The 125,421-nt window shown below is 36.5% G+C and overlaps 4 protein-coding genes across 7 annotated transcripts; 2 read left to right on the top strand and 2 right to left on the bottom strand.

The window, feature by feature from the left end:
• Positions 1-19,553: 19,553 nt before the first annotated feature.
• On the bottom strand, positions 19,554-24,533 carry tmem167a (transmembrane protein 167A). Its single transcript, XM_026274436.1, has 4 exons — positions 24,449-24,533; positions 22,743-22,852; positions 20,169-20,203; positions 19,554-20,058 (listed from the first exon to the last, which is right to left on the bottom strand). Exons 1-4 carry the CDS (start codon positions 24,449-24,451, stop codon positions 19,988-19,990), a joined length of 219 nt encoding a protein of 72 aa, XP_026130221.1. The 5' UTR covers positions 24,452-24,533; the 3' UTR covers positions 19,554-19,987.
• On the top strand, positions 24,516-58,232 carry xrcc4 (X-ray repair complementing defective repair in Chinese hamster cells 4). Its single transcript, XM_026274407.1, has 8 exons — positions 24,516-24,636; positions 30,381-30,523; positions 30,609-30,802; positions 44,012-44,178; positions 45,784-45,933; positions 47,007-47,149; positions 49,910-50,051; positions 57,869-58,232. Exons 1-8 carry the CDS (start codon positions 24,632-24,634, stop codon positions 57,981-57,983), a joined length of 1,059 nt encoding a protein of 352 aa, XP_026130192.1. The 5' UTR covers positions 24,516-24,631; the 3' UTR covers positions 57,984-58,232.
• A 617-nt stretch (positions 58,233-58,849) lies between these two features.
• LOC113110272 (versican core protein-like) lies at positions 58,850-86,419 on the top strand. Of its 3 annotated transcripts, none has more exons than XM_026274363.1 (16): positions 58,850-59,809; positions 60,677-60,747; positions 61,852-62,253; positions 64,693-64,867; positions 64,965-65,092; positions 66,079-66,372; positions 70,049-71,002; positions 72,323-73,879; positions 74,270-75,193; positions 75,376-75,489; positions 75,583-75,696; positions 81,676-81,834; positions 83,267-83,349; positions 84,157-84,301; positions 84,388-84,570; positions 85,387-86,419. In XM_026274363.1, exons 2-16 carry the CDS (start codon positions 60,684-60,686, stop codon positions 85,518-85,520), a joined length of 5,430 nt encoding a protein of 1,809 aa, XP_026130148.1. In that variant the 5' UTR covers positions 58,850-59,809; positions 60,677-60,683; the 3' UTR covers positions 85,521-86,419. The 3 variants fall into 3 exon arrangements, with proteins under 3 accessions (XP_026130148.1, XP_026130147.1, XP_026130146.1); XM_026274362.1 differs by having other exon boundaries at positions 59,507-59,809; positions 72,323-74,056; positions 74,291-75,193; XM_026274361.1 differs by having other exon boundaries at positions 59,509-59,809; positions 72,323-75,193.
• Positions 86,420-87,289: 870 nt separating this feature from the next.
• LOC113110298 (hyaluronan and proteoglycan link protein 1-like) lies at positions 87,290-100,111 on the bottom strand. Of its 2 annotated transcripts, none has more exons than XM_026274406.1 (5): positions 99,978-100,111; positions 92,581-92,724; positions 90,540-90,902; positions 89,501-89,803; positions 87,290-89,293 (listed from the first exon to the last, which is right to left on the bottom strand). In XM_026274406.1, the coding sequence occupies exons 2-5, from the start codon at positions 92,684-92,686 to the stop codon at positions 89,004-89,006; spliced, it is 1,062 nt and encodes a 353-aa protein (XP_026130191.1). In that variant the 5' UTR covers positions 92,687-92,724; positions 99,978-100,111; the 3' UTR covers positions 87,290-89,003. The 2 variants fall into 2 exon arrangements, with proteins under 2 accessions (XP_026130191.1, XP_026130190.1); XM_026274405.1 differs by lacking the exon at positions 99,978-100,111 and adding an exon at positions 93,252-93,581.
• Positions 100,112-125,421: the final 25,310 nt, after the last annotated feature.

Here is a 125,421-nt window from a genome sequence, read left to right on the forward strand (position 1 = left end):
TGGAATCGTCTAGTCGCTGTGGTGGATTTGTTGAGAAAAGGGCCTTTTGTTTCCTTCGGTTTGAGGCTTTAATCACATTCTGGCTCTGTCTCATATACCGCCTGAAGAGTTTTGGACAGTGTCATTGTTGCCAAGTTAAACACTGTGTTTTCTGGGAAAGAACCAAAGATCTGTGCGCTCCAGGACCAGTAGATGGCCTCACGTCCTGTGGCATTAGCAAACTTTGAGCACTTAGGTCCATTCTCGTATGTAATATAATTAGCAGTGCTTGAACATTTGAACAGAATATTAAACCTAAGTTTTAAACTTTGAGTTAAATTTGTCCTGCACCACTTTTGCAATGATATCTCAGAATGTGTGGCCTTTTGATGATAGCTGTGCTATTACTTATTATTTTATTTATGCATGTTATTTTCAGACATGTGGTTTTCACCTGGCAGACTAAAATCTCCCAGAGATTAAGACTGACGTAGGGGCCCGAAACATGACTGGAGCCCAGAATTTCATAATCCAGACTTGGAGGTGAGCTCCTTTAACTTGTGCCTGTAAGTAACCACCTAGCAACCACAATTGCAATACATTAGCCAGTTGTGAAACATTTGATAAACACTGGAACATGCTAGCAATAGCTTACTAAGCCAAAACCATTCAGAACCACTCAGTTGTAGTTGCTAGGGTCTTATAAGTGATTTTTTGAACAACATGCTAAAACCAATCAGAACTTCATAATAGCAGCAAGCTAAAACCATTCAAAAAACTAAAGTTATACCGCATAACAGTATAAAACCACTCCAAACACCCCAACAACTGCATTGCAACAAGTTAAACCCATTCAGAAAACATTAGTTATGCTCAAACTACTAGCAACCACATGACAACAGGTTAAAACCACTCAGAACATCCTAGCAAACACATAGCAACTATATACACACTCAAAACACTCTAGCAAGTTTTTTTTTTTTAATGTTTTCTGAGGTCCACTTATAATGTTATCAAGATTTTTACATCAAAAAATAAAATAAAATGCAATGCGCTAAATGGTTAAATGTGTTTTCTTTATAATGAATTTCTATGGTGGGGAAATTATGAAACTTTACATATTGCATTTATATTCAGGGTTCACCTGCCTGCCTGTACAACGTATGCATCGTTAAAGGGACACTCCACTCCAAAACGAAATTTTGACATTAATCACTTTACCCCCATGTTGTTCCAAACCCTTAAAAGCTTTGTTCGTCTTTGGAACACAATTTAAGATATTTTGAATGAAAACCGAGAGGCTTGTTTGTTTCTGCCCCATAGACTGGAAAATAAGTTCCACTGTCAAGCTCCAGAAAAGTATGAAAGACATCGTCAGAATAGTCCATCTGCCATCAGTGGTTAAACCTTAATGTTATGAAGCAACGAGAATACTTTTTCTAAGCGAAGAAAACAAAAATAACGACTTTATACAACAATTGCTTTGTCAACAGTCTCTTCTGAGTCTCTCCATATCACTGTATGCTGCGTATGCTCTTTTGTATTAGCCGCGTCACCAAGGATGCGCTGTTTCTACATGTATTTAGCTTTGATTTGAAAGAAAACCGCAAATCTTTGTGACGTGGCTGATACAGAAGAGCATACGTTGATGTGTTCCGAAAATGAACAAAGCTTTTACGGGTTTGGAATGACATGGGGTAAGTGATTAATGGCAACGTTTTCATTTTGGATGTGCTGGTGTATATTGAATTTGGCCTTTTATTATCAGAGTCTTACTATATTGCTACTTAGTAGAAAAATAACTGGCTAAACACTGGCTAAACAGACAGTGATGTAGAAGGCGTTGATCCTCTTCTCTGGAGGAGGTGTTTATCCACATTATTACAGCATAGAGTAGCACATTCCACAAACTGTCGTTCTGGCAGATTGGCTTCACTACAAGCTGTTTTTAGACTAACAAGGACGTTCTGAGATCTGAAACTTACAGGATGTCTTTATAGTACAATGACCTCTTAAATGTAGAAAGATTAAGGAATTTTGGTTTCCATGTTCATGATCCCTTTAAAATGTTCAAACGTAAATGTAACAGAATTTATGTTCTAATGTTGTCACATTCATCTCTTTCCTCAGAGGGACGTCACATTTCAAAGTTTGTGTTTGGTACCTCATTAAGACACGCTAACCCATTGACAACTGTGAAAAGTCATCATAATTCGCACTGAAACTGCAGTTTTCTGACAGTCCCACAGGAGGATTAGAAAAGAGTTTAACGTCACAGAACTTTTTATGCCAGGGTTGCTTTGTGTTTCCCAGGCTCCTCTGGTCCTAATCTCTCTTTTCGTTCCATACATGTGTCTCACATTAGCGTCCGGACCCTCAGAGTGCAGCTTAGGGTTTTTAATATACCTGCTGAAAGATTTTACATCCAGAGGAGAAACCTGAGAGAGAGAATAATGTTGTAAGAGGTCTTTAATACCTGGAGAAAGCTAACTGTTAGCATTGCTATTCCTCAGCGAGCACATGTAGCCCTGATAGTATGTCAGATATACAAGACTTAAGTCTATTCAGCCCTCAAAAAAGTTCAGGCTAACGACACAGAACTATTTAGACATTTGACAATAATGGATTGGTTTTTAAATGTAAAGTGAAGGTTTACGCTAATGGCTTACGCCTTCTTCATTCTAGTTCCCTCAACTCTGCGTCCCACATTGCATGCTGGTTCTGTTAAAACATTCTATTTAAATCATACTGAAATTTCTGATTCTTAATTCTGATTGGATGAAGCTGTTGTAACGGCACTTTCTGTTGGTGCGTTCGAATCCTCCTGGAGATTTCGAATTTGAGAATTTGGAAGTCGTTATTACAAAATTTGGTGCATTCCAATCACTTTGTTTGGACAATGCACCTTTTCTACAAAAAACACATACGCCTAAAATATTTGTTTAATTGTTTATTTAAAAAAAATTGACTAAAGAGTTCTAGGTAGATTAAAAATGTGTTGTTTGTTGCTGATTCCAATTTAAAATGGTAGTCAGTGAGGAGTCCATTAAATTACACATTTTAGGTCATGTATCACAGTAACCTTACACATTTATCACATTTATTTAAATAAAATAATCTTGCACCATTTGAAACTACAAAGAAAAATATCATATATTCCATTTGTTGTTATTAACAACATGAAGTGCATTAAATATTACATTACATCAAGGTTTCCCAAACTGGGGATCATGAAGCAACTGCAAGGCAAAAATATTTTAATAAATTGAAAGAAATCATTAAATTTTTTTACTTTTTTTGCTAGTGAATAATATGTAATCAATAAACTGTAGTCTGATTACTGTTTAGTAGTATTTTAAAATGTAATATAATCATACATGTACATTATTTTTGGAATCAAATTCAGAATTTTTTTTCATCATTTACCACCCAGCACTGGCTGTTTATGCTAATAACGTTTTTATTCAATACTATTTTTTATTAAGTGCTAAATGGAATCTTTATATATTGTATTGTACACTACTAATTGTATTGTATATTTTGTACATGCTTCTTTACTTGTAAATAAAATAATAATAATTTCAACAAATTTATAAATTTACAATTTTTTCACACTGACGTAAAAGTGAGTGCATAAATGGTTTATTTGTTATTATTTTTTTATTATATTGTATCTTCTATTTATGGTTGATCTGCTAAAAATGACACATTTAATTCATTGCAGGATTAAGCCTGTGTGGCTCTGTAGTTTGGTTTTCATTTGTGTGAAGTCTCTGTAATGACTCTCACGTTCAGCTGCTTCCCATTGGGAGGCTGGATATTGCGCTTGTTTCCTTGAAACGTAAGATGCCAGTAGTTAAAGTTTACAGGCAGTTTCAAAGAGCCCCTGCTCACCAAAACCCCTGATGCTCAAGAGATGAATCAGTTAAAAACAAGCATGTGCGTATGGTCATGTGTGCGTCACGCAACACATAGCATGTAACTTAGTAAGCTTTGTGACGACTTTCCTGTATAAAACTGTTGCTGTCTTTACCGATGCATACTTGAGTAGTTGGCAGCCTTAAACTGGTCTACGAAGTCTTGATTTGGTTTTTGTGGTGTACTACAATAGATTTTCATGCTGGATTGTTTCAAAAACACATACGTTTTTCACATCTTTTATATTTATACTTATATTTATATAAGTCCTTTTTAAATGCTGTTTAGTTCCTGTTCCAGTGAAGCCCCTCCTTTCAAAATACAAAATGTGCTCTAACTGGTTAGCTGACCCAGTGTGTTTTGTTATCGAAAATAAAAGTTTGAAATAACAGTAAAATAAAAAAAAAAAAAAAAAAAAAGTCGGGTAAATTTTGCCACAGGCTCATATTTTTTTACATGTATATGAACTTGTAGAATATTGTCTGTTGCACATTTATTATATATTTTAACCACATGTTGGTCACAAAGAAATGGTGGTGAGCCAGTAACCAATATCCTAGTAAATGCCCAGAATTCCCGCAACATATTGGCAACCACTTACAAAGTTCAACGCACACAAGCAAACGCAAACAACATGTACTTAGCTTGTAATTTCCTCAACGAAATATTACCAAAATGCAAAGTAAATGAAATGTTACTACAGAGATCCTACTGAAATTTATGTTTTTTTCCTCTGTTACAGTTACACCACAGGGAGAAAGAAAATGTCCCCTCTGACGCTCTGCCACAGCTGTTGCCTTTTAAAACACTCATTGTGTAAGAGGATATACAACAACTGAAACACATCCAATGATAAGATGCTGGAAAAGTAGTTTCATGCTGTGGGCACATCCACTGTCAGAGGCAGATTTATCTGAAGGCCAATGCCAGTGTTGCATTAAGCAATGCCCCGTTTAACTGTTAATAAAGATATACTGTCTGTCATTATTAGGCAACACAGAAACAACTGTGTGATTGTGTGACATCGCTGGCAGTTCTTATAGAGAAAGTTGGTGCAATACTCTCTAGTGACTCAAATCTGTGGCACAACACCACTGCTGATAAACTAGGCTTAGACATTCTCTGAAGATTTAAATGGCAAAACCATGCAAGAGTGTTCTGGGTGGTTGCCAAAGTGTTTTCTAAGGTGTTTTTTTTCATGGTTTTCTACTTTATGTGATTACCATGTGTTGCTAAGGTGTTCTTTCTGATTGTAATCATTCTTTAAGTATGTGTTTGCTAGGCAGGGGCGGACTGGCCACCGCTGTGCAGTCGATCAAGTTGATGTACAATACGCTGTTATGCAACTGCAAATTAATTTACGGTTTTATGAATCTACGAATCAGGCGTGAGTGAAAATGACACTAGCACATGACCAAACATCAGCGAAGCACTGCCTAATTGGCTATATCCAGAGGCAGAATTTATCTTAGAAAATCGTTATTTGCCGTAAATGCAAAGAAGGAGCAGAGAGGGAACGAATAAAAAGGAGAAAAACCCTGGCCACAGACGCAGCAAATTGCTGCAAAATCCCAGCCATGTTCGCCAGTAAGCGAGCAGGTCGGTCAGAATTACATTTATATTCACTAGGGATGGGACGGTTCACTGAAAAATCCGAACAGCTCGGTTCACCACACTCTTGGCAAAAAGGGTTCATCTGGGTTCTATATAGGACCATAGGGTTCTTTACTCAACTCCAAAAAAACCTTTTATGCTAAAAAGGTTCTATAATGACAAAAAAGAACCCTTTTGGCACAAAGGTTCTTTAGGCTATTATTCATTCATATATTACATTATTCTGCAACATTTTGTATTTGTAATTAAATTATTGTAGTAACTTAAACTTTAATCATGCTTATTTTTGGAGAAAACTGAGATGGCACTCTTCGTGTGATATTGATTAACTACATAAAATATATAAATATATACATTTTCTAACCCCCATATCTTGAATTTTGTGATCATTCACATGCATTCATAAATGTATTCGCGATCTCGCTCCGAACTCCCGAACTGATTCAAATGTTTGCGATCCCCAAACTGACTCAAATGACTCGTGTACCCGCTACGAACTCCCGAACTGATTCAAATGATTTGCGATCCCCAAACTGACTCAAATGATTCGTGACCCGCTTTGAACTCCCGAATTGAAATGATTCGCGAAACCGCTACGAACTCCCGAACTGACTAAATGATTCGCGATTCCGCTCCGAACTCCCGAACTGATTCAAATGATTTGCGATCCCCAAACTGACTCAAATGATTCGCGATCCCGCTCCGAACTCCCGAACTGATTCAAATGGTTTGCGATCCCCAAACTGACTCAAATGATTCGCGATCCCGCTCCGAACTCCCGAACTGATTCAAATGATTTGCGGTCCCCAAGCTGACTCAAATGATTCGCGATCCCGCTCCGAACTCCCGAACTGATTCAAATGTTTGCGATCCCCAAACTGACTCAAATGATTCGCGAACCCGCTACGAACTCCCGAACTGATTCAAATCATTTGCGATCCCCAAACTGACTCAAATGATTCGCGATCCCGCTACGAACTCCGAAAAGACTCAAATGATTCGCGATCCCGCTCCGAACTCCCGAACTGATTCAAATGATTTGCGATTCCCAAACTGACTCAAATGATTCGCGATCCCTCTCCGAACTCCCGAACTGACTCAAATGATTTGCAAAACCGCTTTGAACTCCCAAACTGACTCAATTGAATCACGCTCTGAACTCCCGAACTGACTCAAATGATTCACAATCTGAAGTTCCCATCCAAATCAAATGACACCGCCAGCGCTACTATTGGCTTAGTTCTCTAATTTCATAACATTTACTGATTTTAAGGTACGGAAAGTATGTTATAAAATATCAATATTTCCATTCCGAACTGCTTTCCATGTCGAAACATCCACGAACAAAACCAGGTGAGCAGATCACTCTCTTACTATTCTCTTACTTACTGATCACATCAGATTGTGGTTAATCTTGCAGATCATGACTTATATCTACTCTTCCTCTCCCTGCTTGGTAATATAAAAATTCCTCCTTTGAACTCCCACCTCTTCTGTGGGTTTTATTGTTCTGGGTCTGAATTTGGGTTACTGGGGTCTCAAAAAAGAAACATTTTCAATTACAATGGTGAACGTTATGACAACACACTCTTAGCAAAAAGGTTTCATTGAGGTTCTGTATAGGACCATAGGGTTCTTTACTCAACTCCAAAGAACCTTTTATGCTAAAAAGGTTCTATAATGACAAAAAAGAACCCTTTTGGCACAAAGGTTCTTTAGGCTATTATTAATTCATATATTACATTATTCTGCACATTTTGTATTTGTAATTAAATTATTGTTTGTAGTAACTTAAACTTTAATCATGCTGATTGAAATGGCACTCTTCGTGTGCTATTGATTAACTACATAAAATGATATAAATAGGCTATATACCTTTTCTAACCCCCATATCTTGAATTTTGTGATCATTTGAATACACCGAATAATGCCGTGAAAGAATGCACTTAAAATGAACACGCGCACTAGTATGACTTCATCATGTAACTTTACATTAGCCTAGATGCGTGCACTTTATAGGCACGATTTGTTTAGTTTTGAAAATACTTGATGATGTTAAAAGGCACATCATTAAAACAAAAAATATGAGTTCACATATCGCACCTAAACACGCGTGGAAAACGTAATTAGAACTAGCTACTAAATTAGTTAAAAATGCCTATCCATATACAGCTATGATCAGCTGTTCCTTCATATTGGCTGAGCTTTCAACTTGTCACGGGAAAGGATGAAGCTGATTCCTCGAGTGGTTGGTTCTTGCACAAGTTGCCTTACATCTGTAAGTTTTGTTGTGCTTGTTGCAAACTGTTAAATTTTGTGTTTTCTGATCCTAAGCTTAGTTTTTTAACTGCAGATAGTGTTCTAAGCTAGTTTTTGACCACACACTCAAATGGTAATGAAGAACAGCCCTACAATCTGCAGTATGAGACATACGGCCAAATCAAGTTTTTTATTATTCTTGACATCTATGAATAAAAGTCATGTAGGTTTGGATCAACAAAGGCAAACAAGTAAATGGTGACAGAATTATAATTTCTTTTTTCTGGTAGCTGCTGCATGAAGTGAGGATGCGTTTGGGAAGGACCTTCAAGTTCTGAACAGTTTACTTCAGCAAATTGACACAAACACAAGAAGTATGTTCTTTTTTTCCTTAACACTACCATTAGTTGTTTGGTTTGTTGAACGGTTACTGTAATAAATCTATTTATACCATGGTTTTTCTGAATATCTGATTCTGATCTGCTAAAAGGTGTGCATTAAAATAGTTTGATTCACAGGTAGTTTAAGTCAGTTTAATTACAATTAAAGTTTAATGTGCTGCTGCAATGACATACATGCAAAAAAGAAAACACTTGCACACAGAGATCGGAGATTAAAGTAATGTGAACTGAGACATTTTTCATATAATTTATAGTCCAAAATGCAATGCTTTTCTACATTTGATTACTTTATTTAAATTCTGTACTTAAAATCTAATGCAATACCTACCTAAAAATAACCTCAGTGGTTTTTATCATGTTGCAATGTGGTTGCTAGGGTGTTTTAGGTAGTTGCCCAGGGGTTGCTATTTCTGAAGTGCTCCAAGTGTTTTTCAACATGTTCTGCAGTTGCTAGGCTATTTTGAGTGATTGTCAGGGCATTTATAAGTTTCTAGTTTTCTGAATGTTTTTAGCATGTTGCCAGGGTGTTGTTAAGGTTTTAGTGTGTTGCTACTGTATGTGAGCTACTGAGGGCAGTCCTTTGCAGTTGCTAGGGCATTGAAGGTAGTGAGCAGGGTGTTGATATTTCTAAAATGTTCTGAATGTTTTTTTTAATTGTGTTGCTGTGCAGTTGTTAGAATATCTTGGGTGATTATCAGGGCGTTTCAAAGGTGATGCCCTAAAATCACACTCTTATCTGTGTCTTATATCTACATGATTATTTATCCATTTCCTGCCAATCTTAAAAATAAATGGGTTTTACAGCCTGATAACAAACTGCTGAAGTTTCACAGTTCGACAAAAAGCCATCTGTAAACCCAGAAGGATATTTTGAACACATACACTGTGCTAAAGAAAATATAATGTCACATAAAACACTTCATTCATCTCCAAAGAATCATATCCTTATAGTCTTTATTGGCAGCACATGGTAATTTACTCTGGGTTCACAGTGGCTTAATGTTTGCATATGCTCTATGCAGTCTACTGTACAAAATAAGAACATCTTGTTCTTTTTTTCTTAGTAATTGACATAAAGATCCAGAAATGTTTTGCCCTAAAAGTCCATATGAAGAGAAGAAAGGAGGGTTGATTGGGCTCTCTGTAAGTGGGGGGGCCAAGGGTCACGTACAGCAGCTTGAAATTGTTTTCCAGTATCACTTATCATGCACCCCACAATGGTTAGCCCACTGATGGGCCAAATGCACCGCTCCCCAAAGGTGTGCCTGCGGGCACCATGGGGCACTGTACTGATGATGATGCGTGCCCAGCGCGGCTTCTCAAGGAGATGGTGAATGAGGCCCCAGAGGCCCAGCTGACGCTTCCAGCACAGATCTGCTCATGTGTTGTGTATTATTCAATTATAACTGTTTCATCTGTAGGGGGTTGAGTTATATAACAATACACAGAGAATCTATTCATGGGAACTCACTCTGTAAAAGCTCCTGTTTCCAATTTAACACAACAAGGGGGTTAACAACCCTCTCGGACTGGTCTAAACGTATTGTTTCTTATTTCTGAGGTTTCTCGCAGTGCTTTAAGAATGGTTTAGTATGTATCCATATTAAAAAACAAGGGACCCAATGTGGCAAAACTAGTGTACACTTGCAGTGTAAGCAGCTACACTTTAAAAAATAAAGGTTCTCGATTGGCATCTACTGTATGGTTCCATGAAGAACCGTCAACATTCATAGAACCGAAATGTTCGAATAATAATTTCGATTACTAAAATGTTTTTTACACTAAGAATAAATGTTCTTTTAAGAACCTTTCACTGAAAGTTGTTTTTGGTTGGGGAACCCAAAATGATTCTTCTACAGCATTACTACAAGTTTCAATCCCTTTCGTGTGATCGTTTATGAAACACGTCTCCAATCATTCGGTCGTGGTCCAGAAAACAAATACGATCTGAATTAGTCAAGCAATATTTAACGAGAACACACAAATGTGATGTGTTGTGGCAGTTGATCTTGAGACAAATCATTTGGCCTCTTCCATCGCTCTTTATGGGGATATTGGGTTTCATCCTGTTTTCAGTCAAAATTCTCTCCAATGGATGGCAGGAACAATGAACACAGTCACTCTGCTTCATCTGATCCCAGCCCATGATCACTGTAGGTAAGTCTGGGGGGCCTCAGCAGAGTCCAGGTGGTAATATAAGAAAGCCCTGAGTATAATCTAATCATTTGTCATAAAGGTCTTTCAATAAACTTTAAATGTACAAACTCTACTAGTTAAGTTATGCTCTAATTCGAATGATTGTAACTGAGAACGATAGATAGAACAATGGATGGATAGAATGCTGGATAGACAGATTTGTCAACATGCCTGCAACACTGAATCAGTCTCTATTAGTTTCTAGGATTTTCTCGTATCAAGCTTTTGAAGAGGAGCTGCTACAGTTAAAGATCTGAAACACTTCCCTGCTGCTTTAACAAGCTCCAGCGTTCGCTTTTAACATCGACTGACGTCTATTGTACATATAAGTGGCTTTAGAAGAAAGCCACCTGTAGCTCTAAAGTCTGCTTTAAAGAGGAGCGCAGAGTTAAAGTCTCTTCCCCGCTGGTGCGCGCTGCCTCTGAACCCCGTCGAGAGGGGCTTCTGCACTGACGCATGCTGCAGGAATATGGGCTGAGCTCCGCAGGGCAGGTCCTTGAAGTCATTTGACTGGATGCATAAATGTTTAGTGCTTGTTAAGAGCAGATAAAACTCTTTCCTGCTCGGTGTGAGGAGGATACCAAAGGTCGAAGTTTCAAGATATGAGTCAGAGACATGACTTGTAACAGATGGAGCTGATAGTGTCGACATGGTGTTGTGAGGGAATCCTAAACTTTATTGGCACTGGTGGTTCCATGAAGAACCTTTAACATTCATGGAAACTTTCCACACTCTTTAAAAATAAAGGTTCTTTATTGGTTTTTATCGGTTCCATTAAGAACCTTTAACATCCATGGAAACTTTCTATTCCACAAAAGGTTCTTTATAATGGAAAACGATTTGGAGTGGAGGGGATGATTCTTTTAAGAGCTGTTCACTGAAAGCTTCTCAGAGGAACCAAAAATAGAAAAAATTCAACAAAATAAAATCTTGGAACTTTTATTATTTAGAGTGCAGATGAGCTCTTCGAGGAATCTTATTATTGAAGGTGTTTGTTCTTCTGGCAAGGATGAGTTTTACCAGGTCTAACAATCTCAATATCGAAAATAGAAAATAGAAAAACGCTTTGTCCGATACTACCTCAACAGTTTTGCTTGCAAAATTTTCCCCATACTAAGATCCAAAGACATCAGAGGAGCTAGAAAGATCTTGAGGGTGCTGGAGAACCTCAGGTCACAAAATGCCTTTTTTTTGTGGTCTGTCTTGAAGTAAAAGTTTTTTCAGTGGCTAATAGATAAAATCCGAACACTTTTAGGAGTGATTTACTTTTGCTCCCATTGATAGCTCTTTGCTGTCATGCACGGTTGAGGTTTTACAGATTTATGGTCTCAAATGCTTCCATAGAAAACAATCATCCCAATAACATCTTCACAACCTCCTGTGTGAACTGACAGATTTGTGAACACATGCAAATGACCCACTAAAAAGTCATACCGCGTTAATATCCGCTCACTTTTTTTAAGGTCTTGACATTGTAACGTTTTATGAGCAAATGCACCATTTGCTGGCTGGGATAACACTAAATGTAATTATCTATGAAGATTCGGGAGGAGCGCGTCAGATACTTAGCCTAATCATCACAGGTGGACCACAATCAAGTAATCAATCCCACAGTATAAATATCGCTGACTTACCTCTATCCATTGACGGTTTATCAGCATGCTGGTTCGCCTCGTCAGTCACCTTATCACAGACCCAATTTTCGTACCAACGAAGAGTGCTACACAGGGGATTTATAAGACCTGCTGCTTTTGCCGGACCCGAGATCATTTCTACCCAGCCAAACACGGCCGTTGAGCAGCATTAAGCGTCATCGCGACAGCTGCTATCCTCGCCAAGCCACACATCGTGGCCAATAGACCGTGCAACTCCGAGCTTGCCTGCTCGATACACGATCGCGCCGCCCGAGACCGAGCTCTCGTCGAGCGCTGGATTGCAGCAGAAAGAATCCAACCACGGTTCAGCCTTTCACCACGGCGTTCCGGCCGAGTGGCAGTGTGAGGCCGCTTCCTCTAGCGGCGCGCAGACTAATACATTTCCAGGCGAAGACGCAAAAAAAAAAAAAAAAAAAAAAAAAACAGGTTCTTCTTTTTCTTCATTGGATTTTTACGGCAGTTTGCATTCAAAGTGTTGCATCTAAAAGCAGTTTTGCGGCTAAAGTTTTGTTCCGTCTTCTTCTAGTAGTGTTTTACGGAGGTTTTGGCAAACCAACGTAAAGGTGCATTACCGCCACCCGCTGATCCGGGGTGTGGATTCCGCATAGATTTGGACTACAGATACACCGTTCCGTCGGATGATGATGCCACTTTTTAACCACGAAGCCAAAGGCATTAGGTTAGATTATTGTAATGCCTCGTTCTCAGGCCTTCCAGCTAAATCGTCGAGCAAGCTTCAGTATACAAATTCTGCCGCACGCTTGTACTTCTCCTCGCGAACACATTACACCGGTTCTTTCACAATCACACGGGCTTCCCGTAAACATGAGAATTGATTTTTAAAATTCTTATCTTAACATACTAGGCACTTCATGGGACTGCACCTGAGTATTTTTGTGAACTCATCAGTCCTGATATTCAATCACGCTCCCTTCGCTCTACTAACTCTTCACTTCACCAGCCATAATGTGAGCTAAAGACCATGGGGGAAAGAGCCTTTTCATATAAAGCCCCTACGCTATGGTACGTACTTCTTCTGCATGCACCTATGTTGGGCGATTTTTGTTGATTAAGTCACATTTATTCAAGACCGTCTGTCTTTAATGAATTATTGTATTGCTTTTGGCGTTTGTTCCTACAAATAAAATGCATTATTATTATTATTGTTACATTCGCCTTACCGCGCACGTTTAAACCTCGCCGAAATGATACAGACATAAGTTTAAAAAAAAAAAAAAAAAAAAAAAAAAAAAAAAAAGTCTCTGGATAAAAGCGCCTGCTAAATGCTTAATTTAATTTAAAAATTTTCATTTGCATGCAAGTCTTCTGGTAGGACCAAATCATTTAGGGACCTATTTTACCATTCACTGGCGTGATCACTCAAAATTAATCTAAAACGCATCTGCCCTCGTGTTTTGATGCAGGATAGCAAGCATGAGTAAAATTACCATCGCCTTTTAAGGACCGTAATACGGAAAACCGGAAAGTAAGTCTCTTTAGAAACCACTTGGAAGCAAATAGCACATAACTGCCGTAAACCCATTTGCTGCAAGCATCGCCAACGGCCCCAGTCTATGTTTCGTTTTCACAGCACGTTAAACATCACTCTCTTACTTGATCTGGATAAGCCGCGCATCAATTGAAGTCCAAAGACTTTGGCTTTTATATCTGACCAATATTTCGATAAAACATAATTCCAGTGATTAATTTTCCATCATGTCAGGAAAACTATTCCTATTCCTGAACGGTAAACGTCAAAGTGTTAGCTCGTGGACAAATGTTGATCATGGATCTAGTCAGAAAGAATCATGAACAGAAACATCTTTATTTTGGGTATATAATTTCTGCCTCCATGCCAAAAATGGGGGGTATCTTGTAAGGGGTTAACGTTACTGCTATAATCATGTCTTTCGGTACAACGCCTTACAAGACTAAACATGCTCAATCGTTTCCAAAAGCCTCTGTTTCCACAGTCCATAATACAACGTGAAAACAGCGTTCCAAACGTATCCACTCGGGAGTCCGTCTAAAGAGCCCGGAGGCCAAATGAGAGGAAAGATGCTTTTCCAACAGGAACATAATAAGGTGGACAAGGCCTGAGGAATCGTCAAATCAGGCAACAAATTGCTAAGCTGGTAACACAGTAGGCTACCCATCCATTTTTAGCTTGCCCCATCAAATATTACTAACACTTTTTACTCTTCCCACAGCCAACATCTACAGCAGCCGAAGCAAGTAGCCTTTCATGTACCTCCTCACTGCCGCAGCAGTGTCTGCTCCCGCAGGGGCCTTTCCTGTACCTCCCCACCGCCGCTGCAGTGTCTGCTCCTGCAGGAGCCTTTCTTGTACCTCCCCACCGCCGCTGGAGTATCTGCTCCCGCAGGAGCCTTTCCTGTATCTCCCCACCGCCGCTGCAGTGCCTGCTCCCGTAGGAGCCTTTCCCGTATCTCCCCACTGCCGCTGCAGTGTCTGCTCCCGCAGGAGCCTTTTCCGTATCTCCCCACTGCCGCAGCAGTGTCTGCTCCCGCAGGAGCCTTTCCCGTATCTCCCCACTGCCGCAGCAGTGTCTGCTCCCGCAGGAGCCTTTCCCGTTCTCCCCACTGCCGCAGCAGTGTCTGCTCCCGCAGGAGCCCTTCCTATACCTCCTTGTCTGCTCCCGCAGGAGCCTTCCTACACCTTCTCCCTGCTGTGCAGCGTCTGCTCCCGCAGGAGCCTTCCTACACCTCCTCACTGCCGCGCAGTGTCTGCTCCCGCAGGAGCCTTTCCTGTACCTCCACACTGCCGTAGCAGTGTCTGCTCCCGCAGGAGCCTTTCCCGTTCTCCCCACTGCTGTTGCAGCGTCTGCTCCCGCAGGAGCCTTTCCTACACTTAAATATATATAAAAAAAAAAAAAAAAAAAAAAAAAAAAAAAAATTATAAAAAAAAAAAAAAATAAAATACCACACATCACCTCCGCCTAAAGGCATGCCACGCATCTGAGGTTGCGGTGATAGCATCATGTATCGACAATAGCCAAGACGATATTAGGCCCATTCTCCAACCAACGTTTTTTATAATAATCATTAGGCGGCCTACCTTAATTCGGCCTACCTTAATTAATCAAACCGCTCTGTTATCCCATCTCAGCACTGCATTTCCCGCTCGCCCGTGCCCTCAAAGGACGATGTGAGCCCGTAGGTAAAAAAAAAAAAAAAAAAAAAATCATTGGACAAGCGAGATGATCGTAGTGCCGACTACATGAACCAGCAGTATTTAAATATAGTATTTATACTTAATACCAGTGTATCAGTACTTCCGAAAGTATATATATATTTTTTTTTTTTTTTGATTATGGGCGATTCCATAGGCTCTTTTCGTGCACCTGCATGGTCAAAATGGTAAATAGTAAGCTCAGACAGTATAAAGAATCTTTCTCTTACTCCACCCATGCACGATTACATCGTCGATATGTACCATCGATCTCACGTGCTGACAATGACCACATCGCCGATACATGGCACCCATTTGGGGTACACTGGCACAGGAAATCCTAATTTATTTTTGCACGCTTAATTTCGGATACTATGACTGCACCAAGATTTTTTCGGACTCATTATCGGAAGCAGCTCATTGGATGTGCTAAACAATTATCCAAGTAAGCCTCACAGCGTCTACCCTCGTAGACAAATAAATCATCCTTAGTATCGAACTCCCTGCCAGGCGCTGCAAGAGGGCTCCCGGTTGAACCAACCTTTGCCTTCTCCATTCAACTATTATAAATCATCCTTAGTATCAAACTCCCTGCCAGGCGCTGCAAGAGGGCTCCCGGTTGAACCAACCTTTGCCTTCTCCATTCAACTATCAGCAAAGCTTACTCGTTTGACAACGCAAATATTCAAATCCTGCCAGATGCTTTCCCACTTAATCAATCTTGGACTTTCCATCCAACCACCAGCGAAGCTTACCCGATTAAAAAAGCAAAAAAAAAAAAAAAAAAAAAAGCGACATTTACCTATCGAACACCAATGAGTACATTGCAGCCCAAATAAATTTTCCCTTCGATGGCAAGATGTACCCATTCAATACCGCAAGTTACGCTTTCGCCGAACACTAACGGGCTCTTCGCAGATAAAACAATCTCAATTTTCCCTCCGATGGCTGGAGAGACTACCCATCTGGTGTCGCAAATTTTAATAAATATAATAAATGAAAATACAAATAAATATAGAAAATAAATAAATAAATAAATAATAAATAAAAAGACACCGGATGCTGGCCATAGCCTCCCGACCAGATAACCTTACCTTTTTTCAATCCTATGGCCGGCAAGGCTTCTCTCTTCGATGCCAAGAGCTTGAGCTCCCATCGGATGCTGACGAGAGCCTCCCGGCCAGACAACCTCACCTTTTCCATTCTGCGGCCAACAAGGCTTACCCGTTCGTTGCCTGAAGCTCACACTCCCTTCGGACGTAGGTGAAAGCCCCCGGCTACCTGCTTTTCCATTTCTGTCTTTCGTACGGAGAAGTTTACCCGCCCAACGCATGGAGTTAAGGCTCCCATCTAACGTAGGCGAGAGCTTCCCGGCTAGACAACCTTACCTTTTCCGTCCTTTGGCCAGCGAGGCTTAACCGTTCTATCCGGGAGCTAAGCTCCTGTCGGACGAAGGTAAGAGCCTCCCGGCCGGACAACCTTTTCCGTCCTTCAGCCAGAGAGGTTTACCCGTTCGATTCCTGGAGCTAAGCTCCTATCGGACGTCGGTCCGAGCCTCCTGGCTAGACAACCTGACCTTTTCCACCCTTGGCCAGCGAGGCTTACCCGTCCGATGTGAGTGCTCCCATCGGACGCCGGCGACAGCCTCCTGGCCAGCCAACCACGACCCTACTGTGTGTTTCAGGTTACTAACCTACAAGCAAGCTGCTTAAATGCTGCAAGTACCTAACACACAATAAACTCTCCTTCCTTCCTATGGTCACCAAGGCTAAACCGTCTCTTGCCAGGAGTAGCAAACTCCCTTAAACGCCGACGACAGCCTAACGACCACGCAAACTTACCTTTTCCAACCTACGGCCTGCGAGGCTCACCCAGTTTGTCCCCGCCGGACGCTGGCAAGAGCCCCCTGGCCACCTATCGTTACCTTTTCTGTCCGCCATCCGGAGAGGCTTACCCGTTCGATGCGCGTGCTCCCTTCGGACGCCGGCGAGAGCCTCCCGGTTAGACAACCTTACCTTTTCCTTTTCTATGGTCAGCGAGGCTTACCCGTTCGATGTGTGTGCTCCCTTCGGACGCTGGCGAGAGCCTCCTGGTCAGACTTGCTTTACGTTTCCACCCTACGGTCGGCGAGGCTTACCCGTTCGATGTGTGTGCTCCCTTCGAACGTCGGCAACAGTCTCTCGGCCACACAACTTACCTTTCCATTTTGACGGTAGGCGAGGCTTAACCGTCCGACGCCACGAGTCTCGTCCTCCCGCCAAATCCTGCAAAAAAAAAAAAAAAAAAACAAAACAAAAAAAAAAAAAAAAAAAAAAAAAAAAAAAAAAAAGCTACCCTCAGCTACTCTCACATCTTTTAACCCCGTCTGGCGAGGCTTACCCGTTCGATGTTCTGAGTTTGAGGCCCCATCGGATGCTGCGAGAGTCCTCCCAGTCGGGTTTTCCTTTCCAACCCTCCCCGTCCGCCGAGGCTTACCCGTCTGTCGCGTGCGCTCCCTTCAGACGTCTGGCGAGAGTCTCCCGGACGGGCCTATGCTTGCCAGCCGCAAGTGAATCTCATCCAGCCGATGCCGTGAGTCGGGATCTCCCTTCGGATGTTGCCAGAGTCCTCCTTGTCGGCTGGCCCAAAAGCTTTTTATCTGCCTAACCGAGAGGACCCAGACGTCCGTCATCCTGAGTCTCAATCTCCTGTCGGAGGCTTCATGGGCCCTCTCGGTCAGCGTTAGGCCCTTCACCCACTGAATAGCAGGGGCTATCAGCCAGTAGGGCCCGTACGCCGACACCGTGACCTATTCCGGTCGAGGCAACTCGGGTCCTCCCGGTCGGGCACCACAACCACGCCGCTCCTCCTCATCGGCCGGCAGGGCTCACCGATCCAACGCCAAAAAACTCCAGTTGAGCATCGGCCCGAGCCCTACCGACCGGGCGCCAACAACCACGTAGTTCACTAGCTGCAGCTGGTAGGGCCTACTCTCCCAACGCCCAAGTCGCTCCCTCCGGAGTACGTAGGCCCTTCCAGCCTGCCAACGAGATAACTTCTCAGAAACCAAATCAGCCCCCGCCAGTACTCTGCTTTTTGGGGGGCATTCTTTAAACTGGCGGCTGTCCTCCTGTACATTTTGCCTTTTTGGGGGGTACTCTAGCTTCGGGCAATTCCCGAGCTCGGAGCCCTTCCCCGGACAGCACGCCAAATACGCATACCATACCTCAGCTAATTATATGTAAGCGTGAACTAGTGAAATGTAATTATCTATGAAGATTCGGGAGGAGCGCGTCAGATACTTAGCCTAATCATCACAGGTGGACCACAATCAAGTAATCAATCCCACAGTATAAATATCGCTGACTTACCTCTATCCATTGACGGTTTATCAGCATCCCTCCTCCACCCCATCTCCTCACTTCAAGTTCACTTTACAATATACGGGGAAGGGGGGGTACTCTAGCTTCGGGCAATTCCCGAGCTCGGAGCCCTTCCCCGGACAGCACGCCAAATACGCATACCATACCTCAGCTAATTATATGTAAGCGTGAACTAGTGAAACTTGCCAGTTTATATAATGGAGCCTGAAGGGATCATACTTTTGGCATTTAGCACAGTGGACTACTTTTGCACATATTGATTTTTCTCTTTTTGTGGGTTTCTTGGATTACTAAATGAAAGATGGATGGATGCAGTTTAGTTTTGATAGTGTGTTTTCAAATGAGCAAAATGATAACTATTTTGACAAATTTAATTTACAAAATATGCATTTTTTATTCATTATATTTTATATTTTCATAATAAACCACCATATTCATATAATAATTATAATATTCAAAAAACTTGAATATAGGGATGCACAATATACAGAAATTTTTTTGCCACTGCGAATATTTTTTAATTACCTGTATATTTGAAAAACAATATATATATAATAACATTATTATTATTCTAATATTTAAAAACAGGATTAATATTATTTACAAATGCACAATATTCAGATTCTTTTTTGACACTGTTGTTTAGATTACCTATATATCTGCAAATAAATATATAAATAAAAATAACTACATTATTACCATTACACTGAATATTATTATTTAGGGATGCACAATATGCTAATTTAAACTAATATTCATATTTATCCAATTATTATTGATTCGATTTTTCTTATATTGGAAGCAGATATCAAGCATATTTTTTGCCTACTCTTTCAACATTTTCTTTTTAACTCAAACATTCATTATAAAGTTATATGATTATATATATTTTCTGCACAATCATTTTGATGCCTGATTTTACTTAAAATATTATTAACTACTATACATACATGTCACAAAAACAAACTTTTAATGGAAGATTTCTGTAATAAATTCACCTTTTAATGCAAACTTGTGCATGTAAAGTCAACAGATCCAATTGAACAATTTAACAAGCATGATATCAAGCACATCCACGCGCATCAAATTTATTTATATGTCCCACATTAAAACTGTCATGGACAAGCATTTTGGCTTTGACAACAAACACATTACATCTGCACGAGTCAATGACAACTGGGGCATCACCATGGAGACCAACAATCATTTGTATTTACAAAAAAAAAAAGGTCCGGGAGGCTGAGAAACGCTCAAGCTGTTTTTGGAGAGCACTCCACATGCATTACCAGAAGCCAGTTCTGCCCGAGAGAGTCTGAATGTCGCCCAATTACACATCTTGTTCCCTGCTGTAGAACCTTGTAGCTGTTCTTGGAAATCCTCTCTGCCTGCTCCAAATCCTCACATGCTTCCGCTGCTACTCCGAAAATAAAATGGTGAAGGCCATGATGATACAGCAAAACGCCACGTAAGGGCTTTTGCGCTCCCCTAAAAGGTAACGTGAAAGATGATTACCAAAAGAATAGCAAAAGAATAAACCATATATTAAAAAAAAAAAGAAAAAACAATGACATGGTAGCTTTTATGGCATTACTTGCCTATTCTTGCACATTTCCAGAATATTCCAAGAAACCTGAAGACAAAAGGAAAGGGGTTACAGTTAATGCTTGAGCAGATATCATTTGAACAATTATAACTGTGACCTGAAATCATCAGAAATAGAGCTCTGGAAACCACAAATGAATTAGCTTTAATCATTTAGATAAAATAAAAAAATACAAATATTACCAATAATATTAGTACATATGCAACATTTACATAGTATATCAAAAGATAACAGTGAAAAAAACAGACTTTCACTGTCTTAGGTTTACATTTCATTTGAATTCTGTTTTAATGTGATGAACTGACAGACACTTTTGGAGAAAGGTTTTATATTTTAAATTATTACGACAACTGCCCCCCCCCCATATTCCCTAAAGTAACCATAATTCACAACATTCATAGTTACTGTAGTTAGTGTCACAACTGTAAAACAAGAAAGAAAGAAAGAAAGAAAGACAGAGAGAAAGGTTCAGGATATGTAAGATGCCATGATGTCAGGATGTCTGCTCACCAATGCTGAATTTATTTGATCAAAAACACAATAAAAACAATAATATTGTGAAATATGGTTACAATTCAAATTAACTTGTTTTCTATTTAAACATATTTCGCAACATAATTCATTCCTGTGAGGCAAAGCTGAATTTCCAACATCATTACCCCAGTCTTAAGTCACATGATCCTTCAGAAATCACTCTAATATGATGATTTGAGCTGATTTCTAATTATCAACAATACTGAACAGTTGTGCTGCTTAATCTTTTTGTGATACATTTTTCCCATTGTATTTACTCTAGAAACCTTTTTTGACATTACAAATGTCTCTACTTACACTTCTGACCAATTTAATGAGGCCTTGCTGAATAAAAATATACACTTCTTTACTTTTTAACGGTAGTGTACATATATTTGTTTTCCTGGAAGAGAAAGGCTGTAATTGTGTATATCCTTTAAATGCTGATGTTGCAGTACTACAATTGGGCTTAAAATAAGACTGCACGAGTAAAACACAAAGCAGCGTGTCTGCCGACTGCTTGTCTAGGAAGCGTGAAGCATAAGATTACAGAGGGCAGAACTACAGATGACTGACGAGCTTCACAGGGCCTGAAATGTCACAACAGACGCCTGACAGAGCGGAGATCTACGAGCAGACGGGCATCTGGCCTGAACAGAAACAACAAACAGGTCAGCGAGAACATGCACTGGCAACAGCCTGCGCAGACCCCGGGAACAAACCCGAGCCTCTGTTTCCCCACGGCAAACAAAGCTTCAACACATCTCCCCAGTAAACGCTCTTTAGGTTTCGCAACCGTGGCATTTGGAACAATCCACAACTTAATATTTGATGTCTTTCAGACGATCGTTTACTTTGTGAGACACAGGCAAAGCTGCAAGTTTCTGCCCATCTACATTAAAGTAATTCACTGTAAACGCCAAAATGGACATCTTGGAAGTACGTCACAGTTTCTGGTAGCAAACAAGGCTCGGTTGTACTCGGTTTGAGGGGGTGCGAAAACCATTACTTTAATACGTAGCAACTCTGGCTAATTTGTCTTGGCTAATGCATGAGTTTGTTGAGATCAGATCGCTGGATGTGAATTATCTCCTTCATTTCCTGCTCCTGTCATGTGAAGTCCAGACATGTGGCGAACATCTTGATGCTCGAGTTCAATGTTAGACGGTCACTATTTCACAGACGTATCCCCAAAACAAACGGTGTCCAATGACACTCAACTTAGATCAAATGAACAAAGATTGTAAATAAAGACTTTGGATTATTAACAGAAAAAGGGAGTTTATTTTTTTGTTAACAATTTGGCCGTGAGAAAGATATCTTGGCAACATTTTTCTGATTGTTTCTGGGAATTAACGGAAGATGTTTCTATTAAAGTGTTTGTATGAAACCATAAAACAGATCCAGGCCTGTTTGGAAAACATCTCGGACCTTTAAACCACAAGTCTTTTGGTGGCTTCAAGGAAAAGTTCAGCCAGAAATGAAAATTGGCTGAAAATGTACTCCAAGATGTAGATGAGTTTGTGTCTTTATCAGATTTGGAGAAATGCATTAAATCAATTGTTTACCATTGGATCCCCTATAGTGAATGGGTGCCGTCAGAATGAGAGTCCTAACAGCTGATAAAAACATCACGGTAAACAAGTTAACCAGTGGAAAAGCCAATCCTATTTTTACTCTCACATACAAATTCACTGACATATGTCAAATATTATTTTTTTGCTTGTAAACAGTGCTTAATCTGTGCATATTTCTCTCCTGATTCAACGAGGTGACATTTTCACTGGAGAAACATGCAGATTTTTGCTTCACAAGATGTTAACTGATGGACTGGAGTGGTGTGGATTATTGTGATGTTTTTATCTGTTGTTTGGACTCTCATTCTGACGGCACCCATTCACTACAGGTGATCCGCAGGTGAGCAAGTGATGTAATGCTGAATTTCTCCAAATCTGATGAAGAAACAAAACTCATCTCTACCTTGGATGGCCTGTGGCTGAGTAATGTTCAACAAAATTTCATTTTTGAATGATCAGAATGTCTGTAAACATACCCTGTTTTGTTCTTATCCAGCAGGCTGGGAGCGAGAGCTCGTATATACGCGCAGGTGCAGATGAGCAGCAAGATGACTGTCAACAGACTCTGGAAATTAAATATGGCAGACTGCAAGAGACAGAAAGAGAAAATAAATTATTACTCACTTATTAATATAAAACTAAATTTCTAAAACACTGTGACCCAAAAAAGTTAAATAATGAATGCACATTTAAAAAGTTTAAATTTGTTTAGATATAGTTTAGTTTATACTTTGATAAAAAACTGACTTTAGAAAAAATTATATGTTTGGGCAAAACCTTGACATTAGTTTTGGCATAACAACTGAGTATGTATTCATATTAAGCTTAGTGTTGTTAAGTACTTGGTAATTTAAAGTATTTTTTTTTTTAAATGAATGTAAAAATCCACTGTGATCTAGTGATATGTATAGTATTACACAGAAAAAAATTAATTTACATGTTTTCTATCAGAGTGATTTCTATGTCTATGCTATGATATCCCTAACCATAACAACTTCGTCTGTGTTTTAAGATGTTTTGATTTTATAAGTAACAACCATAACTGTCCAAACTGATCAAACATTTTAACTGATTTTACTCCGACATATGACATTAGAGTCTATAAAGCTTTAAATATTACAAAAATGAATAAATAAATAAAATACTGTTATCAATAAAAGTCCACATGTGACATTTTTTTTTTTTTTTGGCAGATTCTATTTTTGTTATTATTTTTATTTTATTTTAAGGGACTGGATTAAAAGTATCTCAACAAACTGCCAGAAATTTTTTTTTTTTTTTGTGCATTTTATGAAAAAAGTTAAAAGCTCCCTGGGGCAGAATTAATTTGTTACCGACTTATTTGATTACAAATTCAGATTACTACAATTTAAAATTTAATTTAAATCAGTTTTCTGTTCTGATGCATTTTAAAACCGAATTTATTCACGTGATGGCAAAACATGTATTCTTTAGAATTTTCATATTTTCATTTTAACATTGTACCTATAACTTTGATCTTAACTGTACATTTTTGCATAAATAATATTTAATTGCCAGAATTTTTTTTTTTTTTTTTGCATTTGATAAAAAGGTAAATACTTCCCAAGGCAGCATTTGTTAGTTATCTGATCAAAAATACGTAATAAAAATAAAAATTGCATTATTATAAATTGTTATTGCGATTTGAAATAACTGTTTGTTTGATAATATTTGAATATATTTTAAAATGTTATTTATTCCATTACTCTGTGTTTTTAACTTTTTCACAATAACTTTTAGAACTGAATTATGTGGTTGCATAAATAATAATCGCCATAAAAGACGTGTTATGTTGCAGTCTGAGGAGTTCAAGGGCCTGTTCTCTCTGCCAACTCACACTCGTAGCAGTAACGTTACAGAACTCTGTCAAGTATTATATTCAACAGAAGTCATGAATGACAGCCCAGCATTGTGCAGAACAGACCGGTGTTGGCACACATGAGCACAGACTCATACATTGATCAACACGACCAGCTGCTTTCTGTTGTCTCCTGCAGAATTTCTCCTCACATCGCTTTTATTTTCACTGCAGCGTGGACGGATATATCGCTAACGTTACATCTGACAGAACGCGACGACATTCAGGCGAATTCAATCAAGCTGACTGCTCGTTTCTACTTCACTTGTACAAACTTTTCCAGAATAACAGCTTTATACTTACCATCTTGGTATCACCGGCCAGCCAACTCACACTTCCGGTGTAGGGTGGAAATGACGTCACCGGTACGGCAGCCTGGAAGCGCGAAGTGTCGAAAAGCCGGATGTGAAAGGAAAACGAAATCTGCAGAATTGTTTTAGTTTGACTTACAATTCATTTAACTCCCAGCATCCATTTTCTTTCGGGATGAGGTGAGATTTTGCACGTGTATACTCACTGAGATCGTGATATGAGGGAAACGCACTTGTTTATGATATGATGTTGTTTGTATTCTCTGTTGAAATGTTTCCTGTCATAAACAAAACACATTCTAATATTCTTTGCTATTTATAAAACAACACACCTACAATATATAAACAATCCAGAAATAAGGAAACAGGAGAGTTCATATTTCATATTTCATGTTTGTCATATTTAGCAGAAATATAGGGGCAGCGTTGAAGAGGGTTTTGTTGTCAACGTGTTAGGGAACTTGAAATCTTGTAACGTAACGTTATTTGTTTTGAGTCTACACAGAAAAGCACCATGGTAACCATAGTCAGTATAGTTTTAACAAGAAAACTATAATATTAATAATAAATAATTCAACAAATAACAATATTATATGTTATATTTATATTTTATGTATTGCTGATATAATAGTCTTCAGTGCAAAACATAAGACAAGTGACCACATCAAATTAAAATGATAAAATATACATAGAATGCATATTAAATGCAGGTAAAGTGCCTACATTAATGTTTCATATAACTTGTCTAGATAAAATGTCAGAATTTGATTGAAATAATGTTCAAACCTCAATCAGTTTAACAAATACGTATATGTAAAAAATTATTTGACAAAATTCTGTATTTATTGCGATCTATAAACGAATAAGTGATCATGCTAATTTTTATTATATTTTAAATGATTAAAAATGTCTTGCTGACAAATGGCTAAAACCAGTAATTAATTGGAATTAATCATTCAAAATGACAATTAATTCATATTTTGGGGCTGCACTATGATCCAAATAGAGTTTGGATTGTCATCTAATGATTTGGGTTGTAACTATGCCAGGCAATATTTTATGATTTAGAATCTATTGTTACATTGTTAAACTAATTTTTTTCAGTAATCCTTGTTCAAACTATATGATATACATAATTTGTAGCTCAGAAAAAAAAAAGTAGACAATTTAAATGTATGAAAAAAATTAAAGCTGTAATAAACTTATATTATTTTATATATAGAAACATACTATCTCATCTAAACTGGCATAGAGCAAGACTGTCAGTTCCTTTTTTCTACACAAATATGTCATTATACTGATCAGACTGAGGCTTTAGTTGCAGTGCTGTCTACTTCCTAGCCAGTGATGCTCTTTAATGATTCTGTCGCTCTAAAATTTTGTGTATGGATGTACAAAACACAAGCCATTTGTTTCAGCAATCTCTTTTCATTGAGGATTAGCATTTTTTCCCCTCTAAAAACTAGACTAGACTACACTAGAAATTATGGTTCTTTTCCCTTAAAAATAGACTTGGAGAATTAATTCATTGTGTTTTGCTTCCAACCGCTGATGACTTTGGGGAATAGGAGATGGTGCTCTAATCAGCAAGCCAGAAATAAATCTTTAGCTTTTGATGGATTATGAATATCTCTATTCATGGTTGATATATGGAGAGAATGTTGCTCAGATAATTTACTGGGAATCTGTTTAATTATATTGGTAATATTCTATAATAATGTAATGGGGCGAAATAAAATGTCCAGATATGTCTTTCATCACTGAAGAACCTATTTGTTTGCACCACTATGCAAGAGAGAACTGACTGTAAAACGGGTGTTTTTTTTAGGGTCACTTGTGCATATTTCATAAACTTCCTGAAAGAGATTGTCAGTTGTGTAGAATGTCAGTCTTGTTTAGACAAGAGGGTTTTGTTGAGATGGTCGAGAGACCATCTGTGGACCATCGATGGAGTGCTTTAGAGTGGAATGTGTCTTAATTACACCTCAGTCAGTGTCGTAACTTCAGAAGCTCTCCAATATATTATTAAGCAACCAATAATCTCTTATGACTGGTAGTGTTTGTATGACCCACGCCTTCGTGATTATAAATCCATTTTGTCAGGTTTTGGACCATTTAAAATAGCACAGGCTTACAGGTATTTGACACTGAAGACTGGAGTAATGATGCTGGAGACTAAGCTTTGTATCACGGGAATATGTTACATTTTAACATATATTCAAAGAGAAAACAGTGACATTTTTAAAACAGAAAACAAATAAATGGTAAATATTAAATATAATATTCAATATTTTTACTAGCAGGTGAATATCGCAGACTTAAAAGATCAAGAGAAGCAAAAATTCTTCATTCAGCAACCCAAGCAGTTTTGTTTTGTGTTTTCTTTTCTTCTCGTGTTATCACTATTCCCCCATCCTGAATTCCTTATCTTCTCTCATTCCCTGATCCCTTTTATGGAAAGTGACCTGGGACCCCCTTTCTATACTTCACCACCTTTTTAGAAGAACAGCTTTCTCTCATCCGCTGTTACCCAGGCCAGCCAGATACTGCTGGAAAGAGAGCAGCCGTGTCACACAGCCACGTTCTAGATGAGACTGTGGCACTTAAATCTTGTTTAGTTTGGCCGGTCTAAAACAGCCTGAGGCTGTGGATGAATATCTGGGTAGCTACTGTATATTGAACATCTTGAGGAGTGTGCTGCATCCAAACTTTCCACGCTGACCCCTTCTTGGCTTCTCGGCCACATCTTAAGAGAATTCTTTGTCTTATTTGTCAAAGCTCCTTCTCATATTCCTATTGGCTTTGCAGCATCTGTCATTACCGAGGGCGAAGAATCACCTCTGTGCAGATGTTACTGTAGCTAATGAATGGCCGTCCTGTTCCCTCAGAGTGTGTACTGTGTCAGTCTTTGGATAATGCGACCCCGCTGTATGTTTATGCCACGGTTTACATAAAAGTCATGTCAAGAATAGCAACAATTGGTTATGATGCACGACGGGAAGGAAACAGATGTAGACTGTTCGCTGAGGGTTTTGGACATGTTGATTATCAGTTTGACAAGCGAGTTAAAATCAGTCGATGTATGCTGTCCCTCACCTTTCCCCTCGCCGCTGCACATCGTCAGCGCTGACCTGAGAGGTCGGCCGTTTCTCACACATCACTCGCTGGATTTTCTGACTACTGTGAGGTCTGATCCATCCGTTAGTAGCCTGCTGTGGAGTTTGTAGAAACTTCCACAAACTTCTACATGTTCACTGACCTTTGCTTGATAATTTAAAATCTATCAGGAGTATAGTAATCTCCACTCATTGTATATAGTTTTTAATAATATAATTGATTTATTCACATAGTAAATACATGTGAATACAATTATTGAATAATTCATGCATATAATTTTTTTATGTAATATATGATTATATATTTTTTATTATGAAATAATTATATTAATGCAATTTTATTAAATTAAAATATATAATACATATTAGTTTAAATTTATGTATATCTAATATATATATATATATATATATATATATATATATATATATATATATATATATATATATATATATATATATATATATATATATATATATATATATATATATATATATTAGGGGTGTAACGATACGCGTATTCGTATTGAACCGTTCGGTACGAGGCTTTCGGTTCGGTACGCGGTACGCATTATGTACCGAACGGTTCGTTGGACTAATTAATTAAATTTGGAAAATAAAAAAGGTGTGTGAAATATAATGTTATGCGTTCAACAAGGTAGCCCAATAACCCAAACGACGTAACAGGCAATGCCCCTGACACCCCCGAAGAAAAAAAAACACCAACTTATATGTTTATGTTAGGCTACTCAGTCAGGCGCTCGCTCACTCAGTACGCGCTGAAGGCTCGGTACGGAGCCCCGCACGTCACCTGTAGGAGAGAAAAAAAATCAATCCGTGGCGACGGTTTTGCAATCCGTCCCCTCAGTTTATAAACCGTGCTCATGAATTAATAAACTGTTCACTCGGTTTAACAAATCGTACCCAGGATTAACAAACCGTGCCCACGAATTCCCAGTCCGTGCGTTTAGATTGTGTAAACCGTGCCCTCGGTTTTTGAATCCGTACCCACGAATTCATAATCCGTGCGCACGCTTTCGCAATCCGTTCCCTCGGATTTGAAAACTGACACGCATTTTACACTTAACAGTGAAACATGCATCTAACTCCGGCAGGTGGGGTGAGGTGGGTGGAGCTTAGTATAATAAAATCACAAAAATCTTCATGTTAAGAAAGAATTGTACACAAGCATTTCCAAAACTGTCCAAAGGTTATTTAAAAATAAAGCAATTCACAAATTATTTTATGACAAATATTTTTACTGTCTTGTACTCATTTATTTAGCCTACAAATTAAAATTATAAAAAATAACTTTATTTTTATTTGTATCATTATTATATATTATTAAACAGGTTATGCATAAGAATCTTTTATCCAAAATAACTTACAAAAGAGGAAAAAATTACTCCAGAGTCAGTCACAATGCCAGGTTTATTGCACAATAATAATCAAGTGCTATTATAGATTATCAGCAATTGAACAAGATTTTAATGCGCATCTTTCTTATTAAATCTTTGTATTCCACCTCGTACTACACTTGATAGAGAATCACTTAAGACACTTTGCTGTAAACCTATTCCACATAATAATATTCAATAAAACTGTATGTTAACACGTAGGAGTTTGCTGCATGAATCCGTGAGTACGGTTTACAAATCCGAGGGAACGGATTGCGAAAGCGTGCGCACGGATTATGAATTCGTGGGTACGGATTCAAAAACCGAGGGTACGGTTTACAAAATCTAAGTGCACGGATTGGAAATTCGTGGGCACGGTTTGTTAATCCGTGGGCACGATTTGTTAAATCGAGTGAACAGTTTATGAATTCGTGAGTACGGTTTATAAACTGAGGGGACGGATTGCAAAACCGTCGCCACGGATTGCTTTTTTTTCTCCTACAGGTGACGTCCCGGGCTCCGTATACGGACATCACCGCAGCGAATGGTGCATTTACGTTATAGCCGCGGATATGAGACCTTACTCTGTAGTGGAAAACGCAGGTTTTAAGAACATGCTTAATGTAATTGAGCCCCATTACAATATTCCTTCACGAGCCCATTTCAGACAGACCGTAATTCCTGCTTTGTTCCAAAAAACATAAGCCCAAATAGAGAACCAATTGAGTAAAAACACACTAAATATAAAGAGTTATAGAGTTCCATATAAAAAGAGTTACATCTTTGTATTTGTTCATAACCACTACAACAATATTACATTTAATTTTTAAAAAAAAATTTATAAGGAGCTATTTTTGTTTTATACAGTATGCTGCTAAGAAAACACCATAGAAGATGGGTAAAGAATAGCTCCATCATTGTTCAATGTAAAAAAAACACATACTTTGTTAGTTTTAATAAATAAAACATTTTTTAAAAAATCAAGGAAATTTATCTGCCAATTTTTTCTTTTTGCTGTATCTAAAACGTACCGAACCGTACCGAACCGAACCGTGACATCAGTGTATTGAACCGAACCGAACCGTGAATTTTGTGAACCGTTACACCCCTAATATATATATATATATATATATATATATATCAAAAATAAAATTAGGCATATCTTTTTTAATATCTAATTAAAATAGTATATATTCTAGTTATTTTCATTCTATTATTTTTTTAGTATTTTAATGACCAAATTAACCATCTGTTTTTCACAATGTATATTTATAAATATTAGTGCAGATACTATTGAAGTTGTTGAATTATGTTTGTTCATTCTTACAGATTTAATAGAATGCAGCATGTATTGTGGTCATTTTCTTTGTTTTTGAGCTGTGTGTGATGTTATTATGATCACTTTTTTCTGCAGGTGTTGCAGCACTAGCGTGCGTCAGATCTCCATTGCCTCTCAGCCTCATCGCACATTTTTTCTTAAGCTAGAGTGGGCTAAGGATCTTGGATCTGGCTTTGTTATACTTCTGTCTGATGGCTTGTCTGCGTGGAGTGGTGAAGGTACTAGGACATCAAATGATTCCATTTAAATGACATGAAGCGCCTTCAGAACTGCCACGTTTCAAACCACAGTTTCGTTTGTTAGTTTCAGAAGAGGATGTGTCCCGTGAAGCCCAGGAGATCGAGATGGATCTGGAGAGGTATGTTGGTGACCTGCACCTGGCTCTGACCGGAGAGGGACCAGCAGCAGAGGGGGAATACAGCTTCCACCTGACACCTGAGAGACCCGGCCGCCCCATGCTGCAGCTGTCTTATGAGAAGGTGCAGAACGACATCTCGGTGAGTGGCACGCCTGAGACCGCTACACAGCACTGCGTGATGTAATAGTCTCGCTGATTGACACACGCTCTCACATAGTATGCAGTTAGGGTACAAAATGAACACACATCAGGTGCCAGATGTTAAAGTTAAAATGGAGTTTTCAGAAACTGCAGCGTTACGTCAGCGTAAGTCAAATTGTAAGAATTATTATATGGCCGTGATGATGGAAGTGACTTGACTGAACAACTATGTTTAAAGTTGAAAGTTGACATCAAAATATATCCTGGATTCTTTTTCTCTGATATGATGGATGGATGGATGGATGGATAGATAGATAGAACTTTGTAACGTATTTGATTTATGGTTTTACAGCCTTTTTTTCCTAGTTATCACTGAACAAATATGCAGTGTTTAACTAAAATATTATTATTATTTTATGATTATAACATTTAGCCTATTTAAACATCTTCTAACAGTCCATGCCGATTTCATTGTATAGGCAGTGCTTCGAGATGTAGTGCGGTTGTGCTTCGAGCAACGTGAGTTCGAGTCCCAGCTTGGGGACCTTTCGTGATCCAATAAATAGATATTTAAGTATCTAAATTAAAACAGTAAGGGTTCCTACGCAATTTAGAAATATGGAAATTTATTTAAGTAATTTCCAGGAAATGCATGAAAAAAGGTTCATGCACTAAAACTATTTTATTTGTGCTTACTTCATTCATAATCTCATTTAGCTACTTTGCACACTTGTTACTGCGTTGTAATTTTAGAGGATTATGTAAAACAACATGAATTCCTTTGGCTCACCGGATCCTGCAGAGTTAAAAAAATATTTCACTTAAGTAATTTGCAGGTCTGGAAAACTATTTTGACTATTTGCCCTGTTCAGTGTTCTATAATATAAAATTAATAATTTCTAAAAAATAAATTTATCATACAAGGAGCAAGATTTCATGACAAACATTTAGTGAATGAATTAATTCAAGACTAACATTTCATTATGCAGAACTATTTAAACGAGTCGTTTTTGAACGTCACTAAACAAAAGTTCATATGCCATGCAAACTAGCAAAAGTTAAGGAAGCAAACATGTAGGCGTAGTCTCGCTGTGCTTACTCATTCGTGTATCATACCGTAGCCTATAAGGTTTAAATAGTAGAACAAATAGTAGAACGTGTATAATGTAATATTTTAGGTAATATCAGCCCTACTCTTGCCAAGCTCTGATTTCTGAGAGATGTACGGCGTGGCAACAACAATGCTGTGTTTTTTTTTTTTTGTTTTTTTGCTGATCTGCGCTATTTCCATTCATAAAGTTTACGTCCATTCACTTCGCACACTCATTGAGTGAATTCAGAGGTTTGTGTAAAATATTGCGCTGATCCCCTGGCTCACCTGTGAATCTAGTAAACACCAGACTGTGCTGCAGCATCAGCAGAATATTCAGGCAGAATTATTCGTTTTATCTGTTATTCATTTTTGATGCCATTATTCGCAACGTATACATAATAAGGTATTCGGCCTCGGGCACACCCCTAATAGATAGATACACTTTAGATGCTGACTGGGTGGATAGAATGATGAATAGAAAGATGGATAGAATGATAGAATGATAGATAGATAGATAGATAGATAGATAGATAGATAGATAGATAGATAGATAGATAGATAGATAGATAGATAGATAGATAGATAGATAGATAGATAGATGGATAGATAGATAGATTTTTTTTTTAATTCGTTCATTCTTTGTGTTCTTGTTGGTTCGCACCGTTCATTCCCATGTCCCTCTCCTGCACTGGTTCCTCTATGAGAACACATCTGTTTCATGGATGAGAGAAAGAGTGTGCGATCTCTGCTTGCTTGAGGCTCTAGTGAACGCGTGATTGGCCAAAATCGCTCTCAACACTTAACCATTCCCAGAGAACTACCGCTCTTTATGTCGAGCTTTAAAGGAGGTTCCCCTCGTTTGATCTCCTGCCAAGCTCAAGGGTGCCGAGGAACTCCAGTGTCTGGGAAGTCTTCGGTAAACTCTAACGTCAAGACCAGGTCACGTAGTATGTTTCTTACTGTACTGGATTTGTTGATGTTAAATTCATCCATCGTTTCCATCTGTGTGGTGCAATGTCTGTTTGTAGTGAAATAGTGTGGCATAATTACTGAAGCCTAGAGAAGATGAAGCTGACATAAGGTTTGCTTTGTCTAAAACGGGTCTCAAGAGAGGATACCTTCCCTCTGAACGTCTCATCTCCATTTCAGACCTGTCTTAAATTGAAGCCAATTTTAAACGCTCATTTTTATGGGATTAAGTGAGGCCTTTTTGACATGTAGTGCCGGAGATGTAAAGATGTGCTATTACTGTACTGTAAACCTGCACCACATACTCCCCTGAGGATGCCTTCCATATGTACAGATCTATGCTCACCAAGTCTGCATTTATTTGATAAAAGAAAAAAGTAAAAACTGTAATAATGTGAATTGTTATTACAAATAAAAATAAAAATGTTCTTTTTTCATATTTTTCTGAATGTAATTTATTGCAAGGCTGAATTTTCAGCAGCTGGATAAAAACCTCTGGCAAATGTGTATGTAAAAACTGAAAAATGACCTTAAAATAAATATTTAGTAAAATGTTTTATACATTTAATAAATGAAAATTATCATGAAATAGACTGTATTGAAAAAAAAATACAAATACAGTTTAAATTAAAATGGTTTTGGAAATTTTCCCTGTGGTCCCTCTCAGAACAGACTTGTGGCCCATTTTTGGGAAGTGACCCTCCAGCTTAGTACCACTGATACATACATGCATACATACATGCATACATACATATATATATATATATACATACATACATATATATATATATATATATATATATATGGGGAGGGGTTATATTGGTGCCGTGACCCGTATGGGAGTGAGGTTTAGGGGGGTAAGTGTGAGTAGGTGCTTGTGAACAGACTTGTGGCCCATTTTTGGGAAGTGACCCTCCAGTTTAGAACCACTGATACATACATACATAAAATGGGGAAGGGGTTATGCTGGTGCCGTGACCCGGATGGGAGTGAGGTTTAGGGGGGTAAGTGTGAGTAGGTGCTGTGCAGGTAAACCTCACTCCCCTGATCTCAAGAGATGCACTAGCGATTGATGCTAGTGGCTGCAGTCATTTAGCCTCCTTGTTAGTGTGTCCGCCTCTCATGCCGGAGACCCAGGTTTGTAGTTAAGTTGTCAAGTATTTAAGTTGTTTCGTAGGCTTGGATTGTGGTGAAATTCTTATAAACTGTCTGTGATTTTCTTAAATTTCAATAACGTCCTGTTGCTCAACTCAATCGACGAAATCATGTTCATCAACGTCAGGTCATTTCTCCTTTTTTGCTGCCACAGTAGATGTGACTGCATGGAAATGTCAAGGGTCTGTTTTGGAAAAAGGGAAACTGGCCCTTGGTAGGGGAGGAAAGTTCAACCAAATGTGTAAAAGATTCTTCATTAGGTTGATTGCTAACATTTTGTGGCCTTCTTCTTGTGTGTCATTTGGAATTAATATTGCACAATTAAACTGGCAACCATGATAAAAGTATCATGTATAGTTCACTGCCCTTGAAATGTTTGGGGTAGTTTGGGTTAAATTGAAAGTGATTGTAAAGACATTTAGAACGTTACAAAAGATTTCCATTTCAAATAAATGCTGTTCTTCAAAACTTTATATTCAAGATTCCCGAAAAAATCAACACTGATGATAATAAAAGAAATGTTCCCTTAGCAGCAGATCAGACTTAGAATGATTTCTAAATGATCATGTGTCACTGAATACTGCAGTAATGATGCTGGAAATTTGCATCACATGAGTAAATTATGCTTACAATATATTCAAATAAAAAGCAACAATTTGGAAATCTTATAATATACTTTTTATTATTTCATATAAAATATTACAGTTTTTCTGTGTGTTTTTTTTAAGTGCATTAAATTACCATTAAGACTTCTAGGCTTACAGAAAGCTTTTTTTCAGACTTTCTTGACTTTTGAATGTGTTCAGGGCTCCTGTATCTTCCCACAGACATGTCTGAGCTCCCACGCTGTAACTTATCCATTGATTCTCTTGTGTAAAGCTGTTTTAGACATTTGACGTTTCTCCGCTTACATCCTTGGCTCCATACTGTATGCTTCAAAATCTGGACCAGTGCTCTTATGTATTTGTTATTGTGCTGGTGCTAGGATTTAGTAAATATATGAGGTAATAAATGGACTGCTGAGACATGAGTATCCTGTTCAATATTACATAAGGTAAAGTCATTATTACATAATAAAGTCATTAACTATATTGTATTTTTAGTCATATTTTCTAAAGTGAACAAGCCCCTAATGTTATTATTGGAATAGTTCACCTAAACATTTTAATTAGCTGAAAATGCACTCACCCTCAGGCCATCCAAGATGTAGATGAGTTTTGTTTCTTGATCAGAACAGATTTAGAGAAACTGACCATTTCATGACTTGCTCACCATTAGATCCTCTGCAGTGAATGGGTGCCGTCAGAATGATAGTCCAAACAGCCAATAAAAACCCACAATCACAATAATCCAGAAGTAATCCACACCACTCCAGTCCATCAATTAATCACTTGTGAAGAGCTACATGTTTGTAAGGAGCATACTGATCATTTTACTGATCATCACTGATCTGTGTTTTAAACTTTAAACCTTTGTTTCAAAATACCAGTCTATAATCCATTATAATGCTTTCTCCAGTGGGGAAAAAGTGCATCTCCTGTTGTGCTCTCACATCACTTTTATGCTGGAGAAAGCAATATCGTTGATAGAAGACTCGTATTTTAGCCAGAAGTGTTGGTTTAATTTAAAATGCCTTAATGGTGGATTTGTTTCTTACAAACACACAGTTTTTTGCTTCACAAGTAGTTAATTAATGGACTGGAGTTGTGTGGATTACTGTGATGTTTTTATCAGCTGTTTGGACTCTGATTTTTGACGGCACCCATTCACTGCAGCAGATCCATTGGTGAGCAAGTGATGTACTGTTAAATTTCTCCAAATCTGTTTCAATAAGGAAACAAACTCATCTTGGATTGCTGGAGGATGAGTACATTTCAGGTGAACTATTCCTTGAAACCTCTTTACGTACTCAAATTGTGCAGCTAGTTTAGGAGAGGTTTGTGATTGTGGTTATTTTCTACATTTTAGAAGCCATAGCTCCTGAAGGGAAGTTACTTTCTAAGTAATGACAGACTGTTATTTGTTTGTGGTTTTCTTCAAGCTTCCAGTGGTGCTGGAAAGACACAGCTGCTGCGTTCTTCAGTGCAACAGCTGAAAGAAGACCCTTAAAGGCTCATGCGCAAATGGTCAGGTTGAGGTTTGGGAAAGCAGGTGTTTGGCCTGCCAGGACAGCTCAGGCACAAGCGTTTGAAGACGGCACTTTCATTACAATATCCCTCTAAATTCTTAGGGACACCCTGACTTCTGTTTCCTAAAGCTTGTATTACTCCCCACTCATGTTCCTTACAGGTGGGCTGGCAATGTCAAAGTACAAACATGCATTTTCTGGAACAGCTGAGGTTGCATGTGATGACACAGTGGTATTCCTACTGCAATATCAAATGGGTATTACAAATTTCAGTAATTTTGGAGAAACACTATGGTAATACTGAGTCATTAAAAGGTCAAATCATGGAAAGTAGGATGTCTGTTACCCGTTTGAAATAGTTCAGTATGATATATTGACTATAACAATAATTAATATATATATATATTAAATAAAATAGCCTGATTGGACTATCAATCTCACAGTCGAATATTCGCGGGCTGTTATGATTATGCCATTCTGACTATATGTGAGCGCTCAAGTGTCTGATTTCACATAGAACTTGCTGTTTTCTCCCAATAAGTTAATATACAGCCTATTATGATAAAGCCGGTATAAGAATCTGAAAAGAAAGAGGCTTCAAACAAATATTTTAAAGTGTGTGAATAAATCCAACCACCCTTTTAGATTTATGTTTCACTTTCCATAATCCATGACCGACAGAGGAGCATCTTGGCGGCAGGGATTTAAAACTTTACCAAGACTCAAACTGACACAGGCAGAGACTGGATTTTTTCGAACGGGTAGGGTACAAGTGATTTTAAAACATTTCAGCCAGTGTATATATATATCGTGGATATATTATTTACCTGATATAAGATGCATTTGGTTTTGAGTCTAGTGCTTCATTATAGTACTACAGTGATATCTCTTCAGCGCGCAGCACGAGCAGGTCAAACAAAGCAGAAAATTAATAAATGTGACTGGGACTGTCACACACATACCATAATAATGAGAACACCTTTATAATAAAACGCTGTGATTTTTTTGAGTTTAGCTGCTGTGTTTCTGCACATTGTTTTGTGAAGAACGTGTCCACAAAAGGAGTTCGCATTCAGAGTCGCCACACAGGTTCATTTGCATTCGGCTCTTTTTAAAAAAATAGCCTATAAGTCCTAATATTAACTTTATATTGTATAAATAACGAAGCGTATTCTACATTAATTTATGAGTTTAATCCCATTGATTAAAAACGCACTATCAAATGCTCACTCTACTGGTCATCTTCAGCGCCCGCAGCTCAAAACAGAAATGCAGAACATTAATAACTACTGTCATATAGGCTAACTTTATAATGAGAGCACTATTGTAAAATTGTGACTTGATAGGGTTTCTCTGATGTTAAGTGTTAACTATCTTTTAATCAAAACATAAAAACATAATTTACTCCGTTTATATCTGCAAGATGTTCATTACATTACATTCTGACTTGACTCAATGTATTTTGCCCCGCCCCCCAACATATGATTCGACTATCAGTCGAATATCAGCAAGATTCAAAAATTCTGATTTGACTATGAAAATCATTAGTCGGGGCCACCCCTAATATATAAAGCTGCAAAAATGGTTTTGGTTTGTTGTGGTCATGATCATAATATATCATTATATATAATAGCATTTTTATATATTGATTATATATTGATATATACAATATATTTTTAAAAGCACAAAAGAAAAATGTTTTCCTGTTCCCTGGGAGGATTTTGTATGTGCTCAGAGATGGCTCCCTTTCGTGTTTTTTATTTTATTTTTTATACAGCTTGAATATTCGATTTCTACAATTGGGTGGGAATTAAATGCCCCTTTCTGCTGATTCGTCAGTCGAAAATCAAACGGTGCCGTCATCAGTTCTTCCACAGTTTTCACACAGCAGAATAATAGAATAATAGCTGCTGCAGTTGTTTGGATTCTTAGCGCATTTATTGCAACTACATTTCATATATTTTTCAATTCTTACAGAGAAGATTGTTATTTTATGTTAAATTAGATTATTCATATACATTGATCACTATCCTTAGATAAATAATTGTTAAAATGTTAACTTTTATTATTATAATATTTGTATAAATAATAATAATTATATTATTATTATTACTATAAATAACTTTTATTTAAAAATATAACAATTAATACAAACTAAATAATATTAATTAATACTATGGTGACATAATTACCTATATAACTATATAACTAATATATTATAGTAATATATTTAGCCTGTGTAATATATTTATGTGCTGATTTTTGTAATATATAAAGATATTCAGTTTATTAGTGTGGAAGAATGTTATTGCCTTTTTTGGTGAAAAACAGATGTGCAGTGATTTAGGTGCTTAGATGAAAGGATGTTAGTTCCCATGCCCACTGCCAGGACCACATTTTCCTAATGTTGTTGGTCCTGTAGCTCACGTTGTGCCGTGATAGGGCACACAGAGGTGGCATGAGGTGAGGTTGGTGAAGAAATAAGGATCTGATTGGTTTAAATTAAACAGCCCCTACTTAAATGCTTACCATCTGTACCTCCAAGTATTTGATTTGCGTAGTTTCTCATGGTTTCTCATGCAGACACAAATGCCAAATCCAAAATGATATGATCCGGTTTACTCAAATAATCCAACAAACAAACAGCAAACATGAGGGATTTAAAACGTTGCCATGGTTTGGGTCTCAATGCCTCCATGTATTGGTAAATGCTGTAATTACTATCAGACCCATGTTCAGGGGGATCTTACAGAAAAAAACCCTGCTTTTCTTTCTCTTGTTCCTTTTGCTGTTAATTGTTTAGCACTTCTCATGTGTTGGTGCTGAAGCGAGTCTTTTTGTGGCACATGTGGAAGCGTTCCTGGCAGCGCGTGGAAGATCGCAGATGTAAACTAGCTTGACACTGATGCTCTGCATCCCAGAGCTGGGTTACACAAACTCCTATGCAACACATGTGGAAGTGTTTAAACTGAGCTGTAATCAAGGTAAACCGTTCTCGAAAGGATGGCACTGTTGAGACTTAGAAACATTGTTAGTGTATACATGTTATGTTTGATTGTTTTTAAGTTAGTTAATTTGTATAAATGTAAAAAGGTTCTTTTACTTATATATATTATATATGGGGGGGGGGGGGGCTGGAGTGGTTATGAACGAATGAATGAAATGCACTGTCCGCGCTTCACTCTGTCTCGAATCGCTAGCTTTTTCTATTTTTTTTTTTTGTCTCGAGTAAAAGACTGTATGACATTCACGTTACATGATTTGACTGATTTTAAGTAGAAAGGGTGACCGCATGCCGCATTAAAATAAATGATCATAAATGTTTTCATAACTGCTGACCAAATTCAAAAACAAAACTAAATTAAATTAAATCATCTTTGAGAGCAAGGGGGCCCTCTGGTGTTTCAGGGGCCCTACACAGCTTTTATCGGCCTTACATATTTTACGTACAGGGAGGATTGGCTCTGTGTGTGTGTGTGTGTGTGTGTGTGTGTGTATGTATGTATATGTATATATATGCTATGCTATGTTTATATATCTTAAATGTAACTTTTTAGAAATTGAGATTTATACATCCTCTGAAAGCTGAATAAAAAAGCTATCCACTGATCTATGGTTTATTAGGATCTGATAATATTTGTCCGAGATACTATTAGATAACTATTTGAAAATCTGGAATATGAGGGTGAAAAAAAAGAAAATCTCCCTTTGAAGTTGTCCCAATGGGTTCCTGGCAATGCATTTTCTAATCAACGGTAGGAGGTTTGCAAAATGTCTTCACGGGTCATGATCTTTACTTATTATCCTAATGATTTTAGGCATAAAAAAAAAGTATAATTTTGACCCATACAATATTTTTTGGGCTATTGCTAAATATATGTGACCCTGGAGCACAAAACCAGTCTTAAGTCGCTAGGGTACATTTTTATCAATAGTCACAAAAAAAAAAAACATTGTATGGGTCAAAATTATAAAAATAAAGTTTATGCCTAAAATCATTAGGATATTAAGTAAAGATCATGATCCAAATTTTGTAAATTTCCTACCGTTGATTAGTAAAATGCATTGCCAGGAACTCATTATGCTATTGTGTAATATGCTATTGTGCATTAAATAGATATGCAATATGAAATTGCCTGCTATATGTCTTTCAGAAATGAGTTTTCTTTTCCTTCTGATTTTGCAAAGAAGTTTTTGCTCATAATAGTAGTTTAGCTGTGATGCACGTTTTCATAGTCACGTGACTGTTACCTGGTAAGACACCGAAGAAGTCCTAGGAAACTTTGGGAGGTCCGGCACTCTGTGTGTGGTTTAGTGCGTTTGTGGCACCTAGAAAATGACCGTTCCCACAGGGACAAACTGAGATCAGTTCCCAGCGTCCTCGTGGGGATATGATGGCATCTGCTCTGGGTTCTGCCGGCAACTTGACTGATTGCAGAGATGAAACTGTCTAATACTTTCCAGACCAGCCAGCCATGTACAGAAACAATGCTAGCTCTGTCGAGAGGTCATTCTTAGTCACTCTTTTGGGGAAAGTTTAGTTTCCTTAACTCCGCTGGATTATGGTTGTGTTTGGTGTGTTTACCTCACACCCGTCATCAAATCCATCAGTATTCCTCATTTAAAGAGACTGTGTTCTGCTTTACCTCTTCTTTATTCAGCCTTTTCTCACCCAAAGTCCACTAGTGAATGTTTCAAAAACTCATAATTTACTTTTGCATGGGTCTTTTGCTGTACTCATCCTCAGGCCATCCAAGATGGAGATGCGTTTGTGTCTTCATTAGAACAGATTTGTAGCATTACAACACTTGATCACCAGTGTATCCTCTGCAGTGAATGGGTGCAGTCAGAATGAGAGCCTGAACAGCCGATAAAAATTGAAAATTGGTCTAGTCTGAATCCGGAGAGAAATCTGCACAGATGTTAACTGATCAACTAGACTAGTGTGGATTATTGTGATGGTTTTTATCAGCTGTTCTGACGACACCCATTGACTGCAGGGCATCCATTGGTTAGCAAGTGACGTAATGCTAAATTTATCCAAATCTGTTCTGATGAAGAAACGGACTCATCTACATCTTGGGGTGGCCTCAGTGAGTACATTTTAAGCAAATTTCAGTTTTGGGTGAACTTGGATGATCCAATAAGGTAAATTAGCTTTTTTCTAAGAAATGGAAAAATGCTTTAAACAAATCTTTTAATAATCAGTAATATATATAAAAAAAGTAAAGATGTGATTGTATATAGGCCCAATAAAAGTATCTCTCGACTTCAGCTGTAATGTTTGGCTTGCCTTCTCATTTTGTGTGACTCATGAACAACTGTTTGTTTTTTTTAGCATAAAGCCACTAGTCTACATCATAAGAGTTTTAATAGCAATTCAACCTGTGTCTGTCTCCACAATTTGGCTTCCCACAGTGGGATGAATAGGCTCTGTCCAAATAAGCTAAATAAGCACTCTGAGACATGGAAGTTCTGAGCTCATCTTGTAAAGGACTCGGTGTAAGTGTTGCTCGATGGTACATCACATTCTGGCTGGAAAAGATTCCATGTTGAATCTCTGGTTTAAGGATCTGTGAATGTGACGGTTGCATCAGAGCTGGCTCTTTCGTTCTGTGTGGAATTAAAAATTGAAGAGGTATGGTATGGACCAGAATTAAAAAATCAGTCATCCTTTATTCACCTCATTGATCTCTTTTCCAAATCCATTTGACTTTCCTCCGTGGAACACAGGAAGAAGATGTGGCGGGCAAGCTCCAAAAAAATTCATAAATAAAAAAGTACTTTGCATAATTTATTTGCTATAGTCTGAAGCAGTATGATATTATTTTTTTTTATGTATTGATTTGTCTAACATTGTTTACTTATTTATTTATCCTTTGTTTTTTTATTATTTATTTTTACTTTTATTTTTTTATTATTCCCAATTTTTATGTATATACACACCATGTAAATGTCTGTTTTATCAGTTCTAAAATGTTTCTTGGGATTGAAATAGGTCCGATTTCTGAGTGAATTTGTTTGTTGCGTTGATTCTTTTTAATAACTGAATGATTCATTTGTATGATTCAAAACTATTCATTTGAATTGTATTCTAAAAGACTTAACGCAGTATCGGTTGCTTTAAGTATAAAACAAACCTTCATAACATTAAATGAGAGTTGTTTCTACAACATAAGCGAATGTTAGGAAATAACAATAGAAGTGTAATTTTTAGTCTGGTCTTCACACAGCATTTGTTTGACCTCAGGAGACTTGGAAAATAGTGCGCAGGTGGAATGGACTACTTGAACAATAGTTTTATGCTTTCTTTTTAGCCCCCTTTTTTGAGCTTGACATCTCCGGTCCCTGAAGAGCATGCTAAACTTCTCTTTTAGTGCTACATCACTACATACATTACCATTACCATCACAACAAGGTCAAAAGAATTTTCTTTCTTGTTCCCAATCACTGTCTTTTGCTTACAGCTGTCAAGAATCATTTATAGGACAAAAGTGCTTAGTTAACAGACAGACTCGGTACATTGTGTTCTGTTATCTTCAGTGCTCTTCAGTGCAGTCGTTCTTATCATTCACAGACTGGCACACACTACAGTCCGAGCGTCCGTCCCTTGTGTGTCCTGTCAGAGTTCATTTATTTGAGGATCAGAGACTCGCTGTCGCCCGACGGTTGGCTTGTCTTATCAGTAGAAAGTCCAGGCTAAAATGTTGATGTGTTTGTCCAGGTGTCCAGACAGATTTGGCCACTGAAACCCTGAAGTGTGAATTCACCAAACAGTTTTCTGCAAATAAAAAAAAAACATTGTATTCATAAACTGCCCTTGTTTTACTTTAACCAGGTTCTGTGCTTTTTGTGTTTCAAATGTGTATCCAGTCTCTGTAAATTAGGCTGATTATGGCTTATTATAGATCTTTATTTATAATATTTCATAATGTACATATAATTATCTATTTTCTATATTTTTTAAATCTAAATTGTATTCGTTTAATTTATTCATTAAGTGTTTTGTTATTTTTATTAAATTTTTTAAATGATGTATTATTAATTTATATTTTATTATTTATTAATTCATATATTTAGTATATAATTACATGTACAATTTAATATAATTTATGAATTTATAATTATAATATAAAAATTATTTATATAATTGATATGCGTGTAATATGTTATTTTTACAATACGTTAATTTACATTTATATCTATTTCTGTTTTAAATTACAGAAAATAAATTAATTATTAAATAATATTATCAAATAAATACTGTTAAATGATACTTATTATCTTGGCATATTATCACAAACAAACACACACGTGTGTTATCTAAAGAATGGGCCAAATGTAAATACATTTAAAAAAAAAAGATGAAAAGCTATCCTGATAAATCAGTTTTTATTTGTTTTAAAATATTTTTTCAGCTTAATATTACATCTGATTAATTTTTTTCTGTTGAGTATTTTCAACGAATCAGTCAAACAGTTTCACACATCAGTCTGAATGATTCATTACCAAATACCTCTGAATCTAAACAAATCAAAATATTTTTTTTCGGTAGAGATTGATAAAATTTTCTGATGGAAAAGTAATGAAAATTATTTTGGTCAAAAATCTTGAGAATGTCTGGGTCTCAGTGGTGGAGAGATGTGATACAGCTCAATAAACCATATCCCTGCTCCACAACCACAAACTCAGAAACCAACAAATAAATCTCACCGCCTGTAGGTGAAATTCTCTCTTAGCCAATCTCCCTTGTGTCTCCATCCAGGATGCTAATGCTAATAGCTGATGGGCAGGTGTCTCCTCTAGGTGCCAGGTTGCACGAGGTCTTCTATTATTAATCTTGTTTTCTCTTTATTTGTCAGTTCAGGCTCGGCGTGGTGGATCTGCAGGCGGTGCCTGAGCCCACTGAAGTCATAAGGGAGCTCATTAGTCATGGCCTGGAGCAGAGCGCACGTCTACAGGCCAAAAACCAGCACCTGCTTGAGGAGAACCAGAAGCTGAGGAGAGAACAGGAACACATCACTAAAGAGTAGGTCCACACCAGATCAAACCTTCCCAACTCCCACAGAACTGTAGAAAATGGATGCTTGGAATAAATCAAATAATTTGCAGAACAGAGCTGTTCACTAAAGACATCAATTTGTAAGCTAACCTGGAAGGCTAATTCGACACTCGTCCCCCTCAGGAACCTCTAATGGGTTTTTTACAATAGCGGTTTGTGATTTATGAGCAAGTTAAGCTTTGTGGTTAGCATCACTCAAAGATTTTTTAATGTATATGTGTATATGTGTATATATATATATATATATATATATATATATATATATATATATGTGTGTGTGTGTGTGTGTGTGTGTGTGTGTGTATATATATATATATATATATATATATATGTGTGTGTGTGTGTGTGTGTGTGTGTATATATATATATATGTGTGTATATGTATATATGTATATGTGTACATGCATATATGTATATGTGTATATGTATATCTGTATATATATATATATATATATATATATATATATATATATATATATATATGTATATGTGTATATCTGTATATATATATATATATATATATATATATATGTATATATGTGTATATATATATATATATATATATATATATATATATATATATATATATATATATATATGTATGTATGTGTATATGTGTATATGTATATATACCGGTATGTATATATATATATATATATATATATATATATATATATATATATATATATATATATATATATATATAATTTATTTGTTTATTTATTTTTTTCATCTGTATTATTATATTTTTTACTAAATTACTATATTTTTGATGCTTGAAAATTCTTATAAGTGATCTACAACATTATTCTACAAATGTGTGGAATATGCTTTTGATTTGTTTCTTTGTTTCTGGGAACGTTCACAAGTTTTTTCTTTTTCTTTTGTGTAATGCCAAAACTGATTTCAAACAAAATAGCATTATTACTAAAGCCTTTCAACTTCCTCTTGGATTGCCCTCTCCCCTCCTCCTCATCCACTATGATTCAGAATGAAATTGCGTCTTTGCTGTGTTTTTAGACGGTTACTAAGGAACTCTAGATACACAAGATGTTTTTAGTTTGTGTTTGCTGTGATACTCGAGGGGGAATTGTAGATATGCATACGCACTTCAGGATTTTGTTGCTATGTATATGGCTGATTTAGAGCACATGACGCATTCACGAGGAGAGAATGACAAGGGAATCCCAGCCAACTTGACAAGAAGCTCCTCTTTACTTTCTTTTCTTGTGCTTCAATCCTTCCTTTGTGAGAAACCGCAGCAGTGACATCATCGGCCAGACTGTGCCGGCACACTTTCTAACATCTTCCAAAACCAGAATTATGGGGGATTCGTAACGCTACTCAACACTGTCGGCTCTTTATTAGCTTGTGTGTATTTTGCAAACAGCTACCACAGGTGTTTAGTTCAGTACGCTCTTAAGGTTTTCCATGTTAAGTAATTGAGTGTTTATCCACTTAAACGTCTAGTAATACAAACACTCTCATCACTAATCATTTCCAATCTTGTCAACAATGAGTGTCAATCATGAGTGTTTGGGTGGGTCTCATTGCTCTTCACCCTCTCCACAGTATGGAGATGTACATCCAGGGGAAGGAGACGTTGGAGAGAGACCTGTACAGCCGATTTGTGCTGGTCCTAAACGAGAAGAAAGCCAAACTCAGAGCCCTGCAGAAAAGAGTCAAAGAGCTGGAGGAATCTATTGAAAAGAATCAATTGAGGTAAAGATGTGTGCGACATTTTCATCATGATACAACCTCAGATGATCGTAAGCATTTTTCAGTTCAACATTTCCCTTCTCCTGTTAGGTAATCGCCTGATGATGTAATGTTCATGATTATCACTTCTAGTTTTGCATTGAGCGCATTTTCCTGTCTACACTGCTTTTTTTATTGGAAAACAAAACTTAAAATGACAGTAACAAGCTCTGTTCTAGTGGACAACTGCGGCATGATGGAAAACCTAAATTGTTTAGTTAGAAACCCAAGGAAGTTCAGTCCACCAATGTTGTGCCCTTGATTAACACCCCTAAAGGAGTCTTAGTTCTGTGCCACTTATGACACCTGAATGAGTTGCAAAAATAATAGTTGATTTCAAACAGTCCACAACAAATATATCTGTTTATCTATATGTACATTATCGTTTTTTAACATATTTTAATGGTTTGAAAAAAAGTATCTTCTGCTCACCAAGGCAGGATTTATTTGATCAAAAATACAGTAAAAACATTTATTTTGTGAAATATTATTACAATTCAAAGTAACTGTTTTCTTTTTGGATTTATGTTAAAATGTAATTTATTTCTGTGATGAAAAGCTGAATTTTCAGCCTCATTACTCCAGTCTTCAGTGAAAGAATTCTAATGTGCCGATTTGCTGCTTAAGAAACATTTGTTATTAGCAATGTTGAAAGCAATTGTGCTGCTTAATATTTTTGTAGAGTATGCAATGCATTTTTTTTTTCAGGATTGTTTGAGGAATGAAGTTAAAAAGAACAGCATTTATTTGAAATGGAACTTATAAATGACCTTACTGTCACTTTTTAAACAATTTAATGCATGATGGTGAAAAAAATACTGATTTATTTACTTTATTAACTGACCCAAAACATTTGAATGGTAGTTAAAAAAAAAAAATCCCAAGAATGAATGGACAGAAACCTGTTTTGGAATGAAAATGTTTGTGCATTCTCTTTCTTTTAGTTTTTAGAACGTGATTCAGTCATTTCTAGAAACGAGTCTGCAATATTTTTTCCCATATGCCTTGTTAACATGTCTACTGGATTCTCTTGGAAGGAAAAAGGCAGACAGTGAAGAGCACGATGTGATGGAGACTGCGGCAGAGAAGAGTCCTGGTGTAGAGAGTGATTATGGAGGCAGTACAGAAGATGAACAGGAGGCTGAACCCAGACAGCCTGACCCGAAGCCTCTTACACAAGGTCATTCTTCTAACTTCACCCAGAAATTACAATTCTGGTATTATGTCCTTCCAAACCTGTATTCCAAACCTTTTTCCCCAATGCATCTGTTAAAAAAAGAAAAGCTTATACTGTAGTTAAGGTTGCCTTTTCAGGTTGCCATTTTTCTCCTACTCCTTTAAAGTTTCCAGAGAGCCTCAATTTCAGATGCAAGTACCTCAGACTTTTTTTTTTTATTTATGTATGCAAATTACTGCTGAAACTTTCTCAGCCTATTTTTAACAAAGCCTGTGATTTAGTATCCTCATTCTTCAGCTCGCTGAATATTGTGTGCTGATTTGTTCTCAAGGCTCTGTAATATTGTGTTCCTCGGACATAGTTACATATTTGCAAAGTTAACAAAGTTTGAAGTCAAACTTGATGAGCCTACAACTGAATTTGTGCCTAGAACATCAAACGAAACTCATATTTTAATATATCTTACTTGCAATGTGTTGCGAGTTTAGTGGAATTTCTTCCCTGAAAGTTCATGTTGATAAATGACAGCACGATGCTGATTTGATCTGCAGTGACTCTGATGGTCTTGATGACAGTATGTACCATAAAATGATAGAAATTGACAAAGAAACATGGAATAATTCAATAGGTCTGCATCTCTGATTAGTGCATTCATTTGGAATCCAACTTTTAGAGTTGTGTGTTTTGTGATGTTGTTAATATAATATTGAAAGTCTTTTGTATTTATCTTGTGTTATACAATGTGAAGCAATTGTTATCAGTTTTAATCATTTATAAATGACCTTATCTTTGGTTTGCATGAGCATCAGGAATTAAGCTTTCTGTTAAGGGACTGTTTTTGTTAAAAATAGCTATGCTGCATTCCGTAACATTACTTATATTGTAGTATTTCTACCATTAGATCACAAATAAACTGCACAGAACAGCGAAGACTTGTAATTGCATTGCGTCAATGAGAGCGCTGACATCACAATAGGTATTTGCTGTCTTGTCCAAAGCATGACCACGCTAATGTCTTTTCCCCTGTTGAGAGCCGCTGCGTCGTCCAGCATATTAAACCTTTGAGCCAGAACCGAGACGGTCTACAGGTAGTTCATTCCCTCAGATTTTCCCTGCATCGTCCGTCACCGTTAATGACGTCAACTCCTAGACGAGTCGTTCCTTGGCAACTCCGTCTGCTTTTGGTCGATTTCGACATCGGGCTACTCTAAGGCCGTATTTGGCTGTTGAGTCAGAGTTCTGAGGCACAGAAAGGGAAATGAGGTGGAGTCACACATGATTTAGTCTGCGGGTTGCTCAATTTCTCTGTTTTCCCCCTTGTGTAAACCCTGTGGAGTAAAAGTGAAAAGCACTATAAGAAACCCGCTTCCACGGTCATGTGACCCTGTAAACAGTATGAATTGTAATCTATGGTTGCTAGGTGTGTGTCACTTTGGCATAGTTCCTCATGGCTTCAATTATTGTTCTTTTCTTTCCTTTCTTAAAGCGTGATTCAGTGGTTTATGTTTCTGAGAATGTTTTTGTCCTTAAAGAGTATGAGTTGTAGCCTTAGTCTTTGTCTTCTTAACTATAAAGTTTACAATGAGGGTGCAGTACATGAAGGATCATTGAAAGAGTCTTTAATGTGGTTAGGATGTTTGTTGCATCGACTAACGGGAGTCAAAGCCACCTAGTTTCATAGCTATATCTGTCCTGTGTAAATTAAACCGTAAACAACTGCCAGAAACAATCATGGAAACGTGTCTGGCAATGCAATAGTACTTAAAAGAACAAGTACTATTCTCCCACTGTGCTACAATGACATCTCACATGAGACAGATGTGCTCCTGCTGGGTTTTATTGTAGTCCCACTGCATGTGCATCATTTAATGTTGATGCTCAACATGTTTTTAATGCATTTGTGATGTTGATTGTGTTAGCGGAGCCATGTCTTGGCCGGCTGCCTGAACGCTGGCTGTGAGAACCTCCATTTATCCTGTTCAGAGCTATTATATATGCAAACAATTACAAATAATAGCATTCACAGATAATAACTCCTCTTGACTGAAATCCTGAAATTGGCAACAGATGGCTGTGTAGCTCAATAACTGATCAGGTTGGCTGAATGTTTCAGCTTAAATTAAATGTGTTAATTTCATCTACTGTATATTATAGGCAGAATAATTTAGATGATTATTGTTTTGTTTTGTTTTAGTCAAAGTTTTTAATGCACATGCTGTTAATTAAAAAAAAATAACAGTACACCAAGGAGAATACAAATATAAAAAGTATGTATTTAAATAATAATAGCTAGTTGTTGTTATTTAAATGCATGCATCAAATACAAATAATAATACATATTATTATGTATTATTATTCATATTATTGATAATGAAACATGTTAATATTTGTAAACATTTAGTATTATATTTATATAAAATAATCAGTCATATTATGATCAGGATTGTTCTGCCTGAGATTATGTAAATTCAATTATTAATTTGTTTTCCAAAAAAGGTTCATTTCTTTCATGTTTAGTCTGTTTGATTGCCATTATTTTTGTACATTATAATGTTAAAATATTATGACTATAGATATTTAAAAAAAATATTAATATTTACAATGTATTATACCTTTTCTGATTAAAAATTAAGTAAAATTCATGGATATGTCATAATGAAATGCTGACTAAATGTTAAGTACATTTTCTTTGAAAGACAAAACTTCAGTTAAATAAGTGAAAATATGAACATTGGATGAATTTTTCCATGTTTTGTCTAACAGAGATGCCAGAAAGCAACCCGATGGACGACAGCTTAAGTGACATCACAGATGTGGCGCCCTGTCGAAAACGCCGCCACCGACATCTCCAACAGCTGGAGACTCAAGCCAAGCGAGCAGCGCTGGACCAGAGACCGACATCCAGGTATCATCTCTCACATCCTTCCACACATTCTCCATCCATCTAATTACACGTTTTATTGTGGTCGATTGGCTCGTAACGAACTCAAACTCCTGGAGGCCTGTTATGTAATGTTGCATATGATACCCATAAACCCCTGCGACTGCAGCCATAAAAATGTCAATGATAATTCCAGTTGTCTTATTCTCTGGTGTCCATTTCACGCAACCTTGGATGCTGCTTTCTCTCCGTGCCTGCAGCCAGTCAAGCAGACAGAAGCGGGTTTCCCAGAACCCTCTTCTGTTGTACGGAAACCACTGGTCGTTTGCCAACACCTTGTATTTTTCCAGTGGAGCCCCCCCGGGTGCTTCTCTCTCCAGCTCATTTTTACTTATTAATAGGAGAATGTGTATAATTTCATCTCCTCCTTTGCCAGTACCTAAGTTGCCTCTGTAATTGTACAATAAAAATCCCAGGAATGGTTTAGATTTGCGTTGAGCAACTAACTTCTTCAGACTTGATGGCACCTGAGGGACACCGATCCTGAGAAAACCTGTTGTGTTTATCTTAAAATAGTCACTCTGCTTTGGAGATTATTTGGCATTAGTTATTATTTTAAAGTTATTATTTGTTATTATTCCTAGTGAGTTTCCCACAGTTCTATATATCTATCTATCTATCGATCTCTCTATCAATCTATCTATCTATGTTTGTCCGTCCGTCCGTCTGTCTGTCCATCCATCTACCTTCCCATCTGTCCATCCATTTATCCGTTTATCCGTTTGTCTGTCTGTCTGTCTGTCTGTCTATCTGTCTGTCCGTCTGTCCATCCATTCCTCTATCGATCTGTCCATCCATTCCTCTATCGATCTGTCTGTCCGTCTATCTATCTATCTATCTATCTATCTATCCATCTATCCATCTATCCATCTATCCGTCTATCCATCTATCCGTCTATCTGTCTGTCTGTCTGTCTGTCTGTCTGTCTGTCTGTCAATCTGTCTGCCTGCCGTCACTGTAATTTGGCTATTGTTCTGTCATTCTAATCATCGTTCTGTTATTCTATCTATCATTCTATTTATCTTTTGTACTTCTACTTATTTATTTTGTCATTTTTATTTTCTTTCCTCCCAGTCCTGGTAAAGTCCCATTAATATAATCTGAAAGATCATTGACATTTCTGTAGTATTTCTATGGTCAAAAAAGCCTTATGATGAGTATTTCTTTTGCTAAAAATGATTGTGGTTGCAAAATCTAAAATCGATTGGGAAAAGACTTGGGATCATGGAAAAATCATGGAAAAGTCATGCAGTTTAACTGATCAGAAAATGTTTCCTACATCACTTTTATATAGCTGAATTTTATGACAATATATTAAATCAGAGATAATTATGTATTCATATAATTTGATATTTTATTGTAAAATATTAAAGTTAAAATAAATAGCTGATGAAACACAAACTCGTTTAGCCCAATGTTTGTGTATCTTCTGGATTTCTTGCATTTGAGTACTGAGTTGTTAGCTTAACAACATGCCAATGTCTAGACAGCTGTGATCAACTACAAGCACTAGATGATTGTCTTCCACGCTTTACATGAGGAGTGCGGTATGTGTGACTCGACTGATTGATTAACAGACTCGTTACACCTTTCAAATCAGTTCAGTCGGGATGTTGCCTTCGAAGGCAGCTGCCAAAGTAGACAGTAGGTAGAAAGGCAGCTCACTAGCATTTGGAACAGATCCTGTGTGTTTTGGGTTGGCAGACATACTCTATATGAAAGTTTCTCGACTTGGCAGACATTTAAGACGCTTTGGCTTCATATTGTATTGACGTTATGCTGGGCTATGCAGAGATTAACGTTTAATGAGGGTCTTTTAAAACTTGGTAAAAACAAGAGTGTTTGTGTGACTCTGCAGGCGGAGTAAATGTTTAAACTGATTCTGTTTAAATGTGTTTCTAGCCTCCCAGTGTCAGCGGCTGCTTCCCGTGTCAGTAGACACTCAAAGCGGTGACGTTCGCAGGCCCCGGTGGTCTATGACAGAATGGTGCCTCTACACCAGATGGTTTGTGCGTGTGTTCGCGTTTCAGGTGTTGAGGGACTTCTTCTCTCGTTCTGCAGACTTTCCAAACTGTAATAGACTGCCATGGCATAGAGATCTGGCTGTAACTTCTTTAGAGAATAATGTCACATACGCCACTTCGTATCACACAAGTGGAGAAATCCAGCTGGAGGATTCTCATTCTCTTCCTGGAATGAGGTTTTTAACAGCCACATGGCTTTGAATGCCTGTGCTAATTATGCCCAATTTTGTGCCACAGAGAGAGCTGGAACGCTCTTGTAAAACGTGACACAAATTAGTGGCGGTGTATCATGAATGAGTTTCATTTTATGTGGTAGACAGAGTTCAAGGAACAGAAACAGATACTCGCTGTCTTGATGACTTTCTTTCTTCATGCAAAAGCAGATGTTTAGAGAAATCTTAATGCTCGTTTCCAAAAAACTGAAAAGGATAGGGAATTACACTGTCCAAAAATGACAAATTATTAAGTGGAAAATGAAAAACAATTCTTTTTGTTTACTTTAATGCATATTTGTCTTCATTTTTGTCTTCAGTGTCATGCTTCATATTTTTATGGAAACAGTGATTAATCATTTTTTTCTGGATTTTTATATTGAATAGAAAGTTGAAAAGACCAGCATTTATTTGAAATAGATTTCTAACATTCTAAATGTCTATACTGTCACTTTTGAACAATGTAATGCATCCTTACTGAATATCAGTATTCATTTCTTTAACAAAAAATGAATCTTACTGACCCCAAACTTCAAGTAAATATCAACGTAAGTTCACTAATGAGTGAACATTATGAAAACAGTCATTGTTCAGACCTCTAACTCCTGCCAACATCTCTAGAGTAATCAAAAAGCAAATGGCCTTTTGTTATCTGGATATTTTAGGCCCTGTATGAGTATCGAGAAATTTGCCAGTAGCAGCTTCCCAGCAGGCAAAATACAATCACTGGATAGAGATGAGAATCAGTGCCACTGTTTTTTCTTTTTTCTTTTTTTTTCTTCCCTTTTCTCAAAAACAGACCTCACAATCACTGCTGTCTACAGATGGTGAGACTCTGTGCCATGACATCTGCTCTAATAAAGCCCATTTTTAAAGCATTTCTCCTCTAAAGGCTGAAAAGAATCACTCAGCAGACATCATTTGTTTATTCAGCTTCAGGATCGCTTGTGGTGCACGTCCTCAACACTCCACACATGCTCGCATCAGGGGAGCGCAATCAATTTTTTTTTATTCAGATGAATGTGAAAATCTTTTTGGAATGCATTGTAATTACGTCTGTGTGGGGCGGGACTTGGTTTCATGTGTTGTAAATTGATTGGAGCATGGAGGCAGATGATTGAAGGCTGGGCTTGGAAAGCGAGAAGGTTTTGTGATGATGTGAAAAGTCATTTCTGAGAAAGAGAAAGCTAGATTGTTGTGATTATAGATTGCGCAGACAAATAAACAAAAAATAGATTTGTAAATCATTTAGACTTCAAAGTAAATTGACTGTAAAGTGTCTCCTTCCAGGTCGAGAAGAAGGAAGTCAAAACTCTTTTAGAGGATTCAGAGATGCATCAGAAGTTAAATAGTTCTTTTTTTAAAAAGAAGAAGAAGAAAGACCGAAAGAGAGAGATGAAGGAAGGGAGAGAGTGCGTTTCAAACTGTGCTGTTCTACAGTCTCTCAGCATCTGCCTAGTGATGGATCTGGCAGAGCAGGAGAACAGACAACAATCAGGCCAGTTACACCGCATGAATCCAGACCTCAGCACGTGTGTTTGCTGTCGGTCAGTTAGTGGCTCTCCTAAAGAATTGTCCGGCTTGAGTCACAATCAAAAGAAAAAAAAAAAAGAAAACATTTTCATATTAATATTTTTTAGTTTCCTTTTTTTTTCATTTGTGACATCATTTCTATGATAAGAACAATTCCCGTAAATTGGATATGATACATTTTAATAATAATAATATATTTTTTTCATCTAAATATAATTTTATATCATATTTTTGCCTTTTTAAATATATTTATTTTGTTATATATTCTGTGTTTGTGTGTGCATAATTAATACTTTATATAATTATTATTTATTATATAAAACATTGTTGTAATTGTATAAACAGGTTTTTATAATTAATATACATATCTATATATGTAGTTTAATAATTTAATAGATTATTTTATTATTTTATTATTTTATTGCAGTATGTTAGGGACAAATTGTGTGGTGATACGTAGAATAGTCATTTTATTTTTGCAAAATATAATTTCCTCATTTCATTGCTGTCAGTTTGTGTGAGTTTACTCTTGTGTTGCTTCTGTTAAGAAATAATTAGCCTTGGTAAAGTAATTCAATAATAAGTTATTTTTTTATTCATTCATTTTTTGTTACACAGGTTGTGTTCTGATTTGTTATGCAGTGATCAAAATATAGCAGCTTGATGCAAGTTGAGTTTAGTGTGTTTGCATCATTCTAATAAAATCATCCATTGGTTTACTTTATGATATGTGGATACCAACATCAGCATCTCATGTCACAATATGGCTGCAGTCTGACATTTGGCTCCGTTCTGTACCGTAACGTAACATCTCTCCCCCTTTTTGGGCTCCTTTGCATTTTCTTAACCAGTTCCAGAACTTCTCGTCATGTCTGTAATAATTTAAAAGAAACATAAGCCCTTTTTTTCCCAACCCACAGACAATTCCTGCCCTGTTCCCATCGAATCATGACAGCAAATATAGCGGCTTACAAGGGGCAGCGTCTACATTTGTACTCATCTGTTATCCCTGCTCATATCTATAGATTTCCTCCCAGAGGGCAGTAGGAAAGACACTCTTTCTGTCTCAAAGCTATCCTTACAGGGGAGTTTAGCTGCGTCAAAATGACTTCCAGATGCGGCCGCACAAGGAAACCCCTTGATCAAACCGCGATATTTACATGTGCAGAAAAGCAAATACACTGTTTACACTCCAATTGTGCTGACTAAGCATTGTTTCACTTTGAGTTTGTGTTTTAAAGGCTTGCTGAAAGCACCAAAGACGCATTTCTGATGCTCGAGTTACTCAGTTCAATAAATGTGGTTTTTGAGAGTCAAAAAACATCATTTTGGTGTTTACACGTTAAAAAAAGAACCAAATCTTAAGGCCTCTCAGGGTTTATTTGGTACCAACACACCATATAAAAGCGCTCTGGTCTTTGTGAGTGCACGAAAAGACCAAATACAAACTTTTCTTACTCGGTTCTTTGTATTTTTATGAAAGAATCATGATCTGTTTGCAAGCAGGAGCTGTTTATTACTTTTAAGCAATAGTTCTTCCAAAAATGAAAATTTGCTTAAAATATATGTACCCTCAAGCCATCCAAGATGTAGATGAGTTTGTTTCTTCTTCAGAACAGATTTGGAGGATTTTTGCATTACATTACTCGATAACCAATGGATCCTCTGCAGTGAATGGGTGCCGCCAGAATGAGAGTCCAAACAGCTGATAAACGCATTACAGTAGTCCACACAACTTCAGTCAATCAATTAACATCTTGTGAAGAAACAAATTTGTAGGAAACAAATCCATCTTTACAATGTTTTTAACTTCAAAACATAAAATATGAGTCTTCTACTCATAATATTGCTTTTGCCAGTGAAAAAGTTATCTCATCTGAATCAGGAGAGAAATATGCACATTGAAAACCGTTCTAAATGGATATGTTTTGATGTGAGGAAAACTTTTTTTCAAGACTTTTTTACTGGAAGAAGTGTTATTATAGATCATTTACTTGTATTTTAGCCGGAAGCAATAGCATCTACTCATGTTTTACAGCCTGAGGGTGAGTACATTTTCAACAATTATTGGGGTGAACTATTCCTTTAACTTGCTAACTTGAGATGATTTCTTAGTCATTCACAGAAACAAAATGAACAAAACTCTTGACATCAACCAGCCTGCGATTCATTCTTTGTAAAGCGTGCTTTTTCATAGACACTGATGATTATGCTAATACAGGGATTCAGTTGAAGCAACAGAATGTGGCATCTGTTTCTGAAGTGTTTTCAAAGACTTCCGCTCCGTTCTGTTGCTTCAATCCCAGTGTACCTCACCTAACGCTTGCTTCCTTTTTGCCAGACAGCTTTTTAATTGCACGTCTCAGAAGCAGGTATTTGAATCCTGAACTGCACTTGTGGCGGGATGAGCCCTCCGATGCGATTTTACAGAGATCATGAACCTGGAAACACAAGCAAAGGCCTTGTTGCTTGTACATTGGGGCCAAAAGTCTGATTCTTCCAGCCACAATGCTTCTGTGTTGCATTTATGATTAGTAACCTTGATATAGGGCACAATCTGAAATGTTGCATCATTCAATTTTTTATGTTTTATCATATTCCTCTCATTTCTTTTACATTTATGTGAAGAAAAGCTTATATTGTCCATGTGGTTTAGAGTTTTTGACTCAACAGTAATATTTCAGTGTTGCGAATCTGTTTTCCCCTTCAATTTTAAACATTTTGTGTTGAGCTCTTACGTTTTCACCAGGATCCTAAAGGGTTTCTGGTATCTCCTCAACACGATCCCCTAAAACCGTGTCTTCTTCACCTGAGTCCTGTAGCTGCATTATGAGGGGACACTGCGGGATGCAAACCTGTTTCTAATAAGGAAGAGTTTGTTTCCAGAGACAGGCTCTTTAAGAGTGTGAATGCTTTACGTGGACACTGTTCATTTTTAATGAACTCCATTTCCCCCACAGTGAGGCTTATTAAAGCCCACAGATATTAGTCTGCTTGAGGAAAAAAATCAGAAATCTCAGAGTATGATTCCTGGTGCATCATACATTTAAATGCATCCAGTTCTTATTCTTTTTACTCATTCTTTTTCTTAGAATTTATCCTTTAAAAAATATATTTCTTTATTTAATACATTATTTATATAGAAGTGTGTGTGTGTGTTAATTATTGTATATATTGATTTATTTATACATATATATTTTATAGCTAGTTTTTTTTTGTACATATTTTATATTAATTGTATTTTATTATATTTATTACGTAGATATTTTGAAGTTTACATTCATCTAGTTATTTTAATTAGATGTTATATAGTTGAACTAACTTTCTCTAATGTGCGTTTAATTCCAGCCGTGTTGTCCATGTGTTTTCTGGTACACCACCGGACAAGCTTTGCTTAAAAGGCTACATGATCCCCTGCACATCCTGAAATTAACAGGCTTACGGGACCATAAATCTCATTTATTTTCCCTGTGACCTGATTTCTTCTAGCGCTTTGAAAAGCTCTCCGTAGCCATTATAGACAGGATCCTGTGGGAATTACTGCAGGTTAACCTTTCTTTTCTTGTTTTAATGCCGAGGAAGCATTTCTGACATGCTAACTTCGTCACAGTGTAGTAACCAAAGTCATTTTGTCTTCACTTCATCAGCCTAACTTACTGTAGTTCTGACTTCAGGGCATTCATGTCACGTATTTCCAGCATGATGTACATCAGTGTCAGATTCACCTTGAAAGTGACCTTTTATTAGCATGCAGTGACTTTGTGAAGCTGGAAACACATGGCATGTGCCTGATTATAAAGCAGCTTTTTTTTTTTGACAGAGGCAGGGTGAACTGTGCAGCGTTTAGTCTTGACCCTGTTTTAAGGAGCCTGTGGTGGGATGGGGTTTGCCTGGGTCACTGTAATCAGGCAGCAGTCAGACTTTACTCCAGTGTCATGACTTATACAAGCTCCTGCTATGTATTTAACCTTCACCTTCTGCTGACGGTTGTTCCTTCACTTTGTAATTTTAGAGAGAAGCCGACTGAAGAGGGCAAAGCCGAGACGAGCAAAGCGTCAAGCGTCAAACCGAAACCAGCAAGCGCCGCAGCGAACCTTGATCCGGACGACCTGTTCGATGATATATGACCCTCTTTGGGGCCTAATGAGCACCGTTTGTGATAAGCATGACTTTTGTACTGATTTTAAACTTTAGGAGTAATAAAATTGTATGTTTTAAAAGTATTTTTTGTAGTAAAGATGAACTGGCTCTATTCTAAATGATACAAGTTTAAAAAAAGACTACTTTTTAATGGCAAGAGAAGCAAAACTAGTCCATTTTAACTCTGTAAGGGTGAATAAATATAATAAATGTGAATAAAAATGATTTTCTCATTACTTAAGTAGTGGTATTTCAAAATGGATTTTAATCCCAAACTATTTTTTTGGTTTTGTTTTTTTTTGTTATGGACATCTTTGCTGGGAAATAAAAAAAAACCTATTATTATATGTTAAATCTTTATGAGCTGATTTTATTGAGAAATAATAAATCTGTGCTTAAAAACTGTATTTGTCATAGGAAACTGTAATAAAAATGATTAACAACATCATTGAATGTTTAACGTAACCACATACAAAACGTATAATTTTCTAGGATATACTGCATATATTGTATTATAGAATCTATTGTTTTTTAATGTTTTATTATAATGTTTTTTTCAGCAAGGATTGAATTTAAATTGATCAAACGTCAAGATTAAAGATGCTTATAATGTGAACTTTCCGTTCATTGAAGAATCCTAAACAAAAAGGTTTTATCAAGGTTTCCACAAAAACATTAATCAGCTCTTTTCGACATTGATAATAATCATAAATGTTTCAAGAGCTGCAAATCTGCGTATTAGATTGATTTCTGAAGCATGGAGTCATGATGCTGAAAATTCAGCTTTGCATCACAGAAATAAACTTCCTTTTAAAATGTATTCAAATAGAAAACATTATTTTGAATTGTAATACAATTTTGATCTAACAAATGCAACACTGATGAACACATTACACATCTTACCCACCTTAAAAATACCAGCTGGGTATGAATTTCATAGCTATATCTTGATTTTGATTTGTAATCTCACACGCACTGCGACATCTAAATCAAATCAATGGTGCTGTTTTGTTTTGTGTTTTTTTTTTTTTTTTTCTCGCGAAGATAACGGTGCTGTCTCTCCCCCGTGTGGAAAGCTCAGGCAAGCTCTTATAAGTGGAGTTGGGCAGTTCACAAAAGTAATTTGGTCATTTTCACAGCCCTTAATAACCCAGTAACTCCATCAGCACCTTCTCTGTCTGATTATCAGTGCTCTGTCAGACCGCGCAGTGAGATACAGATGCGCTTTTACGCACGACTCCGCGTAACACAGAGAGCTGCTTGATGGCCAGGACTGCGGGTGTTCAGTGCTAAGCTGTAAAATGAATAGGCTACTCAATTCATTTGCAAAGTTGAATCGAAAACTGTCTCTTATTTTAGCTCCCACATGTGAGTGGAGTTCGACACTGAAGTCGATTTTACGCGGAAATGTTCCAAGAGTTTGCCCAATGCATTCATAATAAAGTTAGTAAGAGAAACAACTAACTCGCTTGTTTTTAATTACTTGTAACCAAACCTACATGTTCAAGCTCACTGCTCAGTGCATCAAGGTCCAGTTTGCGCAGAACATCCCCGTTCCTCTTCAACAGGATGGATCAGATTCTTTTTGGGTGGGCACTTTCTGCCCCTCCTCTGGAAACTGACGAAATCGTGGGTGGACATGGAATTTGAACTTGCTGCCGGCTCATGTCTCCAGTCTTTTCGTGGGCACCAGGGAAAGAAAGAGCACTGCAGTCTGCTGCTCACTATTGGAGCATCAGAGATACTAGCACTTTTTTTTTTAAACGATTGCATTTGGAGGATCAGGAATAGCCAAGACTGCCTTCAGGAAAAAGTAAGTTCTATTCTATTCTATTCTATTAAAAACAATTATGTCCTAATTGATAAGTGATGAATATTACTATTATTTCACATTAATGTTTAATGTTTTATGCCCATTGTATCTTAATCTGACCATGTTCTGCTCACCCGCTTTTGATATTAGAGCAGATTTACATCTCTTTGTTTCTCAGTTGATTGTGTTGTCAGAGCTTGTCTGTCACCCTGAAGCTTTGTTTGCGTTTGGCATCTTCTCAGTGGAGATCCACTTTTCATGATCTCATCACTATCATCGTAACACCAGCTCTGCTTTAATGCTAATAACTGAGAATATGAGCTTTGGATTCATTTCAGATTCTTTTTCAGTCTGGTGTGATTGATCGCGCTTCATTAGCGCGCGCGCGCTCGCTCGCTCGCTCGTGCTGGAGATTTTCACGGTGATTGTTGCGTGAAGGTGTTTTATGCATCGCTTTTTAGTTTTTGATAGTGTGTACTGTATTGAACGTGTATGACTGTCACCAGATTTGTCAGAAAAAGGTCTTTGTGTTTTCGAAGAATGAGTAAAGTAGGACTGTCCAGCATATTAAGATGGAACATATACATCCTTTTTAACCGTTAATTATGAATGAAGCTTTCATAAACACATTCTCTATCTGATGGCAAAGCCATATTTATAACTGATAAAGGGAGACAGGAGAGCAAACAGACAGTGGGTGTCTAAAGACCCAGTTGGACCTGGAACAAAGACATGGATGGACATTAAACACAAGCAGTTTGACAACCAACCCACGTTTAGGAATAAACTAGCTGCACATGCAAAACGAACTAAACTACTCATCACTAGCTTTTACAAAATGAAAAGCTTTTATTTATTTATTTGCAGAACTGAGATGTTGGACGTTAAGCACATCCTCTGGTTGGTCTGTGCCTGCAGCGCTGCTGTTACCAAAGATGGTGAGTTTAAGGCGTTTTTTATTCTTTGTTCTCATTAAAATCAGTAACTTCTTTCTTTTACATTAATTTAGCCTGTCCAAACCTTTAAAACTATGTAAACTCTTTAGGGATGCAGTCATCTTAATATTCTGGCTGATAAGCCAGGTATCATTTTCATTTGATGGACGAAATCGATCAGTGGAAGACATTCAAATGATCTCGATAATCACTTGTATGTAATGGCGGATATAAGAATCTATGATATGAAAAAAAATCTTATTATTTACATTTATGCTTTTAATGCTTTTATCCAAAGCAGAGGAACAAATACTCCAACAATTTGTCAAAGAATCAACGATTGATTATATATACAAGTAAAGTGTATGGAGCACTAAAATATTCATAAAATCAATGTAATTTATTATAATAGTTGGAATTATAATAATAAATATTGCAATTAAATATCTATAATATTATCCTATAAATATATATACTGTGTGTGTGTGTGTGTGTGTGTGTGTGTGTGTGTGTGTGTGTGTGTGTATAAACTGTAATATCGGCCAGTAACCGATATGAAATGCATCCCTTGTAATCATTGTAAACCAACTACCAAATTGCTCAGCACTTCCTGTGTCGTGTGCTAAACGACTACTTCCTGTCTGCTATAGGAGACATATTAGTTAACATTTTAATAACTTTTTATATCGTTTTCATTCTGTTTTAGGGTTAGTCTATAGTTATTTTTGTACTTAAACTTTTTTTATTTAAGCTAGATGCTCTTTTTCATTTTTGTTTAGTTAGTAATTTTATACGTTGTATTTTTTAGTTAATACTTATTTAATTTCAAATATATATATATATATATATATATATATATATATATATATATATATAGTTTCAGTTAATGATAATACCTGGTCTTCTATAAGTGACTAATACTGTATGAGAGATGAACTGCAATCTTTTTGGTTTCTGAAACTCTTATGTTTCTTTGAATATCGTAGTTAAGCAGTATGGTTAAAACATTCAGTCTCATTGGAAGCAGAGCATTTGAGTGTTGTCTCAAAGCTTCCAGCAGATGATATTCTGACGTTCCTCTCCTCCATGTGCTTCTTGTTTTTGCAGACTCTGCTCGTAGGATGAGGGTGATGATTTCTCCAGTGAGGGGCTCGCTGGCCGAGCAGGTGGTCCTGCCCTGCTATTTCTCCATCCTCCCGCCTCCTACCGGCAGCTCCAGCACCTCCACCACTGCAGCCAAGTCCCCCAGCTCCCACCCAGACCATCTCCGCATCAAGTGGACTAAACTCGTGGGAGATGAGGAAACCGTAGTGATAGTGACCCAGAATGGGTTCCTGAAGATCGGGCCGGAGTTTAAAGGCAGGGTATCGATTCCCAGCCACTTTGAAGACGTGGGCAACGCATCTCTGACCATAGAGAGGCTCAGGGCCAGTGATGCGGGCGCTTACCGCTGCGAGGTCATGCACGGCATTGAAGACACTCAAGACTCCGTCTACCTGAATGTCAGCGGTCAGTCATTCTCTATGCAAATGATGAAAGGTTGAACTGTAATCATATGAACCTCCAATTGTAGTCAAACTATAAAACATAGTTTGTAATATATGGTCATTTTAAATATTTTACTACAAATGTAGTTTATATTTAAAAATCTAGTTAATGAGCATGCAAAATTTAATATTTTGACGATAATATTATAATTATATATTAATTAATACTTATTAAATATTGTAATTAAATGTTCATTGATTATATTTAAATATTTATCAGTGTTATTTATTATTGTTTTTAAGGAAGAGACTACAATGGTGATCTAAACTTATAAACCGGGGAAATGAGCATGCAAAAAATAAATAAATAAATAAATATTTACCATGATATATACTATATATATTTTCTCATATTTCCTGTAGACTTATATATATCAATATTTCACGTTGCAAAGTAAAATGGTGTTTCTTTAACTTCCTTCAGCAGGATTCCCATTGGCAAAGTTGTTCAGCAATGGCTCTCAGATGTGCTGTACTTTTTTACTCTCGTAAGCACATGTGATGATGTAATTAGTCATCGCTAGCCAAAATGGAACAGCGTTCCTGTCAGGAGGCAAGAGGGGAAAGATTATTTTGCTTTAGAGTCTGGAAAAATCACTTTCAGTGTCTGGATTTTCCTCGAATCTTGACAATGCCCTATTGTGTTTCTTAGTAATAGATAAGCAGGGTGAATGATTTGTGTTTTAATCAATACAAGAAAATGTTAAAGCTTTTTTTTTTTTTTTGTTCCTTGAATGACTGCATTATGATGAATGTCTGAAAAATCATTGCAAGACAGTGCCATGCAAAGACAGAAAGCATACAGTGTATTCAACTATACACTTTTGAATGTGCATGCACAACACTCACATATTATACATGCAAGAAATGAACTGGTATTAAACCTAAAACATACATCCAACAGAAAAAGTGAAAGAAACTGCTAAAGATCTTATAGGTGTATTTGTTTACGGCAGTCTGTTGTGCAAACGTGTAAAGCATGAGCACATCTGGCTCAGGTGAGACGGTGCTGTTGGAGTGTTTGTGGGCCCATAGAGAGCCGTGTGCCCTCCTGCCAAATACACTCAATGCCCTCTTTTGGGGCCTGGGCAGCGCTGATTGCCAGTCAAGGGTAGTGCCTACCCAAAAAACACACTACCATCCCTCTGAGGATAGAGCATTCAGAACCAGCCTCGTCAGCCAGCAGCTCCAAATGTACCCAAAAAAGACTAGAGAAGCCCATAAAAGGGCAAATAACAGAGGCATACTGCATGACCTGTAAAGAGCCTTATTAGTAGTGTTTGCTAAAGCAATGAACACTAGAACTGCTGCATCAGTTGAGTTACAGTATTAAATTCAACATGGAACTCAGCATGTTTGTGCTATGCCGCAGCTATGAAACTCAACTTATGTTGTTTGTCTGAGTGAAAAATAGTAAACAGATACCTGTGATTTAAGAACCTGCAGAAGTGTTTTTATTATTATTATTATTTATGATTATATTGGTGTCCAAATATATATATATATATATATATATATATATATATATATATATATATATATATATATATATATATATATATATATATATATATATATATTACAAAAACTAAATTAACAATAAATATTGTATATATATATTTTTTTTTTTCACGATTTAGCTGTAAGCACAGTAAAATTCTCTTATTATTTATATTTTATTTTTCATTTTATTAATTTATTTTATTTTATTAATATGCATGCTTTATCCTTCTTGAAAATATTGCGTCCATAAATTCCTTTTTTATTCATACACATGCACATTTTTTCCCTTTCTGTCTTTTTGTCTGCCATAATCATAGAGTTTTCAAGATATTCAGTCCAAAATATTCCGCTTTTAAAATCTTGTGTTAAGATCTGTCTGCCTGTTTTTGAGCACTCACAGATAATATAAAACCCTATTCTGAAGACTGTTATGTCAGATAATTGCCATATATAAAGAGTTGAGTGATATGCTGTGTAATGCTGTGAGAGCGATTACTATTCAGATCATGTTCAGTATTTGACACGACAGGTTTCTAAATAGCTGAACAATACAATGATTCTTCATTTTTGCCAGACAACAGCTTGTTGTTGTGGCTGAAACTTTCAGTGTTCAGTACAAAAGCGGCCCTCTTGCCCAATTGATCCCATTGGTTGTTAGATGAAGTTAAATATGCATATCATGTGACCATAGGACCACCTGACTGGAGGGGAAATCAAGTTGTTGAATACAGTACCATTCAAAAGTTTGCAGTTGGGAGGATGCAGTTTTTTTATGTGTTTGAAAAACGTCTCTTAAGATCACCAAGGCTGCTCTTATATATAAAAAAATACAATAAAAACAGCTATATTGTGAAATAATATTCTACTTTATTTAAGCTCGATTTCTGTTTGGTTACAGGTGTTGTGTTTCATTACCGCTCCAGCACCAGTCGCTACACTCTAGATTTCGAGCGAGCCAAGCAGGCTTGCATGGATGTGGACGCCACCATCGCCACCGCCGAGCAGCTTTATTCTGCCTACGAGGACGGATTTGACCAGTGCGACGCCGGGTGGCTGGCCGACCAAACCGTCAGGTGATTTCTCCAGCTCCAGACTCGAAGCCATGACATCATGACATGTGTGTTTGAATATAACTGATGTGAGAAGCGCATCTGGGGTTGTTTTCCACAGATACCCCATAACAAGGCCACGTGAAGGCTGTCACGGCGATATGGTTCTGAGGCCAGGAGTCAGGTCATACGGACTCCGAAACTCCTCTGAAACGTATGATGTGTACTGCTATGTAGGGAAACTGCAAGGTACGTTTAGAAATCAGCGGCTTTCTCCATGAAAACGTGAAAACACACGTTGTGTCACAATTATTATAATTATGAGATGACAGTTTGGAAAGTCTGCTCTGAGCTGTGCAGGCCCTCACCTAGGAATTACTTGTTTCTATGGCAACACTGAAATTTTTTTTTTTTTTCATTGCATTAATGAGAATTTGAAGGGAAAATGATTTAATGTGAAAAATCATAATTGTGCACATAAATTACATTTATTATTTATTGATTTATTTTTTATTAAATTAATCAATACATGTTTGGCTTTACTGGTGGTAATGAGTGGTCATTTACTATATTCTCTTTTAAAAAATTGTCTTTGTTTAAACAAATTTAAATAAATAAAAATAAAAATGATTGAGTGAATCTAATGGAAATAGTTTTTAAATTACAACATAAAATTATATTTTCAAAAAGAAAAAGAAAACAAATATAACACATTTTACTGTAATGTATAAATACTTGTGTTGTTTTTTTTAAACAATGATATTTATTAATAACATTTTTCAATATAAAAGAAATTAAAATATATATTTTTTTCATTATAGTAATGAGAATTTGGTAGGAAAATTTTACATTTAAACTAAAATCATAAATTGTCCACAAATATATATATATTTTAAATAAATAACTAGAAATAAATCAATGTATGGCTTTATTGTTGATTATAGCAATTTAATTTAATTGCATTGGTAAATTACTTCTATATTGTTTTGCAAAATGTCTTGATAAAGCAAATCCTAAAATTTACGGGGTCACCCGACATTGAAAAAATATAAATAAATAAATAATATGTTTTATATTTAATGAATGAATATATTAATTAATAAAAATGTATATATATGATTTATTTTAATAAATAATAAATGGTTATATTTGTAGAAGTGCAATCTGGGCCTGTCTTATTCGTTATGAATGTGCGCTGGACAAAAGGTGATGTGTTATCGTGTGTGTGATCTCAGGTGAGGTGTATTTCACTGCTGCTGATGCTGGGTTGACTCTAGCTGAGGCCAGGGAGGAGTGCGAGAGACAGGACGCAGTTTTAGCGTCTCCAGGTCACCTGCATGCAGCCTGGAGGGCCGGCTTGGACCGCTGTGACTTCGGCTGGCTGTCTGACGGAAGCGCCCGCTACCCCATCTCTGTACCCAGAATGCAGTGCGGCAAAGGACAGATGGGTGTGAGGACTATGTACCGCTTCAGAAACCAGACCGGATTTCCCTTACCGAGCGAGAAGCTGGGTGCTTTCTGTTTTAAAGGTATGGCTTCAAAAAACGCTAAAAAACTAATACTTAATACATATTGGATGAATATCACAGTAACTAATATATTCATATGATCCAATTTAAAACCCCTTTTACAAAACAAAACTCACACTGATCAAAGGGCTTAATAATAAAAAAAAATAAAAAAATAAACGAATATATATTTTTGTAATATAACATAATATAATATTTTGGTAATATTAAATACAGAATTCTCATAATTATGAGCATTCTGTATTTAGTATTAACAAAATGTTATATTGCAAAAATGTATTATAATATATATATATATATATATTTATATATATATATATATATATATATATATATATTATAATACATTTTTGCAATATAACATTTTGTATGTATGCATGTATGTATATATATATATATATATACATATATATATATATATATATATATATATATATATATATATATATATATATATATATATATATATATATATACATATATATATATATATATATATATATATATATATAATATGTATATATATATATGTATATATATATATATATACATACATGCATACATACAAAATGTTATATTGCAAAAATGTATATGAATACTTTTCAACTTTTCAAAACTATTAAATCTTATAATCTGGTCATAAAAATACATTATTTATTTATTTATTTATTAATACTCTTTTATGAAAGTGTCTTTCAATTTTGAAATGAAATATACTGTAACAGACATGTTCTTTGACAAGTGTGGTGAGATTCACAAATTCAACGTGCATGTTCCTCACAATATTGTTTTGGAGATAGGGAGGCGTCTGTTTTGCTGTGATATCATAACAGCTGTGACTCCGAGCGGACCTTTCCCCTCTCTCTGCTAGCTGGGTGGAAGCAGAATAATTCATTCTCTCCAGGGCGTCCTCAGATTTCATCTGTTAAACCTCTGTCCTACGTCTAGCTCAAATATGTGTCTTTAAACGGTAAACTAACTGACCTGTTTTCTGGTCAGTTCCTCTGCCCTGAACGACTACGGCCTTTGAACCCCGTAACTGTCCTGCTGGGGGTTGTTTAAATTCTCCGTCTGTGCAACTTCAGTCGTCACTCGAGAGGCAAAATGGAAACAGGCCACACAAAAGCAGCGCTTAACCTGCATTTAATCCGATTTTACATCGTGTATCCTCTTTTCGCCCCCTACCTCGAGGGATTTTGTGGCTTTCCTGTTAGCCGCGGCTTGTTTCATGTAACCGGTCTTGAAGCACTTCTCCTAAATGGGCTTCTACCACAGAGTACCGCAAAACAAACAAAAGCACTATGGATAGGCCAAAAAAGAGCATGGAGGGCGAAGAGCGCCCCACTATAATATATAAACAAGTGCCAGTGGGGGGATCTGACTTCCTCTTGTGCTGTTTCAAGATCACTGGGGTTTTATAAGGGAAAAAGATGCCTGATGTTTTACATCAGAGGCACTGCATAGAAAAGAGGACACATCCCTAACGTCTAACAGCTGGCCTTGTGAGTCCACACGCTGAGCCAGAGACAAAGAAGCACTGAGATACCCTTGTCATTAGCAAAAGTGAGAGGCTTTTGTCATCATTCAATCATTTACTCACACTTATGTTTTTATCTTTTTACTGTATGTTGTTTAATCCGGATTATGTCATGCTGTCAACTAACATATAGTATTCTGGAATTTTATATTCTCTTAGCCTGGTCATGACGTGTGTAGGCTTAAAGAAAGATGAAGATAGATCTACTATACAGAGGAAGAGACTGAAGGAAGTAAAGTTGGGTGTGGGCTTTTGTTTGAATACAACACTTTGCATAACTTTAGCATTATGCATCTGAAATGCTGCTTTTGTATAAACGGATTTAAAAGAACATAAATGATTAAATGCAATAAATTTGAATAAGAACAATAATTGTTGGTTAGTCCGGAAAACAAGCATTTTTGTGACGTAAGTCGGACCAAATTGTCAGTGAAATGCTTCTAAGAACATGCAATAGATAGAAATCAGTTTTTGTTTTTATCAATAAGTGGTACATTCAACATATTGAAAAAATACATTGTTTTAAAAGTTTGGGATTGGTACGATTTTATAAAGCTTTTGGAAATAGTCTCTTATTCTAACCAAGGCTGCATATTATGAATTATAAAAAATATTGTAAAATATTATTACAAATTCAAGTTACTTTTTTCTGTTCAAATATATTTTAAAATTACATGTATTCCTGTGATGCAATGATGAATCTTTATTCCAGTTTTCAGTGTCACATGATCATTCAGAAATCATTCTAATATGCAAGTTGCTGAAACAGTTCTTCTTATTATCATCCTGCTTATTTTTTGCAGAAACCATGATGCATATTTTTCAGGTTTCTCTGATTAGAAAGTCCAAAGGAGCTGCATTTTATTTAAAATAGAATCCCTTGTCATTTTTGATCTCCTTGCTGAATAGAAGTGTCAATTTATAAAAAATGTAAATAAATGCTGACCCCATAATTTTGAACAGTAGTTTTTTATTAGTGAAAAATTTAATATTGCATCTAACCTGGTCTTATAAGGTTTATAAGGACCTCATGTCAGATTGTGTCACAGTGCTGCTGTCATTAAAGGAAAATAAGACATTTTTAAATCCATGTATATTTTTAGATTCAGACAAAATAATAGAGGCCTTTTCAATTTCCTTTCAGACTTTTGCACCCCCACTTTATTCCCCTGCATGCAGCCAGATTGGTGACTGCCATACATGTCACCATGAATGATTTTACCATGATGTTGAAACGTTTTGCTAAGCATGAAACTCTTACCGTCTGAGTCAAACCTTTGGATGCCTGCCAACATGACATATGCTCAGCAGCATGTATATGAACAGAGAAGTGTGAACATTATAGTGTCATTAACTTGGCCATTTTTAGTTTTTATGTAGGTCCATGAAAGTGTGTCAGAGCTAGCATGCATGTAGACAGCAGTGTTAGGGTTTGATTTATTGATTGTGACAATGAGAAGGCGTTGGCACTTACATTATGAAACATTGCAAGGACATTTATTCAGGACTATTTACCTACTGGTCGGAGTCAAAATATGTGGTTAGGCAAAATGCAACCTAGCCAAAAATGTTCTGGAAAGGAAGCTTAAGTTTCAAAATAAATATAAGCTGTCAGGTTCTACCCTGTCATAGTGTGTCATTTTCCCAAAATAACTCATTACCAGCCCAAAACAATCTCTAAATACGTAGGCGATTCTGCTGTTATTGGCATTTTGTAGAAATATCTTGACTTTGCTGCCAGCAATTGCACTTACTTGGTCAATATTAATAGACTGAGGGCTGTGCCTTATTTAGGATAAAACTGCAAAAGTATTCTACAGTGCTCACCTTAATAACACCTCATAAAAGTGTCAGTTTCATCTATGACAATGTAATGCATAGAGACATATATATTGACAATGTGTCACTTTCAAATTGCCTCTATTTGTTTGGGCAGTCTGACTTGTCAGCTGTTGTCAGTAAACTGAATAAATATCGGTCAGACAAGCTGAACAATTGAAGCCATTCACAATTGAAAACCATTATTTTGTTATTCAATCTGGAGCCACTAGGGGCACCAAATCTACACACTTCACCTTGAAAAATATTTGCAAAATGCTTGGTCAAAAATACATGTTTTCCTTCTCTCTCTGTTCTCAGGATGGGATCCCACAACTGTACCCCCAGCTGGACCAACAACACCTCCAGTTATCTTAGACAGCCATCTACTCTCTTCCCTTAAAGCAGTCTCTTCTGTGCCAGCCCATGGCACCACAGAAGAGCCACCATCCATGTTCTCTGCAAGCATGGCTCCACGTGATAGAGCCACTCCTGAAACGTATGCCTTTGCTGAAGCCATTGCTGTTGTACCAACTGAAGCTGAGAGAATTTTGGATATGGAAACCAAAATATTTAATGACTATGAAAACACAGACAGCTCCTTGGTGCAAGGGGTACCCCATGATATAGATAACTACTTTGCTGTCCAGCTACCCTCAGCTACACCTACCACACCTGAAATGCCACATTATTCAGATTCAGTCTCTTCTATGCCAGCCCATGGCACCAGAGAAGAGCCACCATTCATGTTCTCTGTAAGCATGGCTCCACACGACAGAGGTGCTCCTGAAGCAAATCCCTCTGCTGAAGCCATTGCTGTTGTGCCAACTACAGCTGAGACGGTTTTGGATATGGAAACCACACCAGTCCCTACTACACCTGGAATGCCCCATTATTCAGATTCCTTCTTCTCTATCCATCTTCCCCGTCAGCCCACCGCAGGGAACATGCATCCTGGGATGGATACTCCACATGGGGGAGACAATGGTGTGGAGGGTAGCAGCAGTGGTGACACGGACACTTCTGAGAGTGTGATTCCTACTTCACCTGTGTTTACTACAGACTTGCAAGGAGATCCTGACAAGCCAAAAATTGTGTACAAAGAGGATGAAACCACAGCAAACATGACTGAAGGAAGTCTGGAGTCCACTTTGCTAACCCCAGATTTAAGTGAAGTGAACTTGCACAGCCAGCAGAATGACACCAAGAAGGATGTTGACTTTCCACTGGGCATTAATGTGTTCGTATACAACATTACACAGGGAAAGTCATCAGGTAGGTCAGATGGAAGTTACGAAAATTTCATCTATGCAAAAAAAATAGAAACTAATTTTACCAGAGCAAGATAGTATACAAGTATAAAATACATTGACTTCTTGAACCAGTTTTGCTTGTCCTTTCATATTTTGCTGTGGCAGTGTTTTTCTGTGATTGTCGCATGTCCAAAGCAGCATGGTGTAAATGAGTGATTTGGTTTAGGAGACACTGAGATGCAAAATGAATGTAGATCTTGGCTAAAGAGAGGCCACATTTGGCTCTGCCGAGACGCCTACTGCTGTCTTGCAAACAAAAGATTTGGACTTGGTCCTTTGATTTCATAAAATTGTTTTAATATTTGGTTTGTGCCAAATCTTTACCTCATCCAGAAGTATAGCTAAACTAGTGCATAAAGAAGAGAAGAGAAACAGATCTTCAATGCCTTCCCATAACCTTAATTGACTTCCTGTGTTGCTGGAAAGAGTGATGACTGAGGTTGATAAACATCTGTAAATAGACTGCAGCCAGTGTTCCTGTCTTGTAGGTCCTGTAGGTCGACATAAATCAGTTGACCCATTTATACTGTGTGATACTTTTTAAGGGGCACCTACTCTAGTAGTACATCAGGGAGAGACAGGGGTTTTAGTTTTGAGAAAGAGTAGCTCTCAATGCCACAGACAAATGCCTCCCAGGTCAAATTGCAAATCCCCTTAAAACAATCAGAGAGGTAATCACTCCTAGCTAATTACTTTTCCTTACCTTGTCCAGTCGAAAGATCGTCTTACCATGTGTGGCTGCTTGTGAATATTGTGAAAAAATATATATTTTTATGTATGCTATTGAGGACTTGAGGATGCAGTAACATTTCTGGCTATATTTCACACATTTTAAGTGTGTGCTGTGACAGTAGCTGGAATCACTTTGTTGAATTTTGAGCTATTTAAAAATGAAAAGGGTCTTGTAATTTTTTAGTACTGTGACTTCAGGGTCTCACAGGGACATATCACTAAATATAATTAATAATAAGCTTTTCTCTGTATATAAGTAGGGCCATTACTTATGTAGAAACAATCAGTTATATCTTGACTGCAAAAATCATAACTGAAGTGAGCGTTTTATTTGCCTCAAGTGAGACTCTAGCCAATAAGTGGAATATAAATGCAATGCTAGTGTCTAAGATGTCTATAAAGTAATTTGAAAAATGGGCAACATGAGGTCATTATTGAATATGGAACCAGGCTTTACAGTAGATTATTTTTGATAAGCTTTTGGCCTACTCAGTATAAACTCAAAACTCACTTAGCTATGTTTAATGTATTTACATTTTTTTGTTTACAGTTAATGCTGTTGATGATGAAGGAGTTGCTGCTGTTCTAAAATTCATTGAAGAATCAAGAGTTTCTGCTGGTGTTGAAAATGAGCCACCTTTAGTGGAGACCTTTAGTGGAGACCTAATAGGTGAAACATCAGCTTCTGTTACCATCACCCCAAAAGTGAGTTTCGTTAATGGAAAGCACGAGTTGACTCTGAAACCAGACACTGACCAAACTCTGGAAGCTAGAGGAGACCAGTTTGACACTGCTATCCCACCAACAGAAAAAAACATCCCAGATAATGAGATAGAAATACTTAAGGAGGATGCTGAAGGCACCACATCTTCCCCTGAAACAGACGTATCTGGCTCAATGGCCACAAGCCCAACTGAGCCTCCTTTCTCACCAAAGAGCTTGGAAAGTATAACCATGACAGAGCTACCCACATTTTCAACCAAATCTCCAAGCCAGGAAATGACCCCACAAACCTTATCATTTAGCAAGCATGAAGAAGGTTCGGGGTTGCACACAACAGATGATGAAGAGGAACTGACCACCTTGGAAGGTTCTGCTGATGACACAGCTGAACCAACTAATGGCCCATATGAGGTGGCTACCGATGAGACTGAAATAGCTGAAACAGGGAAGACTATAACAGCATTTGGGGTTGACTGCAATACCAAAGGACCAATTGTCACAACAACAGAAGCCAGCATTGTAGAAATTAAGGAAACAGAGAACAGAGAAATGAAACCAGAAACAGAAGATTTTGAGGGCTCAACCTCCACTGAAGACGAGGGCTCAGGACCAGATATATATGCAACAGAAGAATCAAAACACACAACTTTATCTCCATCTTTCACTGTATCATCTCACAGCTTTATAAGTTCCTTAACAAGTACTCATCCCATAGATCCAAGGCAACCTGTTAGTTTAGCTTCGCCCAGTATAGAGCCTACGATTCGGGTGGTTTCAACAGAGGCAATCTCAGAAGAAAGCACTCCTTATATTACACACTCGGAGAAAGACCAAGACACAAGTACAACTAAAAATCCTTTATTGGTGCCTGATATTGAAAAAGATGTAACTACAATCTTCACCATCTCTGACGACATTAGCTCTGGTGATCAGCCAACTGAAGCATTCACAAAACAGCCTTTCTCTGGAACTACTGTTCCATCTCTTCTCATTCAACAAACTGAAGAAATGAGCGTTGGTGCATATGATAAAGCAACTGAAGTATTTGAAGGTTCTGCTGAAGACACAACACCATTGATTTTCATTAGTGTCCTAACCCAAACAAAATTCACTACCCAAAGTTCAGAAACCACCATTCTGCCCACGGATAGTCTTAGAGCAGTAATGTCTTCCTCCCAAGAAACTGTTCTAATCCAAAAAACACCTTCAGAAGAGGCAACAACCTCAGTGCAGTCATCGGGGACTTCAGGTTCACAAGAGACTGATCTAATCCAAGAATCACCTTCAGAAGTCACAACCACCTCAGTGCAGTCGTCGGGGACTTCTGATTCACAAGAGACCGATCTAATCCAAGAATCACCTTCAGAAGAGACAACCACCCCAGTTCAGTCATCGGGGACTTCAGGTTCACAAGAGACCGATCTAATCCAAGAATCACCTTCAGAAGAGACAACCACCCCAGTGCAGTCATCGGGGACTTCAGGTTCACAAGAGACCGATCTAATCCAAGAATCACCTTCAGAAGAGACAACCACCCCAGTGCAGTCATCGGGGACTTCAGGCTCTCAAAAAATGGTTCTGATCCAAGAATCAACTTCAGAACAGAGTAACACCTCAGTGCAGTCATCGGGGACTTCAATCTCCCAAGAAACTGTTCTGATCCAAGAATCACCTTTAGAAGAGACTAACACCTCAGTGCAGTCATCGGGGACTTCAGGCTCCCAAGAAACTGTTCTTTTCCAAGAATCACCTACAGAAGAGACAACCACCTCAGTGCAGTCATCGGGGACTTCAGGTTCACAAGAGACCGATCTAATCCAAGAATCACCTTCAGAAGAGACAACCACCCCAGTGCAGTCATCGGGGACTTCAGGTTCACAAGAGACCGATCTAATCCAAGAATCACCTTCAGAAGAGACAACCACCCCAGTGCAGTCATCGGGGACTTCAGACTCTCAAAAAATGGTTCTGATCCAAGAATCAACTTCAGAACAGAGTAACACCTCAGTGCAGTCATCGGGGACTTCAATCTCCCAAGAAACTGTTCTGATCCAAGAATCACCTTTAGAAGAGACTAACACCTCAGTGCAGTCATCGGGGACTTCAGGCTCCCAAGAAACTGTTCTTTTCCAAGAATCACCTACAGAAGAGACAACCACCTCAGTGCAGTCGTCTGGGACTTCAGACTCCCAAGACACTGTTCTGATCCAAGAATCACCTTCAGAAGAGACAACCACCTCTGTGCAGTCATCAGGGACTTCAGGTTCCCAAGAAAGTGATCTAATCCCGAAATCACCTGCAGTAGAGACAACCACCTCATTGCAATCATCAGAGACTTCAGAAGAGATAACACAAGAATTATCACTTTCTACATTTGGATTCTCAACTGAGAAATCTCTCACCTCATTTACCCAAGTTTCCAGTTATCCCACCACCAGTGTTGCTACAGACTTAAATGTGAAAGAGTCAGTTCAGGTCTTGGATAGGGCAACTACTTCTGCTAAAGATGATGTTTTCACCACCCCCAAAGCCACAAGTACTGTTGCATTTGAAGAGAATGGTGTAGATTATGAAGATGTGTTGGGTTCTTCAATTGTTGAAGGACAACCACCATCCAGGGAAGGGTTCACCACAAGGAAACCAGAAATCTGGACAGATTCCAGCTACACTGTTGAGAGCCGTATGGAGGATTTGCAAGGTACAGTTCCACATAATATTTTTGTATTGCACGTTGTATATTGCTTATCTTGTGTAGTGCTGTATTGGTAATTTTGATAGTTCCTTTCTTGAGGTTTACAAAATAAATTAAATACTCTGCTTTGTAGTCCACTTATCCATGATGGACTTGTCCATCCACTAAGGGATGTTACTTTATTTTAGGTTTCACACTTTGCTCTGTCAGTGTGTGTGAAAATGATGGAACTTGCTATTCGAATGGAAAAAGAAACATATGTGTCTGCATGCCTGGATACAGTGGGGAACATTGTGAAAATGGTTTGAAGACTTTAATATTTGCAGTTTTATTCACTTTTGATTAACACGTCAAGAGTTTCTAAGTAAGTCATTTCCATTTTGTAATTCCCCTAGACGTTGACGAATGTCAGTCAAACCCTTGTCGCAATGGAGGAACATGCATTGATGGGTTAAACACTTTCAGTTGTGTCTGTCTGCCCAGCTATTCAGGACCCCTCTGTGAGCAAGGTATGTAATAAACTCTAACATGATGCTATACAGTTGTTTTAATTGGGTTTATTTATTAACATTTTGAAGGAATGTTTTTGGGACAACTAATTGTTGACTGTTGCATGGTAGCAAGTTGCTAAGTGCTAAGACATTTTATCATGTCATGTTCATGCTAACACATAATGTCTATTGTATCTTCTGGATTATTTTGGAAATGTTGCAATGATGGCATATTTTAAACATGCATCTCCCTGATTGCCTGATAGGTTTCCATTGTAAGTGGAAGAAAGTATAACTCTTAAATTATTGTTAGAAGCTGTTGGATGGAATATTTTATGATTTGGGGTGCTAGTTTCTAAAAAGTGAGCTATGGCTGTTTAACAAATCCACTGAAGCAAATTGTATACATTATAGCGGTCAGTCCAAACAGTTAGAATGGGCAAACCAAACCACAAAGTTCACCACATCTGGCAGGATTCATCCTCCAGAGAGTGTGCGGTATGGTGTGCATATGAATGAAAGCAAATTTGTGCCAACAATAAGGTTCAGAGAAAAGGTCACGGCGTTATCCACAGTACTGCCTCTTCCCTTACACCCACCAAACTTCTCACAAATGCTGAGCAATTCGATGAGCCGTTGCAGAGCCAACTGACTTACTTGGCATGGTCCCAGGAACATTAGTGTGACTATGTAAATGATGAGTACATTTTCCTTTAGTCGTCTCGTCATGCTTATCCAGGCATGACTTGAGTAGGTCCCACATTAAGGTTGTGAATTTTTGAAACTAATTCAAGCCAGCTTGAAATGGTGTTTGCAAAAAAATTCAGAACTTCTGTAATGTGTGTATTTTAGTGGCGTATTTAGCAGAAAATAATTTGATTGGGTTAAAATTGACATGTCTTGCTATGATATTATTAGCAGTACTTGCTAAGGCAATAGTAATAGAGCGACTTAGATTTACTTCGTAGTTCTTGTATACTTAGACTATTATATTAAAGATGTCATATGACATTGCTAAAAAATAACATTATTTTGTGGATTTGGTGTAATGAAATATGTTTATGCGGTTTAGGGTTTAAAAAACATTATTTTCCACATACTGTACATTATTGTTTCTCCTCTATGCCCCATCTTTCTGAAACCAATGCTGTGTATGAAATCGCTCACTCATTCACTCATTCACTAATCCTTATATAGTGTATGGCAGTTGAGTTCACTATATCAGGAAGGAGTGAACAGATTCGGACAGTGACGTATAGCCTACATTGCGCATGAGATTTGGAGCTGTTGCAAAAACATTGCCATATGTACTTTTATATTACATGTACCTAATTTTAGAAAATAATACTAATAGCAATAATACTCAAAATTACTTTATATTGCAGTTATACATAACTCTGCATCAGCTTTGTGGTTTCATCGATAGTATATAATTTTTTTTTTTTGTAATGCTTTTATGTTTATAATCATTAATTGCTATTTAATGTAAATAGTAAATAGCGTACTGAGAACAAAAATAAACACACATATGTATTTATTATTTTTAGTATCTTGACACTCACTCAAGCAGCGTTTTGAGCTCAGATAAGATGGTTGTAGAGCGTCCTCAGGCGACCGTTAATTTTACATCAGAATAAACTACCTGTTATTAGCGAAAAGAATTAAATTATCCACCAAATTATCATCATTTTTGTAAGTTAACAACGACGCCACCTCAGTAAATTAGTCAAATATTAAACTGAGTTATTGCCTACGTAACATATTTTAATATAAATAATGTAGGAAAAACGTTAAACCAGAAATAATAAAGATGTAAACTTCATCTCTCATTCAAACTCGCTCGCTCTCGCTTCCAGCTCGACGCTATTCCGCATTGGATTGTGGGAAATAGTGCTTCAGCGAGTGTACATCGGATGTACACTCGAAATCAGAATGAATTGTGGGTAAAAAGTAGTGGACAAATGTAGGGAAGTAAGTAGTTGGGGGCGGAAACCAAGGAGGTTTATATATAAAATAAATAAATAAATATTCCAGATAAATAAATATTCCAAAAGCACTCCACAAGTCATGTGTGATTATATTACTGGATGCTCAAAATTGAATGGGAGAATGCCCATTTTATACCGCTTGTTGTACAGGTAAGTTAATCGCCAGTCTAATCTAATGTGCTGCTGCACTGTAAACGCACACACATAGGCTACAGACAATAGCTCATACTTCAAAAGCAGATCGCGCCTACATAGAATCATTCAGTGCGGAAATGTATTGTCAACACTGTTCTGTGATTTCTCAATAAAATAGCTTAGAAACTGTAAAGTTCTATTATTCATTTCTTAATAACTAAATCCATCAGCTTCACTACTAGTAGAGAGATGCTACCAGGCAGAATTCACTGGTAGAATGTGTCATATGCCATAGCTGTGCACAAGGTGTTTTTTTGTTTTGTTTTGTTTTTTATGTTCATTAATGATGTCATCAGTGACTAGTTTACTTTAAAAAATCAGAAGTTGTTCAACCCCTACTCTATACTGCTCAAATCTCACATTTGAATCATCAGTGGCAAATTCTTTAAATATGAAAACATACTTACAGGCTGTGAGTCCGAACAGACGACATTGTAGGCATATCTCCTGGTTCAGTACACAGTCCTCCATAAAATGGGATGCACACACACAAATATTCGATATGAACTGTTCTGGAACAGTGTTTTAAATACAACTTAACCACTGATTTCTAGTTGTGTCCTCTTTTGGGAGGTCAAACTAAGCAGTTTCACTTTCCCAACGAAACACACAGCATCTCCACGACAATAGAGGCTGCAGCATCAATACTACAGTGAGAATCAAAGTAATGCCTTCTTTCTTTGCATGAACATTTGGGCGGTGTTATGCAAATCTTCCCACACAGTAACGCAGACATGTGGGGACGTGTTTAAATGAGGCATTTTAAGAGGGCATAGATGAGTCTTATCTTTTAAATAGAATATCTATTTTGGTTTGAGTATTTAGTCTTTGCAACTTTAGGAATCTTATCTATACACGAACAGCTTGTAACACTCCAAAGAGAAAGAAAAATTTGAAATTGCATCATATGAACCTTTTAAAGGTTTAGTTCACCCAAAATTAAAATGATGAAATCCAAGAGCTTCCTGACCCTCCGTAGAGAGCAATGTACTGGAATGTTCCCAGACTCAGAAACATAGAACATTGTTCAAATAATCCATATGATGTTCATGTATATTTTTGGTTATTTTTGCACATAAAAGTATTTTTGTAGTGTCATAAAAATTAGAGTTGAACCACTGATGTCTCATGGACTATTTTTTACAATGTTCTTAGTATGTTTCTGGGTCTGGCAACATTTAAGTTTCATTGCTGTCTGTGGAATTTCCAAAAGCTCAGAATATGTTTCATCAAAGATATCTTGACTTGTGTTTCGAAGATGAACAAAGGTCTTTCGGTTTTAGAATGACATGAGGGTGAGTAATTAATGACAGAATTTTCATTTTTGGAAGAACTATGCCTTTAATAGTTTTTTATTATTATTATGATTATTATTGTTTCTTTAAGGCTTGTCTAAACCTTTTTTTTGTCAGTTGCATAAAAGGCAGATTGATATAATTTTAATCCCAAAAGTAAGACTGATTGCCGTTTGGTTAACTGCTAGATGTTCAGACTAGTGGTTCTTGAGATTTTAGAATAGATTTTACTTTAGAATACCCTGGCAACCACCTAAAATACCCAAGCAACCACAATGTGCTTAAACAGCACTGAGAAGACATTAGCAATCATATAGCAACTGAACTGTGTACAATAAGACCAAGGACATCATTTTTGGTTGGTTTGTTTGATATAGTGATCTAACAATAAACTATTTTTAACAGCATTTAATAATTGAGCATGGTGTTAATTTATACAAACGGAAATGTTAAATATGTATAAGTATACTGTATGCAGAAGTTAAGCTTAAAAGATGCTTTATAAGTGTTCTTCATTGTTCTTTTGTGTTAGCTATTGATTTACATAACTAATGTGAGCATTAGTTATGTTACCTTATTGTAATATGTTACCAGGTCTTCGTATTGTCTTTCAGCTTGAAAGGGGAACAAAGTAGGTGCCAAATCTGCTGCCAATCTGATAATTTAGTCTGGGGATTGGCTTGCCATTGTTTCATGTAGGGCTTGATATACATGAAATGGAAATAAAATGTATTTATAAGAATGAAAACTCTGAATCTCTTTTTGATATGCCTGTGGACAGTCATTGAGGAGGATGAAGTCAAGTCATTCTCCTCTGATGACGTGAAGCAGGGCTGGGAATGATTCAGTCAAGGGTTTCTTGGCCCTCCTTTGCTGTTCCCTCACTTAAAGGTGAAACCCCTTAGGACTCTGGGAAGGCGACTGTGATTGGCACAGGGGTCTTTACTGTGAAAGCAGCTGGAATCAATTAATGCAACACAATTTGTCCAGGAGGCTCGTGGAGACCCCTCCAAGTCACACTGGGGACAAACCACAGTATAGAAACTCCCAAACACCTGACTCCATCTCGCGTAGGACTTTCCCTGCTATGAAAATAATCAGTTGACTTATGAATGAGAGCCACGTTTTAACTTTGAAGAGAGCTATTAACCTTCTCAGGACTTGACATTTACGCGCACTCACATAGGCTTGACGGTTGTGTTTGGCGTTGGTCCCACAATGGATTGGTTCCAGCTTCATACAGAAATATTGCCGCCGTTAGTCAGCAGAGCTAATCACCTCTGAGGACATCTGTTTTCTCAGGCTTTTCAGGGAAAAGAGATCAGGGAAAATTTGTAAAAGTTGAACCTCGCTTTTCACGCAAGTTAAAAAAAGAACCTTATTTCACATTTAATACAGTTGTGTTTAATCAGTCAAGCTGAATTTGGCCTTTTGGTGACAGTTGCTGCATTAAACCTTGTGATAAATACAGTATTTTAGCCAAATGAGACAGCACTTTGGGAAACCCGAACCTTGTCAAAGAGCCAAAGTTTACGTAACCACCAGTTTCTAGACAGTGACTAGTGGTTAAAGTAGTTTTCCTGATTCGATCCATTGTTACTTATAGGTCTCGCAAAATAAATAGGCAATTTAAAAACCACCGTAGTCATGGCTATTTCGTTAATATTTGCTCTGACCATAATTTCACTTCTTTCTAAAAAAAAATCAAAAACAAAATGGTGCTAATCATCATGACATATTGCGCTTGGTCAATTCGGTTAAAACATTTGTTGTGATTTAACATGGCTTTAAACAAAATATGCAACTTAAGACAACTGAAATTGGAGGAACAATTTACGTTCTCAAGTAGATTGAAGATTTGGATATTATTGTAGCAATTATAATAGATTTTCAGCAGCGCATGCTAATGTACGTGCACTATGCTACGAAAGCGGTTCTGATAATCTACTGGACATTCAGGGCAAAGGACAAGCGAGCACATAATAGTACGTAATCAGTCAAAGAAAACAGCACTATGGGCCGTGTGTCTGAGATGATTTACTTGGCTCATTTACTGGTGTTTTCTTTCCAGCCTCATTAGATGTCATTGTTTGCATTTAGCTTTCACACTGAGCGCTGCGGTCATTGGGGGCTTTCAGTCCAAGCAAAATGTTGATGATCCTCATTGTATGGCATAGAATAAAAAGTGCTTTGCACTAGGTTAACCCAGTTAATAGCCCGAATCAAAACAGACGCAAGTCTGTGCATCTATTCTGCACCAAAACCGATTATACTTGATCTGAAAGACAGGCTTGTTTATGATAAATGCTGAAGAAAAATGGCTACAGATTCAATCATGAGGCATCTTGTGGGCAAACTATGGGCACTGTGATGCTGCCTGTAGCTGTATCATGAATTATTAAAGCATCTGCCATTTGAATTTTGATGCACTGATATTGCTAACATTATCGATGCTATCCAAACTTTTGCCTGTTTTCATCTGTAGGCTTCTCATGTTTCAATGTCATCCATTCTTTCAGATACGGAGGTTTGTGACTTTGGCTGGCACAAGTTTCAGAGTCACTGCTATAAGTACTTCACACACCGGCGGACATGGGAAGCAGCGGAAAGAGAGTGCCGTCTTCAGGGTGGCCACCTCACCAGTGTCCTGTCCCATGAAGAGCAGCTCTTTGTTAATCGTGAGTTTATGATATTGAAGAGTCTATGAATGGTATTGGCAAATCAGACATTAGCCATTTTATTCCTTCCACTTTACAGAGCCTGAACAAACCATTAACTCTTTTACTTTGTAACCCTTTCAGAGTGCTTTAGCTGACGTATTTTTGTAGACCAAACCAGAAGTGAAAAAAAGAAAGAAAAAAAAATCAGACACCGACAAACGTTTTTTATTGTTCAGCATGATAATCTTCACAATTGAACGCATCGTTTATGAATTCTAAAGCCTAAATGCAATTGGTAGACATAGCCTATAAACAAAATACAACTTGTTCGCATGACATTTTCCCTGATAATCTGAGTTAGAATAGTTTGCAAAAACATGATTATAAACTCAATGAGGCTGTAAAAGCAACTAGTTAAGTGTGATGATGTTTTATGTCCTGACAACCTCTGTAGGCCCATTTAGACACTTGTTAGCAACTGCCATTTTCAAGACAGGTAAAAACTTTAAAAGGGGCTATTCCTGATGTATTTTTGTCATAGAATAAAACATGAAAAAAATTCTGAGCTTGTGTTCACCACAGACCTTATTAGCCAAAAACTAATTCAAAAAAGGCAGTTGATGTGCTAAAATGCTAACTTGCGCAGGGTTTGGTCTTTTGTAGCACTTTATACGTAGCAATGCTCTAAAAACTACAAAAAACCTTCTCTGCATAGCAATGCTTTTGTCTAATTCCCACAGCGGTGCGTGGTGTTGAGTTTTGCACAGGCACATTTCCGTCCAATATAAAAAATCTAGTTTCAAATGAGGCAAAAAACGGATACTCAGGACTAACTGAATTCTAGCACTGACTAAACAAAGCATAATTCATAATAAAAGTGCTGTTGACTCTAAACTAAACAGCTCCTCGGGGCACAGAGACCATTTGTTCTACATTTGTTTGTGTCATGTGATGTGTGGTTTGGTTTAACTGATTTCCTGCTATTTCTACTTTGGCCAGGTAGTCTATTAAAGATGTCAAAGAAGTTTGCAAAGGTCCTCACGCCAAAAAGATGAATTAATTTCTTCCATTTGTCTGGGCTTCCATGTAGACTTTTCTATAAAAAAATGCACATCCACTAGCTTAAAGATGTAATTTTCTGTGTTATGAATTGCTTTCTCATTCCCAGTTTAATATGCAGAAACAACTAAAAGTAGACTGATTATCCCGAAGAGTATAAACATTGTGGTGCTATCAAAACATTCCTCTGTTTGTTTGAGTTTCCCGACCAGTCTGACACAGCAGTTTGAGTTTGGAGTGGGAACTTTCCATTTTTCCCACCAATAAGCAGATACAAATAATAAAATTCAGTCAACCACACAACTTGTCCACTTCATCCCAAGTCATATGATAGCTTGTGTGAACTAGTTTGGCAGCGATATATACTGAAATCTGTGTAATTGTCTTGTAGGTTTGGGACATGACTATCAGTGGATCGGATTGAATGATAAAATGTTTGACAATGATTTCCGCTGGACTGATGGACATCCTATGGTAAGATGAGATTCATTATTTTGATCCTAAAATCAATGTCTGTTTATTAGATGAACATCTGTGTTCCAGGTGTACATGAATTTAGATATTAAGATTCCGAAACGAGTCATTCTTGGTGTGTTGTTTTTTTTCCGGCCTGAATAAATGAATCTGTTTGATCCTAAAATTAGTACGAAGTTATTGTGGACACATAAACCATAAGCTTAGATGATGCTAATGCTAATGGAAAAGTTCTCACTTTAGCATTTTATCATTCTATGTGGTATCACATAGAGGCACATCACATGAACTTTATTTATTTACTTTTTTAAATCTATTTGTTCGCTGTTTTATTTATTCATTTCGCTGTTTTATTCATCATTCATTTATTTTTGTATCGGAGTTATTTTATTCATGCATTTTTATGTATGCATGTATTTCCTCAAATAGCATAAATCAGAATGCAAAACTGCTAATCTGGCAAACCTTTAGTTTTTGCAAAAACATTCAATTGATTTTAATGATCTTGCATCATCATGCATGTTTCACATTTATTCGATTTGTTGTATGCCTTTCTACATATGAAATGGGGCTTGTGTGTTTGTGTTCAACCCATGCAAATTGCGTGCAGCGGTACATTTTATTAGAATAAGGTATCATCCTTTCCCCCCCATTTTATCAAGGAAAGTCCCATGTAGCTCTGCCAGATGTGTATAGAGCACAGTCTATTTTGATTCTTCCATGTGATCTTTGCGTCCTCATGTGGGCACATGCAGTGGTGCAAGAGCAGTTGGAATAACACACCCCTCTTGTGTACTTTTGCACTAGCAATTTGAGAACTGGAGAGCGGGTCAGCCGGACAGCTTCTTCTCCTCAGGCGAGGACTGCGTTGTGATGATCTGGCATGAGAGCGGCCAGTGGAACGACGTGCCATGCAATTACCACCTGACCTTCACTTGCAAGAAGGGCACAGGTGAGACCTCCTCTTCCCCCTCATCTAATCTACAGTGTCGCTCACTGTCAGCTCACTGTCTTTGACCTTCTCTTGCCCCGTCTCAGTGTCCTGCGGTCAGCCTCCTGTCATAAAGGACGCCCATATCTATGGCAGCATGAAGGCGCGCTATGAGATCAACTCTCTGGTCAGGTACCACTGCAAGGACGGCTTCATCCAAAGACACGTTCCCACTATCAGATGCCAAGAAGATGGCCACTGGAACAAGCCTAAAATCACATGCTTGAATCGTAAGTTGCTGACTCTGAATAAAGAGAGGTTTCGTGAAATCCAGTAATGAAATGCACTAGTGTTATTTAACTATTAATTATAATAACATTTTATATATTTTTATATAAACTTTTTGAATTACCGTATTTTTCGGACCAGATGTCGCACCTGAATATAAGTCGCATCAGTCCATAAATACGTCATGATGAGGAAAAAAACATATATAAGTCGCACTGGACTATAAGTCGCATTTATTTAGAACCAAGAACCAAGAGAAAACATTACCGTCTACAGCCCCGAGAGGGCGCTCTATGTTGCTCATTGTAGGATATAGGTGCACTGAGCACAGTGAGCAACATAGAGCGCCCTCTCGCAACTGGAGACGGTAATGTTTTCTCTTGGTTCATTTCTCTAGGTTCATGTCAAATTAATTTTGATAAATAAGTCACACCTGACTATAAGTCGCAGGACCAGCCAAACTATGAAGAAAAGTGCGACTTATAGTCCGGAAAATACGGTAGTCTTTTTTTAATGCTTTTTTAAATTATTATTTAAAATATATCTATGCATTTATTTGTATATCAGTTATTTATGTCAGTTAATTGCCAGACTAATGTCTTACTCAAGACATATTGAAGTACATTTTTATTTTTACCTTAAGGATTAGATCACTTCCAGAATAAAAATGTCCAAATTTTTTATTCTGGAAGTGAACTAATCCTTTAAGACAGGTATATGGTTTTTGGAAGTGAGGACAAGTAAATAATGACAGAATAATGTCATTTTTGGGTAAACTATCATTTTGAATGTACATCTCTTTTCTTTTTATTCTGCAGCATCTACCTACCAGAAGATGTATGCACACAAATATCAAAACAATAACTATTACAACAACAGTAAGAGACGCTACAGTGAGTCGACGCAGTACCGTCAAGGCTGGTCAAAAACAGCAGATGATTCCAGACACTGATCTCCATCCAGAGCTACAGATGCTTCACATCTACAGAGAAGGTCTAAAGGGGTGAAGCCAAACCATGTGCCTGATGAATGTTTTAGAGCTGAGAAGTGAATTCCCCTGAGGGACTGCAACAAAACACCACCACCCACCCACTGAGAGTGTACTTTGACTATGCAACGGTCAGCATTGCATATTGTAATAATGTTTCAATTTTTTGACATGGGGAGGGGGTTTCTGGTTGAAATGTATATAGTAGAGATAATGAACAAGTAAAAACAGCTGTGAATGGTGACTGTTATTTGGTTTAATCCATTTTGTTTATGAAGAACTGGATTTCCTGTTCTCTCTGGCACAATAAGAGAGCACTATGGTACGAGCAGAGTATAAACAGAACAATTACAGTACGCAAGAGTAAAAGAACAATAGGCATTATGTTGTTCACATTGTGGTGAGGGGGGTTCAAAAGAGATGTCACGGGGCTGGAGGACAAACAATGCTGAAAGGACTCATGACTGGAACACAAATCTTCAACATCGTCTTCCCCGGCAGCATCCTCACTGTTTGTGAGGATTGCTCAGATAACATCAAACCATTGTACACTCTCATAATCATATTCTCATATGGCTTCAAAATATATATATTTCTTTTTTTTTTCTCTCTTTTTTTTTTTTTTTTTTTATATGTGGGTTTGTAATATAACCATTTTTACTTTTTTATATGAATGTCATGGTAAAATATGAAAATATGAATACTGTATGTGTGGTTGAATGAACTAGCATTTCTGTCAAACATTATTACAAATGTTACATGAAGCCATAGAAGTTTAATTTATTGCTGAAGATACATATAACGATGAATGAACTGTGAGATTTTGAAATAATAAAGCGCTATTAGAATATTATGAACACGTTTAAAACGTGTGTGTTCTTGTTTGATTGCTTTTTTTAAAAAAATCCCGCGCTTATTCTGACAAATCCCGCCGCCACCATAGTGTTGACCGATAGAGGGCGATGTAGCGGTTTTTTTCTTCCGCGCGCGCCATCATGAAGTTGACGTGTGGCGGTAATGAACACACACCTGCTCTGTTTCGACGACTTTCTAATCGACAAATATGATAGCGTTACAAGGTGAGGACTTGTATGTTTAAAGGTGAACATTGATTTTAACATTACATTTGAACTCTTTCAAGTTTGGTTTATTTTCTGAGAGATTTGACAAGCAAAACAACATTTAGAATACGACTGGACGGTTTTTTTTTTATAACTTAACTTACCTGAATAACTTTAAATACACAGTGACAATAGGCCCTCTTTAGTTAAAGGCCCATTAAATTGTAGTTTTGTGGCATTCCATGTCTGTGGACCAACTTTCTGTATGTGCTAGTCATTGTGTAATTCTTAAACTGATCAAACTTTTAGGTGCCTAATTTTGTCCAAAAAAAATGGACCAAAAGTATTAGTGACTGTTATTTCTTTCACGTTAGGTGTGTATACACCGTTTTATACAATAAAATGGCCATTAGAAATATGTCTGCCCCTAATACCATGAACTATCCTTGGAGAAAACTAGTCTCTGTTAGATTTTTTTCTCCATAAATGAGAAACATCATGATGCTAAATATGGCAGCTATACTGATGGAACCACCTTTAAAAGGTCCAATTTATATTTTCTTTGCAATTTCTTTATTTGGGCAGAGTGTGAGAAATGCCACGGACTGTGAAAATAGACCTACAGTTACATATTTTCTCAATATGCTTTTCTAAAAACAACCAAACCAAATACATATTTGACTGATTGTTTATTTTTTTGGGTCAAGGGGGGTTTCCACATTGATACAGTCAAATTATCCCTTTAATTATACTTTATTTACATGAAACAAGAGGAAAAAAGTTAACATTGTCAATAAAGACATGTCTAAACATTCAGTTCTAAAACTGATTTTGAAGATTTGTAAACAAGGCACACCTACAGTTGCCAGAGTCCAAACAACATGAATGATGAAATGAACGTGAATACAATATTTTGAAACGACACTTACACAACACAACTTTATTTTTCCTTTTTTCCCCCCGTGGATGTTGTCATTTAGTGTAGTGGCTGAAACGCATAACCTTGAGTTCTAAATTGGCTATGTTGAGGCTATAATGGTAATAATAAGAATAAAACATCAAGTTGTTTTTGTCTTCGCTTGGCAGTCTGTTTTAAGGGTTAATTTCCAAATGCCATGGCTTTGACATGTTCTTCTGAAGGTCTACTGCTTCATAGATTAATAACAACTGAATGCAGCATGCTAACTATGCACTTTTTTGTTGTGCCATTATTTTCTTGCGTCTTTTTTTTTCAACAATAGAAAATTAAGTTCATTATGCTGTTTTTCTCTTACTAACTAACACAAAGTGATCATTAGCACTGTTGTCTTTTTTATCACTTCAATCTGGCTATTTGTAAACAGTAACATGCATAGACCAAAACTACTCATTTGGCACCATTGCTATGGGCTGTGTTTGTGGATTCGGTTTTCTGTGGTTTCATGAATTGATCAGAAATACTAAAAACAAAATCTAGAAAACAAACACAATGGTTTTGTTATTATGTCTGTGGAATGACCAACAGAATTCGTCATTGTCCTGAATGCACATAATGTTTGACAGTGATGAGGTCGATACAATGGAGCTCTTAATTTCTTACATTGCATTGTAGGGGAGGCATTTTATAAATGCATAATTTCAAGATAATTAACATACATTTATAAACACTCTACTTGTATATTTCAATAGTTAAAAAAAAATCACAGAACAATGTTTTGTTTTTTAGCAATGCAACTTATGACTCAACATTTGGATTTGGTCCACACATAAAACTAAATATTAAAAGGTATGCTTTGAGAAAATAATACAATATAGCACCCTGTAAGGATGGCAAAAGAAAAAATTGTTCATTGTGCCATGGCTGTACTGTATGGTGTTTAGCACTTCCATTGAATTTGTTTTCCTGTTAGCAGAAAATATATTTACACATGCTATTTATATGGAATATGATGTTCTTGAATGATAAACTAAGTGCCCATAGGTATCAGTTCAAAGTATTTAAGTTTTGCTGTCATTCTGTTCTAAAACATCCGTCAAGCTACTGCATGCTAAATGGAAGAGCACAGTGTGAATTTCTTCCTCATTCTCACCAAACATCTCTTCCTTCAGCACTGCTGTACTGTATAGGATCATTCAGACCTGGAACCAGTAGCTATAATTTCTGCCGACCCAATATATACTATTCCTGTCCTGTTGCTGTCTTGTAGCAAAGTCCTGATTTTGAAGGAAGAGGGCACCTGCGGTGCCTAATCCTACAGAATCTTTGCTTCAAACAATTGCCAGTCACTTATTTTATATTCAAATCCTTCTGTATTACAGTATCTAGAGGCTTTGTCACAGTTTTAATGCACTCAAACGAACTCCTTACATTATTACGCTTAGTTCTTGAGTTATACAGTTGGTACACTCAGTTGTCACTCTTGTAGCAGTAGACGCCGTAGAGTTTGTGCTTCTTGTCTGGGAATCCAGAGAAGCGGACAGCAGCCTCCGTGGGACTGCAGCGTCTGCGTGGTTTTGAGATTGGGTAGCGTACACTGCCGTCTGCCAGCCAGCCTGCGTCACAGCGGTCATAGCCCAGCAGCTTCCACGCTGCGTACATCTGCCCGACTTTGGCAATCTGAGCACCATCCTTTTGACATGCCCGCACTGCCTCATCATACTTAAGTTTGAAAGGGTGTATCAAATAATAAAAACGTCCTGGAGAAGAGAAAGGAGAAAAGTGTTCATTCTCAAAAATATGCAGTAAGGGTATTAAACATGAGAATTTTCATTAGAGATTCTTTGCATGGCTGAACTCAATTAGTTTTTTCCTTTCATACATTATGCATTACATCAATTGCTTTACTTTTTTGTTGTTGAAGCTAGCCTATTTTAGATATCTTTCAAACAGTGGGGAGGACAAACCTTTGTGGTTAGAGGTGAAACAGAAGACATCATATCTTTCCTTTTGCTTGTCACGCATCCCATAATTCCTCACACCTGGAATGGTGTTTTTGCCTCCACATGGCTCTCTGGGTTTGGTGATGGGATATTGCACCGATCCATCACTGAGCCACCCTGCATTGCACCAATCCAACCCATCTCTCCATGCATCGTACAGCTGGTCAAAAGATGCCACAATGGCATCCTGGTCTCGGCAAGCTTTCTCAGCATCAGCGAAGTTCAGGTTGTAACGACCCAGTCGAGGAAAATATGGGAAAATAATGCCTGTAGAAACCCGAAGACATAGGAATTAAAAAATGCTCCATGATTAGATCTGTGTAATCTGGCGGTTAATCAAATTCTTGATTGATAAATTGATGTTTTCTTCAGTGCGTCGTCCAAAGTAAATTAAAATTTAGATTTATTGTATGCAACTGAAATTATGCCAAGAATGCAGAGAGCAAGGGTCATATACTGTAAATGTCCCATTATTTGGCACCGATAGCTCTTATGTCAGGATCTTGCTGATGGTATAGTTTAATAAGTTGTTCTACTCTCATTATAAGACTATTGAATAGCGTTTACATTGCACACAGTGTGAAGAGAGTCAGCACAATGCTATCTCATGGCTAATTGCCTTGAGGAACAGCCAAGGATGCATAAACTGTGTATAGTATTGTGTGTATTATTCTGGAAAGAAAACAGGCAGTCATACAATGGCATTGTCGCTGTTTTTTTTTTTTTTTTTTTTTTTATCTGTGTGGCCCTTTTGTAGAGTTTCTTAAAAACTTGTGCTAACTTATCTACCTATGTTTGAAGGAATAGGTACAGTTATTTTTTAAGGAAGCAGGATATACACAAAATATTAATAGAACCTAATGACAACTGTCAAAGACATGGTAGTGACATTACCACACCAGCATCTAAATCTTCAGGAACAAAATTAAAACAAGCTGTGAGACATTGTGGTAGTGAGACCAGGAAAATCCAGGTATGTTAGCAACATAAAGCTATGCTTTACCTTGCAGGTCAAGTGACACAACTACTGTATCATCCTCCAAGCCATCAATGATTTCACACTTATATTTCCCATAATCCTCCAGAGTGATGTCAGTGATAACTAGTGAAGCATCATTCTTGCCAGCATCCTGCAGATGTACACGGCCATGGAATCGACCATAGCTCTTTTTGTGGAAACCCATAGCTACAAACACATCAATTTCCTTCAGATAATCTGAAGTCAGTTTAGTCCATTTAATCCTCAGTTTGGGATTTGGGGGAGATGAGGGATCCCGGTTGAACGTGCACTGCAGGGTGGCATTGCCACCACGTTGAGAGATTACTTTAGGTTGTGCTGTGTCAACTGAGAGTCTGGGGCCATTTTCTGAAAGTCAAAGAAAGAGACATTCAGATTGTCAGTCAAAGAAATAAACAAAATAAGAATACAGATTGTGACCGAGTTAAAAGCCTTTGTTCTAGGGCTGCACAATAAATTGCATGCAATATTTAATGCACAGTAAAGCCAGTTCTGTATTCAGTAATAACATGCTGTTTCACATGAAGAAACATTTACCACACAGTCTTTGTTCACTAACAAGCTGCGCAAAACCTCAATCAAGGCCTGTTTTATTGGTTAGTGTTCAATAACTCAAGGCGTTTCGCAAAGATGATAGCTTGAGTGCATCCTTGTCTATTGCTACAGACTTTTGTGGTTATACAAGCTCATAAATCATTGTGTTGTTTAGATTTCAGAGAAATGGAAACTCCCTTACATGCTTATGACAAACCAAATAGTGGCTGTGTAGGCTCTTCCAATGAAGGCACTCTAGTAGGTGTTGCAACCATTTTAGTGCACAAATAATTAGAGAAATGTGTGCCAGGTTTTTTTTTTTTTTACATAAATCCATCATCGAAAAACTACATTATTGCACTTGTGTACCTTTTGTAACTATAAATAGTTTAGAGTAAGGTTTGTAGCCTATGATAAGCTTGTCTCAGTTTGGTGGATAACATTTTACAAAATGGGATATGAAGAAAGTAGACTGGCAAATTTCCCAGATGGGTTTTGGGATAAGTAATCACAGAGAGAACAAAGGTAAATATAGAAGAGTTGAATAGGGCTTTTAATATGGTCCATATTTACATTGCTGGTTTTGTTTTTCACTTTTGCCATTCATTAAATATAGATGCTTTATCAGTTTGTAATTGATTTAGAGTAAATAATGCAATAAATGTAATCATAGAGAAACAACTGTGGAGGTCATGGAAACACTGTGGCCTACTCTCAGGTTCTTAAAGATTTTGCTATTCTCTAAAGTCCTCTAGTTTTCATAACTGCGTATTCGGGTCCCAATGGAGACATGATTGGAGGAATGCTTCTTTATCAAACCAAAAACGTATTACAGGCACTGGCACAGTGTCCTATCAGGTGGGATGCAACACGTTTCCATCTATAATGTGCAAGAAACCATGCGATTTCACTTTGGGCTACTTAGCATGGCTCTAAAAAAGAAATAGATTGAATCCAAGCTACCAAGTCTTATTGTGCATTAAAAATGTTTGATTGGGTAAAAACAGATAAGCATTGCAGAGATAACTGTTATCATTTGTCATTGCATCATTCCTGGCCAGGGCACAATGTTATTTTTTATACTAATTAATAACTATTGTATTGTATTGTTGTTCACAAACCAAAAAGTTGTTGCAGATGAGGTTCGGGATGCTGATATACTACTATAATCAGATATCAGCATGAATAAATACTGAACCCCAGTAACTTATCAAATATTTAACACTTGTAGTAAGTAATTCCAGCCACTTTGCGTCCTGTGATGGGAGCCAGAGGGTTTCGAATCACCTAAGTCGACACCCGATGAGATAATTACGGTATGTGTCCCTGTTAAGAAATGCTGGAGGGGGAACACCATTTTAGGGGATGGGCAGTACAACCCCCTCTCTGTCTCTCTCTTACGTTCTGTCTCACTTTCTCCCTCTCTTCTCCACTTTTTTTTTACTATTTCCTCTCACACACAATCACAAACACACCTTTCCCCATCTCTTACCTGAGATGTATATAGTCCTGTAGTGTTCCAGGTCACTGTATGCATCTTCAAAGCTGTCAGCTCGGCTCTTAGAGAGGACCAAGAGGAAAAAAAGAAGGAAGGTCATCTTGATTTATAGCACCGGGGGCGTTGGGGGGTACTTCACTACATGAGAGAACACAAAATAAGAGACAGTCAGACAATTTGCATGTTACAAAGCTATTTATCTACTGTATGTCAATCCAGGAAGGAGACGTTCTTTAGAGTTGTATTATTAGGCTTTACTAAAACAATCTGGAGTCATTTTCTGTGGAGTTTGAGAAAGAGAGCTCAGTTTTGTGTGACTTGCACCAGATCCCTTGCACATTTCCATCTGCAGTGAAACTCCCCTGTGCAGTACTGTCACGCAGACATTAGCGCATGCTGTGTCCTTTTCACCACATCTCCCAGAAAGACACTCACACAAATAGGGCAAGGTACATAAATGACTAGGACTGGTAAACGTTTCACGCATGCATAAATCCCAATTAACACCAGTGCTGCAGGACTGCTTCCTGTACCCTTCACCTTAAGAGGCACCGAAGTGTGAGGAAAGTGCAGTCAAGATGGCACAAACTAGCACAAAACTTTGCTGGCACACTTCTACAGCACAGACAGTCTCCCTACAGACTCAAAGCTCAGAAAAAACTTACCATCTTAAGGAGCGTGTGCTCCCGGCCACTAGCACATGTAAGGACGGCTACACAAAAGATCAGGATTAGAATGTGTAGTCTTCTCTCCCTCTCTCTCCGCAGTCACTCTGATTGATTCGGTTTTTCTTCACTCATTTCAGAGTGCTGACGCACTGAGGTAGTTCCTCTCTACTGCAGTCAGCAGAACTGCTCTGCAGAGTAGCCAACCCCCCCAGACCCAGCCTGCAAACAGTCATTACGCATACCAGGAAGCCACTGCTGATAACAATGAGGACTCGCAGATGCAGTGCCCTCTCCTGTGACAGATAAGTTAGGACATTACAATGAGCTTGCTCAACTGTGACAAGGTAAAATCATATCCTGCAGGAGAAGGATACCAAGTCCTCTGTTGCAAAATGATGAAATACAATCCAAAGGATCTCCAGGAATTGGAGGGTCTGCTATGCTGAATTGCCCTATGAGGCCACTTTATAGCACAATTGTTACAGCTGAAAGAATTTGTTCCCACCCAAATGACCCAAAGGCCTTTTCTAGTGTAACGACTGTCAAACATGCTCTGTTTTGCAGGCTGACGGTTAATCAAACACACTAACTGTGCTGTTGACAGAGAACACCGTTACGAATCACATTCCTTTGTGACACTCCATTGTGTACAGTGGGGTCAAGCACAAGGAAAACAATCTGTGCCTTTAGTTTTCAAATGTGGGTAAACGTCTTAAATGCATAGACTGCAGTTGATCAGAAAACAGCAGTAGCTTAGAAACAGTGCCAGACCACCAGCTAATTCACATAAGCATCACAATAATCTTAGTCTTGCACAACTAGAGAACATATCTTCCGAGAAGAGGCACAATTATGAGAAAACTCCCTCGTTGTTGAAATCACTTGCTAGGAAACGGTTACAGATTGGATGGTTGAATTTGCTTTAAGACAGTCCAGTGTAAACAGTGACTCAATTCTCTGACGCTTCTTAACCTTATACTCCTCTTGTTTTTGGACATTAAATCCCATTCTTAGCAATAAGCAACAAATGAAGCTGCCAAAGCCTATCAATGGTCTTTAAGCAGTATAATAGTTGCCTGACCAGATCTCTTGCAGACTCATTGTAGAGTGGAATATGAGTGGATAAGCATGGTGTAATTTGCACTTGTCGACAATCTGTAGTCTGGGACAGGTCCTGATTAAACTTGCTTGTTTAACTCCAGCACAGATTGTCCCAGTAGTTCTGCAGACTTTCCAGTCCTCATATGGAAATCCTTTTTGCAAGACCCAAAAGTTTCCTTTGTTATACTTTTAGTTAACTGGGCTTTTTGGCAAGTGTCTATTAGTGGCATTTTAAAGTGATGTTTTGATAGTAGTAGATCTGAAATCAACTTCCCTGAAGTAAATAGTACTTTTTAATGACTTGGGGTTGGCTCATAAATGACCAATTTCAAAGATAGGAAAGCATGTGGGTTTTTGCATTTAACTAAATATTTAGTCTTCCCTTGGAACTTTTGTTAGAAGAAGAAAATATGTTGCTAGACAGTGTAGATCAGGAGACTATACACACAATTTGACAATATACAGTTTGACTACACAATGTTCATTGGAAATGGAGTCAACACAGCCTGTGGGGGTAATTTTATGATGTCACTTCCCAACAACTCACTCCTACTGGTTCCCGAGCAGCTGTGAAGCACAAAGAGATTATGGATCTGATTTAGCCAGAATCTCGTTTCCCTAATGTGCCAAAATATAATCCCTTAAGTGGTTGATTTAAGTAGTCACTGGAGATCACTTACTATATTATACTTACAATTACTATGAGGGTTAGTTTGGCAGTAGATCAACAGATGTGATAGCAGTTGTGTTTCTCTCTTGTTCTTTCACTAAGTGCCAAACAAATATATAGCTTCCAAATGATCATGCATTAGTCAACTTGATTTCAACTAATGATTTCTTTTAGAAAACGTTATGTATAATGGTAGTTAGTCATAATAAAAAGAAATGTATTTTTACAACTGATAGACCAATCTATACTATACTGTATCACCCAGACTGATTAATCTGTCAATATTTGGCCATTTTATTCTAACTTCTACAGTACTTACAGAACAGAGATGTCCTTTAGAGATTCTGATAACACCGGAAAACAGAATCAGGGAGTAAGCTCTAATTTAAATTTGAGATTAATGTGTGCGCATTGAATGAGGATTTGGCTGTAATGTGTTTGTTAAACGGGCTAACTATTTTTGTCAGGAAATGCAGATATAATTGAACGGCTTAAGGCAGTAAACCTGCTGAGGTGAATGCAAAACAGTTCAACACAAATAGATGCAGTGTAAACCTGTGATTTCAATGACTCATGTTTAAAGCTTATGTTTGTTTCTACAAAACAGCCAGTAACCCTTAATCTCCATAACATCGGTAAAGACTGTTTCCACGCTTCAAACGATTCGCTGTCTTTGAAGGCCATGGCATCTCTCTTCACTAGACATTAGACTGATGACATTGAATGAATGGGATCCTAAAATCTCCCATTTATAGATCATAGAGATCAGACTTGCTTCTGGTTTCTGTCACTCAGACAGGTTCTGCTAAGGTCCTGTTTAAGTTATTGCAGTTTTACGCAAAATTTTTATTTAGAAAAAAGTTAGCACTTTACAGCATAGTTCCAGTATTAGCATTGTAAACATTTGTGGATGAAACATTTATTAAAATCACCACCATGTCCTACAGTCTGCTTGTATAAGATACATGTATACATAGAAAGATATGTGTTAGATTTTTAAATATATATTGAAAATTCTGGCAGTAATTATAAAATCTTCATATAGCCCAATTTTTCAGACCTTAAAATTCTTTAATAAGTCTTACCTAAAACATTAATTTAATTTTAAATTCAAATGTACTGAAATACTTATTGATATGATGGTACTATATACACTGGACAGATTTGTTTCAGGCAACACTGATTGAATTTTCTGCTTCACTTTTAATTTTCCAGGCCGATTAACTAAAAGTATTTCTAAACAGTGGCTAAAGACCCACCGACACTTGTGGAGATTTAGGCACTAACATGCATAAGACTGGCCCCATTGATGGGGTAATTGGATGGGCCATTACACAGTCTTCGGCATTCAAAGAACCACTCCCAAAAACAAAAAAGATCCATGTCACAACATCTAAAACCTTTCCATGTGTTTTCTCTAGGGGTCAGGCATGTGTTCGACCCCCACTCTCTGCAAGCACTCAATAAAGTGAGTTCATTTCATGGACTCATAAGTCAAATCCATTTGTTACAGGTGCCATATGCAGCATATTTGTCTTAAAATTTATTAGTGCACATGGACATGGTTTGCAGAATTTTTTTTTGCATGCTGTGAATCAAACAAATAACAGACTTGGAAAAAAAATAATTCATTATTTATTCTATATTATGTTCCAAACTTGCTTGCCATAATGGTAATTGAGATTATATATTGTTTTCTGTGTAACAGAGCAGGGTTAAATAGGGTTCCTCGATCTCTATTAAAACATATTCTAATGTTTCACTCTATTTATAAAAAAAAAAAGAAAAAGAAAAAGAAAGGTCAGAAAACAGTTCATCCATTCATAATAAACAATAAGGAGATGCTCTGTTCTGAATAATACAAAGAGCCTTTCTGATTTCCTACTATTTTGTGATGTGTGGCAAATGACAAGAAAACACAATAATCTGTGCACAAAATAAGAAGTTATCCAGTTCAACATTATGTTCACTTCTGTACATTGTCAGATGAACATATTAATTGTAAGGTGATCTTTTAAAGAACCCTTTTTTTTGCAGTTTGATACAGTAATGGTCTTGGACGTTATACTGACACATACTGGTGATTGATACAGTTTCACGCAAACATTTTTCGGTTATTAATTCCATTTTATAAATATTCTATTTACAGGTGTATTCAGCTGGTCATGTGCTCTCTTATATTTATTAAAGTCTTTGCTTGCACCAATGCAACAATGGAATTGATGCCAGGGATGCAAAACCTAATCATTATCCTAAAATAAGTATGTTTGCTTGTACTGTGGTCACTTGGATTTACGAAAATATTTACTGTCTGCAGCTATATTTTTGGCAGGTATTGAATGCAATATTTTAAGTGGAAAAACATATTGCATCTTTAACGTTGCATTAGTTTCCTTCACACACCATTAATTTAATGGTGGGTGAAAACGCCAGTTGTGTAAATATAACCTTTTCATTCAGCTTGCACATGCTCCTAACTGTTCTGTATGTTCCATGTTCGTTAAAGACAATGTGCCTCCTATTCATAGACTCCAGCATGAGGAAGGGCTCTGTGCTCAGAGCATAAAGAACCTTTGACATGGCAGCACTACCTGGGTATGTTAACAGCAGTGCTCATATCAAGAGGTGGACTCATAAAGCAAGATTGATGGACAGCAGATGAACTTTTTGATCAGGCAGCAGGTAGAATTCCTGACAGCTGGATACTTAGAGGGCAAATGTATTGCTTTATCTATTTTATTTGAATGCTAAATATTCTGTAGTTCAAATAAACTTTTAGTTTAAGAGAGTATTTCTTCTATAGTGTCACTGGGCGGGTTTGTGACGGCCCACCAGCCCGGCATCTCATTAGAGTTCTGTGGGTTTTGACGTCACCCTCGCACCACCTTAACACACAAAGAGTCCTCAGTGCATATTTATAAACTATAACCGTCTCTCTACCGCATCTCCAACCAATCCACACCCTGCCTCGACAACCCGGATACACTCCCACATCTTAGTGTTAGACTTGCTATCTGCATCTCCAAATAGATAAATGAAAAATTCTGTAAGGAATGGTTCAAAATACTGTCTAGTTACTCTAAACAATAGAATGCATGCAGAAAATTGATAACCCCCGAATACAATGAAAAAATGGTTCTTCAAAACTAGATGTTCTTTACTAAAACTGCACTGCAGAATTAATCCCTGGACTAAACACGGCAATAATTTTGCTCTAATCCAGTTAACAGCACTGGTCTAAGCATGAAATGAACAATGTTTAATATGATAAAACAGACTCTCTGAATGATGAAACACATTAACCTAGAGGAGACCAGGGGTGAAATGAATTGCATCACCCCAGGCCGCCCTCCACTACATGACAGCACTGCGGAGAATGAGGATGAAAGGTCACTTGGAAAATTGGCTGGTTTAACGTGTTCTGCCAACCATGTGAGGAAAAAGTCAGAGTTCAACCATGGTCATCACAGACCACCAGACACATCTTTGAGAAAGCTGGCGATGTGACCTTGAGATCAGCAGCCAAACAGCTGCCAGACAGATCTGATTAACCAACACTAAATAGCAAACAAGGCGACAAGCATTACGTTAACCACCACTGCTGAAACAATGGTGCTGCCAAACTTAAAGACCAGGCAGATGGAAAAGAAACTATGTAGTTGCAGATGTACATTCATTTGTAAACTTTTAGCATGTCATAAATGACATGATTATATGAAAGTGCATTGTTTCAGGTTTGTCTATTTTCCACTTGGGTAAAAAAGTTGGGCAAGTTTCATCATAGTGGTTCACTGAAGCTCCAAACCAATAGATGTCAAAATCAGCCCTCCATGCAATGAGTGCTTTATTCATGTGTCAAATATAGCCACAGATTATTAATTTATACTTTTACACAGTCTTGGCCCCCAGTATTTGTTTAACCAGTTCCTTCACAGCACTTTTGCCTGTATTGAAGTGGACCCTCTGTATGTATCTTATTTTGTTCTGTAAGAACATTCTGTTACTGCATCGACTCAACAAGCAGGCTTTTCACTCTGCCGAATGTGGGCTACACTTGCTGGTCTCTGTGGAGCCGGGCTGTCTCATAATTCATTGAGAAATAACAAGGGGAAGTTGTTTGTGTTAATGTTGATGGGAGTATTCATGAATTGACTCAACTGCTGGTAAACCACTAAACAGCCATAAAGATAAAACAAATTGAAGGAGAGAGTGAGACCAAGATGCGGCCAACATGAATGCAGTTCTTATTAAACCTCAAGAGGTTGCATAATACTGAGAAACAATATTATTAATCTGTAAATAATACTGAAAAACAAGTTTACATGCTTTTAATTATTATTTTATTTAATTTTTTTACATTGTATGTCGTTGTAAATGCATTTGATTTAGGCCTACTTAAAAAAAAAATGGTTTAAAATGTGAAGAACACTAAATATTTTCTTTCCAATACTTGATTATGATTTCTTGTCACATGACAACAAAATCGCTTGTGGTATGTTGGTCATACCACACTGACACGTTTTAAATATTCATATTTTAATATTTGCAACAAAGTTTCCTCATCTTTTTTTTTTATAATAATAATAAAAGTTTATTCCAATGTAGCTACTAGACCTAAACTTTTTTTAATATAAGCCCTCTTAACATATCAAAAGGAGTCACTTTGTATAAAATGCATTTTTATGTTTTCTGAGCGTCACGTCATCGATATTTCCAACATATTTACGAACTTTTTATGTGAAAGTTATAGTGTATTTCCAAATTCACGTATGCAACAGTTTACGGTCGGGTCACTAACAATATCGGTTGTTCTACAGGTGTTTTATTCATATAGCAAAACTGACGCGTCTTTTCTTAAACAGCTTATGTTGTGTTATGATCACTAATAAACGCGTACATTTACTGAACAGTCTGTCTAAATGAAGAAGGGATGTGTAATGACAGGCTCTTACCTTGTGAAGCAGAGCTCTGCGTCCTGCTGAATGATCTCTGGTGGGCTCCAGCATCACAAATGCTAGCAGATTTTCAGACACGTCACAGAACGAGGCAGGCAGACCCCGCGGGAAAACACACGCACCCGCGCGAGCGCGCACACACTGACAGTGAGAGGTGCTGAGAGAGAGACGATGTGCGTCATCAAGAACGTTACAAAGTTACAGTAACACATAACAAAAGTAGTTTTATTTACTTTTATCTCACGATTATTTATATATTGGGAATTCAGGTTAATTTGTACATTTTTATCTATCAACTCAATGGCAAAACGTTTATCTGAATTTAACTAAGAATATATATAGAAATAATTAATACATGTTTCTTGTCAAGTAGGACAGCGATCATAACATGCTTCTTATTGAAATATAATTTTTATGCTCTACACAAGACAGAAATGCATAGTGAATACATGTTTGCATGGACATGAGGGTGTGTAAATGATGACAGAATTTGATTGCTTTGTAAACTCTGACTTTAAATATAACATTTGTTTTACTTCTGTTTTCCATCATTGTTAATATCCTTCGCAAACACAATCTCTAAGGACACTTTGCACATTATGTCTAGATGGTTTAATAGGTTTTTAATCATCTGAAATCACATAAATATCCTCTCTGCAGGTTACCAGATGTGGTCAAAATGAAAAACGATGGTTGAAATTTGGAAAGCATGAAGTTTTAAATCCAGCCTAATTTGGTAAAAATCTTCATATGCCATTGCTTCACCCAGATAAAGCTCTCTTGAATACCTTCATGGCATAAAGATAAGGTTGCAACTCTATATTTAGTAATTTAATTCAGCACAGTTTCTTGGAGAGTTCTGGCAGCATTAGGACATTCAATTTTTTTTTCACCTGAAGACATTTTTAGCTTTAGAAGGAAACTTTCACCCAGCTGGTTTCCATGACAGCCTTCTTTCAGTAAATGTTTAAGAGGTAACTACAAAACAAGGATTAATGCTGAATAATTCCACTTTGAACTTACAATAAGATTGTATGAATAACAAATGTATCATTCATAATTCATAATGTAGCAGGATACCCAGTGTAACAGTGTTCACATATCTGTTTATCTGTTGCAACATAGTCTCAGCTTTACACCTGTGTTTGAAATAATCAGTATTTATTTATTTTGGACAGAAAAAAAAACATTTTTTTTATTAAATATATGTGCATCTTCCACATTTTTATAACTGAAACATACATTGTTTTTCAATATTGTTATTTTATTAAAATATTTATGAACATGTATATGAATGCATAAGGGAAAGTGTGTATTTAGGATGATGAAACTATGAAACTGGAAGTGGGTGGTTTTTGGCCAGAATACACTATGTTGACTACATTTCATGCCAGAAATCTGGCTGTGCGAGACTAGATCCAACACACTGGTCTTATGTCATCAAGACAGCTAATTCTCTGACCACTAGACAAAATGTGAAAATATGGCATTCCATAGATATTTCAGTCCTCGCATCACTTCTGTGTCCAAAAAACAAAACATAGGGAAATTGTTGTTTTGGATCAAGATATGTCGTGTTCATTTTAAAGCATTTCTTCTGTGCCACCAGCCAAAAGCTGGCACAGGCATAAGTAGAGGGCCATAAACACATGAGAATGCAAACGCAGAGCCTGTAAAAGTTCAGTCCACAGGGAGATGAACTGACCACTTCTCTGTGAGGTTTATTGACTCTGGCGTACAACCAATTGTATTATACCTCATTCCACTCTAGGTCGTATCCAAAGAAATTATTGGCTGTTTTAGGCAGTTTAGATTACAGAAAATACAAACACATGACTTTATTGGTTACAACCATCCAAAACAACCTATTAATCACACAGCAAAATTGTTTGAATTGAAAATAGTTTTGCATGGAATAGTCTGGTATTGATGAGACACATTTGCAAGAGCAAACCACTCCGAAAATGCACAAATCCAGTTGTTTCTTATTATTTCTGCAACTCATTTATACACAACATTGGCAATGATATAATCTCGTGGGATTTGTTGAGCATCCTATACTTTTTAAATTGGCCTGCCTATATAATTCTCTAATTGTATTTCAGACGCAAATCTTTAAATGGATGGATCAGCCAGATTGTAAACATTTGTAAACAAAGGATTTGTCTTCTGTCAATCAGTGATTCTTGCCAGAAAAAGTGTACCAGACTTGAAGTAAAATGGGGTGCCATTAAGGATGATTTACTTCAATGGTTCTCACTGAATTTGTTCTCTACACATTTCTGCCACTAGCATAATTGAAATATTTATGAAATGATACGATCCATCTTCTCAAAATTCTTCTACATTTCCCCTTTTGTGTTCCAGTGACACAGGGCTGAGTATAAATGAGAGAAGTTTCATTTTTGCCCAAGCTGTTCTTTTTAAGGCTGCTCTCAGTAATTAAACCGCACGACACATCTGACAGTTTTAAAGCAGATCCAATTGGAGCTCATCACCTTTCACAACTGTTCACAAAAAACATTTGACATTCCTCTATGCCTGAACTTCACATGTGCTGTTTTTGGGATGCACGCTTGAGAGCCGATGCGGTTTACAATCAGCACACACAAAGACACCTTTCTGCTGAGTTCGTACCTCACATAAAGAAACACATTCCGCTGCGTTAAGCGTTTTTTCTGTTTCTCAGAGGCACGGTGCACAGGTTTACACTTAGAAAGCCGTTACTGTATGCTGGCTACAAGGTCTGATTCATTTTAGAAAACCGAGCTGCGAGGAATTTCACAGCGCAGCTCCCTGAGGTCGACGGTTTACTTTCTTCCTCGCCTGCTGAAATTGCTAAGGAGTTCAAGAAGCTGTCAGAAATCTCTGTAGGCTCTTGGGGTCAGATAATCATATCGTTTCGTAAATACCTGTTACAGTAAAGGCAGGAATGTGTATATAGCAAATTTTGAAATCATCACTTATGGCATCTAATGTCACTTAAAGATCCAATTTGCTGGCTTTTATTGGGCAGTGATTGGCAGAAGACCGTCCTTACGTAAACCTGTAGCAGAAAGTCCTCAGTAGAACAGACACGTGGCAGCAATCTGGGTTAAATTTCATGGCTCCAGGGCTCCAGGGCACAATGGTCAAATAGGAAGTGGCTTCCGGTCAGAGAGAATGAAACACTGTTGTGTGTGTTTACTGTTGCTTTACTGCTCTGTCCTGTGTCTGCTGTTGCCCATCCCATGTCTTCACCAGCACACTTTGACTTCTTACACTTTAAAATGTCTTCAAACTGTTTGTGATTGCTCTAATTGTGTGGCTTGTTTTGGAGAGCTGCTCATTCCTGAGTGATCACTGCTAGCCACAGCTTTAACTTTTGATTTGTTTTATTATTATTATTCTTACTACTATTTTTACAACGTAAAAGCATAATTCTGTCATCTTGGAGTGTGAATTAGGGTAACTCTTGTTCGTTACAGTTCCTCTGGCAGGGATGTGGTTGTTCCATGACCGTTACATGGAAGTAGACCTACACAGAACTTCTGCTGATTTTTCCAGATGTTCATGTTAATTGCTTTCGGTAGTCAGCAGTTTTCCAGTGGACACACCCATTAATACAGACTACACAGAAACTAGCCCAGTCAAACGGCTCTGCTAACACACGCCCCAAAATCAACATTCTGCCACTGGATGCCATGAACAGCCTATTTGTCCTGATTTCCGCGCTGAGCTAAAGTTGGCTGAACGCGTGTTAGGAAACATTCCTTGGGGGGGTGGTTCAAGAGCCACACAGCCAACATCCACTGCTACGAGACTTTCTTTCTTAAGAATAGCTCAGGTTTTCTTAAGCTAATGTACAGGGAAGGAAATTGTCCTAAGGTCAGTATGAATCACAATGTTGTCACAGTGGATTTGTTTTTCCTGTGTTTTTCCAATTAGTTATTAGTTATTATTACTATTTCCCAAATAGTTATTGTTTTACAATTTATATTAATTTCAGTTAAGTCGATTATTCAAGTTAAACTAAACGAAAATGAGAAATGTAGAGAAAATGTACTTTATCATTTTTATTTAACTTTGTAAATATATCTATAGTGTTTCCCCCTTTTCTAGTTATATATATATATATATATATATATATATATATATATATATATATATATATATATATATATATATATATATATATATATATATATATATATACATTTATTATTTCTGTTTTAAGTTTTATTGGTATTTTAGTGTATTAAGTTAAACGAAAATAAAAAAAAGCCCTTAATTAACCAGTAAAAAAAAAAGTGTTTTTTTAATATATTTTATGTCATTTTATGATTGTATCTTTTATTTTATTTCATAATAGTTTTAGTAAATTTGTATGTTTTTGTCATTTGTAATATTGTTTAATTGTTTTATGTTTATATAGTGTTTTTGCCGCCTTTTAGTTTCAGGGTTAAAACAAACAACATGTAGATTCTATAAATATTAATTTCAGTTTTAGTTATTTAGGTATAATGATACATTAAACTTAAAAAAAAAAAAAAGGGAGAGAAAGAAATATTTCCTTGGTAACCAGCTGAAAAAAAAGTGTTTTTTTTTTTTTTTTTGTAGCATATTATATTTTTTCACTTTAACTTGTTTATATATGTGTGTGTGTGTGTGTGTGTGTGTGTGTGTGTGTACTTGTCTACCTATCCAACAGGGGACCATGGTGTCGTTACACACTCACCAACAGGGGACCTCTGAGCTAAGAGGGGACATTTTTCAGGTCCCCTGTTAGACATGCCTTAAATCATGCTAAAATCAACTGAAAAAGCCCCTGGTGAAGTTTTTTTAATTTTGACCAAGTGGGGACCTGGACGTGTGTGTGTGTTTAAACTCATTCTCAGCAGCGCCCCTGTAGGCCGGGGCAGGAACTGTAAGGGCAAATTCACACACGTCGTTCACACTCCTCTATTGTCTGAATGCCTGCTGTTCAAGAGAGACTCTGAGGCTCTGAGAGGAGATTGAACACAAACCAGTCTTTTAAACTCCTAAACTCTTCTAAACTCTTAAAACATTCATATTCTCAAACATCCAGGAGGACCACATTACAGTGAGGCAAAATAGTGTCTGAATTATTAGCATTATTATTTCACTCTAATGCTAAAAAAGTTTATTTTTATATTTTTTAACCCAAAATGTTTTAACAGTGTATGTTGAATGTCCAGAACTGGTATTTTATTGTTATCATCAACATTGCCATTGCATGCACAGATATTGAGAATGTGAAATATTGTTAAATATTGGTCAGCTGATCAGGCGTCACACTTCACCATCTAACAGGGGACCAGTGTGCTTATTTTTTTTAATGCAACAATCAATATATAATTTTGAAAAACTGACATATTATAACCAAAAATTCCTCATAAAGTAGACTACCAGTAAATTTGATAAAAATGATTCTGACAATAGACCTGACCATTTTTTGCTTAAGTGCTATCTGATATTATCAAGATGAATTTGTTCTGACAGGTTAAATCTGAGTTCTTGTCATCTTTTATTACCATTATCTAAACTATAACAAATAAACTGTGATAGCGTTTGAAATGTTCAAGGTGTCTGAATAAATGTAGTTTTTACTGTATACATACACAATATACGTATATGTACTTATAATACTGACACATTGAGAAGTGTCATTATAGTTAGTTTGTTAGTACTTAGTTTCTTTATTTTTAAAATAATAATAATAGTAATAAAAAGTAGTAATATAATTAGAGTCAGCCAGCTGTCAACAGTTCAAGGGCAGAGGTAATGCCTCTTATAATTAACTATATATATATATATAATTATTATTATTTTTTTACATTTATTAGACATTTTCTTGGCTTAACCCCAATACACTTCTCAACGTATGAATGCAATCAAAACCCATTCCTGAGAAGGTCCTATCAGTGATGATAATTTGATCAGACAGATAGATAGATGGATGGATGGATGGATGGAATAGTGCTAATGTTGATCTGAACACGTACAGTATTGTTCAAAATAATAGCAGTACAATGTGACTAACCAGAATAATCAAGGTTTTTCGTATATTTTTTTATTGCTACGTGGCAAACAAGTTACCAGTAGGTTCAGTAGATTCTCAGAAAACAAATGAGACCCAGCATTCATGATATGCACGCTCTTAAGGCTGTGCAATTGGGCAATTAGTTGAATTAGTTGAAAGGGGTGTGTTCAAAAAAATAGCAGTGTGGCATTCAATCACTGAGGTCATCAATTTTGTGAAGAAACAGGTGTGAATCAGGTGGCCCCTATTTAAGGATGAAGCCAACACTTGTTGAACATGCATTTGAAAGCTGAGGAAAATGGGTCGTTCAAGACATTGTTCAGAAGAACAGCGTACTTTGATTAAAAAGTTGATTAGAGAGGGGAAAACCTATAAAGAGGTGCAAAAAATGATAGGCTGTTCAGCTAAAATGATCTCCAATGCCTTAAAATGGAGAGCAAAACCAGAGAGACGTGGAAGAAAACGGAAGACAACCATCAAAATGGATAGAAGAATAACCAGAATGGCAAAGGCTCAGCCAATGATCACCTCCAGGATGATCAAAGACAGTCTGGAGTTACCTGTAAGTACTGTGACAGTTAGAAGACGTCTGTGTGAAGCTAATCTATTTTCAAGAATCCCCCGCAAAGTCCCTCTGTTAGAAAAAAAGGCATGTGCAGAAGAGGTTACAATTTGCCAAAGAACACATCAACTGGCCTAAAGAGAAATGGAGGAACATTTTGTGGACTGATGAGAGTAAAATTGTTCTTTTTGGGTCCAAGGGCCACAGGCAGTTTGTGAGACGACCCCCAAACTCTGAATTCAAGCCACAGTACACAGTGAAGACAGTGAAGCATGGAGGTGCAAGCATCATGATATGGGCATGTTTCTCCTACTATGGTGTTGGGCCTATTTATCGCATACCAGGGATCATGGATCAGTTTGCATATGTTAAAATACTTGAAGAGGTCATGTTGCCCTATGCTGAAGAGGACATGCCCTTGAAATGGTTGTTTCAACAAGACAATGACCCAAAACACACTAGTAAACGGGCAAAGTCTTGGTTCCAAACCAACAAAATTAATGTTATGGAGTGGCCAGCCCAATCTCCAGACCTTAATCCAATTGAGAACTTGTGGGGTGATATCAAAAATGCTGTTTCTGAAGCAAAACCAAGAAATGTGAATGAATTGTGGAATGTTGTTAAAGAATCATGGAGTGGAATAACAGCTGAGAGGTGCCACAAGTTGGTTGACTCCATGCCACACAGATGTCAAGCAGTTTTAAAAAACTGTGGTCATACAACTAAATATTAGTTTAGTGATTCACAGGATTGCTAAATCCCAGAGAAAAAAAAATGTTTGTACAAAATAGTTTTGAGTTTGTACAGTCAAAGGTAGACACTGCTATTTTTTTGAAAACACCCCTTTCAACTAATTGCCCAATTACACAGCCTTAAGAGCATGATATAATGAATGCTGGGTCTTGTTTGTTTTCTGACAATCTACTGAACCTACTGGTAACTTGTTTGCCACGTAGCAATAAAAAATATACTAAAAACCTTGATTATTCTGGTTAGTCACATTGTACTGCTATTATTTTGAACAATACTGTAGGTCCCCTGTTAAATGGTAAACTGCGACATCTCTTTGGTTGCTTTGACATTTCTTCAGAATTTCATGTTAACTTTGAAAATATTCAATTGGCTAAATTTCTAAATCAATGTTACAATCAACATATATTGTAACATTGTATTATCACCTTTGCCATAGCATTCAGAGATGGTGAGAATGTGAATTATTGTTAAATGTAAGGTCAGCCAATCAGGCGTCACACTTCACCATCTAACAGGGGACCAGTGTGCTTTAGTCTAGTGAAATCACCACTACATGCACAGACCTGTTGCTGTGTATGTTTAGTATGTACAGTTTAGCCTGTGTGGAATTGTTTTTATTATTTGACTTTTTTTCTGTTCAACACAAACAAAAATGACCCTCATTGGCCGATAAGAAACATCAAAGGAGGATTCGTTGTAGAGTGTCTGACAAAATTAATGTCTTGTAATGTATAATGTACGCTCAGCACCGCCAAGTGTTCCCACGATCATTAAATCGAAACATGTACGCGTATTTAAAAGGGATTTTAATACCCCGCATTTTGAGAGTGACTCCCTAATGCTCGCAAGTTAGGCTTGATAACATATCTAGACTGTTATTAGTATGTAGGCTATGACAGGTTTTGTAGTTATCTATAGATCTGTTATCTTTCTCTATTTGAACTTTGAATATATAGAGAGCACTTACTGTTTCTACTTAATACGACTATTATGTCATTTGTTATGTGTTTATTTGTCTGTTCAGTTTGTGAAAAGAAGTTCACTTTCAGTCAGTCACTCTCAACGTCTCATCGGTGATGACTGACAAATTGTGATCCTACTTCTAGAAGCTCATAATTCATGTACGGTTCCAATGTCTAAAGAGACTCACATAAAATCATGCAGGAGAGAAGCCAGTTAGTTGAACAAAACCTTTTACAGAGCTTGAGTGTTGTTGTTTTTACTGCATATGATAATTCATACTCAGAAAGTAGAACTGAAATTATATTTATTACAAGATGATTTTTCCAGTCAAACATTTTTAGACCAGAAGTTGGTCATTAAGATTCCTTTTTTTTTATCTGTAAAAATCTTGTCTTGTGGCTTGAGTTAAGTGTTGGCATTAATGCTAATCAAACAATAAAAGGCGAGAAGAAAAATAATTACATTAATTTCTCAAGTAAACCATTATTAGTTTGTTTAATTTACATCAAAAAAACAAATTGATGGGTTAAAAAGAGCAGAAAGAGCTCTTTAAGATAACAATTGCATGTCAATACTTCTGACAGTAAAGAGTGCATGTGTTAGATAAAATGAGTTTGGTCCCCAGTTAGATGGTGACGTGTGACGCCTGTTAGACTGAATCACCTCTTCTTACATCACAGACACATTAACATTATATGTTAAGTTAAAAAACAACATTATATGTTAACTTAAGAAACTACATTATATGTTAACTTAAGAAACTACATTATATGTTAACTTAAGAAACTACATTATATGTTAACTTAAGAAACAACATTATATGTTAACTTAAGAAACAATATTATATGTTAGCTTGCTGCATTGAAAAATTTCAGTTGAGTTCAGTAAAACACCTTTTAACTATGCCACTTTAGCTGTTTAACACTGACATTTTCCAGAGGCTCCATTTTTTTGTAGGGTATTATCAGCATTGCCATTATGTTCAGAAATAAATAAATAAATGTTATTTGTTAAATGTAAAGGCAACCAAACAGATCACGTCATACTTCACCATCTAACTGGGGCCCGGTTTGATCTTGGAGGCCAATTTGTGCATTTTTTTAATAGATAGATAGATAGATGGATGGATGGATGGATGGATGGATGGATGGATGGATGGATGGATGGATGGATGGATGGAATAGTGCTAATGTTGATCTGAACACGTAGGTCCCCTGTTAAATGGTAAACTGCGACATCTCTTTGGTTGCTTTGACATTTCTTCAGAATTTCATGTTAACTTTGAAAATATTCAATTGGCTAAATTTCTAAATCAATGTTACAATCAACATATATTGTAACATTATATTATCACCTTTGCCATAGCATTCAGAGATGGTGAGAATGTGAAATATTGTTAAATGTAAGGTCATCCAATCAGGCGTCACACTTCACCATCTAACAGGGGACCAGTGTGCTTTACTCTAGTGAAAACACTATTATATGCACAGACCTGTTGATGTGTACATTTACCATGTACAGTTTAGTCTGTGTAGAAATGACCATGCAGTAGTGAACAAAATGGTGACCTAAACATGGAAACATTGAAATGAACTGATTTTGTTCAAGTGAAAAAAATTATTGAACATCACTGAACCAAATTTACACTTCAGTTTTCACCAACAAAACTTTTGACATTGTATGGGTAAAAACAGCAGAAAGAGCTCTTTAAGGTAACAATTGCAGGTCAGTACGTTTAATAGTAAAGAGTGCATTTGTTTGATAAAATGAGTTTGGTCCCCAGTTAGATGGTGATGTGCGACACATGTTTCTTGAATAATAAACACACTTTAAAGATTCTGGAGCTTAAAACTCAACAATTCTATTACTGACGAATACTGTTCAATTTAAAGGGTTTATCGTGGACTACGGTGTTTATAGTTTTTATTCGTTTAATACGCAAATTTTACATTATTTCGAGTTTAATGAAACAACTTTTTTTCTGTCAAAAACAATTGTGTTTGACATGAGTAGCATATTTTACTAACTATTCAGCAGAATTTGTAAAAAATGCTTGAAAAAATCCATTTAGTGCAGGTTTTCCATGTGCAGGGTATTTCACTGGTTTCATTAAGATACCTTTGCATCAACAGACAAACGCTGTGGACAGGGACATTTATTACGTCAGTTTAGATGTCTTTTATCTCAAACTCAAATTCAGCTGTATTTTATGATGACTGTGTTTATGGAGTGGAATTATTTTCAGCAATTAATACCTCAATGTTGAAACTTTTCACATAAACTTATTGTATGACTTCAGAAGACTTTGAATACAACACAAATAGTTTTTAATACTTTTATAATCTTTCTTGCACTAAATGTCCATGAGTATGTGTACCCCAATATATTATTTAATCAGGAAATAACATTTGGCCATAGATTCTGCATATTGATGCTAAAGGTTTCTCATTCAAAGCCATGGAGTACCTGCATGTGGAGAAACAGTGTTTTCTGTCAGTATGTGACCGGTTGAGAACGCTTGAGAGTTTAAGCAGTGTGGAAAGAGACACACAAGAGATTCTGTTAGAATGACTTTGGTCCCCAGTTAGATGGTGAACTGTGACGTCTATCTGGCTGATTTTGCCATGAGAAGCCTACTAAGTTTAATTCTATTAAGAGATTTTTTACATTATTTCTGAATGTAATAATGACATATGAGTTACACATATTATCTGTCTTTATACACAATTTTGACTATAATGTATATTAGTATATTACTTATATTACTAAAAATTACTTAAACTACTTTTGATTGTTCACTAGTAGTATTAATATGGTTTTATTTTTTTACCCTAAAATCTTTTTACAGTGTTTGTTGAACGGGTATTTTAGTGTTATGATCAACATTGGCGTTGCATGCACAGATAGTGAGGATGCTAAATGTAAGGTCAACCAGCATCACACTTGACCATCTAACAGGGAACCAGTGTGCTTTAGTTTAGTCACATCACTTCTACACTCTAAAAACCCATAAGTTCTAAATACTCAATTTTTTTGTGGACACCAATTATCAAAAAAAAAAAAAAAAAGAATAATTAAGCAACTCTAATTTTTTTATTTACTTATACATTATAATAATTACATGAATTAATTTAGTCAAGTCAAGCAAAAAAGCTTTTTTTTTTGCTTAATGTTTAAGTGCAGTGTACTTAAAACTGTTTATCATACATAATGTTTTTCATTTAGCAATTATTTTGGTACTTTATAAATTACAAATACTAACTAAAAAAAGAATCAAAAACTCAAAAAAATATTCAGCCTTTTTTAAACCGCACGATCTGTGTATTTGTGAATGTGAAACACTGGAAGATCATCTCATCACAGCTGCAGTGCTTGAAGGACATTTCATTGTCCATGATAACACAATCAGCAGGAGAGGGGCTTGTGTCAGTGATGTCTCACACAGTTCCTCCTGGAATAAGCACAGAGAGGAAAACTTTATCGTCAGAGACTAAAGTAGACATTAATATGTAATGCCAACAGAGTGGGGGGAACTTTAACATCAGAACCCAGAAGAGTAATTCACCATCGTTCTAGAGCTGGGCGATATGGCCTAAAAAACAAACAAACAAAAAACTAATTTTTTCACAAAAAAAATCTGATTTACAATTTTAATTGATTTTCCCCCTACTCAAAATCAATATTCAGATGACCAAGAAGTAGTTCCAAAGCAGTTAAAATGTCGTTCTTTATAATTTAACAGTCAAATTTAAAACTGAGACAAGATTATATATAAAGGCAGAATTACCTTAAAGCTGGAAAGACCTTATTGTTTTTTATACTAGCCCATCATGCATCTAACCATCCACTCAGCGTTCAGAGCTGTTCAGATTAAACTGCAGCTCCACAGTGAAACAGTGTCATGGACGGAGGACAGAGCAAGTGGAAATATATTTTCTAGGCTATATTGTCCATCTTGTAATGCCACAGGTTTAGGTTATTTATTGATTGATTTAAATCTAAATTATTTGTAATAGAGCAGACACTGTCTAACCATGTCTACACCGAACGTGAGAGTTGTGCCGTGCCTCACTGAGCTGAAAGTGTGTCTAGACTTGATGACATCACACTACAGTGTCACATCATCTGAACGTAGTGTCAGTAAATTTGATCATAAACAGAACGAGCATCATTTCACTGATGGGGATTGTGTCACATCCAGTGTAGACAACATCAGACACAAATATTGAAGCAGTTATGTTCATTTTTGAAAAACAATGTTTTTAATAAATAGCTAAATAAGCAAAAAAATAATAAAAATAAGCAAGCAAGTGCAAGTTTGGGGGTTTGATTCCCCGGGAACACATGATATGTAAAAATTGATAGCCTGAATGCACTGTAAGTCGATTTGGATAAAAGCGTCTGCTAAATGCATAAATTTAATTTTTAATTTAATTTTTATTTAAATAAGAAAGTTTTAGGCTGTGAGTGTGTGCAGTTTACACTGTAGAAAATAAATAGAAGCATCGTCAAGTTATGTTTACCACAGGCACTATTTTATTCATAAATTGAAAAACTCCATTAAAAAAAACATATGAAAATCTCAAAGCAACCCGCAGCTCTGATGTCATAATTCCACCACTCTTATTTCAGATCTATAATGGCAGTTAATTCTTACATTTTATGCCCTAAAGAACATTTATTCTCACACATGTACACTGGGAAAGCATGAAGGGCTCCTTAATGTTGACATCATGTAAAAAAAAAACTATAATAATAAAAAAACTGTGATGGAGGCAGTTAGTGTTTGTGATTTGCCCTCACATGAAGATCAGATGTTTAGAATCTCATGAATGTCTGTGAAATCCTGCAGGTCTCTGATATGGTGAAACCTAGAAAACCACAAAAACGTAAAGTGTTTAACCGACATTGGAAAAGAGAAAGCCAAGTCTGTGTCCTGTTATGTTCGGACACTTCACACAACTTGAAGTTACAGTACCTGAAGTGTTGAGGCTCACTCTGTTCTATTCAGCATCCAGCTCAGCCTGCAGTTTAAGAAAGATTTGTAAAGGTTTACTACAAGTTTGTACATTTCTTTTGTAATTTTAATATATTACAATATTCATGTCTGTGTATAAGCTTAAACCTAATTTTGGATTAGTACTCTTAGAAGCTAGTTGTTTAAAAACAGACCAAAAAACAAACAAACACACGTTTATCAGGGCATTTCCCCAAAAAAAGCACTGTATGGCTAAGATGAGTGTAGAAACATTTGACACCAAATGGTCTCAACAATCGACTTGCTCATAATGCTTTTGAGAAACGCAGTCCTGAACATCACAGTTAACACCAGTGACATTCAAATTGTTTGGTGATGAAATGCCAGCTAACGTTAAGATTAGTGTCCTTCTTTGACGTTAACATCATACTGTGAGCAGTGATGCTAACATAGAATCCAAATCAATGCACATTCAAAAGCGCTCTGTAAAAACAGCATTTCCCAAAAATAAAAACATCCCTTTATCGTGATATTCAATAAGACATTTTCACAACTGTTTTGATGTACTTACAGGTTGTTCCATAAGTTTGCTCCAGTCGCTTGTGATTACCCGCCGTGTTGAATGGATTCTTCTGAACGTCGATTAGAACAACAACGTGACGTCACAGAGTAAACTTAAAATTAATAATTTCAATAGAAAAGTCTACTCAAAACCCGACGTTAAGCCACACAAAAAAATAAAACAATTCCTCATTCAGAAAATGTAATTTTTATAAGTTGCATCAATGATTTAAAAGACTTTAAATGCGGTGTTCTTAATCTTTTTACGTTAGTAGTACAGTTCAGGTTCAGACCTGTTGCTGTGTAAGTTTAGCATTTACGGTTTAGTCTGTGTAGAAACGACCATGCAATAGTGAACAAAATGGAGACCTAAACATTGAAACATATATATATATATATATATATATATATATATATATATATATATATATATATATCAATCAGTATCTACAATGTGTATGATGGTCTTTCCTGGCTAGTGCATTATAAAAAAGTAAAATAAAATCTGATTATTTTTCAAGCTACATAATCTTAAATCAGATCAATCCGAATCAAAGTGACTTGTTTTAAAGAATCCCCACACCCCCAGTTCCCCCAGCAGTGTCTGGTAAACTGATGGTCGCCTCTCTTCATATGCTAATAACACTAATGTCTCCACATTATCACCTGGCCTCTCACAGCGAGCAGGTATCTGGACATACAAGCAAAGCCCAGAAAAGAAAGCAGGTCTATTTAAGTGTATTTTATAAATGAAATGATACAAATAGTATTTAATTATACCAGATATTAATTTATTATTATTAAATTTAGGTTGAAACTCAACATTTTTGCAAAGAAGCTGTTTATATTTTAGGCATTGTATATTATTTTATTTTTAAATGCTAGATAAATAAAATAAGATCATAGCAGTAAGTCCGGGGAATACTTTTATTAAGTCAGGCATTTGTTGAACACACTGCTGGGTACTTTTTAAAAATACAGGAGAGCTTCTTTCCCATAACATGCACCAATCCGGCATCAGGCTTATTCTCTGTGGTCTCTCAAACACTGGATAATATCAGTAAAAAAAAAAAATCATTTCCCTTAGGGCTTAAATGAACCTCATCATTTAAATATAGCTCAGGCTTCTCAAACACTATGTGTGGATGATGGACAATGCTCCATTAACACAGAGAACAAACTTGGCCATCACATTGTTCACAAACTTCCTGACTCTGTCCACCTTTCCTCCAGTGGTGCCTCGGGTCGATTGAAGAAAGCATAATCTTCATTTGTTCAGTTGATCCCTGAAACTGAAAGATATTCAAATCAATATACACTAACACTAAGAGGTTTACTTGTCTTGAAATGAGATTGACATCTATTATTCTTGTTGATTGTGGCAATTCCATTTTTGGGAGTATATATTTTTGTATTCAGAACATTTTATATTCAAAATATATTGAGTAGCAACATACCTTTTTTTGAGGACTGAACTTTCTGATGAAGTGAAATTCTTGTTTAGAGTGAACAATGTGAACTGTTGACTTGACTTTTCCTAAAAGAAAAAAGGAAAAACAGTTTTGTTAAACATGTTTAAACATAGGTGCAACATTTGTAGAATAAGTGATTAGAAAATGTAGAACTTACTCATGTTGTAGGATATGTTCTCCTTTCTAGCAGCCAGAATCACTTTAATAGTGAGTGAATGTTCTGTGATTATAAAGCAGCACTTCCTCCAGCTGGAGAGCGATGGGTTACATCAGGATATGATCACTGTCTGTATGATGCGGTCTGTATGGCCGGTCATCTGTATGATCAGCTTCTGTATGACCAGTCATCAGCATGCTGGCCATTCTCTTATGCATTGCATCTCGACCTGACGAGTCACTCTATGTCTTATGTTTTTACTTAAGTTTAACTATTTCTGATGGCAAGAATGGCTGTTTTAGTGTTATTATCAACATTGTTGTTTCATAGATAAACAGAATATGAAATATTGATAAAAGTAAAGGCAACCAAACAGGCGTCACAATTCACAGTCTCATTGCGGACCGTCTTTTACTCTTTCTCAATCCTTGACTCTTGGTCAGGAGCCCTTGGCGTAAATTTTTAGTTTGTCCATTTAGTGCAGTTTTTCCATGTGCAGGGTATTTCACTGGTTTCATTGAGATACCTTTGCATCAACAGACAAACGCTGTGGACAGGGACATTTATTACGTCAGTTTAGATGTCTTTTATCTCAAACTCATCTCAAACTGTATTTTATGATGACTGTGTTTATGGAGTGGAATTATTTTCAGCAATTAATACCTCAATGTTGAAACTTTTCACATAAACTTATTGTATGACTTCAGAAGACTTTGAATACAACACAAATAGTTTTTAATACTTTTATAATCTTTCTAGCACTAAATGCCCATGAGTGTAAAAAAAAATAAAAATTCCCTGATTATTTTTCAAGCTACATAATCTAAAAGCAAACCAATCCCGGTCAAAGTGACTTGTTTTAAAGAATCCCCACATCCCCCAGTTCCCCCAGCAGCGTCTGGTAAACTGATTGTGCTCTCTTCTTATATGCTAATAACACTAATGTCTCCACATTATCACCTGGCTCTTCACAGCAAAAAGTACCAACAGTATCCGGGCTAACTGAGTCTCATCCAATCACGGTCTAGATATCTGGGTGGGGTTATATATATACTGTTTTCCTGACAGAATCTACATTGAATTTTTTAGTTTTTTTGTGAAATAAAATTCCAAAACCTTGAAGGACAAACTGCTTTTTGAGATTCCTACATTGCCTACAAGGGACCACATACAACAAAGCCTACTAAGGCCATTTCTCATCTCTTTTTTCCATTCAACACTGAAAAGGTAAGTTATATATTCTGAATTTAGATTCTGATAATGTGTAAATAGTAGCCTTAAAAAATAAATGTCTGGCAAAAATGCATGCAGACTGTTAAAATTTGTATGTAGTCTCTTAGTGAATGTTAGTGCTGTTTAATCTCTATTTACTGAATATATTTGTTCATTTGTTGATAGATTTTTTTTGTGGTTGTTTCTAAATATTGTTTTTCATTTTGGCAAATGCAGTGTACCCTAAAAAGATCTTGAATATTTCACAGGAAAATGAGACCCAGAAGAGTCTGTCCTGAAAAGGAAGCTTTGAAATTCATCGCATCTGGGAAAGATAAAGACATATTTCAGTCAAGAGTCAAGAGAACGGTAAGATATCATTTAAGACTCTGTCTCCAATACTGTATGACTGCAAATATTAATTAAATACTTGGCATAGTAGCTTTTGAATTTCAAGAAGTGTACTGTGCAATGTTATTACTTGTTCATAGTGTGCAGTGTGAAAAAATAACAACAGAAATTATAGATGATCAGTGGCTTGAATATTTAGTGTATTTTAATTTTGATGCACAGTTATAAAGATTGTAATGTACTGATAATCATACTTGATAAAATATAAAATATTGATAATCATTGGAACTCGAAAACAACTGGGACACATATTAAACTTGTATCATAAATGTATGTATTCTCTAAAGCTAATATGTGCGTGTGTATGTGTTTGTGACCAACAGATTGTTGATGAACAGAAAAGAGCAGATTTGTGTGCATTTGTGACCACAAACATCACTAAAGGAGAAGAAATGATGTTGGACTGCGGAGATCCTGACTGCTCATGGAGACAGGTACATTTCTATTTCAATTAGCTCATATTTCAGAGTTATTTCATGAATTGTTATTTATTTGTAGTAGTCAAACTTCCTTTGAGTTTTAATGTAAAATAATGGAATTAACTTGGCAAACTTGTTACAAACAATGTTAAATCAGTTTGGGATCAGTACAATTTTTTAAATGTCTTTAAAAGAATATTCTGCTCACCAAGTCTTCATTTATTTAATAATAAAAAGTACAGTGAAAACTATATAATAGTTATATATTATCACAGTTTAAAGTAACAGTTCTCTCTCTCTCTCTCTCTCTCTCTCTCTCTCTCTCTCTATACGTATACTCTATATATAGGCAAGATATCTATAGATATCTCGATATAGGTCTATTCAGTTTATTTTAAATAAATGCAGTAATTTTGAACTTTATTTTCATTAAATAATCCTAAAAAGTACTATATATCACAGTTTCCACAAAACTATGAAGAGGGAAAAGATGCTTTCAACACTGATAATATAAGAATCCTTATTAATGATTGAGAACCAATAATAATTGATCATAAAAGAACATCAATTCAGCTAATTCAAATGATTTCTGAAGATCATTTGACACTGAAGAGTGGAGGAATGATGCTGAAAATACAGCTGCACATCACAGAAATACATTTCAGTTTAAAGAACATTCGATAAGAAAACAGTTATTTCAAATTGTAATACTATTTCACAATTTTAAATTCATTTTACAATATTTCTGATCAGGTAAATGCAGCCTTGATAGCAGAAAAGTCTTCTTTTAAAAACATTAAACCAGTCTTCCTGATCCCAGACTCACTGGTCAGGTGTTGATCCTGTGAGAGGTGTGAATGTTTGTGGGGGAGAGAGAGAGCATGAACAGAGCAGATAGCACTACAACACAATAGAGATTACTGATCAAAGTGAAGAAAAAACAATCCGCGTTGTAATGGTCTTTACTATATTTCATAAAATAGTAGCACTTTCCCATAAGATGTCATTGGTTAACACTAGTTAACATGAAAATCACTTTTAAAGTGTTTATTAATGTTAGTAAACATTACTTTCATCATTAACAAATACGATGTTTGATTTTAATAATGTATTAATAAATATTATTTAATGTAGTTGAGCTAACATTAACAAAAAATAAACAGTTGTATTTTTTTTAATGTTAACAAAGCTTAAATATTTAAACAAATGTATTGCTCATTGTTAGTTAATGTGTCCTGTCCATCGCTCAGTGTTTTTAGATCAAACTTAAAGACTCATTTTTACACCCTTGCATTTGAGTGATGCGGTGTAAAGGTTCTTTTGATGTATGTTTTTATTTTTTTAAATGTGTATATATACATATTTTTATTTTAATTTTTGATCTCTGTTGCTTTTAAAGTAACCTTTTCTTGTAAAGCACGTTGGATCAATGATGGTTGTGTTAATGTTGTGCTCTATAAATAGAAATTGACTTGACCTGACTTATTGTAAAGTGAAACTTTACACTTAACAAAAAACACTTTATTTAAAGTGAATAATGCATTGGTAATCCAGAATAATGCATTAGTTAATCAATAATTATTGGCTTATTCTGGTCAATAAACTTGAATATCACTTAGTAAGTGCCACTCAATAATTGTGAAAAAGTTAATAATTACTGGTTTGTTTATTCTTAACTAATACACAATTCTGGATCCTTAAAATGTTAGGTTAATCATGAATTACATGAATTACATCTTTTAATTTGGGTCTGGGTTTGAGTATAAAAGGGGATGCAAGTCAAAAAGTTTAATGTATGCAATAATAAAATTTTAGTCTGTAACAAATATGATTAAAATAATTAATTAAAGCAATTAAAATCAGTTTTACAAAAAAGAGCACTTGTTGAATTGTTCTGCATGTCACTTTCAGCGTTCATAACAATATCATTATTAATTGTATTAATTCTGTACAGCTTAGTCAGCTGGCCATTACTAGACATTGTTATAAATGAATCTTCTATATTACAGGTAGCAGGATGCTTGGTCCATTACAGACGGATGGACAACACCCTTTTAGACAACTACACCCTACACCCAGGACCCACTTGGTCTGTCTCTACATGTCAGAAAGAGTAACTTCAGTCTTCAATGGGATGAAAGACTATCTTAAGCAGAATGCTGAGCAAATCAGTGGAAGAGCATCCTACTATTGAGGAAAGCCTTCAGGAAGTCAAAACTATGTGCAAAGACTTATTGTAGAGTTTACAATAAGCATTCAAATGATTAGATATAAATACTGGTGTGAATTTACAGGTTTTGATCACTGGTCTTATCAAATATGAACCACAAACAGCTACAGCAATGTCCATGTGGTTTCAGGAAATAGTGACACAAATTATGATCTTTCTGAAATAAGGGCAGCCAGCTCAGAAAAGACTTCAGTCTTCAGTCTCGGACACATCAGTAAATCACTAGTGCCATTAAATCAAAACGGTATGATCCATTCACCATAAACAACACTGAAGAGCTGAAGATCATTGTCTTTTCATGTTTTCAACTTTGTAAAGTATGTAATACTGACATTACATTTTTTTCATTCATTCATATATTTATTCAGTATATATATTTTTTATCTTTTAATTTTGTTAAATAGCAAGAGCCAGAAAGCCCTGGTCAGAAACAGAGAGGAAACTCACAGAACACTGTTTCAAGATCTACTTTGAGGAAATGAAGGCTCCTGGAAAAGTGGACTGTGAAAGATGCATAAATGCAAACAGGATTCTAAAGGATAATGGAAGAGACTGGAAAACAGTTAAATACTTTGTGCTCAACAGAATAATTTCAGTTAAGAGAAGTTTGGGTGAACAGTACTGAGCCCATAAACCCTGAGAGCTATTTTTAGAAAGATTATGAGAATAAAGTTCGACTTGATTTCATTTAAAATGCTGTTTTGTTTTTTCACAATATCCTTTTCAGTGCAGGAAGTCTGCATATATATATATATAATGTATATATATGTATCTATGTATGTATGTATTACCTCCAAAGATCCAAATGGTTATCTGTTTTCTTGCCTTTACATTTAACAATTTACATTTCACATGAATGTTTAGAATATTCTGCCTATTTCTGAATGTAATGGCAATGTTGATAATAAAAATGGAGCCCCTAAATCAAGTGCTGCTCTGAAAAATGTCAGTGTGTTAAACGACTAAAGTGCCAATGCTTAAAAAGTATTTTATTGTAGCTGTCCATACAACACCTGACACTAATACACACATGTGGAGGTCAAGACTCAAAATTATATATTGATTGTTGCATTGAGAATTTTCAGTTGGATCTACAAATGTGCAAATGTTAAAAGACATTCAGTTCATCTAATTTACTGGAGCCAACTGAAGATTTTAATGCAGTAAATAAAAAAATAAAAAAACACTGGTCCCCTGTTAGATGGTGAAGTGTGACGCCTGATTGGCTGACCTTACATTTAACAATAATTCACATTCTCACCATCTCTGAATGCTATGGCAAAGGTGATAATACAATGTTACAATATATGTTGATTGTAACATTGATTTAGAAATTTAGCCAAGTGAATATTTTCAAAGTTAACATGAAATTCTGAAGAAATGTCAAAGCAACCAAAGAGATGTCGCAGTTTACCATTTAACAGGGGACCTACGTGTTCAGATCAACATTAGCACTATTCCATCCATCCATCCATCCATCCATCCATCTATCTATCTATCTATTAAAAAAATGCACAAATTGGCCTCCAAGATCAAACCGGGCCCCAGTTAGATGGTGAAGTATGACGTGATCTGTTTGGTTGCCTTTACATTTAACAAATTACATTTATTTATTTATTTCTGAATATAATGGCAATGCTGATAATACCCTACAAAAAAATGGAGCCTCTGGAAAATGTCAGTGTTAAACAGCTAAAGTGGCATAGTTAAAAGGTGTTTTACTGAACTCAACTGAAATTTTTCAATGCAGCAAGCTAACATATAATATTGTTTCTTAAGTTAACATATAATGTTGTTTCTTAAGTTAACATATAATATTGTTTCTTAAGTTAACATATAATGTTGTTTCTTAAGTTAACATATAATGTAGTTTCTTAAGTTAACATATAATGTTGTTTTTTAACTTAACATATAATGTTAATGTGTCTGTGATGTAAGAAGAGGTGATTCAGTCTAACAGGCGTCACACGTCACCATCTAACTGGGGACCAAACTCATTTTATCTAACACATGCACTCTTTACTGTCAGAAGTATTGACATGCAATTGTTATCTTAAAGAGCTCTTTCTGCTCTTTTTAACCCATCAATTTGTTTTTTTGATGTAAATTAAACAAACTAATAATGGTTTACTTGAGAAATTAATGTAATTATTTTTCTTCTCGCCTTTTATTGTTTGATTAGCATTAATGCCAACACTTAACTCAAGCCACAAGACAAGATTTTTACAGATAAAAAAAAAGGAATCTTAATGACCAACTTCTGGTCTAAAAATGTTTGACTGGAAAAATCATCTTGTAATAAATATAATTTCAGTTCTACTTTCTGAGTATGAATTATCATATGCAGTAAAAACAACAACACTCAAGCTCTGTAAAAGGTTTTGTTAAACTAACTGGCTTCTCTCCTGCATGATTTTATGTGAGTCTCTTTAGACATTGGAACCGTACATGAATTATGAGCTTCTAGAAGTAGGATCACAATTTGTCAGTCATCACCGATGAGACGTTGAGAGTGACTGACTGAAAGTGAACTTCTTTTCACAAACTGAACATACAAATAAACACATAACAAATAACATACTAGTCGTATTAAGTAGAAACAGTAAGTGCTCTCTATATATTCAAAGTTCAAATAGAGAAAGATAACAGATCTATAGATAACTACAAAACCTGTCATAGCCTACATACTAATAACAGTCTAGATATGTTATCAAGCCTAACTTGCGAGCATTAGGGAGTCACTCTCAAAATGCGGGGTATTAAAATCCCTTTTAAATACGCGTACATGTTTCGATTTAATGATCGTGGGAACACTTGGCGGTGCTGAGCGTACATTATACATTACAAGACATTAATTTTGTCAGACACTCTACAACGAATCCTCCTTTGATGTTTCTTATCGGCCAATGAGGGTCATTTTTGTTTGTGTTGAACAGAAAAAAAGTCAAATAATAAAAACAATTCCACACAGGCTAAACTGTACATACTAAACATACACAGCAACAGGTCTGTGCATGTAGTGGTGATTTCACTAGACTAAAGCACACTGGTCCCCTCTTAGATGGTGAAGTGTGACGCCTGATTGGCTGACCTTACATTTAACAATAATTCACATTCTCACCATCTCTGAATGCTATGGCAAAGGTGATAATATAATGTTACAATATATGTTGATTGTAACATTGATTTAGAAATTTAGCCAATTGAATATTTTCAAAGTTAACATGAAATTCTGAAGAAATGTCAAAGCAACCAAAGAGATGTCGCAGTTTACCATTTAACAGGGGACCTACGTGTTCAGATCAACATTAGCACTATTCCATCCATCCATCCATCCATCCATCCATCCATCCATCCATCCATCTATCTATCTATCTATTAAAAAAAATGCACAAATTGGCCTCCAAGATCAAACCGGGCCCCAGTTAGATGGTGAAGTATGACGTGATCTGTTTGGTTGCCTTTACATTTAACAAATTACATTTATTTATTTATTTATTTTTGAATATAATGGCAATGTTGATAATACCATAAAACAATTGAGCCTCTGGAAAATGTCAGTGTTAAACAGCTAAAGTAGCATAGTTAAAAGGTGTTTTACTGAACTCAACTGAAATATTTCAATGTAGCAAGTTAACATATAATATTGTTTAAGTTAACATATAAAGTTGTTTCTTAAGTTACCATATAATATTGTTTCTTAAGTTAACATATAATGTAGTTTCTTAACTTAACATATAATGTTAACAATGTGTCTGTGATGTAAGAAGAGGTGATTCAGTCTAACAGGCGTCACACGTCACCATCTAACTGGGGACATGCAATTGTTACCTTAAAGAGCTCTTTATTTTACTTTATTTTTGCTATCCTCAAATTAACTAGAGTGTCTTGCTTGTTTTGTCTTATTATCTGTGTGATTGCATTCATATATTGAGAAGTGTATTTGTATTAGTCTCAAGCCCCGAAAATATCTGCATGTCATACTAATTTATTAAACATTTTGGATTTCTATTAGAATATTTCTTAAATGGAGATATAGTGTGAATGTTTCAAAGTTTAGAGTTGCATTTAAATATAGTTAGATTGTAAAGAAACACTTGGTACAATTGCCCTAATGTTTGCACACACAGTTGCATTGCAGTCTATGGAGGTCCTCTGTTGGATAGGTAGACGTCACTCAGGTCCCCACTTGGCATGTTTTTAAAAAAAAATAAAAATGCATTTTTTCAGTTATATTATGAAAAAATACCTCAAATGAAAATTTTGTATGTAATTTTTGTTTCTTAAAAATGACCAGAAACACTGGTCCCCTCTTGGTCAGTGTAGAGCGATAGTCCCCTCTTAGTAACATAGACGTGTATGTGTGTGTGTGTGTGTGTGTTTTATATAGTACATATTATAATTTTTGCCAGACGAACTGTGAACAATCACCTAGTAACACCACAGAAACCACTTAAAACATATCAGAAATGTATTAGCATACCTTCAGCTTTAACAAATCGACGAGTTTAGCAGGCATTCTGTGAGTTTGTAATTAATACATTAATGTTTCATGTTAGAAAGTTTCGGATCTGAGATCACTTCTTCTTTTTCTCGCGCTCTGTTTGTTCTTTATCAGTTCTTTATCTTTAAACAAATCCAGCAGGTCTCAGTGAATCTATTGTCTGGCGGCTGATTTGAAGTGGGCTCTTTCTTGACCAAAGGGCCTCTTTGTTTTCACAGAAGCCTCTGTCCCTACTTCCTGTTGACACAAGATGAATCTCCATCACATCCTGTCTCCAGTGTTGGTGCCTGGTGTTCGCTGTCTGATTGACAGCTGAATGAATGAAGCCAAATCTATCTCCTCTAACAGAGACATGACTGTTTCCCGTCAGCGGACGTGACAACATTCAACTCGATATGACAGTATCCTAATATTCCTAATAGTGTTCAAACACTATATTCGGACACTTAAAAAAAATATATATATATATATATTATATATATATATATAACATACCTCACATGTGCAGTTGTAAACTATCAATGCTATGTAGTGTAATGATTATGAACCGCCCTGAAACTACCAGTAGAGGCCAGTCGTGTTCTTTGCTGCAATTGACATCGATCACCACGAGAGGGCGACATCAATGCACTTTTAAGCCTGCTGTCATCATTGTAGTGGCACAAGTGACTCAAATAACTGTTTACTAATAGACCAAAGTGCTTAATAATAATAATAATAATAATAATAATAATACAATCTTGATAGAGAAATGTGGTTAATAAATAAATATAGAAGATAAGTAAAATGTAGTTAAGTAAATAATAAAACTGCCTTGGTGTACAACTCAGTGTTATTTTAGTATCACTTATATACATATATGGTTTTTGTCAATATTTAGCATTAGGTTTTATTTTTATTTTTTATTTAAAATATATTTATACTTTTATACTTTGTATTATGTTTTAGTTTTTAGTTTATTTAGGTTTATTCAGGTTAGTAATTCACTTTAAAAAAGGAGAAAAAAAAACATTTTTTTAGGAAATAAAATAGCTTTAATACATATTTTTATTTATCACTTCATGTTTTTATATTTTCTGTTTTCATTTTAATTTCACTTTTTAATTTTCACTTTTTGTGTGTTTTTGTAATTTCTATTGGTTTTGGTTTGTTAATTTATTTTATATATGTTGTTTT

Source organism: Carassius auratus, chromosome 10 (assembly GCF_003368295.1).
Source record: "Carassius auratus strain Wakin chromosome 10, ASM336829v1, whole genome shotgun sequence".
NCBI classification, from domain to species: Eukaryota; Metazoa; Chordata; class Actinopteri; order Cypriniformes; family Cyprinidae; genus Carassius; species Carassius auratus.

Excerpts from the sequence above, each read along its gene's own strand:
- LOC113110272 (XM_026274361.1), top strand. The coding sequence starts at position 60,684 with ATGTTGGACGTTAAGCACATCCTCTGGTTGGTCTGTGCCTGCAGCGCT. Across the intron at positions 66,373-70,048 it reads GGGTGCTTTCTGTTTTAAAG|GATGGGATCCCACAACTGTA; the intron begins GTATGGCTTCAA and ends CTCTGTTCTCAG. Across the intron at positions 84,302-84,387 it reads CACTTGCAAGAAGGGCACAG|TGTCCTGCGGTCAGCCTCCT; the intron begins GTGAGACCTCCT and ends GCCCCGTCTCAG.
- tmem167a (XM_026274436.1), bottom strand. Across the intron at positions 20,204-22,742 it reads CTGGATAAGAACAAAACAGG|GTTTCTTGGAATATTCTGGA; the intron begins GTATGTTTACAG and ends TTTTGTCTTCAG. Across the intron at positions 20,059-20,168 it reads CTGGAAATGTGCAAGAATAG|GGGAGCGCAAAAGCCCTTAC; the intron begins GCAAGTAATGCC and ends GTTACCTTTTAG.
- xrcc4 (XM_026274407.1), top strand. Across the intron at positions 44,179-45,783 it reads CAGGAACACATCACTAAAGA|TATGGAGATGTACATCCAGG; the intron begins GTAGGTCCACAC and ends CCCTCTCCACAG. Across the intron at positions 45,934-47,006 it reads ATTGAAAAGAATCAATTGAG|GAAAAAGGCAGACAGTGAAG; the intron begins GTAAAGATGTGT and ends TTCTCTTGGAAG.
- LOC113110298 (XM_026274406.1), bottom strand. The coding sequence starts at position 92,686 with ATGACCTTCCTTCTTTTTTTCCTCTTGGTCCTCTCTAAGAGCCGAGCT. Across the intron at positions 90,903-92,580 it reads CAGGACTATATACATCTCAG|AAAATGGCCCCAGACTCTCA; the intron begins GTAAGAGATGGG and ends TTTGACTTTCAG. Across the intron at positions 89,804-90,539 it reads TGTGTCACTTGACCTGCAAG|GCATTATTTTCCCATATTTT; the intron begins GTAAAGCATAGC and ends GGGTTTCTACAG.